Source organism: Oncorhynchus clarkii, chromosome 10 (assembly GCF_045791955.1).
Source record: "Oncorhynchus clarkii lewisi isolate Uvic-CL-2024 chromosome 10, UVic_Ocla_1.0, whole genome shotgun sequence".
In the NCBI taxonomy this organism is placed as follows: domain Eukaryota; kingdom Metazoa; phylum Chordata; class Actinopteri; order Salmoniformes; family Salmonidae; genus Oncorhynchus; species Oncorhynchus clarkii.
The window spans coordinates 13078367-13222545 of record NC_092156.1 but is presented as its reverse complement, the minus strand read 5'-3'; the positions used below and the strand labels follow the sequence as shown (position 1 = coordinate 13222545).

Genomic DNA, 144179 nt, shown 5'->3' with positions numbered 1-144179 from the left:
GCTGCCACATGCAGGTGGAAAGACAGCTATATTCACTCAGGAGCACGAGGCCGTTATAGTTGGCATGGTCCTTCAAGATAATGCAATACGACTCAGAGAAATCCAGGAACGAGTGATCCAAGACAACACACACTTCCAGGGAATCGACAGTGTGAGCATTTCCACAATTGTCCGTGTCCTCCATTGTAACAGGATGCGAATTAAACAAGTATACAGAGTACCTTTTGAGCGCAACTCACCAAGGGTGAAAGAACTGCGAGCTCAGTATGTGCAAGTAAGTGTACATTCAGAAACATTTACTGTAATCCAGATTGTCTACAGTACTAACACATACTATGTGAATGACATTACTCTTCAGTACATACAATGTATGTGAATCAGAAGCCTAATTGTACTCTACAATATAGCACTGTCTCTGTACGACTTACAAAATCCTACATACAGTATATTGTATTTCTACACAGACAATATTTGACTTGGAATCCTTGGACAGAGCCCATGAGTTCATCTCTGTCTATGAAGCAGGCTTCAATCTAAAAAAAAAGAGAAGGAGAGGCCAAAACATGATTGGACAGCGGGCCATTGTTGAAGTCCCTGGTCAACGAGGTGGCAATGTCACAATCTGTGCTGCTATCAGCAACCATGGTGTTCTACATCACCATGTTACACTCGGCCATATAACACCCAGCACCTTCTAAGATTTATTGCCAATCTAAGATATATTTTATTTGAGCAGCAGGTTCAAGAGCAGCAGGGTCAAGAGCTAAATGAGAATCCCATTCCCACCTATGTGATAGTGTGGGACAATGTCAGTTTCCACCGAGCTGCTCAGGTAAAGGAATGGTTTAACATCAATGGGCAGTTTATGAACTGCAGTTTATGAACCTCCCTCCATACTCGCCTTTCCTGAATCCGATTGAGGAGTTTTTCTCCTCTTGGAGATGGAAAGTGTATGATAGACAAACCTACACCAGAGTAAATCTGCTGCAAGCCATGGATTAAGCCTGTGGTGATATAGGTGAGGAATCATGTCAGGGCTGGATACGGCACACAAGAGGCTTCTTCCCCCGTTGCCTCAGGAGGGTCTATTTTGCTTGTGATGTCGACGAAGTGCTCTGGCCTGACCCAGCCCAAAGACAAGAAGAAGCACATTGATCACATGTTTACTCCTTAGATTTTTGTCCCTTTTAGTATTGTATACTGTAGTACAGTGCATTGTAGGCTGTATACTGTACAGTGGACACATTGTATGGCCCTGAACATTGTGCTTTCCATTTATTAACAGTACTGACTGCTCAATAGATTTTGACTGGTTGCAGGTTCATATCAACAAAGAACAAGAATTACAGTATCACAGAGACAAAGGACAAGTTTGTGAGATGCAGGGTACAGTACTGTAAAAATAGGGGTACAAGGAGGAGGAAGAACAAAAAACAAAATTGCAAAGAGCAAAGCAGAGTAGTCATTTCTGATCACTTTTGAGCTACTATGATAGAACATGTTTTCGTTCATCAAAACACAATGACGGAAACATATTCATATTTTTTTAGATTCAAAATTGACTTCTCCCGGAGAATTGTATGTTTTGAACAATGCGTTTTCTATTTTTTTCGGTGTATTGTTTACTGACTGCTTGAGAGTGTAAATCATTTTGATCAATTTGTTTATGATTTGAGAGCACTGTTTGATTTTGAACACAGGTAAAACTGTTTTGAGGCAAATGTTTCATTTTGTGAGAGGAGTCAGAAGTTATGTAAATAATGCTTGAAGATGAGGTTTTGTGTTTAATGTTTTCAGGAAATGGAGCAAGGTTTCAGAAATTGTGTTTTAGCAATTGAGAAAAACTGTAAATAAGTGGCCATTTCACACAGGAAAAGAATTACATACAGAACAAGAGAAAGAGAAAGAGAAAGAGAAAGAGAAAGAGAGTTAGAAATATATATAGAGAGAGAGAGAGAGAGAGAGAGAGAGAGAGAGAGAGAGAGACAATTGGTAAATTACATTGAAAAGTTTCCATTAGAGTTCTAGTGCGTGAGGCAACCATTTTGTTATTTGTCAGGAATGCCTTGAAAAGGGGGAAAAAAACATGATAATTTTTTGAGTAATTTAGTATCCCCATCAGGCACTCACTGCCACCTGGTTATTATCTTCAACCAGCCTGGGATTCTGATTTGTTTTCTTGGCATGGACGCTCCCTTCCCAGGTCAGTTCATTCTGCCTCACATGCAGTTCGATGTAACCAGAAAATGCCCTTCAGGCCAATTTAGGACCAGAACATCTCACAGTAAGCTATTTGTGGGGTGGAATCACCTACAGAGAAAAGTAATGGACTTTTGACCAGAGGGTTCTAATTAATGTTTGTCCCGAAAGGGGCTTTGATAACGCATATACAGTAGGTGCAGTTATTGGTTTCTGTATTGAAAAGGTAGCCCATAATGCACAACATGATTTCTATATTCTGTTACAGGAAATTGATTATAATTTATCTTTAATTGATTCCCATATTGTGTCTATAATTGCTTCAAATCCAATTAAAATATTCCAACGGCATAATGCTGGCTTACAATGTAGTGTACATACTATGACAGAGAATATACTTTAACAGAAAATACATGCCTTGAATCAATATCAGAAAGTCTATTAAATGGCTTATAGCTCTGCTCAACTTAAAGTCAACCCATACCACTGTGCTGATTGAAATACCGGAACAACTTCAGGTACAAAATCATCCACTTACACAGTCAGACGCACACACGCACGGCGCACCCACACCCACTTACACACAACCAGAACTAAAGCCTTCTCAGAAGTAGCTGACTAAAGCCTGGCGCTGCAGAACAGATGACTGACAGTTCCCATCAGCCAGAGGCTAATGCTCCCTCAGCTGCTGTCGACCGTCAGCCCTTGGGGTGAAATTACACCCCAGCCCGGCCCCATCCCAGCAGCCCCCGCTGAGGAGGCACAAGGTGTGAGGCATCATGGTCACGCCACTGCCTTATGGCTTAACACGCTTCACCTAAAGTTCACTGAGCTGCCTCCCCCTCAGCCACACCATCCCAGGTCTGTAACCTTCCACTAACTGAACCTGCCAGAAGGATGACATATCAGTGTCCTGTAACATAATGTGATGTTTGCAGGGAATGTGTGGACAGTGCTGTTATGTAGAGAGGCCAGGCCGTGGTGTGCAGTAAAGGGATTCTGGGTCGTGGATTACTGCCTGGGTCGTATGATATGCAAGGTACAGCAGATTGTTGACTAGAGCGAACCCACTGGGCAAAGTGGTTGAATCAACGTTCCTTCCACGTCTTGATTAAGTTGAATCAATGTGGAAAACTGATTCAACCGGAAAACCGGAATTTCGTATTTTTTCACCCAACATTTAACCTAAATCCAATGACATGGTGAAATGTTTTGTTAATTTCAAGTTGAATTTGCATTAGTTGACAAGTCAATAAAATGTCAATCAGAACTAGATGTTGAACTGATGTCTGTGCCCAGTGGGAAACTAGATGTCATGCATGGCAGTAACACTAATAATAGGTTTGTTTACTGCATGCAGGTGACCTTCCTGGTTAAGTAAAGGACAAAGAGTGGAGAACCGTGTTTGACACATTAAGACAACTACAAAATAAGTTGAATAAAAGATGCACGACACTTCACTACTTCACTGATGCCAATGAGCATTTTTGGCTAAACCCTTCATTCACTTCAACGCGTGGTTCATCTTCATTGTGGATTCAATGAAGGAATTCCTGACTTGTGATACACGCCACAGGATGTGCAGTGCAGTGAGAGAGAAAATTCACCTTCAATAACAACATCTCTTCCATCAGTGTCTCTGCTCCAGACAGTTTCAGTGACTGCAACAGCTCAGGAGTTAATCCAGCTCCGACAGCTTAATGATAATAACAATATATGCCATTTAGTCTTTTATCTGAAGTGACTTACAGTCATGTAGGCTTATATTTTATGGATGGCCCAGGAATCGAACCTGAGATCTTGGCGTTACGACTGATCCGTGTAAAGGAAAGAATGAATGGGGCCATGTATCGTGAGATTTTGAGTGAAAACCTCCTTCCATTAGCAAGGGCATTGAAGATGGAACGTGGCTGGGTCTTTCAGCATGACAATGATCCCAAACACACCGCCCGGGCAACGAAGGAGTGGCTTCGTAAGAAGCATTTCAAGGTCCTGGAGTGGCCTAGCCAGTTTCCAGATCTCAACCCCATAGAAAGTCTTTGGAGGGAGTTGAAAGTCCGTGTTGCCCAGCAACAGCCCCAAAACATCACTGCTCTAGAGGAGATCTGCATGGAGGAATGGGCCAAAATACCAGCAACAGTGTGTGAAAACCTTGTGAAGACTTACAGAAAACGTTTGACCTCTGTCATTGCCTACAAAGGGTATATAACAAAGTATTGAGATAAACTTTTGTTATTGACCATATACTTATTTTCCACCATAATTTGCAAATAAATTCATTCAAAATCCTACAATGTGATTTTCTGGATTTATTTTTTCTCATTTTGTCTGTCATAGTTGAAGTGTACCTATGATAAAAATTACAGGCCTCTCTCATCTTTTTAAGTGGGAGAACTTGCACAATTGGTGGCTGACTAAATACTTTTTTGCCCCACTGTATATGGCCCCGTAATTTATCTTACAGTTCTCTTATGCGCTCGGCGTCCCTTATGCCATAGTTAGTACATATTAATTGTCAGTAGAAACTACATTTGTTTAAATAAGTCAGCCATATCAGCTATGTTTTTTTTAAAGGCAGTAAATGAGGCTGAAGGAACTGTTTCTCTGCCAGACAAGGTTCCGCTGATAGCCAGGTGTAGCAGTGGTAAGGTGTAGGGACTGCTGTTGGGACTCTGCAGTTGGGACAGCTATATTTAGGACCTAACAGTTTGTGGGCATCGTTGGTCACCGTTATAGTGAAATTAATCTATTGTTTAGTGAGGCGCACAGCACTACATAGAGCCATGACTATGTGGAACTCTATTCCACATCAGGTAACTGTTTTATCTTCCATAGGGTGGCTCACCTTTGGCCCTCACCATTAGGGTTTGGTAGGCGGTCATTGTAAATACCAATTTGTTCTTAACTGACTAGTTAAATAAAGGTAACATTTTAAAAAATGGATGCAAGCAGTAGAATCAGATTTAAAAATACACACGCACACTCCAGCACACGTACTCTACACACATGTACATTGTAATAATGTTATATGATGTACTGTTTTATCTTTTGTTTTATGTGTTTGGACCCCAGGAAGAGTAGCTGCTGCCTTGGCAGGAACTAATGGGGATCCCTAATAAACCCCAGGAAGAGTAGCTGCTGCCTTGGCAGGAACTAATGGGGATCCCTAATAAACCTCAGGAAGAGTAGCTGCTGCCTTGGCAGGAACTAATGGGGATCCATAACAAACCCCAGGAAGAGTAGCTGCTGCCTTGGCAGTAACTAATGGGGATCCCTAATAAACCTCAGGAAGAGTAGCTGCTGCCTTGGCAGGAACTAATGGGGATCCATAACAAACCCCAGGAAGAGTAGCTGCTGCCTTGGCAGGAACTAATGGGGATCCATAACAAACCCCAGGAAGAGTAGCTGCTGCCTTGGCAGTAACTAATGGGGATCCCTAATAAACCTCAGGAAGAGTAGCTGCTGCCTTGGCAGGAACTAATGGGGATCCCTAATAAACCTCAGGAAGAGTAGCTGCTGCCTTGGCAGGAACTAATGGGGATCCATAACAAACCCCAGGAAGAGTAGCTGCTGCCTTGGCAGGAACTAATGGGGATCCCTAACAAATACACATACAAATATAAAAGTGAGTGCTGTGCTGCTGAGTCGGGCTCTGGTCAGGACACAGAGTGCATCTGTCTAGCTGTCTGCCTGCCTGTCTGTCTGTCTGTCTACTGGACTAAAGACAGGACTACAGACAGAGAGTACACAGGACTACAGGGCTTAAGGACTACAGACAGGACTACAGGACTATAGACAGGACTACTGGACTACACACAGGATTACAGGACTATAGACAGGACTACAGACCTACTGGACTACAGACAGGACTACATACAGGACTACATGATTACAGACAGAGACTAGACAGGACTACAGACATGACTACATGACTACTGGACTACATACATGACTACAGACAGACTGTATACAGGACTACAGGACTAGAGGACTACAGACATAGAGTAGACAGGACTACAGACAGGATTACAGGTCTATAGACAGAGAGTAGACATGACTACAGGACTACAGACAGGACTACTGTACCACAGACAGGACTACAGACAGGACTACAGACAGAGAGTAGACATGGCTACAGGACTACAGACAGGACTACAGACAGGACTACAGACAAAGAGTAGACATGGCTACAGGACTACAGACAGAGAGTAGACATGGCTACAGGACTACAGACAGAGAGTAGACATGGCTACAGGGCTACAGGACTACAGACAGGACTACAGACAGAGAGTAGACATGGCTACAGGACTACAGACAGGGCTACAGGACTACAGACAGAGAGTAGACATGGCTACAGGACTACAGACAGAGAGTAGACATGGCTACATGACTACAGACAGGGCTACAGGACTACAGACAGGACTACAGAAAGGATTACAGACAGAGAGTAGACATGGCTACAGGACTACAGACAGGACTACTGTACCACAGACAGGACTACAGACAGAGAGTAGACATGGCTTCAGGACTACAAACAGGACTACAGACAGAGAGTAGACATGGCTACAGGACTATAGACAGGACTACTGTACCACTGACAGGACTACAGACAGGACTACAGACAGAGAGTAGACATGGCTACAGGACTACAGACAGGACTACAGACAGAGCTACAAACAGAGAGTAGACATGGCTACAGGACTACAGACAGGACTACTGTACCACAGACAGGACTACAGACAGGACTACAGACAGAGAGTAGACATGGCTACAGGACTACAGACAGGGCTACAGGACTACAGACAGGACTACAGACAGAGACTAGACATGGCTACAGGACTACAGACAGGATTACAGACAGAGACTAGACATGGCTACAGGACTACAGACAGGACTACAGGACTACTTTCTCATGCACACACACACCAGATGGCACATTCATAGATTTCTAATTGCACTGCCATTCAGGAGACGAGTCTTTGTTGTTGCTATGCTGAGTGGCCGGCATATACAAACACCTCATCTGAGAGCCAGTCACAACTGCAGTGACTGCAGGGAGGGGGGCAGGGCAGGAGGAGAGGGGGAAAGGAGGAGAGGGGGAGGCTGACTGTCGTGTCCCCTGATTGCTCTGCGAGTGCAGCAGGTAATCTCCCACACTATGACATGACCTTGAGCTCTTCACTCAGGACAATCATAACTTGACCAACTGGGCAGCTGAGCTGACCTAAGCACATCTTACAGGGACATCTTCCACTAGCTCGCTCCAAGCGTTTAAAGACCCTGCCAAAAGCATGACCTTCTTCCTGCCTGTTTTTTTATTGGATTTGTTGTCCCACACAGCAAGCATCGTTTGTTTGTCAGACGGCTCCATTCTTCTACTACAGGCTCCACTACTGAACGTTTCTGCTTATTATCCTCCAAATAGTAATTAAAAGATTCAGTCATAGATAGCGAGTCCCTGCCAGCTGCCGATGCTGCCTGCAATAATGAAGAGATTTCCAGACAGAGGAGAGAGAGGATAGAGAGAGAGAGAGAGTGATAGAGAGAGAGAGAGAGAGAGAGAGAGAGAGACAGTGAGAGAGAGAGAGAGAAACAGTGAGAGAGAGAGAGAGAGACAGTGAGAGAGAGAGAGAGAGAGAGACAGCGAGAGAGAGAGAGAGAGACAGCGAGAGAGAGAGAGAGAGAGAGAGAGAGAGAGAGGGGCATAAAATACCTGGAGTTCTTCAATGTCAAATTAGGAACGAGTCTAAACTATTTCACATTACTGTTAACAGCAAAATCCCAAATAACCTCGCCTGTGTATAAATATCAGAGTCATCTGAAGTAATTACCTCAGCTTGGGTAACTAAGAGAGGAACAATACAAAAATACAAAAATTAGCAGCCATTCGAGCCATTGAATGGTTGAATCCCAAACTGGACTACAGGAAGCATGGCAGTTATTTTTCTTCTCTAGCCACACTTGTCAGTCCCTCAGTCCTCCACTCCACTAGCCTCTTCTCTCATTCGAGTCCACACACAGCTAGTTAAGCGGCTGGTCTTAAGTTAGTGCCTTTCCTTTTAGACGCTAACCTCTCCAAGGTGATAAGAGCTATATCGAGTGCCAAAGACACTCAGGAGCTTTAGTGGTCATCAGCTCCTTTTTAGGGGTCGATACTCACTGTTTTTACGAAGGCAAATATGTGGAAGGAATGGAGCTGTGAAAGCATTCAACTGGTCATAAATGTGCAGTGAATGATTAATAGTGATTCTTGGTGATTCATTGTGAGAGATCAACCAACGTAAAGACAATATGTTTTTTGATGACTAACGTCAATATATCTTTACAATGTACTTACTTCAATAAGCCAACACAAGGCACTACCCACAGGATTTTCAAAGACAAATAGAGATAGTTTGAGGTTTTGTTCTACTTCATTGTATTGTGTCCTCCTCGTTCTAGACGTCAATGTCTTGGCTGGGCAAACACGTATAGATGTGAGATTGGCAAGCGCATTCAAGCTTCTGCCATTTTCAAGGTGAGATTCCTCTCGCTACAGATAATTAACCACAATATCCTCATAACACTTGTTCCTGGCAATCCTGTTTTCTTTCTCACACACACACACACACACACACACACACACACACACACACACACACACACACACACACACACACACACACACACACACACACACACACACACACACACACACACACACACACACACACACACACACACACACACACACACACACAGAGACTTACCAGAAGTTGACAAGGAAGGGATGCTCGAGGTTCCGCATGATCTGCATCTCCTTGAAAACATTGCGGACCTCGTTCCGTTCCACACACTTCAGTTTGTTCATGTACTTCATGGCGTACATTTTCTTTGTGTCCTTTTTCTGCACAATGCACACCTAGAGAGAACAGACAATAGCTGTGCATTCATCATGCTATCAACTGAGTTTACTGAATGTGTTTCTTACTGACCATTGCAGTGTTGTTTTACTTATATGTAAACACAAGCTGTAAGAAAGCGCATCCACAGACTGTGAAAGTTGAAAACAACTGTTCTATTGCAACTGTAACTATGCACATTAATTACCTGACACAACAACAACAAAAAGTCACAACATGAAATGTCGGTACAAATTCACAATTGTCGATAGAAAACTTGCTCTTTCGACATGGTGGGATCTTTTGTTTGTAAAATGAATGAATTGATAAACGGCGGTGTAATACTTTTATTTGTAAATATTGATATAATAACCATCTAAGTGAACTTGGAGTCATGTGATGATATGGCGTGTGGCCCTCCCACTACGACTCGGAAAACCATGTAGTTTATTAGGCTACAGATTAATGAAATTATGAACTTCACAGGCTGGTGAATGTGCAAGGTGACAATAAATATTGAGGGTCTGGTGACATGATGATCGGCTGCTTGGCTACCGTTGTAACGGCTCTCACTGGTGGTAGAAAAAGTAGACGAAGGCGCAGGGTGGAAAGTGTTCATGATTTTAATTCAAAAACCACTCAAACAAAATAACAAAATCGAAAATGAAAATACACAGTTCTGTCAGGCAACAGTAACTAAACAGAAAACAAGATCCCACAACCTAATGGTGGGAAAAAGGGCTGCCTAAGTATGATCCCCAATCAGAGAGAACGATAGACAGCTGCTTCTTATTGGGAACCACACTCGGCCAAAAACAAAGAAACAGAAAATATAGAATTTCCCACCCGAGTCACACCCTGACCTAACCAAACATAGAGAATAATAAGGCTCTCTAAGGTCAGGGCGTGACAACCGTTTAATGAATAAAAACAATCTTGCACTTCTCCATAATAATCTAATGTAGGCCAGTGTCAGCGCCGTGTGTATAGGTGGCAGGGAAGTCAGGTGCAGGAGAGTCAAAATGGAGTGTAACATGCTCCATAACACTAAAAAGTACAGACATGAAAAAACATGGGTACGAGGACCCGTCGCGCACCAACACAACAAATAAACAACACTGACAATAAAACAATCTCTGACAAAGACATGAGGGGAAACAGAGGGTTAAATACACAACAGGTAATGTTTTGGATTGAAAATAGGTGTGTGGGAAGACAAGACAAAACCAATGGAAAATTAAAAATGGATCAATGATGGCTAGAAGACCGGTGACGTCGAACGCCGAGCACCGCCCGAACAAGGAGAGGCAACGACTTCGGCAGAAGTCGTGACAGCCAGCCTACTGTTTCTGTGAGCTTTTGGCTAGAGCGCATGTGCCAAGTTCAGATTGGGGACATTTTTATGACAAAACCATTTGTAGATTTGAAATTGTGATGGAAACCCAATTAACTTGTATTTTTGAATTTGGTACATGGGAATTTAACTGCAAAAGTACTTTCTATGTGCACTACGTCATCACTCACAGCCTTTTATCCTCAACAAGTCAATTTGACGAAAACACATCTCTGGTGGGAAAATGTCCATATTGTTTTTGTGGACATTTTTGAATATTTACATTAAAATCTTGTCGCCAATTGGATGGAAACCTAGGTTCCCCTTGTCAAGACAAAAAAAAGATGATTTAATGTGTAGATATCTAGTTACATAATAATAGCCATTTAGCCAATCATAATAGCAGCTTCAATACAACCTGCAACAGACTAACCACTTTAATTAGACTTATCTGAGATGCTAGGACTCAATTCTGTCCTGAAACTAAATGGTGTGTGTGTGTGTTTGAATGATAAGAAGGTCACAGTAGGTAGCTGCTCCTTGACTCAGCAATTTACTAAAACAGACTTACCTTCCCGAAACTTCCTTTCCCGATAGCCCTTAAGATTTGGAAGTGATCGAAATTAACTGTGGAAAAAGAAGAGCATCTGCTCATTTCCATATCAGGGAAACAGCATCACATTAAATCACTAATCTTGTTTCTGAATAATGAATAAAGTAGGTATGAGAATATCAAATGCCAATGAAATGACATTAAAAATAATTTACAGTCAGTGTCCTTTTTAAAAGCCTGTGTGGTAACCTTATAGACTAATATGTAAAAGGTTCTAAACAGGAAGTCAGCTGTTTCATTCAGCTCATTATAATAATGCCACAATCAGATGCAGACAGACTGCCCCCTTGATATAAAATGAATGGAGAGAAAGTAGAGGCAGTTTACATTAAAGCCCAGAAGAAGACAACACACTTTTACAAAAAAATTTAAAGACGTTGCATGTTTTCCACTGAACATAATAAACCTTTCCGTTGACTTTCAGCACTTTCCTGCTCTGAGCCTTACATTTTTCCTCACCACACGTACACTGATTACACTCTCTCCAATTGGCGACAGTTGTGGCCTATTTTCACAGCCATGGTAACAGGGACAGAAGGTTATCCCTCTCTCTTTCCACCGTCTCCCAGGGTGCCATGCAGCTGCCGCCCACTCTCTGTCCCCCTTCATGTGACCTGGCCGGTGCACCCCCCCCCCCCCCCCACCGAGCAGCAACACCCCACATCCCGTCGGAGCTGATGGATTGGATGCGACAGTTAATTATATGTTCAGTTAGTCATGTATCAGTGGCACTTCCCCTCTCCGCTAGTTGTGCTTCACTGTTTACCAGTCCTGCTATTAAAGAAGCACATGGGGCTTCCTCTCTGGAGTGGATATATCATAATATCCCTTGCTTCAGGCTCTGAGCCTAACTGGATGTGATGGGGGCTTAGGGTAGGACAGCTGTGGTCTGACTAGGAGGAGACAGCAGAGCAGTCATGTTAGGTGCAAAGAGGCTGCAGTGTCAGTTAGTTACTCTGTCTATCTGTCTATATCGCTGTCTGTCTGTCTGTCTGTCCGTCCGTCCGTCCGTCCATCTGTCTGTCTGTCTCTCTTTCTCTCTCTCTCACTCACACTCTCTCTATAGAGAGGCTATAGCGGAGCCTCACGTACACTGCCGAGCAGCCATGTCTAAGGAAGTCATGTGGTTGCTGTGGCGACTGAAACAGAACTCATGGGTCCCAGTCAGCCGGAGCGTGAATAAAGCATGATCACCAAACGGGCGTGTCCAGGGGACGAACGGACGGACGGACAGACGGACAGACAGACAGACAGACAGACAGGCAGGCAGGCAGGCAGGCAGGCAGGCAGACAGACAGACAGACAGACAGACAGACAGACAGACAGACAGACAGACAGACAGACAGACAGACAGACAGGCAGACAGGGAGGACAAACAGACAGCCAGCTAGCCAGCCAGACAGACAGACAGACAGACAGACAGACAGACAGGGAGGGAGGACAAACAGACAGCCAGCCAGCCAGCTAGCCAGACAGGCAGACAGACAGACAGACAGGCAGACAGGCAGACAGACAGGCAGACAGGCAGACAGGCAGACAGGCAGACAGGGAGGGAGGGAGGGAGGGAGGGAGGGAGGGAGGGAGGGAGGGAGGGAGGGAGGGAGGGAGGGAGGGAGGGCAAACAGACAGACAGACAGACAGACATACAGACAGACAGGGAGGACAAACAGACAGCTAGGGTGTGGAGGGAGGGAGGACAAGGCACAGCTTTAGCATGATGGTTAACAGGACAAACAGACAGCTAAGGTGGGGAGGGAGGGAGGACAAGGCACAGCTTTAGCATGATGGTTAACAGGACAAACAGACAGCTAGGGTGGGGAGGGAGGGAGGACAAGGCACAGCTTTAGCATGATGGTTAACAGGACAAACAGACAGCTAGGGTGGGGAGGGAGGGAGGACAAAGCACAGCTTTAGCATGATGGTTAACAGGACAAACAGACAGCTAGGGTGGGGAGGGAGGGAGGACAAAGCACAGCTTTAGCATGATGGTTAACAGGACAAAGTCATGTCCTACCTGTAATACGTAATACACATGACATGATTTTGGTTCTAGGGACAATAGCCAACTGAGTAATACTTTTTTAAATCCAGCAATCAATGTCACATTGAATCCACCAATCAATGTCCCAGGTATTACATGACATCATCAACAGCAACATCATCAGTCCCAGACAGCTGCGGTTATATTCAACCATTATTACCACATCTCTACTGCCGAGTGATGTTTTTAAGATTACCCCAGCGTGAGTCAATAAATAATCACATCCAGTAATTTACTTCTTTATTGTTGTGATCACTAACTGAATGTGTGTTTGCTGTAAACAGGAACACTTCGTTCCCATTCTTAATAGTCTCATAAAGCACTCAGTCCTGTTGATGTACTAAATCTGTCTCTCTGTCTGTCTCTGTCTCTCTGTCTTTCTCTGTCTCTCTGTGTCTGTCTGTCTGTCTGTCTGTCTGTCTGTCTGTCTGTCTGTCTGTCTGTCTGTCTGTCTGTCTGTCTGTCTGTCTCTGTTTCTCTGTCTCTCTGTCTCTCTGTCTGTCTCTGTCTCTCTGTCTCTCTGTCTTTCTCTGTCTGTCTGTGTCTGTCTGTCTGTCTGTCTGTCTGTCTGTCTGTCTGTCTGTCAAAGCTGACCTACCAATAAATCAGTGGAGGCTGCTGAGGGGAGAACGGCTCATAATAATGGCTGGAACAGAGCGAATGGAATGGCATCAAACACATAGAAACCATGTGTTCGATACCATTACACTGATTCCACTCCAGCCATTGTCAAGATCCTGTCCTCATCCTGTGCAATAAAGAATCCTACGCTTATGCTCTGTCACCTTCATTAATATGATAGAGATGAACATTTACAGAACTTGTTAGTCCATCGATGAATCTATTCTCTAGTCTATACTGTGACAGTAACTGTATTCTAGGGAGTGAAGAAGGTTAGCTGTAGAAACCGTACATCATCACAAAATGTAAAACACTTTCAGATGACATATACTTCATTATGTCAAATATAGAGAAAAACATAATGGCTTTAATTAAAGAGGGACCCAGTGAGAGGCCTTGAATAGCTAATGTACTCTGTAGACTCATTGGGGTTTAGCCACAGTGAATTAAATTCATCTAGAGGATATTCAAAGATGTTGAACTCCACTTACAGTACCTAGTATACACTGAGTATTCAAAACATTAAGAACACCTGCTCTTTCCATGACATAGACTGATCAGTTGAATCCAGGTGAAAGCGATGATCCCTTATTGATGTCACTTGTTAAATCCACTTCAATCAGTGTAGATGAAGGGGAGAAAACATCTTAATAATTGATGGACATTTCTGTAGGGGTTGATAATGTTTTTGAAAGGGAAAATCAAGTTTGAAATTTCAAATTGGAAATTACAAACTTCAGAAACCTTTTTAAAACTCAAATACACTACAAGCTTTAAATTTAAAGCTTAAAATTCCACAGGGATGCTGGCCATTATTGACTCCAATGCTTCCCACAGTTGTGTCAAGTTGGCTGGATGTCTTTTGGGTGGTGGACCACTCTTAATTCACACGGGAGACTGGTGCGTCTGGCACCTACTACCATACCCCGCTCAAAGACACTTAAATATTTTGTCTTGCCCATTCACCCTCTGAATGGCACACATACGCAATCCATGTCTCAACTGTCTCAAGGCTTAAACACCTTCTTTAACCTTTCCCCTCCCCTTCATCTACGCTGATTGAAGTGGATTTAACACATTTAATTTTTCTTTTATTTCACCTTTATTTAACCAGGTAGGCCAGATCACCTTTATTTAACCAGGTAGGCCAGATCACCTTTATTTAACCAGGTAGGCCAGATCACCTTTATTTAACCAGGTAGGCCAGATCACCTTTATTTAACCAGGTAGGCCAGATCACCTTTATTTAACCAGGTAGGCCAGATCACCTTTATTTAACCAGGTAGGCCAGATCACCTTTATTTAACCAGGTAGGCCAGATCACCTTTATTTAACCAGGTAGGCCAGATCACCTTTATTTAACCAGGTAGGCCAGATCACCTTTATTTAACCAGGTAGGCCAGATCACCTTTATTTAACCAGGTAGGCCAGATCACCTTTATTTAACCAGGTAGGCCAGATCACCTTTATTTAACCAGGTAGGCCAGATCACCTTTATTTAACCAGGTAGGCTAGTTGAGAACAAGTTTTCATTTGCAACTGCGACCTGGCCAAGATAAAGCATAGCAGTTCGACACATACAACAACACAGAGTTACACATGGAATAAACAAAACATACAGTCAATAATACAGTTGAAAAAAATAAAACAAAAAGTCTATATACAGTGAGTGCAAATGAGGTAAGTTAAGGGAGTTAAGGCAATAAATAGGCCATGGTGGCGAAGTAATTACAATATAGCAATTAAACACTGGAATGGTAAATGTGCAAGTAGAGATACTGGGGTGCAAAGGAGCAAGATAAATAAATAAATACAGTATGGGGATGAGGTAGATAGATGGGCTGTTTACAGATGGGCTATGTACAGGTGCAGTGATCTATGAGCTGCTCTGACAGCTGGTGCTTAAAGCTAGTGAGTGAGATATGGGTGCTGCTATAGTGACCAGTGAGCTGAGATAAGGCGGGGCTTTACCTAGCAGAGACTTGTAGATAACCTGTAGCCAGTGGGTTTGGCGACGAGTACGAAGCGAGGGCCAACCAACGAGAGCGTACAGGTTGCAGTGGTGGGTAGTGTATGGGGCTTTGGTGACAAAACGGATGGCACTGTGATAGACTGCATCCAATTTGTTGAGTAGAGTGTTGGAGGCTATTTTATAGATGACATCGCCAAAGTCGAGGATCGGTAGGATGGTCAGTTTTACGAGGGTATGTTTGGCAGCATGACTGAAGGATGCTTTGTTGCGATATAGGAAGCCGATTCTAGATTTAATTTTGGATTGAGTGACATCAATAAGGGATCATTGCTTTGACCTGGATACACCTGGCCAGTCTATGTCATGGAATGTTTGTACACTCAGTGTATGTCCTTCTTGAACAGACTATTTTAAAATCGCACATAGAAGAAGTTATAAGGATAATTTAGTTACTCAATGAGTAGGAGCAGCACTGAGGTAGCCTTCAAAGTCACTTCCCGGAGTAACTCAAAATGAGCATGTTATGTCTCATGTGACCCCATCTTAACCGACTTCATTTGGCTTCAATGTGATATTGAGTCTTCACATAGGAATGAATGGTGTCACGTGATCGATGGCTTTGTCCATTCATATACAGTCATTGGTCATTACTCACTCTCCTCTGTGTCATCGGTGACAGGAGCCTTGTTGGACTGTCCCAGCCCCATGTCTGTTCCCGTATTCCCCAGCCAAGCAGGTCCCTTTCAACTCAGCATGGAATAGCTCTCCCACAGCCAGGGAGACATAGCCTGGAGCCTGGGCTGGACCACCCTACCTAGATACACCAGTCCGTGTATTGGAACTTGGCCACTCTTCTCAGTACTACACGTAGTGGTGTGACTCTATCTCTGACCACCCTCAACAGGAGCCCAACCTATATGGGAGAAAAGCAAACACATACGTATGGTTTGAGACAACACATCATGGTGACGCTCTACTTGTGTTGGGTGGAGAGATTGTCAAGAGATCCTCTTTCCGATTGTGAATTTGCCAAATTCTTCGAAAGAGTATAGACTACTTTCATATAACCATAAGGAAGTTGATACCTTGGAAACTGGCTGACTAATCAGGCAAGCTAAATACAGTCTCTGAAATGCTTAATTATTGTATAGTACTCATTCTTGTTTGATGATAACATAAAATATGAGGATAGAAAATATTACTTTCAGTAAGATTCTTCCTTTTTTTTTTTACAGTAGGTTAGGGGAAAGTTGTGAGGCACATTGACGGCACAGTGTGTAAGTACATGCTAAGTGCACGGTACAGATGTAGGATCTTAATTTGAGCCAGTTTGCTACAGCATGAAAATAATCTGGCAGCAACAGGAAATGTGAATTCTTATGTGGATTATATTTAATGGATTTTTTTTTTGTAGGGTTTGATACATTTTTCGTTAGGGCAAATCAAGTCTGACATTTTAAAGTGGAAATTACAAACATTAGAAGCCTTTTTAAACCCTGAATACATTACAATTTTGCATTTCCTGCTATGCAGGAAAATTCTCAGCAACAAAATAGTAATCAAATTAAGATCCTACATCTGTAAACAGGGTTGGGTAGGTTACTTTCTTAATGCAATCCATTACAGGTACTGGTCCAAAATTGTCATCAATTTACCTTTTGGATTACCCAAAGAAGGCACATGATGCCAAAACGTTGGTGTTTGGTTAGGTCAGGGTGTGACGAGGGTGGTTTGTGTAGTTTTTGTTTTGTCTAGGGGTTTTGTATGTCTAGGGGTTGTTGTATATCTAGGTGTTTATATGTCTATGGTTGCCTAGATTGGTTCCCAATCAGAGGCAGCTGTTTATCGTTGTCTCTAATTGGGGACCATATTTAGGTAGCAATATTCCTTGGGTATTTTGTGGGTTATTGTCTATGTGTAGCTGCCTGTCAGCACTTGTTATTGTAGCTTCACGTTCGTTTTGTTATTTTGTTAAGTGTTCTTCGTTTAATTAAAAGAAGAATGTATTCTTATCACGCAGCGCCTTGTTCTCCTCCATACAACGAATGTGATATTTGGAGTGTCATCCTAACGGTGTCTGACTTGTGGTCAGATTTGCTAAGGTGGAACAAACTTTAACTTTTAACTTTTTTAAATGTTAAATTGAATGTAATTGAGAAAACAGAAAGGTGTCAAAGTATTATTTTTATACAAATATCCTTTCTGAATTTAAAAGTAATCCAAGAAGTACTCGTATAGTTTACCAAAAGTATCTGTCATCTTATTACAATATTTTAGCTTTTAACCTAACTGATTAGTTACAGTAAAAATAAAAAAAAATCTGATTAATTGATTATTACTCACTCACTAGCAGGACATGTAATCAGTTACTCCCCAACCCTGGCTGTAAGTGATTCATCTCGACACCCAGAACCGAATGCAGTCGCTAGACACTAATAATAGATTAAATACACTAGTAATAGATTAAAGACACTAGTAATACATTAAATACACTAGTAATACATTAAATACACTAGTAATAGATTAAAGACACTAGTAATAGATTAAAGACACTAGTAATAGATTAAATACACTAGTAATAGATTAAAGACACTAGTAATACATTAAATACACTAGTAATACATTAAATACACTAGTAATAGATTAAATACACTAGTAATAGATTAAAGACACTAGTAATACATTAAATACACTAGTAATAGATTAAAGACACTAGTAATAGATTAAAGACACTAGTAATAGATTAAATACACTAGTAATAGATTAAAGACACTAGTAATAGATTAAATACACTAGTAATAGATTAAATACACTAGTAATAGATTAAAGACACTAGTAATAGATTAAATACACTAGTAATAGATTAAAGACACTAGTAATAGCTTAAAGACACTAGTAATAGATTAAAGACACTACTAATAGATTAAAGACACTAGTAATAGATTAAATACACTAGTAATAGCTTAAAGACACCAGTAACAGATTAAAGACACTAGTAATAGATTAAATACACTAGTAATAGCTTAAAGGCACTAGTAATAGATTAAAGGCAGAAAATAGGTCTAGTTCAAAATTATCCAATGAAGTCCCCCAAACTGTAGGTCTACAATACTTATATTTACCCAAGTAGGCTAAATGACCTCCAGAAAAGTGTACTTTATTCAGTTTAATACATTTAAATTAGCACATGCTACAAAATAACTATTTATTTACTTTACTAGGCAAGTTAGTTAAGAACACAGTCTTCTTTACAATGACGGCCTAGGAACAAGCTGTCAAGGCTTGTCAGAATGACCGATTTTTACCCTTCGATGTAGGAACTTTTCAGTTACTGGCCCAACGCTCTAACCACTAGGCTACCTGCTGCCTACAAAAGAAATAAGTACAAACAGTTTACTTTCTGAAGGATAATACATAAGTCAACTTTGTTTTCACTGGGGCCATCTCATCTCTCTGTGCAGCCAGCAAAGTGATGAATAATATGAAATTGGAGAACATTAGGTTTCTGCTTCTTCCCAACTTCCTTTGATTTATAGTTTGAGGGTATAAAATAATAGAAATGCCACAACCCGTCCCCATACCATCCAGGACAGGAGGCATACTGTAGAACTATAAAGGAGGACGCAAAACTTCAGCTCCCACGTACGTAGCTTGCTTGCACAGTTCAATGTCATCCCTACCGTGTAGCTCGAGTCAAATACAGACAGGTACAACAAGCAGTCCGATTCAAACCGGCATTTCTGACCATATATGTGTCATTCTAACGATAACTTCGTTTCAAATTGAACATAGTGAAAATTACTTAGTATGCACAGCACAAAGCCTGTCTTCTTCTAGTTTACTGCAATATCATCCCATGTATGATTCAGCCTACCGTGGGCATTCATAAGGAAAAGACTGCACTCACTCTATTACAACTGGATGTAGGCTGAATGCAAACTTAATATTTGCATTTGAGTGGTCGCCTGGCGGTAGGCTACAAACGAACTAACATTTGTGATTTTGCAGTCCAATATGAATGTCATATATGGTATCCTTGATAAGGTCACCCTAGTCAATTTAAAAGACATATTCCAAACTACTTCCAGTGAGCGATGCTGAAGTAGCCTAGATAATGAAACCGCATTGCCGACTTTGAGCGGGGTAGATGGAGGGCATTCCGCTTAGTATCCACTGATACAATAGAAAGCTTGCGCTGAATAGTCATTCAAGCAGACAACATCACAACCTACCTTCAAATGCCGCGGGCCTTTGAGAGAAATAACATGTCCAGATAAAATATAAAAGGTAAGCCTATTTAAAAATCTGAGAACAGCTCACGGCATCAATTGTTTGAGGACGACGCATGCGGATACCTGCCACGACTCACGAACAGGACAGTCTGAAACGATCAGGGAAAGATGCGCAGATTGATTGCCAAAAAAAATAAAAGTGCAATGAAAGTTGTCTTATTTTCTAAACTGTTCTCTCAAATTATTATTGACACTGAGGATATGATTGTATCATGAAGCAGAAACAGAAAACTGTTACATGTTGCACGAGTTCAACAGACGACTCGACTGGACTACAGGCTACTTGGCGCTACGCTGTTTACGCTTCGAACACACCGACAGGGTTTACGCAAAATAGTACGCAGCATCATCTGGATATGTATGCAACAAAAGTTCAACATTCACCTTCTGCTACTATTTCTGTCAAGCCGTCTACACATACAGTTTGACGCACACGTTCGATAAATCCATCGTATGCACCATACAGAATGCACTGCAACTGCTTCTGAAACGCAATGCTGCAAGACAAACGCAGCGTTTCATTGGAAATTAATGTAATTATTGTGTGCCAAAATGAAAAACACTGTCGATGTGATCGAAGCGCTAGAACTCCCTCCTCGCGCGTCTCGCAACGTGAATGTAGCCAAGCATACTCACCCTCGTGGTATACATTTTATGAGCCAATTTCTTCTCAGGTGAATATTATTTATGTTACGTAATTATATTTAAAATGACTAAAAATGTGTAAATTGTATTATTGTATTCTTCATAAATGGATTACATGCTCTTATTATTATCATGAACAATAATATGTTAATTTTCACCTTATTCACATCTTAAATTCAATTATAGCAGAGATAGGAACCCACTGGGCACAGATGTCAATTCAAAGTCTATTCCACATTGGTTCAACGTAATTTCACCCGATGTCACAGGAAGGCCATAAAGATCATCAAGGACAACAACCACCCGAGCCACTGCCTGTTCACCCCGCTATCATCCAGAAGGCGAGGTCAGTACAGGTGCATCAAAGCAGGGACCGAGAGACTGAAAAACAGCTTCTATCTCAAGGCCATCAGACTGTTTAACAGCCACCACTACCATTGAGTGGCTGCTGCCAACATACTGACTCAACTCCAGCCACTTTAATAATGGAAATTGATGGGAATTGATGTAAAAATGTATCATTAGCCACTTTAAACAATGCCACTTAATATAATGTTTACATACCCAACATTACTCATCTCATATGTATATGTACTATATACTGTACTCTATATCATCTACTTGCCATCTTTATCTAATACATGTATCACTAGCCACTTTAAACTATGCCACTTTATGTTTATAGACCCTACATTACTCATCTCATATGTATATACTGTACTCTATGCCATCTACTGCATCTTGCCTATGCTGTTCTGTACCATCACTCATTCATATATCTTTATGTACATATTCTTTACTTGTGTGTATAAGGTAGTAGTTGTGGAATTGTTAGGTTAGATTACTACTGTTATTACTGCATTGTCAGAACTAGAAGCACAAGCATTTCGCTACACTCGCATTAACATCTGCTAACCATGTGTGTATGTGACAAATACAATTGTATTTTATTTTATTTTCATGAGACCAGGGCCCGTATCTACAAAGTGTCTCAGAGTATGTGTGCTGATCTAGGATCAGTTTTGTCTTGTAGATCATAATTAATAAGATTATATGGACAGGTTAGGACCTGATCCTAGATCAGCACTCCTACCCTGAGTTGCTGTATATGGGCCCAGGGTTCACCCCTCCACGCTCAGGGGAAACTTGTCATGGCTAGAAGGGATCCAGCTTATGTCAAATTAATGTCAAAAGTTTATTTTTAATTTAATTTTAGCTAACCCTAAACCTTTTCCTAACATTAACTACATTTTCCTAACTTGCTACGTTAATTCTACTAACCTCCTGCGTAGATTTTCTTAACCTGCTATGAAAAGTAAAATCTGACTTAAAATTATATATATATATAAATATATACAATACCAGTCAAAATAAGTTTGGACACACCTACTCATTGAAGGGTTTTTCTTTATTTTTTACTGTTTTATACATTGTAGAATAATAGTGAAGACATAAAAACTATAAAATAGCACATATGGAGTCTTAAACAGTGTTAAACAAATCAAAATATATTTTATATTTGACATTCTTCAAAGTAGCCACCCTTTGCCTTGATGGCAGCTTTGCACACTCTTGGCATTCTCTCAACCAGCTTCTCCTGGAATGCTTTTCCAACCGTCTTGAAGGAGTTCCCAAATATGCTGAGCACTTGTTGGCTGCTTTTCCTTCACTCTGCGGTCCAACTCATCCCAAACCATCTCAATTGGGTTGAGTGAGGTCGGGTGATTGTGGAGGCCAGGTCATCCGATGCAGCACTCCATCCCTCTCCTTCTTGGTCAAATAGCTCTTACACAGCCTGGAGGTGTGTTGGGTCATTGTCCTGTCAAAAAACAAAAGTCCCACTAAGCGCAAACAAGATGGGATGGCGTATTGCTGCAGAATGCTGTGGTAGCCATGCTGATTAAGTGTGCCTTGAAATTTAAATAAATCACTGACAGTGTCACCAGCAAAGCACCCCCACACCATCACACCTCCTCCTCCATGCTTCATGTGGGAACCACACATGCAGAGAATATCCATTCACCTACTCTGCGTCTCACAAAGACATGGCGGTTGGAACCAAAAATCGCAAATTTGGACTCATCAGACCAAAGGACAGATTTCCACTGGTCTAATGTCCATTGCTGGTGTTTCTTGTCCCCAGCAAGTCTCTTCTTATTATTGGTGTCTTTTAGTAGTGGTTTCTTTGCAGCAATTCGACCTTGAAGGCCTGATTCACACAGTCTCCTCTGAACAGTTGCTGTTGAGATGTGTCTGTTACTTGAACTCTGTGAAGCATTTATTTGGGCTGACATTTCTGAGGCTGGTAACTCTAATGAACTTATCCTCCACAAGAGAGGTAACTCTGGGTCTTCCTTTCCTGTGGCAGTCCTCATGAGAGCCAGTTTCATCATTGCGCTTGATGGTTTTTGTGACTGCACTTAAAGAAACGTTCAAAGTTCTTGAAATTTTCTGGATTGACTGACCTTCAAGTCTTAAATGAATAATGGACTGTCATTTCTCTTAGCTTATTTGAGCTGTTCTTGCCATAATATGGACTTGGTCTTTTACCAAATAGGGCTATCTTCTGTATACCACCCCTACCATGTCACAAAACAACTGATTGGCTCAAACGCATTAAGAAAAAAAGAAATTCCACAAATTAACTTTTAACAAGGCACAACTATTCATTGCAATGCATTCCAGGTGACTACCTCATGAAGCTGGTTGAGAGAAACCCAAGAGTGTGTAAGCTGTCAAAGCAAAGGATGGCTACTTTGAATAATCTAACATTTTAAATATATTTTGATTTGTTTAACAGTTTTCTGGTTACTACATGATTCCATATGTGTTGTTTCATAGTTTTCATGTCTTCACTATTATTCTACAATGTAGAAAATAGTAAAACATAAAGAAAAACCCCGGAATGAGTAGGTGTGTCCAAACTTTTGACTGGTACTGTATATATTTTTGTTTCTGTTTTGAGTGTTATTTTGGCATTAATACGTGTCACATATCAGTTTGCAAACAATGTAAAATAAATAAAAACTAATTGAGTTACTAAAGCCACATACAAACATGGTCTCTTTTTAGCTTTCTAGAGTAAGGCAGCTCCAACATGCAGGTGTTCCAGCCTACCTTAGTGCTTTCTGTGGTGGTGGGGCAGCCAGCGGAAAATATGGAGTGTAGGGGTTGGTAATGCTCTCTAGTTGCACTGTGATTGGCTCAGTGTTCTGTCACTCATGGGGACACTACGTTGCCACAAAATGTACTAGTATAGATAGAAAATTCAAGCCCCTCGGGTGCTGCCATAGACTTACATTAGGGCTCCCAAGTGGCGCAGCAGTCTAAGGCACTGCATCTCAGTGCTGGAGGTGTCACTACAGACCCTGGTTTGATTTCAGGCTGTATCACAACTGGCCGTTATTGGTAGTCCCATAGAGTGGCGCACAATTGCCACAGTTATAGAGCAATTCATGTATTGTTTAGTGTTGTGTAGTGGCTTTGCTGGCATGCATCTACATTATTACTTTTTTGTTTGTTTGCCCCACCAAGATTTACATGTTAAAATCACCACTGCTCGGGCAACTGGCACTCATCAAAATCAGACCAGATAACCATTAAATAGTTGGCACATCAGAAATAATATTTTTGATTACATGAATTATGATGCCCTGTCATGCCACACCTGCTGTTTATCGGTATTCACTGTGCTGTTTATCGGTATTCACTGTGCTGTTTATCGGTATTCACTGTGCTGTTTATTGGTATTCACTGTGCTGTTTATCGGTATTCACTGTGCTGTTTATCGGTATTCACTGTGCTGTTTATTGGTATTCACTGTGCTGTTTATCGGTATTCACTGTGCTGTTTATCGGTATTCACTGTGCTGTTTATCGGTATTCACTGTGCTGTTTATCGGTATTCACTGTGCTGTTTATTGGTATTCACTGTGCTGTTTATCAGTATTCACTGTGCTGTTTATCGGTATTCACTGTGCTGTTTATTGGTATTCACTGTGCTGTTTATTGCTACTCACTGTGCTGTTTATTGGTATTCACTGTGCTGTTTATTGGTATTCACTGTGCTGTTTATCAGTATTCACAAGTGGGCACTGTTACAAAACTGTAATTAGTCTGTAGTTAATTATTATTATTTTTTTACATAAAAGTCATGGTTTTTCCTTTCATAGAGATAATCAAATTAGCTTTAATAAATGGAGGGATAGAAGGAAGGAGTCCTCCCTTGCAGTGCTGATAGCCATTTTGATGGGTGTGATCCTTAAAAGAGCCTCTCGAGCTACAGAGGATTCCCTGGAAGTGGAGTCAAACACAGAGATAGTGTGTGAAATTAGCCCCACCTAGTGGATAGCTCTCTCAAAAATATAATTAAATTAACCCACGACAGCTAGCTGTCCAATAGTTCCTTATGGACAGCTATGCAAATTTTTCCATACAGTTATCAATGCTTTCACAATGATAATATTAGCATAATGTTATATAGCTATACACCTACATAGGCCTATACTTACCCCCACACAATGAGTTTGAGACTGTTGTTCTTGGAAACTTCCCTTTCCTTTGAATAACATTGCTCAATATGCAAATAAAATATGACTAGGGGCCATACATTGTTCTTCTCAGAATTCCTGCATCAATATACTGAAATGTATAACTAATTTGTACGTGAATATTTATTTAGTATGGATGTCGTCCAAAGGATTCAGCTTGTAATAGCTGGACAAGCTCTCCAAAGAATGTATCCTAAAGAAATGTCATTTAGGAAAACCATACTTCATTTGGTGTCAGATTTGTCAAAATTTTATTTTGGTTGGGGTGAAGTCTGATAGGCTACAATCAAAGAGCATGAATTGAGTAAACTGAAGTGAAAAGGGAATGTAGCCAAAGTAAAACCATCGTGTGCGTTTCGGCCCACCATCAGGTTATAAAATTACAGAGTGAAAAATGTAAGATAATTTTATACATTTTAAAATGGGTTATAATGGCTATACAAAAGAAAAATTATGTGATTGGTATATATTGTTGTGACGTTAATCAAACACCTAGCGACCACATCAAGGGGTTCAGATCTCTTGGCATAACAGGTAACGTGTTGGTTTAACAGTTGCTGGACCCGGGTTTGAAACTCCTTGAATATGCTACACAGGTGTCAGAAGTGGGATAGTGCCCATGAGGCCATTGGAGAGGTGTGCACATGTGAGGGACTTGGTATAGAAAAGCGTGGGACACACTCTCCTGAAGAAAGGGGTTTGGTCAACACCTAGGAACCTCATCAAGGGGTTTGGACCTCTTGGCGTGACGGTTAAGGTGTTGGCTTGAAAGTCACTGGACCTTGGTTCAAGTCCCAGTCAGGGATAGCATCCACCTCTTTTTCACCATTCTGTTCTGGAATTACTGTGTCTACTTTAGTATAATGGTTACCGTCCCCACAGAATTACACGTACAGTAAACAATAAGTACACGTTTTTCCTTTCCCCTCGGCAGGCATGTTACTCCAAAAGCCAGGAGGTGGAACCACATAACATTAACAAAGACTTTGTGAGTAATGATTTAAGCAACTTTATTGTTCAATTTTGTGTGTGTGTAATCTCCCCCCTTCAACACAAATTAGAACAGAGAATCAAACAAGAATAACAACAACAACAACAACAACAACAAAGGAAACCAAAAACATTCTAGTGTGTAATTGTCTTAAGATAGTAACATATCATTAGAGGATTCCTACCTGGTTATATAAAGGGCCTCCTTGTGTGTTTCACTGTGAACTATCAGCTATGGCCATTTTAGGACACACACTACTAGCACTTTCACTGGTAGCACTGGTCCTATGCTACCCTAACCCACCGACATGCTACACTAAGGTGTTGAGTATGGCTCGAGACCTCACCCATCAGGCAGCGATGATCAAGATGGAACCTGAAACTGTAAGTCACTTACCATAGAGGGACTGAGCACTGATTGCAGTGGAGTATGCCTAATGTCTCTCTGTGTTTTCCAGAGGCGTTGCATGGCGCACATCCCACATCTCTACCTAGATGTGCATGTAAGTATGACTATGGCATTGTGGAAAGTTTTGTTGCAGTATTCACTGTGTACTTTTGAGATCTCTATTGTGTCTGTTTAATTAAATACATTTCCCTGATGTTGAGGTTGCCGAAAATATAACTGATTTCTACGCCTGATAATTGTTGGTCTGCAACATAAGAACAGAAATGATATTCATCTTGACAGAACGCTTGCATCATGCCGAAGATGAGGCAGTACGTGTTTCTGGTGGACGGCTTGCGTGAACTGCGCTGTGCTTACACCAGGAAAGTGCGGGTGGTGGGTCTCGAGGTCAGGCAACTGCACATGATCATGTCCCAGAGGTGTCACGGGGTAAGAGAGCGACGACTAGCATTCACAGACAGACTAGCCCTTGATCCAGGCTCCCTGTCATTCAGACTCCATGAAACAGAATGAGGAAACAGAGGAGAACCACAACAAAGCTCTGTAATAACACATAAAGATAGTACTATTTTCAGTCAAAAAAGTGAGCTTCATGATACAAATGATTGAAAGGGCATTCTGTTCTCTTATATTTTTTGCCATTCTACTGTATTTGGTCAAGGAAATGCATAAAGTGAAATGACCTTTCAGAAAATCAATACTCTCATATCCTCTGAAATGACATAATAGTTGTATGCTCTTTGTTATGTCACTTTCCTCATGTTGCGTCATAGTCCTTGCACTGAGCACTGGGTTTTTGTTTTTACTAGTGCATTTTAGGGCACTGGCACTCACACGCCTCATATCTCTATGTTTAGGAGCTGGTGTTCACCACTGATGACTGTGCAGCCTTGGACCGCCCGCCGATGAGCTGGAGCCGGAAATGACAATGCCACTGTTTGATGGGAGAGAGAGGGAGAGCGGGAGAGGGAGAGAGGGAGAGAGAGAGGGAGAGGGAGAGTGGAGAGGGAGGGAGAGAGAGGGAGAGGGAGAGGGAGAGGGAGGGAGAGAGAGGGAGAGAGAGAGAGAGAGAGAGGGAGAGAGAGAGAGAGAGAGAGAGAGAGAGAGAGAGAGAGAGAGAGAGATAGTTGGTTATGACTGTGTAAGATGCAAAACCCTGCAATGGGGAATTAAAACAGATTTAATGACATTGTATTTTTTCTTTGACAAATTACTTTGCAAAAAAGTAGCTTAGCCTAAAAATAAAGTGCATTGATGACATGTTTATGTTACATTGATGTGCTTGGCTGCTTGCTATCTGTGAAAGCCTGGGTTTGAGTTGAAGCCTAAATGTTGTGCTTGTTTGTTTCTTCCTGGGCTGAAATGATTTGAATAAGACATCCTAATATGATACACTGCATACAGATCCATCATCCATCGTTCCAGATGTGATATGACTTCACAAAACGTAACTTTCTGGATGGCAGAATTTGTTTATATCATCAAATATAAAATAGCCTTGTGAATTATAGTGTAAAAACGACCAAAGGGACCACATAATGGCAAGACCCAGAAGACCACAACAGACAGTATGTGCAGCTGATGTACCAGTACTATGATTAAATTCCCACCTAGTGGCGCTTGTGGGCTATAGAGTGCACCAAAATATATCCTTGTCTGCGTTTAAAAAGGCAAACCAATAAGATCAGCTCCAAAAAAGATCTGATATGAAAAGATCTGATGTGATTGGTCAAAAGATCAATTAGTGGGAAAAATTTAATAATTGGGCTGCCTGTGTAAACTGTGTCCTAACTTCGTTCACCTGTCAGTGGCCACATGCAGTGGTTGGTAACTGAAAAACTTCACGCCTATCTATCTAAACTGGGACGTGAAGTTCTCCCAACTATATATATCGTGCGTAAACATAACGGATCTGGACATAGAAAACGACATTTCCATTACGGCCGCGGGAGCGACAGGGTGGGGCTTGTCTTTTTTTTTTTTTTACATCGAAGCAACAATTTGTCCTCGATAACTCTACTGCAGCAGGTGGTCACCGTGTGGCAGTGGACAAACACTGTGAATGAATATGGAGATATGAAGTTGTTTGATGACAACGCGTAGACTGGTATGAACTGAAGGCTTATTGTCTTACGTGAAAGGTGTGAGAAATGTTGGGTGCGTGCTTCTAGAGATCAGGTCGTTTTTTTGTTTAATACTTTAGTTCAACACGATTGAGTGTGACTCAAAATCATTGCTGTCTTCAGACATTTTTATTACATTTTGCGGTGAAACTATGGCTTTTGCTAAATTAAGCCAAATACTTCGCTTGTCTTCTTTTGACATAAAAAAGAAGGCAAAGCAATATGAACACGTTCATCGAGACATCAATCCTAATGACCAATGGGAAATTATCGGAGAATTGGGTGATGGAGCGTTTGGAAAAGTTTACAAGGTAAGCATTATGGGTTTGTTTCAATTAGCTATTATGTTTATAACATCATATAAGTTTGTATGACTTCAAAGAAAGACTTCAAAGAGATGATCATGGGCAAGTTGTTGCGCACTGAGAGTAGGCGCCACTCCATTTCAGTTGAATCTGCTAGCCCATCGGGGGCACAGGGGCACGTGCCCGGTCATCAAACTTAACGTTTTTTAGTTTTTATAAATAATTAAAAAAATATTTTGTTTCTCTGTAATATTACTAGCCACCTAGCACTTATATGAAGTTAGCTCCGATAGTTCCCAACCTCCTAACTAGATACCAAGAAGTTATTTCAGGCTATCAATCAAGTTAGACTAGCAACATTCTCCAATCTATGGTCAGGCCTAGCCCCAAGCAATCCTCACATACTTTGTGCCCCCTACGATTTGTGGGGTGCATGACTCCCCTGATAGTACCTCTGCCTATTTGTCAGCCTATAAATTATTTGTAGGCACCACACAATTATATGAAAACAGATGTGCTGTGCTGGCAATTATGGCATTTTTCTTATTTGGGCTGTCAAAACCGGTTCACTCATGTATCCATCTCAAGCAACGTGCTTTATCAATCTCAAGGGAAAAAAAGTTTATATGCAAATATATGGGGGAAACATGCAATTTCAGAGACTTTCATCTGCCTTTGAAATGCATACTACCAGCAACATTATGTTCCTATTTCTGAATGACATTTAAAATGACTTTATTCTGATCTTTCTGTAGCCATACCCAACCCATTTGTGACGTATTTAGTTAATCTGAGTGAGCAAATTAGCATGATCGTAGGTAAAACAAATTCATGTTAAATTAATGTTGATTGAGTCAGTCCACAGCTTATCATAAATACCAATGCTTGTGACATCAGATTTATTCATGTTGCCACTTGGACCAGATGTTTCCATGTCAGCAAATTAAGTTATTTGATTGTTTAGGTTTTATTCCTACAGTATTAAATTGGCCCATCACCAAATGATGCATTCTAACCTGCTTACTTACAGGTCTTACTAGTTCCTATAAACTAGGTGATCTGTTAGTTTCCTGTTGGTGTACACTTGAAATGCTCACTTTCTGATATGAAGACCAGACTAGCTGTGAAGGCAGTGCTACAAGTAGCTTACTCAGTTTTCTGATGTGAACAAGTGTCATGTGGGTTTTCGTTATCATCAAGAGTAAGAGATGGTTACTTACCACACCCTGAACATTTGGACTGACAGTAGGCAGAAGGAGAAATGTCTTGAATACATGAACATTTCACAAAGTGCTGAGGGACGCACAGTAGGGAGTTCCTGGATTTGCACAGTTCAATGCACGTTTAACCTCTGTCACCTCTCATCGCTAACTTCATAATCATTTTGACGCTAGACTACAACTAGAATGATAATATTTGAATGTTCTTTTGTGCTGATTGTTTTCACCACTTCACTTATTGTGAACTTTGAGAGAGATTACTTTCTTTTGATGGGCAGCACACTCTGATCTAATGAGTTGCCTCTGCGTATAAAAACAACATCCTCTCTGGGCAGCTTTAAACATAAATAAAAAAAACAGTTTGATGTCTTCTGTGCCAATATGAATGTACCTATACGATGTAACCGCAATGTTGAGATAGATGTCGTCCTCTGTTTTTATGTTTATCATCTCGCTGTCCTACTGTGTTTCACCCTGTTCCATCTTGCCTAGACATCTTGTCTCAAGAGGACTACAATGGAAATAAGTGTTTTTATTGCGTGTTATCCTCACTGATTTTACTCATGTGCATGTATGGCTTTTTTTTTAATGTGTGCTTTTTTTATTTTTTATGGTAGAATTAATAAACTAACCAACAACAAAAAAGAAGGCCAATCCAGACAGATCATCCTGTTGTGATGTTGTCTTAACTGGACTCCATTTGGATCCCCCAGGACACCCCACTATTAGCCTTCCCTGTTTGCTTTGTCCAAACTCAACTGTAGTTTTGTGTTCGATCGCTATTTAATCTGGTTCTTTTAGCCCCCACTTTGCAACATGGCAGGAGAAGTATTTGCTCGTTCCCAGTGCAGCACAGTGAGTGCCTTTGGGGGCCAGTGGAAGAAGTGAGGCCGGGCCAGGGCACAGTGCACACACTCATACATTGTGAACCGGCATGCGAGCAATAATAGACAGTCTCTACATCCTTCCTCCCTGGCTACATGTGATCTCCAGCCCCCATACAGTTTGGCTGTCCTGGAGTGCATGAGGAGTAGTCAGGGTCAGGAGGGAAGCTGTAGGCCGGGAGAGTGATGGAAGCACTTCCTGTATGCCCGTCAGGCTACTGACTAATCAGTCTGTGGGAAGAGAAGAAGCTCCGTCCACAGTGAGTAGACTTAAGGCTCTGTCTCAACTAATCCTAGATTCCTCACCGCCTCTCTTCTCACCTCCTTCTCAAAACCTATTGGAGAAGATCTGAGGGGCCATTGGCCTCATGATCTGTGTTTGCTGTACACATCAGGGTAAACAACAGGGTTTTGTTGACATGGTCTCAGGTTTTCCATGTCATGGGGTTATCCCTGTATCATGCTCAGGTTGATGGCCCAATTGGCCTGTCACTGTCACCAGATGGTAAGGAGGACATCATAGTCACTGTCACAGACAGCCATGACTAGAGGTGAGGTATAGTACCTGTCTAAGTTTGGACACACTTATTCATTCCAGGGTTTTTCCTTTTTTTTTTTTTTTTTTACAATTTTCTACATCAAAACTATAAAAAAACACATGGAATCATGTAGTAACCAAAAAAGTGTTAAACAAATTCAAAGTAGCCACCCTTTGCCTTGATGACGGCTTTGCAGACTCTTGGCATTCTCTCAACTAGCTTCATGAGGTAGTCACCTGGAATGCATTTCAATTAAGAGGTGTGCCTTGTTAATTTGTGGAATTTCTTTTCTTAATACGTTTTAGCCAATCAGTTGTGTTGTGACAAGGTAGGGGTGGTGTACAGAAGATAGCCCTATTTGTTAAAAGACCAAGTTCATATGTCAAGAACAGCTCAAATAAGCAAAACGAAATGACAGTCCGTCATTACTTTAAGACATGAAGGTCAGTCAATATGGAAAATGTCAAACTTTTGAAAAAAATAACAACAGCGAGACTGTATAAGGGGGTAGCGGTACAGAGTCAATGTGCGGGGGCACCAGTTGAGGTCATATGTACATGTAGGGAGAGTTATTAAAGTGACTATGCATGGATAATAACAGAGTAGCAGTGACGTAAAAGAGGGGTAGCCATTTGATTAGATGTTCAGGAGTCTTATGGCTTGGGGGAAGAAGCTGTTTAGAAGCCTCTTGAGGACCGCCACAGGAAAGGAAGACCCAGACTTACCTCTGCTGCAGAGGAAAAGTTCATTAGTTACCAGCCTCAGAAATTGCAGCCCAAATAAATGCTTCACAGAGTTCAAGTAACAGACATTTTCCACATCATCTGTTCAGAGGAGACTGTGTGAATCAGGCCTTCATGGTTGAATTGCTGCAAAGAAGCCACTACTAAAAGACACCAATAATAAGAAGAGACTTGCTTGGGCCAAGAAACACTTCCAATGGGTATTAGACTGGTGGAAATCTGTCCTTTTGGTCTGATGAGTCCAAATTTGAGATTTTTGGTTCCAACTGCCGTGTCTTTTGTTAGACGCAGAGTAGCTGAACAAATGTTCTCCACGTGTGATTCGCACCGTGAAGCACGGAGGTGGAGGTGTGGGGGTGCTTTGTTGGTGACAGTCAGTGATTTATTTAGAATTCAAGGCACACTTAACCAGCATGGCTATCACAGCATTCTGCCGCGACGCGCCATCCCATCTTGTTTGCGCTTAGTGGGACTATAATTTGTTTTTCAACAGGGCAATGACCCAAAACACACCTCCAGGCTGTATAAGGGCTAGTTGACCAATAAGGAGAGTGATGGAGTGCTGCATCAGATAACCTGGCCTCCACAATCACCCGACTTCAACCCAATTGAGATTGTTTGGGATGAGTTGGACCGCAGAGTGAAGGAAAAGCAGCCAACAAGTGCTCAGCATATGTGGGAACTCCTTCAAGACGGTTGGAAAAGCTTTGCAGGTGAAGTTGGTTGAGAGAATGCCAAGAGTGTGCAAAGCTGTCATCAAGGCGAAGGGTGGTTACTTTGAAGAATCTAAAATATAAATATATTTTGATTTTGTATAACACTTTTTTTGGGCTACTAAAATCAAATTTTATTTGTCACATACACATGGTTAGCAGATGTTAATGCGAGTGTAGCGAAATGCTTGTGCTTCTACTTCCGACAATGCAGTAATAACCAACGAGTAATCTAACCTAACAATTTCACAACAAGTACAGTGCCTTGCGAAAGTATTCGGCCCCCTTGAACTTTGCGACCTTTTGCCACATTTCAGGCTTCAAACATAAAGATATAAAACTGTATTTTTTTGTGAAGAATCAACAACAAGTGGGACACAGTCATGAAGTGGAACGACATTTATTGGATATTTCAAACTTTTTTAACAGATCAAAAACTGAAAAATTGGGCGTGCAAAATTATTCAGCCCCCTGAAGTTAATACTTTGTAGCGCCACCTTTTGCTGCGATTACAGCTGTAAGTCGCTTGGGGTATGTCTCTATCAGTTTTGCACACCGAGAGACTGACATTTTTTCCCATTCCTTCTTGCAAAACAGCTCGAGCTCAGTGAGGTTGGATGGAGAGCATTTGTGAACAGCAGTTTTCAGTTCTTTCCACAGATTCTCGATTGGATTCAGGTCTGGACTTTGACATGGCCATTCTAATACCTGGATATGTTTATTTTTGAACCATTCCATTGTAGATTTTGCTTTGTGTTTTGGATCATTGTCTTGTTGGAAGACAAATCTCCGTCCCAGTCTCAGGTCTTTTGCAGACTCCATCAGGTTTTCTTCCAGAATGGTCCTGTATTTGGCTCCATCCATCTTCCCATCAATTTTAACCATCTTCCCTGTCCCTGCTGAAGAAAAGCAGGCCCAAACCATGATGCTGCCACCACCATGTTTGACAGTGGGGATGGTGTGTTCAGGGTGATTAGCTGTGTTGCTTTTACGCCAAACATAACGTTTTGCATTGTTGCCAAAAAGTTCAATTTTGGTTTCATCTGACCAGAGCACCTTCTTCCACATGTTTGGTGTGTCTCCCAGGTGGCTTGTGGCAAACTTTAAACAACACTTTTTATGGATATCTTTAAGAAATGGCTTTCTTCTTGCCACTCTTCCATAAAGGCCAGATTTGTGCAATATACGACTGATTGTTGTCCTATGGACAGAGTCTCCCACCTCAGCTGTAGATCTCTGCAGTTCATCCAGAGTGATCATGGGCCTCTTGGCTGCATCTCTGATCAGTCTTCTCCTTGTATGAGCTGAAAGTTTAGAGGGACGGCCAGGTCTTGGTAGATTTGCAGTGGTCTGATACTCCTTCCATTTCAATATTATCGCTTGCACAGTGCTCCTTGGGATGTTTAAAGCTTGGGAAATATTTTTGTATCCAAATCCGGCTTTAAACTTCTTCACAACAGTATCTCGGACCTGCCTGGTGTGTTCCTTGTTCTTCATGATGCTCTCTGCGCTTTTAACGGACCTCTGAGACTATCACAGTGCAGGTGCATTTATACGGAGACTTGATTACACACAGGTGGATTGTATTTATCATCATTAGTCATTTAGGTCAACATTGGATCATTCAGAGATCCTCACTGAACTTCTGGAGAGAGTTTGCTGCACTGAAAGTAAAGGGGCTGAATAATTTTGCACGCCCAATTTTTCAGTTTTTGATTTGTTAAAAAAGTTTGAAATATCCAATAAATGTCGTTCCACTTCATGATTGTGTTCCACTTGTTGTTGATTCTTCACAAAAAAATACAGTTTTATATCTTTATGTTTGAAGCATGAAATGTGGCAAAAGGTCACAAAGTTCAAGGGGGCCGAATACTTTTGCAAGGCACTGTACCTAATACACACAAGTGTAAAGGGATGAAGAATATGTACATAAAAATACACTGCTCTAAAAAATAAAGGGAACACTAAAATAACATCCTAGATCTGAATGACTGAAATATTCTTATTGAATACTTTTTTCTTTACATAGTTGAATGTGCTGACAACAAAATCACACAAATTATCAATGGAAATCAAATTTATCAACCCACGGAGGTCTGGATTTGGAGTCACACAAAATTAAAGTGGAAAACCACACTACAGGCTGATCCAACTGTGATGTAATGTCCAAAAAAGTCAAAATGAGGCTCAGTAGTGTGTGTGTGTGGCCTCCACGTGCCTGTTTGACCTCCCTACAACGCCTGGGCATGCTCCTGATGAGATGACGGATGGTCTCCTGAGGGATCTCCTCCCAGACCTGGACTAACGCATCCGCCAACTCCTGGACAGTCTGTGGTGCAACGTGGCGTTGGTGGATGGAGTGAAACATGATTTCCCAGATGTGCTCAATTGGATTCAGGTCTGGGGAACGGGCGGGCCAGTCCATAGTATCAATGCCTTCCTCTTGCAGGAACTGCTGACACACTCCAGCCACATGAGGTCTAGCATTGTCTTGCATTAGGAGGAACCCAGGGCCAACCGCACCAGCTTATGGTCTCACAAGGGGTCTGAGGATCTCATCTCGGTACCTAATGGCAGTCAGGCTACCTCTGGCGAGCACATGGAGGGCTGTGCGGCCCCCCAAAGAAATGCCACCCCACACCATGACTGACCCACCGCCAAACCGGTCATGCTGGAGGATGTTGCAGGCAGCAGAACGTTCTCCACGGCGTCTCCAGAATCTGTCATGTCTGTCACGTGCTCAGTGTGAACCTGCTTTCATCTGTGAAGAGCACAGGGCGCCAGTGGCGAATTTTCCAATCTTGGTGTTCTCTGGCAAATGCCAAACGTCTTGCACAGTGTTTGGCTGTAAGCACAACTCCCACCTGTGGACGTCGGGCCCTCATACCACCCTCATGGAGTCTGTTTCTGACCGTTTGAGCAGACACATGCACATTTGTGGCCTGCTGGAGGTCATTTTGCAGGGCTCTGGCAGTGCTCCTCCTTCTCCTCCTCGCACAAAGGCGAAGGTAGCGGTCCTGCTGCTGGGTTGTGGAGGAGGCTGTAGGAGGGCAACGTCTCCTGATGTATGGCCTGTCTCCTGGTAGCGCCTCCATGCTCTGGACACTACGCTGACAGACACAGCAAACCTTCTTGCCACAGCTCGCATTGATGTGCCATCCTGGACGAGCTGCACTACCTGAGCCACTTGTGTGGGTTGTAGACTCCGTTTCATGCTAGCACTAGAGTGAAAGCACCGCCAGCATTCAAAAGTGACCAAAACATCAGCCAGGAAGCATAGGAACTGAGAAGTGGTCTGTGGTCACCACCTGCAGAACCACTCCTTTATTGGGGGTGTCTTGCTAATTGCCTATAATTTCCATTTGCACAACAGCATGTGAAATTTGTCAATCAGTGTTGCTTCCTAAGTGGACAGTTTGATTTCACAGAAGTGTGATTGACTTGGAGTTACATTGTGTTGTTTTAAGTGTTCCCTTTATTTTTTTGAGCAGTGTATATGAATGAGTGATGGTACAGAACGGCATAGGTAAGATGCAGTAGATGGTATCGAGTACAGTATATACCCTACATTACTCATCTCATTTGTATGTAAACATATAAAAGTGGCATTGTTTAAAGTGGCTAGTGATACATTTTGATCCATTTTTACATTATTAAAGTGGCTGGAGTTGAGTCAGTATGTTGGCAGCAGCCACTCAATGTTAGTGGTGGCTGTTGAACAGTCTGATGGCCTTGAGATAGAAGCTGTTTTTCAGTCTCTCGGTCCCTGCTTTGATGCACCTGTACTGACCTCGCCTTCTGGATGATAGCGGGGTGAACAGGCAGTGGCTCGGGTGGTTGTTGTCCTTGATGATCTTCATGGCCTTCCTGTGACATCGGGTGGTGTAGGTGTCCTGGAGGGCAGGTAGTTTGCCCCCGGGGATGCGTTGTGCAGACCTCACTACCCTCTGGAGAGTGTTACCGTTGTGGGCGGAGCAGTTGCCGTACCTGGGGGTGATACAGCCTGACAGGATGCTCTCGATTGTGCATCTGTAGAATTTGTGAGTGCTTTTCGTGACAAGCCAAATTTCTTCAGCCTCCTGAGGTTGAAGAGGCGCTGCTGCACCTTCTTCACCACGCTGTCTGTGTGGACCAATTCAGTTTGTCCGTGATGTGTACGCCGAGGAACTACTCCACTACTGTACCGTTAATGTGGATAGGGGGGTGCTCCCTCTGCTGTTTCCTGAAGTCCATGATCCTCTCCTTTGTTTTGTTCACGCTAAGTGTGAGGTTATTTTCCTGACACCACACTCCGAGGGCCCTCATCTTCTCCCTGTAGGCCGTCTTGTTGTTGGTAATCAAGCCTACCACTGTAGTGTCTGCAAACTTGATGATTGAGTTGGAGGCGTGCATGGCCACGCAGTCGTGGGTGAACAGGGAGTACAGGAGAGAGCTCAGAACGCACCCTTGTGGGGCCCCAGTGTTGAGGATCAGCGTGGTGGAGATGTTGTTACCTACCCTCACCACCTGGGGGTGGCCCGCCAGGAAGTCCAGTACCCAGTTGCACAGGGCGGGGTTGAGACCCAGGATCTCGAGCTTGATGATGAGTTTGGAGGGTACTATGGTGTTAAATGCTGAGCTGTAGTTGATGAACAGCATTCTCACATAGGTATTCCTCTTGTCCAGATGGGTTAGGGCAGTCTGGTTGCAATTGCGTTGTCTGTGGACCTATTGGGGCGGTAAGCAAATTGGAGTGGGTCTAGGGTGTCAGGTAGGGTGGAGGTGATATGGTCCTTGACTAGTCTCTCAAAGCACTTCATGATGACAGAAGTGAGTGCTACGGGGCGGTAGTCGTTTAGCTCAGTTACCTTAGCTTTCTTGGGAACAGGAACAATGGTGGCCCTCTTGAAGCATGTTGGAACAGCAGACTGGGATAAGGATTGATTGAATATGTCCGTAAACACACCAGCCAGCTGGTCTGCGCATGCTCTGAGGACGCGGCTGGGGATGCCGTCTGGGCCTGCAGCCCTGCGAGGGTTAACACGTTTAAATGTTTTACTCACGTCGGCTACAGTGAAGGAGAGGCCGCAGGTTTTGGTAGTGGGCCGTGTCAGTGTCGCTGTTTTGTCCTCAAAGCGAGCAAAGAAGTTATTTAGTCTGTCTGGGAGCAAGACATCCTGGTCTGCAGCGGGGCTGGTTTTCTTTTTGTAATCCGTGGTTGACTGAGCCGTTGAATTGCGACTCTACTTTGTCGCTATACTGACGCTTAGCTTGTGTGATTGCCTTGCGGAAGGAATAGCTACACTGTTTGTATTCGGTCATGTTTCCATATGTGTTATTTCATAGTTTTGATGTCTTCACTATTATTCTGCAATGTATCAAATAGTCAAAGTAAAGGAAAAACCCTTGAATGAGTAGTCCAAACTTTTGACTGGTACTGTACATAAATCTCCCCATGTGTAGACTATTGCTGAGACAGGAGCATGTCCCACTTCCTGGAGCATGTCCCACGGCCGCCGCCAAACCCTTAAGCACAAGTGCTGAAAGGTTCCCTTTACTTTTTAATGGGACGTGCCGCTGCGCAGGCTTCCTGGCTGCTGCTGCTTGGTACTGTAAATTTTCCTAGTAGCCTTATTTAGCCTAGCATTACCTGAGTAATACACCCCAAATGCCACCTTATTTCCTATATAGTGAACTAAATCAAATCAAATCAAATTTTATTTGTCACATACACATGGTTAGCAGATGTTAATGCGAGTGTAGCGAAATGCTTGTGCTTCTAGTTCCGACAATGCAGTAATAACAAGTAATCTAACTAACAATTCCAAAACTACTGTCTTGTACACAGTGTAAGGGGATAAAGAATATGTACATAAGGATATATGAATGAGTGATGGTACAGAGCAGCATAGGCAAGATACAGTAGATGGTATCGGGTACAGTATGTACAAATGAGATGAGTATGTAAACAAAGTGGCATAGTATAGTATAAAGTGGCTAGTGATACATGTATTACATAAGGATACCGTCGATGATATAGAGTACAGTATATACGTATGCGTATGAGATGAATAATGTAGGGTAAGTAACATTTATATAAGGTAGCATTGTTTAAAGTGGCTAGTGATATATTTACATCATTTCCCATCAATTCCCATTATTAAAGTGGCTGGAGTTGAGTCAGTGTCAGTGTGTTGGCAGCAGCCACTCAGTGTTAGTGGTGGCTGTTTAACAGTCTGATGGCCTTGAGATAGAAGCTGTGTTTCAGTCTCTCGGTCCCAGCTTTGATGCACCTGTACTGACCTCGCCTTCTGGATGATAGCGGGGTGAACAGGCAGTGGCTCGGGTGGTTGATGTCCTTGATGATCTTTATGGCCTTCCTGTGACATCGGGTGGTGTAGGTGTCCTGGAGGGCAGGTAGTTTGCCCCCGGTGATGCGTTGTGCAGACCTCACTACCCTCTGGAGAGCCTTACGGTTGAGGGCGGTGCAGTTGCCATACCAGGCGGTGATACAGCCCGCCAGGATGCTCTCGATTGTGCATCTGTAGAAGTTTGTGAGTGCTTTTGGTGACAAGCCGAATTTCTTCAGCCTCCTGAGGTTGAAGAGGCGCTGCTGCGCCTTCTTCACGATGCTGTCTGTGTGAGTGGACCAATTCAGTTTGTCTGTGATGTGTATGCCGAGGAACTTAAAACTTGCTACCCTCTCCACTACTGTTCCATCGATGTGGATAGGGGGGTGTTCCCTCTGCTGTTTCCTGAAGTCCACAATCATCTCCTTAGTTTTGTTGACGTTGAGTGTGAGGTTGTTTTCCTGACACCACACTCCGAGGGCCCTCACCTCCTCCCTGTAGGCCGTCTCATCGTTGTTGGTAATCAAGCCTACCACTGTTGTGTCGTCCGCAAACTTGATGATTGAGTTGGAGGCGTGCGTGGCCACGCAGTCGTGGGTGAACAGGGAGTACAGGAGAGGGCTCAGAACGCAACCTTGTGGGGCCCCAGTGTTGAGGATCAGCGGGGAGGAGATGTTGTTGCCTACCCTCACCACCTGGGGGCGGCCCGTCAGGAAGTCCAGTACCCAGTTGCACAGGGCGGGGTCGAGACCCAGGGTCTCGAGCTTGATGACGAGCTTGGAGGGTACTATGGTGTTGAATGCCGAGCTGTAGTCGATGAACAGCATTCTCACATAGGTATTCCTCTTGTCCAGATGGGTTAGGGCAGTGTGCAGTGTGGTTGAGATTGCATCGTCTGTGGACCTATTTGGGCGGTAAGCAAATTGGAGTGGGTCTAGGGTGTCAGGTAGGGTGGAGGTGATATGGTCCTTGACTAGTCTCTCAAAGCACTTCATGATGACGGATGTGAGTGCTACGGGGCGGTAGTCATTTAGCTCAGTTACCTTGGCTTTCTTGGGAACAGGAACAATGGTGGCCCTCTTGAAGCATGTGGGAACAGCAGACTGGTATAGGGATTGGGAATATAGGGAACTACTTTTGAGCACAAAGTACTAGTGCAATATGTAGGGACTTAGGGTGCTGTGGTGGAGATGTTACCAGAGCTGGTAATCTGTGGGCGGCCTGGCTGTGAAAGGCTCTCCTGGATGGGTGTGGACAGCACGCTCCTTTGTGACGCTCTCTCACTCACCACGCTCTCCTGTAGAGGCTCGTCCCCCATGACTTCCCAGCCCCCTGTCGGTATGTCTGTGGCAGGTTGCCTTGGTGACTGTCTGAGTTGGAGTGTGGGCGAGGGAGTAATGTTTTGTGAGAACATCATGAGTTAAACTTGTCATAACTGATTTAGTGGTTTTGAAATACATTGACGCTAGCCTATATCAGAGGCAAAGCACAATGCATGATGTAACCGCACTGCTAAAGTAATCAAATAACACATGCCTTTTGTGCAGTCTATGTTTCACGTTTTCATCAAGTTAGTAGACACATTTACAAATAATAATTTAAATGTTTTTATTAGTTAGGTATTTTTTTTAGTCCTGTTTCACTGTTATGTACAAGTGGTAACCTGTACAGGTGTGAAATAGAAATGTGTTTTTTGCATACCCCTCTCCCCCTGAGACACAGGAAATGTACTGGACTATGTTCTATTTAGTCACACATACAGATGTAGGATCTTAATTTGAACCTGTTTGCTACAGCAGGAAAATAATCCTGCAGTAAAACATAATGTGAATTATTATTTGAATTATAATAAATTGACATTTTTGTAGGGGTTGATACATTTTTCTTAAGGGAAAATCAAGTTTGTAATTTCAAAGTGGAAATTATAAACTTCAGAAGCCTTTTTAAACCCTGAATACACTAAATGTTTTACATTTCCTGCATTGCAGGAACATTCTCCTGCAACAGGGTGATCAAATGAAGATCCTACATCAGTACTGACTCGACAGCTCTATGTTCAGAGCCTTTCCTAAGAGACGTGCTGCAGCGAGTTCTTCACTGTTCTGAGCTTGAAACATTTCACAATGCCTCACAGCAAAACCCCCACATCCTCAGACAGCAGCACTATTCCTTCTGGGGTTCAGCATTTGAACTTGTCTGCGGTGTCATACACCCATGTGGAACAACTGTAAATAAAGCTACAGTAAGAATTCAACCCAGTATAATCCTCAGTTTATGTAACACAAGAGAAGTAGAATGTCCCCATTGGAAAGAGAAAACGCAGGTAGATGGCACAACACTGTCTACTAGGGGTTTAAACCTGGGATCACTAACAGGTTTCAATCGTCAAGAAGGGAAAAAGGAAACTAATAATGCAACAATGCTTTAATGTTAATAAGAGGAGATTTCAAATTATTTACCACGGATATAAAGCTCTCCGCACATCATTATCGTTGCGAAAGGCAAACGACAGCAAGTCCTGTATAGCAATACTTTTGAGACATTACATGAGAAGGTGGTGAAATGCAAACTTTCCAAGGTGGAATTGAGGTACAGTAATGGTAGTGCAGGTGCAATGCTTAACCATATGACATTACACATACTTAACCATATGACATTACACATTACATATACTTAACCATATGACATTACACATTACATATACTTAACCATATGACATTACACATATGACATTACACATACTTAACCATATGACTTTACACATTACATATACTTAACCATATGACATTACATATACTTAACCATATGAAAGAGATGCACCGTGAGACCCAAATCATTGCTGACAGCACCACAGGCACCACACAACAGACATTAGACAGCTTCACACACAAGAGGTGCAATAAGGGACTGAGTGAGAAAATGACAGCACTGATTACAGAAATGAATGTAGTTGATATGCAGCCATTGTCAATGGTAGAGGATGTTGGCTTCAATTCCCTGATGGCATTATCTAGAACCAGACTACAACATGCCATGTCGAAAAACTGATGGCCCGGAAATTCTACAACGATTGCTCTGCAAGTACAAAGCGCAAGCTCTCAAATCCCATACGTTTTTTATTTATTTTTATAAATCGATACTTGGAGTCAAAGAATCTAGACAATATCGTCCAAAATAATATTGCAATAAGCAATTGTATAGATTTTTTCCCCCCTCCTATATAGTGCAGTACTTATCAGAGCCCTATGGGCCCAGGTCAAATCTAGTGCCCTATAAATGCAATAGGGTTTCATTTGGGACACATCTATGTGCAGCAGCAACATAACAGTAGCAATTAACACTAATCAATAGCTAGTCTAGTTAGTATCCTGTTATTTCTGTTCAGTAGGATACAATGCATTTCAAATGTTATCATGTTCATTGTACTTATAGAGAACTCTGCCAGACTTTATGCAGAATCCTAGACCTACTTTTGATAAATAGACTGAGATGATGCATGATCAAGGCTTTTATCTCAAGCGACTGACTTTTAACGCATACAGCAACTGCCCCCTATGTGTATGCCTGTGGACTAATTACACTCAGTTGAGGGTCTTTTCCTTGTGTATGCCTGTGGACTAATTACACACTCAGTCGAGGGTCTCAACTTACTGTTGACAGTTATGTGTACAATTTCGAAATTTGGTTGTGCATCAGCAGTTTATTATTTTTTGGATTGGTAAATTAGTCTAGCGGCCAGCTATCTAAACTTGTAGTAAGCATGGTCGAATTACCAACCGGGGTGGGGCCCATTGATCATCAGTTATCATATATTAAAAATGCAAACATTTGCCTCCACCCTATGGCAAAATGTGTAGAATTGCATGAAATGAGCTGTAAAACTGCTAAATCTTCTCTCTGTCCATGGCAAATGTGTAGAAATGCAGGAAATTAACTTAAATCATGTGTTTTAATCTTTGCTGTCACGAGGGGGGTGCTAAAATGGGGGTGGTATGGATGTGGGTAGTTGCCCATCTCTTCATAATCTGTACCTGATATGCTTCTTATATGAGAATCAAACAAACAAGCCTGGTGTTCCCAGGACCCAAACCCAAAGCTGTCTGAGATGTCTTTTTCATAATGGTAAATTGATTTGAGTCATCTTCAGAGGGAGATTAAGATTTACTAGGCAGCCCAATGTTAACAAGAATTCTAGACATGACATACCTGTTCAGACAAATGTTCAGGGTTGTACATCTTAATGCCAGGGCAAAGGTTAAGCACACATTCTCTAGAGATGGGCTGGGCTGGGGCTGGGATTAGTGTCCTGTCAGCCTGTGTGCATGTGCACTCTGGCAAAGTGCACAGTACAGTGTACATGCAGGCAGGCCCACGCCTTGGCACACCGCTTCATGGTTACTGTACTGTATTCTGCTATCAACCTGGAAGTGATTGGCCCCAGGAGGCTGTGCCAGCAGCAGCAGAGAGCAGACACGCACCACCCGCTGAGCCCAGTGTGTCTGCTCCTCTCCTTTCACAGCCAGGTGTAGTAATCTGCCCAGTGAACGTCACTCCACTAACTGAATCTGTGTGTTCTCATCACGTACCCCAGAGGCAGGGGAGAAGAAGCTGATCCCTCGTTTACTGCTTTGACCTTTTGTGGAGCACTGAGAGGAAGAGTGACTTCTCCCATGAAGGGACGCCAACAGGCGGTCACAGACAGGCGGGCTATAGCAAAAGAGGGGCCTGTGACGTTTAGTTGTCCCTGACATCCATGGAAATGTTGGGCAAAACAATCTACTGAACAGTTTTGTTCCTCAGTGGGATGATTGGGTTAGAGAGAGCACTGCTTTGTTGTTACTCAGTGTAATGATTGGGTTAGAGAGAGCACAGCTTTGTTGTTCCTCAGTGGGATGATTGGGTTAGAGAGCACTGCTTTGTTGTTCTCTGCTGTGATAATGGAGAGGAGGAAGGGGTGGTGTTGTAAGCCAGTTTTTCTATCTGTTAGTACAATCAGGTATACAGCTATATGCTCACCCAGCACCACTCTTCCTCCTCCTCCAGTGGAGAGACTGCAGAGCCTTTTATGCCTTCCAGGAAGTCAGTGCTCCCTTGTGAGGCACAATGAGGCGTTTCAGTGTCATTTCCTCTGTGTACAGTACAGCCCCTTCCCTCCCCCATAGACAGACAGACTTACAGATGGGAAGATGCTCTATCTCTCCGTCTCTCCACCCCCCCCAACTCAACTGAAGCCCAGAAGCACATTCCTGGGTCGTGTTCTCACTGAGCTGCAGAGCAGGGTGGGGGATTGGCCTTTTACAAGGCAGACTAGACGCGAGTGGAAAAGAGGTAATGACTCCCAGTCAGGCACGAGCAGTGTGCACCTTTCTCCAAGCCTCAGAATGTGATAAAGAGAGAGGGGTGGAAAGAGAGTGCGGGGTTAGCGAGCTTGGTTATGTAGACTCGTTAAGCGGGAATTGTGACCTAACGGGCCCTTTGTTGACTCTGAGATGGGGGTTTCCGTGGTGGGAGCAGAGCCGTTTCCTGGATGTGGTGATGAAATGCAAATGCTCTGCGACGCATTGTCAGATACGCATTGTCAGATGTCTTTCCAGTCAAACACTGTATGCAAAGGTTAAGTTTCCTAACCATGTGACCTCACCAGGAAAAACTGAGTCCTCATTTTAAAAAAGGCCCTGGAGTTATTCCATCTTCGGGAACTCTCAGGGTTGTAATTATGGTAGGCCAGTGTCTCCAGGCGTGTGCGTGACTACACTGTTTACCCAGATGTTTTCCCACAGACCCCTCAAACTGGACCCCACCAGGCTGTTTAGTCTGCAGCCTCGCATCTCCAGGTCATTGGGAGTAGTTTGAGCTATACTCACTCACTCACTCACTCACTCGCAACTATCAGTGTAGATGAAGGGGAGGAGACAGTTAAATAATAATTTTTAAGCCTTGAGACATTTGAGACATGGATTGTGTATGTGTGCCATTCAGAAGGTGAATGGGCAAGACAAAATATTTAAGTGCCTTTGAACGGGGTATGGTAGTAGGTGCCAGGCGTACCGGTTTGTGTCAAGAACTGGAACGCTGCTGGATTTTTCACGCTCAACAGTTTCTCATGTGTATCAAGAATTGTCCACCACCCAAAGGACATCCAGCCAACTTGACACAACTGTGGGAAGCATTGGAGTCAACATGGACCCCTGTTTGACATCTTGTAGAGTTCATGCCTGACGAATTGAGGTTCTTCTGAGGTCAAAGGAGGTGCAACTCAACATTAGAAAGGTGTTCCTGATGTTTGGTAGACTCAGTGTAGCTCTATCTGCCTATACTATAGATAAAGACATACGTCTCTCTTGACTTTTACCTCTTTCTCCCATTGTTAACTCACAACATCCTTTCTCTTTTCATTTTTTGTTGTTGCTCTCTCTCTGTCTCACACAGTCTTTGTTCTCTCTGCTCTCATTCTCTCACACACACACCATTTATGTAGAGACCACACACCTTTCCCAGAGCACAACTTGTTTAACCTAGATGAATTAATTCTCAGAATTATAGCCTCTGACAGAGACCTGTACTTCCTGTCTGTTGTCATGTGGTCACCACTTACTCACCCCTCCTGATGCTGGTTTATCATGCAGTCGGGAACGGGGTTTCTAACTCATTTGTAGTGCCTTGTCAATGTGGATGGATGGGCTGGCTGACTGCATGGCTACAGTGGTTCCTCCTCCTGAGCTCTTACAGGGTGTGCAGGTTCCTTTCCTGTTGTGCTTTTTAAGCCATTAAGTAAAACTTTTTCTGCTAGGGTTTTGATTAAGGTTTATTTCCATGAGAAAGTCTTGGACACACACACACACAGAGAGGAATTCATTGGGTGGGAGGGCGGTGGCCCAGAAATGGTTTTTGAAGTCCAACCTATATTGTCAAATTTAGTTTCCAGTATTTAATGTGTGACATATACTGTTAATTCACTAAGACTAGTAACTTTAACTCCATGAAGTCCATTTGCTTATTTCACAATATATGAGACTTGTGATGTCTTCACTACCTTTTCAATTGTAGTCACATGAGAAAAACACGGAAGTTCATTTCGAAACGGGGTGGTTTTTGCAAGTTCAATTTCCTTCCTAACGCCCCTACAAGTTCACCACGGCTGGGCCCCACCAATGATTTTTCTTAGTATTACTCAATATACACTCTGATTAAAATTCACTGTCCTCGTGTAGTCTATTTAAATAGCCCCCATGTGCAGAAATGATGCCTATAGCCTGCTTCCTGTGTGCTGACCTTTTGACATTTACCAGTCACCCAATAGATAATAACGCCTGTTAGGATAGAATCGCAAAGCAAAATATATATGAGAAGGCTTTTTATGAATGTATAAATGGCTCGATATCCTTCATCTCATGAACACTAAATGAGTACACGATGGTGTAAATATTGACATGTTGACTCCTTTATCTTCTAGGCCAAAAACAAGGAGACTGGAGCGCTGGCTGCGGCCAAGGTGATTGAGACAAAGACTGAAGAGGAGCTGGAGGACTACATGGTGGAGATAGACATCCTGGCCAAGTGTGACCACCGCTACATTGTTAAGCTGCTAGATGCCTTCTACCATGACGCCAAGCTCTGGGTAAGACCTCCGGGCCGCCAGTGGGCCACCCATGAGCCACTGTGCCGACGGTGAGCCGGAACTGGACCCTGTGGAGTTTATACTGGAACTCCCAAAACTGTTAGCCAAATCAATGGTCTGATCCATTCCAGAACCCTCTATTACAGAATAGGTTCTGACCTAACCTGATGGTGAACCTTCATAGATTCTGAGGATCTAGCTAGATCGTTCACTTCCTCCCTCTAGGATGCTGGTTTTCTTTTTTTGCTACATTTCGTAATTCCTAGGATACTTGATGTCCGGGACCAGCATGCTTTATAAGGTCACTAGTGTTTGTCTTGGAAGACACGGGCAGATTACAAAGTACATGCAAGTACATGCAGCTGTTCAAAACCCTGAGGCTTGTTGCACCCCTGCTATGGCATAGCTGAAATTCCATAGTGCGAAAGGTACATTCTACAAGGCCTCTGCATCGAGACTGTGTCAGCTCATTGTGTTTTGATAAAGGGCCGTGTGCAAATACACATACAGCTTTCCAACCACACATTTCCTGTCTGTGTGTCTCCTTGGTGGGGTTTCAGTTTTCTCTCTGATCTCGTTCTCAACTATTCTACATTTAAAATGGTGCAGCCTATCATTGAGTGTACATGGGCAGTATAGTCCGACATCAATGTGATCTTATTCAAGAGGCCCAGGTTATTTCCTCCAGAGTGAATAGCCAGAGGCAGTGCTCACTTATACACCACTTCCCACTATTTATTTATGCTAATGACCCTGTTAAGATCGGCGGTTTAGATGACACAATAGAACTATGTCATACTTGGATATCATCAGAAAGAATCAGGTTATAGTTTGGCCTCTCTCTCTCTCCAGTGTCGGAACAACCCAATATGTTTCTGGGTGGGGATGAGTTGTCTGACCATAACACCTCCACACAAACACTGGCACCACAAAGTGAGAGTATTGCCTCTCCCTGGCCAAGGGCCAGTGCCAAGGGGATGACTAAAGATGTGTGATCCCTGGAGGATGCCAGTCTGCCTAGGCTGGGTGGGGTGTCTCTGCTGAAGAGAACCGGCAGTTGGGCTTTGGGCCTCAGAAACCCCCCTCTTTCAGCTGGAGAGCACATTCCGCTGCCCACCTACTCTGCTCTGGGGAGAGAGAGAAGGCTGTTTGTTCTCATTTAGGAACAATCTGTTTTCCAGCCACAGCGTGAGAAACAGGGGGCCTTTACCGTAGGGTAGCTAATTGACTGCTGACATACACACACAGACATACACACAGAGACATGATCACGGACAGTAGACACACGGACAGTAGGCGCAGGCAGCAGAGGCGCAGGCAGCAGAGGCGCAGGCAGCAGAGGCGCAGGCAGCAGAGGCGCAGGCAGCAGAGGCGCAGACACACACACCATTTTATAAGCTTTTGTTCACTTCTGGAATCACTCCATCTTGACTAACTAGCCAACTTCTGATCTATCAAACAAACCCTGTCTTACAGGACCAGTTACGTTCTTCATTATTAGTTGAGGGACTGCAGCCAGCCATGAATGTTTTCATCTGGAGATCAACCAATAATAAACTCTAGAACTGTATTAGTAGGTGTTAACAGATGGATGGTGTGTCTCTTAGTGTGCAGTCAGTGTAGTCTATTGCCACTCCTAGGGCCAACACAAAACCCTACTGCACACTGTGAGACAGATTGTAATTAGTATTTATAATTTATTCCTTGTGAATAAGTCTATCTCCTTGAGGCTGCTTCTTGATGAAAATAAATGCTGCTGTGTTCTGTTCAGTTGATACCAAGCAGAGGTAGAGATGGACTGGGAGAGGAACCATATAACAGGAAGTGAATGACGTCCGTGTAGGGTCCCTGTTCTTGTTTTTATCCCCCCAGCACAGTGCCACTCCGTTTACTGTAAATATGCCCTCATCCTCTTTTGTTCACTATCTCACTCCCTTCTACCCACCATCTCAGTAGAGCTACAGTACATCACGTAGAGCAACGTGTTGTCTGTCTATTTACGGTTCTTCATTCTGAATCCATCCTGAGGACGTACTGTAATGTACCATCAAATCAAGCTTTATTTATACACCACATTTCAGACATGCAATGTGCTTAACAGGAAAATCCAAAACTATTAAATAAAAGCTTAAATATTTACTACACAACAAACATAAGATTAAAAAACAAAAGCGTGACACAAACTGAACGACTAGAAAGCACCCTGAGGAAAAGCAAATCTAAAAAGATGTGTTTTAAGATCTCTTTTAAATATGTCCACAGTTTTGCCCTCCCTCAGGTACTCTGGCAGGCTATTCCAGAGTCTGAGGGCATTGTAACTAAAGGCTGCCTCTCCATGCGTCTTGGTCCTAGGCTTTGGGATAGTTAAAAGGACAGTGCCAGAGGACCTGAGGGACCTACTGGGTACAGAACTTAAAGCATGTCTGACATGTATTGCGGTGCACAATCATGGATTGATTTAAAAACCAATAGAATCTTAAAATGAATTCCAAAACTCACAGGCAGCCAGTGCAGAGACCTTAAAACTGGTGTAATGTGTGCTCTCCATCTGGTCTTGGTCAGTACCCGTGCTGCAGCATTCTGCATGTTTTACAGCTGACCAGTGGCTTTCTTGAGTAGACCAGACAGGAGAGCATTACAGTAGTCAAGCCTGCTTGTAATAAACATGGATGAGTCTCTCTGTAGCAGGTTGAGAGAGAAACGGACGCATCCTGGCAGTGTTCCTGAAGTGGTAAAAAGCTATTTGGTCACATTCCTAATGTGTGATTTTGAAATTTAGTTCAGAATCTAAAATAACACCAAGTTTTTTTATTTTTTTTTTTTATTTTTTTTTTACCTGTTTGGTCTTTATTGCCTGAATTAAAATGTGCGACTAGATTCTCTCCTAGTGCTATGGCCCCAACAATAAGTACCTCGGTCTTTGCTTGATTTAGATGGAGGAAGTTGTGAGCCATCCAAGTATTTCAATCACTAATACAGTCTAATAATTTATCTGTGGAGCTAAAATCCTTCTCAGAAATGTAAAGTAGTGTATAATTTGTGTAGCAGCGGAAATCAACGCTGTGCTTTCTGCCAAGGGGTTATATCTATATAGAGATATCTCTCTCTCTCTCACACACACACACACACACACACACACACACACACACACACACACACACACACACACACACACACACACACACACACACACAGTTGAAGTTGGAAGTTTACATACACTTAGGTTGGAATCATCAAGTCATTTTTCAACCACTCCACAAATTTCTTAACAAACTATAGTTTTGGCAAGTCAGTTAGAACATCTACATTGTGCATGACACAAGTAATTTTTACAGCAATTGTTTACAGACAGATTATTTCACATATAACTGTCACAATTCCAGTGGGTCAGAAGTTTACATACATTAAGTTGACTGTGCCTTTAAACAGCTTGGACAATTCCAGAAAATTATGTCATGGCTTTAGAAGCCTCTGATAGGCTAATTGACATCATTTGAGTCAATTGGAGGTGTACCTGTGGATGTATTTCAAGGCCATAGCTTTAAAATCAGTGCCTCGTTGCTTGACATCATGGGAAAATCAAATATAAATCAGCCAAGACCTCCACAAGTCTGGTTCATCCTTGGGAGCAATTTCCAAACGTCTGAAGGTACCACGTTCATCTGTACAAACAATAGTACACAAGTATAAACACCATGGGACCACGTGTTCTGTCTCCTAGAGATGAATGTACTTTGGTGCGAAAAGTGCAAATCAATCCCAGAACAACAGCAAAGGACCTTGGGAAGATGCTGGAGGAAACCGGGTACTAAAGTATCTATATCTACAGTTAAATGAGTCCTATATCAACATAACCTGAAACGCTGCTCAGCAAGGAAGAAGCCACTGCTCCAAAACCACCATAAAAAAGCCAGCAGTTTGCAACTGCACATGGAGACAAAGAACCAGGTCAAGGTATTGGAGTGACCATCACAAAGCCCCGACCTCAATCCTATAGAAAATGTGTGGGCAGAACTGAAAAAGTATGTGCGAGCAAGGAGGCCTACAAACCTGACTCAGTTACACCAGCAAGTGTCAGGAGGAATGTGCTAAAATTCACCCAACTTATTGTGGGAAGCTTGTGGAAGGCTACCTGATACGTTTGACCCAAGTTAAACAATTTAAAGGCAAGCTACCAAACACTAATTGAGTGAATGTTAACTTCTGACCCACTGGGAATGTGATGAAAGAAAGAAAGAAAAGCTGAAATAAATCATTCTCTCTACTATTATTCGGACATTTCACATTCTTAAAATAAAGTGGTGATCCTAACTGACCGAAGACAGGGAATTTTTACTAGGATTAAATGTCAGGAATTGTGAGAAACTGAGGTTAAATGTATTTGGCTAAGGTGTAATGTAAACTTCTGACTTCAACTATATATTACTACCATTCAAAGTTTGGGGTCACTTAGACATTTCCTTCAACAGTGAAGAGGCGACACACAGTTCCTCTGTCCAGTGTCTGTTATTTTTGCCCATCTTAATCTTTTCTTTTTATTAGCCAGTCTGAGTTATGGCTTTTTCTTTGCAACTCTGCCTAGAAGGCCAGCATCCCGGAGTCGCCTCTTCACTGTTGACGTTGAGACGGGTGTTTTGCGGGTACTATTTAATGAAGCTGCCAGTTGAGGACTTGTGAGGCATCTGTTTCTCAAACTACACACTCTAATGTACTTTCTCAGTTGTGCACCAGGTTCTCCCACTTCTCTTTCTATTCTGGTTGTAGCCAGTTTGCGCTGTTCCGTGAAGGGAGTAGTACACAGCGTTGTACGAGATCTTCAGTTTCTTGGCAGTTTCTTGGCAGTTTCTTGCATGGAATAGTCTTCATTTCTCAGAACAAGAATAGACTGAGTTTCAGAAAAAGTTTATTTGTTTACATTTTGAGCCTGTAAAACCATCAAACCCACAAATGCTGATGTTCCAGATACTCAACTAGTCTAAAGAAGGCCAGTTTTATTGCTGCTTTAAACAGAACAACAGTTTAAAACTGTGAACATAATTGCAAAATGGTTTTCTAATGATCAATTAGCCTTTTTAAAATGATAAACTTGGATTAGCTAACACAACGTGTCATTGAAACACAGGAGTGATGGTTGCTGATAATGGCCTTTGTACTTCAAGGGTGACACATTTTTGACCTAAATGGGTCCTAAACCAATTTTAGAACCTTTACCTGTCTATCACTGGAACGTTATTCAATTCCCAAAGTGTCACTATGCATAATGCTGATTATTTTCATGATGGAGAAAAGATGTCCGGGAGATTTCTTAGAACATGAGGTTGGAAATCCCTGTCGGTGTCGGTACACAGTTGTATGAACTTAAATACCACGTCAATGTCGCCAAGGTGCTACCTAAGCCAGTTTACTTGTGTATCTCACACAGTGGTTGCAAGTCTGCATCAGCTCAACTTAACTTGCCCGACTGAACAGTCAGTGGCATAAACTCAGAGGGCTTAGCCAGTGAAACGGCATCTTTTAACAGTCATCAATTATTAAGATGGAGAGAACTAAGAGGAACATACAGGCTGTAGTTTATATGCAGTCTGACCAGTTGGATCACATCTTTCCCCAGTGCAAAATTGCTCTTGTCATCTGGAAACCATGCCAACATTCCCTCAAAGGGAGAAAACTGCTGTGATTTACCTACAGTAGCAGCGATAGATATAATTATCATTTAGATTCCACTAAAAACTTTGTCTATACATACAACCACAAGCTGATAAAGCATTTTACAGTAGGTGTTTATCATGTAGTCATTTGAATGGCATTCAGTGGACACAGCCAATGTTGAGGTTGTACCAGGTATGCCTTCCTCTTAAGTCTATTTACCTAGCTTGTCATCCACATCTGAAGTATTTGTTGATGAGAGGATATGTAGGGATTTAGGAAAAACCACATTAACCTCAACTCCAATGGATCCAATGTTAATACAAGGCCTCAAACACCACTTTTTAAAATCACCTTATGCCTCATAAGACGCCCTTGTTTTACTGTGGAGGCTAGCCAAGACTGACAGGAACATGGGCACCTCCCTCGGCTGGGGATGGAGTCGTGTGTGTGTGTGTCCACTTATGTACAGTGACTACCTGTAAGTCCTCCATTAGTTTTGTTGCTTTGACAATGGTGTTATAGCACAGAGGTGCATTAATGGGTTGGAGAGGGCCTTTTTTGCTATGGTAACACAAGACCCTAGTCGGTGTTACTCAATCGTCAGGGGATTATGTAACAGTGAGATATGTATGCTGTTGATGAACAGTGACAAGCCATCTGAGTGCCTTGGATAAAGAAACATGCACGTGCGCGAGAACACACTTATTTGAAAATTTGAGGTGCTCTCAGAATCCCTTAAACAACGCTGGTATGTTAAAGTTACTGTACCCCATCAACCCTCAAGTCATGTGGAATATGATCAAAACACCTTTCTACTCTGGCTTTATTGTGCTCGGCCCCCTTTTGACTTGCATTACTCGTTCATAAATAGCCTTTGACAGTGCAGATGCACGGGATTGTTGTCAGTGGGCTTTTTTTCTATTCTGTTTCTGCCTTTCCTCAGCTCTTGCTGTTTCACCTTGGCAGGGATGGTATTTGGTTTATGTTACAGTGACAGTCTGTTATCGCATCCATCGCTAAACACACACTGACTGTAGTGCTGTTCTGTACGGCCACGGTGAGAATCGCCTATAGCGACACGAGGCATTGTAGAGTGATTGAGAGGGCTTTCAACACAGATGTCAGAGACAGGAGTGTACGACTAGAAAGGGAGCTGTTGGTTAATCTCCTGGTGACTGGGCAGCGTCAGGCGTCTGCTGCTGACATGTGCTGTCTTTTATTGTATAGGTTATCTGAGTTCCAAGAGGCCTTACTGCCTACAACTCCTGTCTCGCTCCCTTCTCTAGATTTCAGACATTCTCTCAGGGCCATACAGCAGAGAGAGACCAGTGTATCTCAGTAAGATTGAAGGCAGCTAGGCTACTACCTGTCACTTCTCTGGACTTTCCCTCTCGTCTCCTCTCAGCCCCCCTCCATGTAATCCATCTTCTCTCTTTCTTTACCCCGCTTCCTTTTTCTCTGGGAAGCTTCTGAAGTGATCACAGTAAAAGTCAAACAATAGCTACTAACATATGCCTGTGACTTTAAAGTGCGTCATGTTGATGGTTCTCTAGAAAATGTGACTTTCCATGGAATCCCTCTTCCCTCTTAGGAAGTTTGTATTTAGTTTGTATTTCCTGATAAGACTGTAAATCACAATACTGACTGTTTTCCTCTTTGTCCACACAGATCATGATTGAGTTCTGCCCCGGAGGAGCCGTGGACGCAACGATGTTAGGTACGGAGACGTTGTGGGGTCCGGAATTATTGGATCCCTTGATAAAGATGAGCAAAAAATTATTCAAGTTCTGAGCTTATGTTGTATGCTAAATTGGAAGCAAAATAGCCCCATAACATGAAAGATCAACCACCATATTTTGTAGTAGAGATGAGGTATTTTCTGCACATGCATTGTTCTTTCGACAGGCCAATGTTGAGCTGACGAGGGCAGTCCATAAGCGCAGACAAAAGATATCAAGGATCCAGAAAGATTCTGTATGGAGGAATTTTCTAAGATCCCTCTCATTATGTTCTCCAATCTCATAACACATTTTAGAAAAAGGCTCAGTGTCATTATCCTCACAATGCAAGAGGAGGGTGCTGAAGTATTTATAAACAGGGGATCCAATTATTTTTCTCCCATATATTTTAGAGATTTTTATTACTTTATCTGAGAAATTGTATTAGTATAAAATAATATACCTTTTCTCCCCAAAAATGCGTACAAGATAGGTCAGTATTTGTGTTATTTATTTTATGCAGTATTTTTTGCTCATCTTTATAAAGGGTGTCAATAATTCCAGACCCCACAGTACTGTAGACAGCGTGGTGCTTCATGGGTATGTGCTCTGTGCTCTCTCCCTTAGAACATTGCTTTCATAAGCTTCCCTCTTCCATTTGATGTTTCAGATTCTATACCTCAGGCCATAGCTGCAAGGGCCAAGGCATTGTTGCTCTTAAGAATATTGCTTTATTATAAAATAATTGGCGAACAAGGCCAAGTGACGTCACGCTGTAATGGATCTGCTATTGTTGCAAAACACTAAGCGCAGATGGAGAGGAGACCCCTGGTAGTTTCCATGTAAAAGGACCGATGAGCACCGACACGTTAACTTCATATGAGCATGTTGAATTTTAAGGCATGTATGTATGTGTGTGTGTGTGTGTGTGTGTGTGTGTGCATACACACATTTTTCCATCCTAAAAATCTGTAATAATGATTTCTGGTCAAACTGTTGAAGGAGTCTTAGAAAACATCATCTACCAGAAAAAGTCTTAACTTATTAGAAATGCATCAACTAGAGCTGTCAAATGACAAATAATTAAGTTAGTTAATGGTATTAGTTAATCGTTACCAAATCGGTAATGGAATTTCAGAAAAATCAGTAATGAAATGTCTGCAATTGAATTGGCTGCAATGGGGAAATCATAGTATTCACAAAAAACTGTTGGGTCCACAAGTTTAGATGGCACAGTAAATAGTCTAATGTACTGTTCAGTAGATCTGAGTACACAATTTACTGTACTGAACTATAACCTACTCTACTGAACTCTGCTCTACTGTACTGTGGAGTTTCCCTCCAGCTTCTACTACAGCAGTCGCTGGCCCCAAATACAGCTAACCAAACACAGAAAGAATCGAGATAGCCTGCTTTAGCATGTGAATGTTTTCTCAAAGTCAATTTACACTCTCTCGGCTCTCGGGGCAGTGACCTCTTAAGACTGCTTACATATTGTACTGGCAGAAGACCGATCTGCTGCATAGCAAATACTCAGGTGACCCAATAAACCACCTTGCCTTCGGTGGAGTTCTGACTTGTTACTAGTAAAAATGGGTTGTACCATTTCTTCTCTTGAGGGGATTTAAAGTAAAACTTTTGTTGATGTGTAAAGTGATGTCCGTTACCCTAACCGGTGTCCTCGCCTCTTTCTGATCTGCAGAGCTAGACCGGGGCCTGATAGAGCCCCAGATACAGGTAATCTGTAAACAGATGCTGGAGGCCCTGGTCTACCTGCACAGCATCAAGATCATCCACAGAGACTTGAAGGCCGGGAACATCCTTCTTACACTGGAGGGAGACATCAAGCTAGGTGAGTCTCTATATTCTCCCTCACATTGTTTTACCCATAGAATGTATTCTTCTAGAACATGGAGACCTCTAGAATGCTAGAACCAGTGTTCTACTAATTGGGTCTAACCATCCCCCTTAATCTTCCTCTGTTATCCACAGTCTTAAACTATTTGGATTAATTCTCCAGTAAGCAACAACGACTTCTCATTGGACATTGTATATTGGTCACGGTTGTCTTTGGAAAAAGTGGCTGTTATCTTGTTGGAAAGCAGAGCGTGATGGGAATGTTCACATAAATCGACCCAGATAGAAAAAGTCCTTCCCTGAGTCATCTTGGAAGAATCAGATGTGAGATGTCTTGGAATGCGGCATTCTGATAAATTCTTTCTCCATGTGATTTATAGCTAGTATTCTGTTGAGTTTCAATATCCCTGAAGTTCTGTGTGCTGAGGATTTGGGTCCAAAAGGTCTATCAGATTTTTGTTGAATCGCCACTTGCCAAACTATACGGCTGCTTTGTGGAGCCTATAATAGCTTTATAAATGTCAGTCTGAGAGAAAGGGAGGAGCAGGGAAGAGAGCAGGACTGTACTCGAAAGGGCAGCCTGATAACGCCCGTGAACTTTTAAGGACCCCCTGGGAACTCCCGCTGTCAGTGACTTCCAACCCACTGTCTGAACTTCAGACAGTCTGACTGATTTGTCATGTTACAAGGCCCTCTTCAGTGCCTCACATAGTTTCACTAGGACAGACTCCGGAGCTTTGTTTTAATGATTGGGAGAGCCTCTAATGGAAAGTTACCCAAATAAGACCGACGTGTACAGTACAGTTCTCATGGCCTGTCATTTTGCTCCATAGATGTAGAATTTGGATCTGCTCCTCAGGAACGGACAACAGATACTCTGCTGTCTGGGGAAAGTGGAGTATTTTCATCCTAGATCATAGGGTTGTCCCATTCTCAAATCAAATCAACCATCACTGAAAAGGCATTGGCCCCTAAAGAATTCCCCAAGGCCTAACAGAAATCAGACACTATACTTACAAAGGGAAGTCTGAAGTCTGTTCATGATTTAAGGAACGGTTGGTTATAAGATAATATATGACCAAAATGTTTTTATTTAACCTTTGTTTAACTAGGCAAGTCAGTTAAGAACTATTTATTATTTACAATGATGGTCTAGGAACAGTGGGTTAACGACCTTGTTCGGGGGCAGAACGACAGATTTTTACCTTATCAGCTCGGGGATTCGATCTAGCAACCTTTCGTTTTACTGGCCCAACTCTCTAACCCCAATGCTACCTGCTGCCCCAGGTAGTCTCATTGTTAATAAGAATATGTTTTTAATTGTCTTGCTTAGTAAATAAAGGTGGTAGTAACAGTATAAAAGACTACAATCTGAACTCTAGACCTAACATTGCCCTGGTCTCATCCCAGGCGGTCTCTGGGAATATTCTGAGAAAGACTCATGTGTTGCTAAAGCAGAAATAACATCTCTGTAAGTGCTGGATCATGTTTGGGGAAATGGAAAGGTTGTTTGGGATGTTATACCCTGTGCTGTAAATTGAATCAGTCAGCTTTGCGTCTTGTCTCTGATGTCATGGCAGTTTTATGGTGTAGAAACACACATTCTTCCCACGGAAGAAGAAATTAGGTTATAACACTGGCCTGTCAATCATTCTCTCTACCAAGAAATGGAATTCTGAAAAACATTTGAACTGTTCTGTTTTCTTTCAGCGGATTTTGGCGTGTCAGCGCAAAATACCAAAACTCTGCAAAGAAGGGACTCTTTTATAGGAACACCATACTGGTGAGTACATACACATGAAAACAAAGGGGAATGACAATGGGTGTCGACACTGCCAGTGATTGTGTCCAAAATGGCACCTTTTATTGGTCTCCGGTCAAAATGTAACGCACTATGTAGGGAATAGGGTTGTACTGCATGACTGGATGTCAAACATCTTCTTGCTACTACCCATGGTACCTATTAAACCAGTTCTATGTTCTGCTTGATATCATAATGCATAATGGCATTCCTTACAGTAGTGCCCACTCCTCAGTGTAGTTTGATCATAGCCTTACAAGGCCCTTGGAAAAGCTCATGTCTTTAGTTTGATTCTGGACCTTGTGCTTTAGCTGGGCCTGGCTAGTTTGCCAATAAGCATGGTTCGGTTGAAGTTAACTATTGACCAGAGCAGGTTATCCAATGTCAATTGGGATAGCTTCTCACCCTGCCCAGGTGTTGCACAATGTTCGATAGCGTCATAAATGAGATACAGATGGAATTTCATTGTGTATTCTGCTGTGAATTTGAAGCTTATTTAAAAAAAAGATTTATTTAACCTTTATTTAACTAGGCAAGTCAGTAAAGAACAAATTCTTATTTACAATGACGGCCTACCAAAAGGCAAAAGGCCTCCTGCGGGGACGTTGGCTGGGATTAAAAATAAAATATAAATATAGGACAAAAAACACATCACAACAAGAGGGACAACGCAACACTACATAAAGAGAGACCTAAGACAACAACCTAGCAAGGCAGCGACACATGACAATACAACATGGTAGCAGCACAAAACATTATTGGGCACAGACAACCGCACAAAGGGCAAGAAGGTAGCGACAACAATATATCACGCAAAGCAGCCACAACTGTCATTAAGAGTGTCCATGATGGAGTCTTTGAATGGACTGAGAAAACTGTCCAGTTTGAGTGTTTTTTGCAGCTCATTCCAGTCACTAGCTGCACCAAATGCAAAAGACGAGCGACCCCGGGATGTTTGTGCTTTGGGACCTTTAACAGAATGTGACTGGCAGAACGGGTGTTGTATGTGGACTACCTCAAGCTTTAAACCCTCAGAGGTAGTAATCACACCTGTGCGGAGTGGGGCATTCTTCTTACTAAACCTCATGACCTTAGTTTTGGAGGTGTTCAGAACAAGTTTAAGGGTAGAGAAAGCTTGTTGGACATTTATAAAGCTTTGTTGTAGAGCGTTTAACACAATCTGGGGAGGGGCTAGCTGAGTATAAGACTCATCTGCATATACATGGATGAGAGTGCTTCCTACTGCCTGAGCTATGTTGTTGATGTAAATTGAGAAGAGCGTGGGGCCTAGGATTGATCTTTGGGGTACTCCCTTGGTGACAGGCAGTGGCTGAGACGGCAGATATTCTGACTTTATACACTGCACTCTTTGAGGGAGGTTGTTAACAAACCAGGCCAAAGACCCCTCAGAGACACCAATACTCCTTAGCCGGCCCAGAAGAATGGAATGGTCTGTATCAAAAGCTTTGGCCAAGTCAATAAAAATAGCAGCACAACATTGTTTAGAATCAAGGGGAATGGTGACATCATTGAGGACCTTTATGGTTGCAGTGACACATCCATAACCTGAGCGGAAACCAGATTGCCGTGAGAATACTACAGATCAAGAAAACCAGTCAGTTGATTATTTTTCCAACACTTGATAAACAGGACAACATAGAAATATGCCTATAACTGTTAACAGTGTACCATTTCTTTATGGAACGTGTCACTTTTGATCGTAAGCAAACACTGCATACCCCTCTCTCTAGAGCTCAGATAAAGTACGTTATTATGCCTACTATCCACTTGGTCAGTAAACATAGCTCAATCGAAAGTGTGTTGACATGCAAATATTGGCCGTGAGCTTGGAATGTGAACTATTTACAACTGTGTACAAGTATTTACAACTTTTGCAATATGCCAACAGCAATAAACGTGAGGGACGTTTCAGATTAATCATATGAAACCTAAACATTGAAGTTAATCTTTTTTTTGTCTTAAAACGCCAGAGGGAATTTGTCCACCATATTAGAGATCCTCTATTGTGCTATGTTGTATTCTAGGATGGCTCCTGAGGTGGTGATGTGTGAGACGATGAAGGACGCGCCGTATGACTACAAGGCTGACATCTGGTCCCTGGGCATCACCCTGATCGAGCTGGCCCAGATCGAGCCCCCGCATCATGAACTCAACCCCATGAGGGTCCTGCTGAAGATAGCCAAGTCTGAGCCCCCTACCCTGGAGCAACCCAGCAAGTGGTGAGAGGAGAGGAGGGGGCAGAGAGGAGGGGCCAGAGAGGTCTACGGGTCTACATCTGTCCTTTAAACTAAGCCGCCAGAAGCCGGTGAACACAGCAATATGAGTGTGTAAAGCTGTGGCTTTTCTAATCCGTTTTTATGAGGCGGTGTGTTCCATTGCTCAGCAGATGCGAGAGCTCGGGCCTTTTCCCCCACTCCCCAGGTGCTGAGAGCTCTCTCCAGATGAGAAGAGCATTGCTAGTGAAAGCTTTATTTGTCGAAAGAAATATAGCCGTGATTAAAGTAATGATTACCCACCTTGCAGAGCTGTGCAGCCAACTGTGTACCACATTCCTGAATCTGTTCCGTTCTAGCCTCACTGTGTCATTAAGTTCTAGTGAAAATATCACCACCACCCCATCAGTCCTTCTCCCTTCTTTGATTAATGTTCCCGGCATTCTGTGTGTTTTAAGGTCACAGGAGTTTAAGGATTTCCTGAAAAAGTCGTTGGATAAGAATCCAGAGAGTCGGCCAGACGCCGCACAGCTCTTGGAGGTAAGCTAGCCTCAGACACACTATATATACTGTTGTATACCTCGCTCTGATGTATGAGGACGTTCTCCCTCTGTCTTTCTCTCACTCTTCACAAGTCCACTATCTTAACCTCCCAAAACATCAGCTGTTTCAGACACAAGAGGAATGGTGACATGATACGATAGGCAAATGAGCAGTACCATAAAGAGGGCATTGGGTAGATGGAGAGTGCGGAAGAGAGGGCAAGAGAGAACGTGGAAATAGACGAGGTGTCTATTAAAATGCAGGAGCCACAGCTTCCTGTCTGGGTTCCACAGCAGAGGGTAATGCTAGCAACTTGCATTCCTGTTTCCAACTAATGGCGCTTTGGGATTTCTCCTTATTCTCTCCACCCTTTGCCAATTACAGAGCCCAAAGCCTGCTGGAAGTTTAGAGGGAGATGGGAGTGGTCGTGTTCAGTGCTGCACGGAAGGTTTTGATCGCTATCATATTTATGTTTCTAGCCCGGTTAGATGGCATTGATGGCAATAAGCCCATTGAACAGCATTCATCCGCACCATCTGTGACTCATGACATAGATCAGGGATCATCAACTAGATTCAGCCGCGAGACAAGTGGATGGTCAGGGGGCCAGAACATAATTACAAATAATTTGTCAACTGAAAATTGACCGCCAGAACAGATAATATTTGACTAAAACATAATAATTTCAAACCTTTCTTACATTTATATACAATCACATATCTATCTAAAAACATTTTTGCTCAGCAAACTTGGGGGGCTAAATGAATTCACCCGCAGGCCGCCAATTGGTAAACCCTGACATACATTGTGACAGGGGGAGGAGGCCTTGGGGTTACTTCGTGTTGTGTATCACTAATTAATAGACAGACTTGAAATCTAATTAGAGGGCAGTTTAATTACATCCATTATTCCAGTGAAAACTTGGACGATGTCCATGTGCTATATATTATGTCAGGGGACAAACATAAGTCTAGTCAATGTGACTGTAGCTCTCTTCTCTCCCCCTCTCTGTTATGGCATGTTATCACAGCACCATAGTGCCCTCCAAGCTCCTCACTAAGCTAAGGACCCTGGGACTGAACTCCTCCCTCTGCAACTGGATCCTGGACATCCTTATGGGTCGCCCCTAGGTGGTGAGTGTAGGCAACAACCCATCTGCCACGCTGACCCTCAACATGGGGGGGGCCTCTCAGAGGTCCGTGCATAGTCCCCTCCTGTACTCCCAGTTCACCTACAACTCCATTCAATTTGATGATGACACGATGGTGGCAGGCCTGATCACCGATGAAGATGAGACAGCCTATAGTTTATCAAGAAAACGTCACAATAGCGTTCGACTTGTCTGCTCCCAAAAACGTTTTCGACATGCATCTGTAAAATGATAGTCTAGAAACTAAAGCTTTGGTTGTCTTCCTCTCAGGCTTCCATGTCTTCTCCCTGGACCTCCTAAATTGGCTCGTTGTCAGGTTCAAAAAGCCTCAAATTTGCCCGGGTGGCCACCAATTTTTCAACCCTTGTATTGGTCAGCCTGTTGCGTGCTTTGGTGTGTGTGTGTGTGTTCCCAAACAAGGACCAGTTGCGCTCTGAGACGGCTGATGTTGGTGGAATTTGGAGGATGGTGAGATATGTTGGCACGACTGCCATATTGCATCTCCATTCCAAAGCCCTTGCTTGGAAGTGTACTTCGCCAGACTGCTAAGAACCTTGTCCTCATCCAGGCCAAGGTGGCAAGACACGGTAGTGATGACACCATAGGCCTTGTTGATCTCTGCACCAGACAGGATGCTCTTGTCAGCATACTTGGGATCCAACATGTACGCTGCGGAATGTAAGGGCTTCAGGCAGAAGTCATCACACTTTTTGATGTATTTCAGAACTGAAGTTTCCTCTGCTTGGAGCAACAGTGAAGTGGGTAGCGCAGTGCGGATTTCTTCTCTTACATCTGCAAGCAGAGTCTGAACATCAGACAGGATGTCTCCCTCAATCTGTGCAATGGCAACTGCTCTTTCCCAAAACACATAATCCAGGAGGATCCTCTTGATGGGGCTGTCCATATTGGCAGACTGTGATATTGCCATTTCTTGGAGAGATTCCTCCCCTCCAGGAGACTGTCAAACATCATGACACCACCACCCCAATGGGCACTGTGCATGCAGAGGGTTGCAATTCCATGGAATTGGGGATAGATTAACCAAAATATGCCACAAGACCTATAATTGCCTTCTGTATCCCACAAAAAAAGGTTCACTGTTATAAGTAAAAAAAAATGATGAAATTAAACAAAATTCCCAGGCTTACCTTCCCGTGGAAAATTTTCAGAAAATATCTGGAAATTCCCGTGAAGTTTCCAACCCTAGTCAGAACTGCACATTTTGTAATTATTTCACATTTAGCTCCATCAGAGTCATAGGGCAATCAGTAAACCTCAATTTATCATGCATTTTCAGATATGTGAGGGTAGCTAGCTAGCGAATGCTCATTTAGCTTGCTTCATCAGGGATTAGGCTTTTGGAAAGGGCTCGACATCTTCTGGTAAAGTTGTCAGTCAGACTTCTGTCATCACTATTATAGATGGCAAGCAAATCAAACAAAATTTGGATATAGTCATCTAGTTTATCCCTTGTTAACATCTACGGGATTGTTGTCCCCTTCACCAGAAGGTTGAGCTAACCTGAGCTAATGTGATTAGCATGACGTTATAAGTAACAAGAGAATTTCCCAGGACATAGACATATCTGATATGGGCAGAAAGCTTCAATTCTTGTTAATCTAACTGCACTGTCCAATTTACAGTAGCTATTACAGTGAAATAATGCCATGCTGTTGTTTGAGGAGAGTGCACAGTTGTGTACTTGAAAATGTATCAAAAAAACAATTGGGCACATTTGGGCAGACTTTATACAACATTTTGAACTGTAATGCAACGGTTCATTGGATCAGTCTACTAGCTAGCGAGTTAATTTTTTGAATTGAATCTTTATTTAACTACGCAAGTCAGTTAAGAACATATTCTTATTTACAATGACGGCCTACCCCGGCCAAACACTAACCTGGACTACGGTGGGCCAATTGTGCGCCACCCTATGGCACTCCCAATCACGGCCGGTTGTGATACAGCCTTGAGTCGAACCAGGGTCTGTAGTGACGCCTCTAGCACTGAGATGCAGTGTCTTAGACCGTTGCACCACTTGGGAGCCCCAAATTTGATTGGCATGGTCAATCAATCAATGTAGCTTATCATATCTGTCTGCAGCAATCATGGTTAAATACTATTTAACAATGTTGAAAAGGGGATGATGTAGGCTAACTTCACTAGTTAGGCCTACGTTGGTTGGAGAAAACAGTACATTAGGTCTACTTACCATTATGTTTAGCCAACTGTACAAAGTTTCTACCGGTAGCTTGTAAAGTAAACATTATCAGCTATATATGTAGGGTCTTAATTTGATCACCCTTTTATTGCTGAGGGTTTTCCTGCACTTAAGAAAATGCAAACTAGTGTATTCAAGTTTTAAAAAGGCTTCTAAAGTTTGTCATTTCCACTTTGAAATGTCAACCTCTACAAAAAAATCCATGAATTATAATCCACATAACAATTCACATTTCTTGTTGTTGAAGGATTATTTTCCTGCTGTAGCAAACTGGCTCAAAAAGTAACGTTACATGGGCAAATGGGCCCTTCTGCTGCTTAATTCCCCCATGAAGGATGGGGAAATGAACATGAACTTACTGTATCATACTACACTGATACTTACTAGTCAGGTATAGTTCACTTATTTTATATCACTCAAATATCCAATTAATGTTGGCTACTGTCACGCAACTGAAATGACATGATCAATTGATGTTTACTGATCATTAAAATCATGCATTTTACTTGCTGTAGGCATATAACGCTGATGGAGCTGTTTTGCATGGAATAATCGAAAATGTGTAGTTCTGACTTTGCTCTTCAAGAGGTGATGATATTAGAACTAAATAATTAAAATGTATTTAACAATCCCTTGAAAACAGCACACAGTCACCAAAAATGTTTGACATGGGCCCTCAGATCCTCAAAATATTATACAGCAGCACCATTGAGATTATATTGAGTGGCTGCCTCACAGCTTGGTATGGCAACAGCTTGGCATCCGACAGTAAGAATCCACAGAAGGTTGTGCGTACGGCCCAGTACATCACTTGGGCAGAGGTCCTTGCCATCCAGGACCTCCTATATCAGGCAGTGTCAGGGGAAGGCCCTAATTTCTCAGACTCCAGCCACCAAAGTCATAAACTGTTCTCTCTGCTACTGCACAGCAAGCAGTACCAGAGAGCCAAATCCGGGACCAAAAGGCTCCTGAACAGCTTCTACCCCCAAGCCATAAGACAGCTGAACAGTTAATTAAATGTCTACCCTGACTATTTACATTGACCCCCCTTTTTAGTTGCACTGACTCTCTTGTACTGGCTCTATGCACACTTACTGGACTCGACACACACACTCACACATACTACACTGACACTCCAACACACGAACACACACACTACATACGCTCACACACACACACACACACACACACACAACACACTCACACATGCTTATTGACGCCACACACACCCAGAGACACACTTTCACACTCTTCACATACGCTGTTGCTACTCTGTTTATCTATCCTGATTGCCTAGTCACTTTTACCCCAACATACATCAAATCAAATGTTATTGGTCACATACACATGGTTAGCAGATGTTAATATGGGTGTAGTGAAATGTTGTGCTTCTAGTTACGACAGTGCAGTACATATTACCTCAACTACCTTGTCCCCTGCACATTGACTCGGAACTGGTACTCCTTTTATAGTCTCTTTATTGTTGTTTTATTCTTACTATTTATTTGTATATTATTTAGATTTCTTACTTTTGAACTGCATTGTTGGGAAAGGTTCTCGTAAGTATTGTATTCGGCGCATATGACATAACGATTTGATGTCCATGGTCGCCTCATCCCATATGAGGAATGTTGTATACATGTTGTCTACACAACCACATGATGAAGTAACTTAACTCCCCACGGCCGTGATGGTGGATCTGGTGGGGACCATCTTGGCCTAACCACAGATCTAGGATCAGATTACCCATGCCCAAATTCTAACTGGACCAGCAGTTGGGAGTAACTTCAGCCATTCTGTGCCTCTACCTCTGGGCCATTTGGTTGACAATAAAGCATTTGACACACCGTGGCCCATCAGCAGTCCAGGCCAGGCCTGGGTGAGAGAGGCTACAGCGGTGAGGCACTCCCCTGTAGCCGTTTGCTTTCTTCACCCATTGTACGTTGGCTTAGTGTAGCGCTGGTTGTCTGGGCTCAGATGTCATAGTACACATGTTGAAGTCGGAGGGGCAGAGTCTACCATAGTAGGAGTGTTGATATAGGATCAGCTTTGCCTTTTAGATCATAATGAATAAGATTACATGGACCGGGGGAGGGCTGATCCTAGATCAGCACTCCTACTCCGAGGTGCTGGGTCTCAGAATGGGGCTGCGGTGTAGAAGGACTCACTGTTCAGCTCAGCAGAAACCAAGCTTGTGGTTTTTATAATAGTTATAGAGAGGTACCGTGTACCCAGGAAGTGATGTGTTTTAGAATGTCTTATCATTTCTCTTGGATTTCCAGTGAGCGAAGTCCCTAAGTCTTATTGACTTGTTTTAAAATACTTCTCACTGTTTTATTTGATACCCTAGACACTGCTGTGTGGTGTTCAAGTACAGCACTTTGCCTGGCGTTCTCCTGTCACCTGTGTGATAGCTGGCACTCTGTTCTCCCCTGACTCATTGCTGACTTGATTAATTTTATGTAATTGGAGAAGTTAAAAGCTATTGCTAATGCTACCACACAGATTCAGGCAGCCCAGAGTGTCCCTTTGCGCCTTAGCCAGTCTCCTCTCACATGCCTACCTGCACCAGCTGGGCCAATTAAATTACCTGTGGTGCAAATCACCTGAATAATGGATTACTTTCTCTTTTATCTTCTCTGGGCTACCTGAACCTTTTCACAGCCTTGTTTGTGGCTGTCAAATGATCCCCTCTTAAGCCAGCTCATATTCATTCACTCTAATTAAATTATTCTTCTCTTTTTAGCTCTGTCTAATCTAGGAACTTGGTATCATAAGCACATGTGAATTTGGGGTAATAAACTCTTCATTGTTTCATCAGGGTGAGCTCATACCCTGGTCTCTGGTATTCTTGCCATGGGTCGATGCAGGTGGCACATTAAGTTTCTCCCTTCAGTGAAAGTTCCTCTTTGCTTTCTATGCCCCCGGTCACTGTTCTATGTTCTTGGGTTGTAACATGGTTGTCCTGACTCCCTCTTGCCTCTGCCCCCCAGCACCCCTTTGTCTGCTCGGTGAAGACTAACAGACCCCTGCAAGAGCTGGTTGCCGAGGCGAAGGCTGAAGTCATGGAGGAAATTGAGGACAATAGAGAGGAAGGAGAGGAGGATGACACCGCTGAGCTCACAGTCCCAGTGGTAAGACTTTTACTGCCAACTCTCTACTGTGTCTTCATCTCCCTCTTTATCATTTGTGTGAGAAAGAGCGATATTAACAATCTCAAATAACAATTTTATTGGTCACATACACAAATTGTTGCAAAATGCTTGTTTCATACTAGCCTTATACAATAGATCTCAAAGTGGTTTGGCTTATTCAACCAAGAATGAATCTCATTACCAATCATAATGGGAGGAAAATCAAAGGAGGGTGTGTGTAGCAATGTCATCTTAATGTCTACGTACAATAACGGCTGTATAGAATTACAGTACATCAACTTTTGACAGTTTCTATGTATGCTGACTTCAGAATGTTTCTGCTAGCACGCCCTAAACCCCACAATCCGCAGCTTCCTGTGTGTGTGTGTGTGTGTGTGTGTGTGTGTGGTCTACCCTCTAACTGGGGAGTGTATTGACTGAGCAGGGGAGGTCAGGACAGCGCTCACTGAAGTGTGGGGGTGTGTCTGTGGTGTTAGGAGTGCAAACACTGAGTTGGGGCCGAGGGGACACACACACAGACTGAGATGGGGCCGAGGGGACACACACACAGACTGAGATGGGGCCGAGGACACACACACACACACACACACACACACTGAGATGATAGAATACAAACGCACACAAACTCGAGCACATTCTGCACATACTGATAGTCGCACACTCCCGGGGTGACATCGACCCCCAGCTGCCATTATGACCATGATGAGGACTCTTTGTATGGTCATTCCACTATTCAAACACTAAAAGGCAATTTCTTACACAAAGATTGTGCCTCATCCAGGATGTAAAAACAACCTCAATGGAGAATCTGCATAGAAAATGTTTTTTTTTTTTCAGGATAAGGGTTAATCTGTTTCAGGGAAACAGCCCCTAAAACATCTACTATTCAAATCCTATCAGATCTATTGATCAAACACTTCTAGTTAAGTTTTTCTGTGTACTTGCCATGTGATCGACTAATGGGTTTGTGGTTTATGCATGTATAGGGGGAAAGCGAATTAGAAAGTGAGAGAAAATCTGAGGACACTAACTCACTGGAGCCAAACAAAGGAACAGAAACCGGAATTCATGCTTTCACACACCCATTTACCCACCGCTAAAAATACATGCTATTTGTCCTGCACACCGGCACAAATATCGCCTTAGCTTCTCCTCTTGACAATTTCCTTATTCAAAGTTTGACATGACCCCTGTTCCACAGATTTTATCTTTAAGTTAACATATACCTTATTTTTCTAATAAAACTGTACTAAAACGAAGTTAACAACATTAGACTGGTTGGATTATTTCTAAGTGATAATGAGTCATTCATATATATGATGTGATATGGACCTGAGGTAATTTCAGGTCGGTCATTTTGGGTGGACCCTAGCAGTTGTCTTCATTATTGTTTTTGATAAGCTTAGCTCATCAGTATACCAGCTGTCTGTCTTGTCCTCTAGTCTTATAGCTGCTGCTGACGCAGTCTGAAATCAGCACACGCTCCAAACTGCTTTCACCTCACAAACACAAACCCCCCCGCCCCAGAGGGAAACTCGAGGCCTGAGAGTGCATCTTTCAGGAAACCTTAGACCTCCTTTGCGCTCGCACGCACGCACACGCGCAGGAACCCACAGCATGTGCATTGGCGGAGTGTAGAGGCTGTGAATAGCCCTCTCAGGGCCTGGGGCCTCATTTATCAAAGGTGTGTGTGAACGTGCGTGCGAAAAAAGACTAAACCTTGCGTGCGCTAGTTTTCCTGCAACGGTTGGTATTTATACGTTTTGAATTTGATGGGAAAGTGTGTGTATTGCCACACAAATCCCAGACCATGTGTATGCACAACTTCTAGTGGTTGATCAACTGTATTACATGCAAATGTTGTTGTTGTTGGGAGAAATGGAGGTGGAGTTATAGCACAGGAGTTATAATAATGGTAGGCTAATAACATTAAAACGTCTAGGCCTAATGATAAAATATATGCATATGTTGGTAAAAAGATCCTATACCCAGTTTGCATAGCAGAATGTTGCTTAATATATTTATTTTAATTTGATTATATATAGGCCTAAATCATAATCATATAGCAGGACGTGTCCCTCGTTTTCTGACATGACTGGTATATTCCCGCTACACAACCAATATTAGGATACCATTTACCCATCGCTGTTTCAATAGCTAACCATGCTACCATTTATCCATCTCTCATTCAATAGCTAACCATGCTACCATTTATCCATCGCTGTTTCAATAACTAACCATGCTACCATTTATCCATCTCTCATTCAATAGCTAACCATGCTACCATTTACCCATCGCTGTTTCAATAACTAACCATGCTACCATTTATCCATCTCTCATTCAATAGCTAACCATGCTACCATTTATCCATCGCTCATTTAATAACTAACCATGCTTGAAAGTAAATAGACTGGTAACCTATGACAGTATGGATAGGCTACAGTCTTGTTTTGCGATATGAGCGTGGCATAATGGCCTACTTAATCTTAGAGCCTATACCAAGGCAGGAGATAGTTTGATAAATTGCAATAATTTGTTGCACACACAAATCCTAGAATCTCCACGTATGCCAGAATTTAGTAAGAAATGTACGCACGGTTGATAAATGACCCCCCCCCCCCCCACCCCAGATCTACCAACTAGTTCATTCTGGTATTAATATCTATAGATTTCTCCAGTTGTGTTTAGAGGAGCCAATTGAAAGGCTGGCCGCAGTTGTAAATATGGCAGATGACGTTGTTTGCTTAACGCTCCAAGACAGCTCATACCTATCTCAGAATCTCTGAGCAGGGGGACTTGATGTAGGTCAGAGTTTCAACAGGAATAGCTTCATTCCACGAGACGGTACCACTAAAGGTCAACACCAGCTTTCTGCTGCAATATGAAGCCAAGAGACTAAGACTATTAGGCATTAAGGCTACATCCATTTAATTTGGCTCATATTAGAGTGATTACATTTACATTCAACATTGGCACTGAAGGTGCTTCTGGCTGCTGACAGCCTCAAATAACAATGGATTTCTTCTCCTTTCCCCTCTTCTCTCCAGTCTCCAGACAAGGACCCGTCTCAGACTAGTCTAGAAGGGGACCAACCCACAGACACACCCTCCAAAACCCCTGTGGTGGACGAGGCCAAACCCCCCCTAAGACCGCCCCACAAGGTCGATGACCAGCTGATGGACCGACAACTCCCCGACGATGGCATCAGCATCATGGACTCGGACAAGCCCGAGAGCGAGACCTCTGGTAAGACCGCCTCTGACTCGGGCATCGAGGATGGGAAGAGCACCCCCACTTCGGACGAGGGCAAGCCCGTGGACACCCCCGAGACCGAGAACCCACCCCTGCTGGCACAGCCTAAGGTGGTAGAGGTACCAGAGATACCCCGAAGCCAGGAGGACGGCAGCAGCAGCACCCTTACCCCAGACCCCACACCTCTGATCGGGATGAATGGCAGCATGAGGAGTGGGCCTCCGGAGAGGGCCTCTATAGGGGCTAACATGGACAACCTGATGCCCCACCCCAATGGCAGAATTTCCAAGAGGTACTCTGACGCGGGAAGCATGTCTGCCTCTGAGAGCATGGACATCAGCCTCAACCTGTCAGGAGACATGTCAGTCAACAAGGACGACGGGACCCTCTCCTCCAGGGTGGTGAGTAATCCCATGTTTAATGTCACATTCCACTGAAGATTTACCACAGTCTTTTACCAAAAAATCTACGGCTTAACTTTTGTATGATTATTTCCACGGCCAGGCTCCAGTACCTTACTGAGCTATGGCCTTGGTGTACCTGCTCTGACTTGGGGCGAGACCGCTGTGACTTCCCTGGGCTGCATTTTACATAACAATGGCTACCTGTGGACACGGTTAACACATTCCATGGTTAACACATTCCACGGTTAACACCTACTCACAAAGCAACTGTTTTGAGAATGCAGAGGTTGTTGAACTCTCATTAACATGGAAACACTAGTGAGTAAGCTTCAGTTTTGTTATGTTACTTTATTCAAGGTCTGGAGATAATTAGCCTTAGTGAAGCTATAGTTCTACTCTTACATATTTGGCATTTTATATCAAGATGTAACTGGTTAAACCCTAACTTCTAAAGCGAAAAAATGACCATTAAAAGATGGTATGGAGTAGAGCAGGGATGGGCAACTGGCTGTCTCCTTTTGATGGCCCTCGGATCAATTTTAGGAACTCAGTCGAGGTCTCAACTTACTGTTGCGAGTCAGAATACTAGAATTTTGAAATTTGGTTGCGCACCAACAGTTTTTCCTCTTATGTCAGTCCCTGATTAGTCACATGCCAGTATTTTTTTGATTGCGACGTTAGTTTAAAGGCCAGCTATCTAAACTTGTTCTCATGGTCGAATTATCGGCCAGGGGGCCCATTTGATTTTGTAAGTCAGTGTCACTCAGATATCATATTAAAAACTGCAAACATTTCTCTCCACTCTATAGCAAAATGTGTAGAATTGCAAGAAATGAGTTGTGCTAATTCTTCTTTCTGCCCCATGTCCTTTTAAAAAGTCTCCAGACTTTCTGTGCTTCCCATTAAGTTTAGTTTTTGCATCTTTTACTTTCGGTTTTGTACACCAGCTTCAAACTGCTGAAAATAATATTTTTGGTTATGTAATATATTTCACAGCGGTCAATGATTCTCTACACTATACTTGTTTTGTTACATAAACTGAAATTAAGCTAACTATTAGAATTTTAGCGACCAGAAAATGGAGTAGCGATTTCTGCGTAAGGCTGCTTTAAAGCTGAAATCAACAATAACGAAGCGTCCTGCCTGCGCTTTCTGGGTAAAAAGCTGATGGATGGGGCTCATTGACAGAGCTTTGGATGCCAGGACTGATCATCCATGATATCAACATTATAGTTTTAACCATGTTTTGAGGCTACAGTGTTTGCTTAAATGTACTTTCTTTAAACAAGCTTATATTTTTGGTTCTGATGGGGTATGACCGCTGAACTAAGTTCATGAGGCATTGCTAAGTTTTATATTCTTCAAGAATCAATGGGTACATGTCATTCATTGATAAGTCCACAAATGGATCTAGCAACTGCAGATAGCCCCTTTAAACTGTCCATAACCTGAATTCATCCATTTTGGATCTTGTCAAGCAGTGGAGCTCCACTGACTACAAGCTGATATTTTTAAGTAAAAAAAAAAAGAAGCTGCATTTCTAGCAAAAAGGCTCTGATGGAATCAAACTACTGTTCTCTGGGAAATGGACACATCCATCCTTTAATGCCAAGTCTGTTTGAACTAATGTGACTCCATTTTCCATTCTTTTTGACCAATGGCTTATTGTCTTGAGCTTTATTCAGCATTCAGAATTGTGGATGTCGTTTCTATGCGGTGATTGTTGCTGGGGGAGCTTTTGGTTGTTTATGGACTGGCCATCACTGGAGTTCTATTCACATGTGTTCCGTTTGTGATGTCTTTTTCCACAACAGATTGTTCAGCAGCCCCCCCCCCCCCCCCCCCCCCCCCCCCCCAAATGGGATTTTTGGGAGATGGGCAGGTCAGGAGGACCAGGGGTTTATGAATGGAGATGTATGAGAGATCACAGGGAGGGAGGCTATTGCCAAAATGAGAGGCCCCAGCAGAGCTGCTGCTGCTCTACAGACCCCTGGGCCCTCTGAGAACACTGGATGTGTGCTCACTTGTTCACGTACATACGCACAGTGTGCACACACGCACAGAGTGTCTCTGTCAAAGGTTTAGAATGGCTACAGCAGGACATGTTTACTTCTCTGGTGAGAGATGTAGAGAGAACAGAGTTTGTTCAGCTGGACCTATACACTTTCATTTTTCATCAATAGGATGAATATTATTTCCACTAATAATTTTGAAATGTAGCCGTGTCACCCAGGCTCGTGCTACTCTTCCTGGGGAGAGACAGGAGTAGGTCTGACCCAGTAAGAATCAGTGTGGAGCCTGTCTATCTTTGTACTGTATTGGGGGTTGACAGAGCTCTGTTGTCAGAGAGAATCTCACTTCCTGCTTGGCTCTCCCTCCCTGTGCAGCAGAGCAGTGTGATTATAGAGGAACTTGCCCAGCAGGATCAGTCTTACACAAGTACTGCTCTTTCCTGTCAACTGGCAGGCAGGCTATACAGTGTTCTCCATTCACCACCTTCTCCTTTTAAAGACACTAGAGTGTTGTTCTCATGTTTCAAGGAAAGGAAACAAAGCATGAAGCGGACTATATTTCCTGATTTAAAAATGATCTTAACAGTGTAAACAACACTGCTGCAGTCAGTCACCCAATTATGATACTAAACACACAGTCTTACTCTATATAGTAGCCTCTTAATCACTCTCTACCTCTGTCTCTCTCTCTCTTTCCCTCTCATTTTCAAGGGGCTTTATTGCAAGTGAAATAAACAATAAAAAGTGAACTGTAAATATTACACTCGCACACATTCCAAAATAATAGAGGCAAAAAGTTGTAACTGTGCAAAAAGTTAAAGCACTCTCTCCCCCCTTTCTAGGACTCTCGCTTCTCCAATAAGACATTGAAGCGCACCAGGAAATTTGTCATCGACGGCGTGCAGGTCAGTGTGACCACATCCAAGATCATCAGCGACGATGAGAAGAAAGATGAAGAGATGAGGTTTCTCAGGCAAGTCTCACTGCTTCCTGGTAAACCCTTCTTGTTTTCTCCCTGAATCAAGGTCAGGAAAAAGGGCCGGGTCTACTTCGCCTCTCTGTATAAAACAGGATCTCTGGTGCACTGAGTTGTTGCGAGCCTGGGCCGTGTTCGGATGTCCCTAATGTAAACAGACTATTTTGGGCATCCTGGTCTGCTCTTTTCCCTTTGAGATCAGTGCACAAATACACAAGAGGAGCTTTGTGACAGCAACAAGTGGCTAGACTTCATCTGAAAAGAATTCAGCTGAAAAATTGCAAATGTCAATATATGAGACAATGGCCACAGATTAGTGTGAGTCGTGTGAGCAACATGGCATGGAACATTCTATATTCCTTAGTGATAAGGAAGGATTGTGATAAGTCCCTAACAGTGATAATATATTTAGTTTACTAGTAAACACAATGTATACCAGTCACTGGTTTTATATGGGACAAATATTTCACTATTTCACATGACTATTATGACTCCCTAAATCCCCCCCAATCGACAACATAGATAATCTGGAAATTGATCAGAGTTCAAAGTGTTCTGAACAGTCATTCTCCCTGATTTGAAGACCTTGAGCCAGTAGCCTAGTGTTCTCACTGCTATCTAGTGGTGATAATGTGACACCACACCCTGTGTTGGTTCATCAGTTCTGTCACTCACACACTTGCTATCTGGTAGTCAGATTTCTCTCATTTCTAAGCTCTCTGTTGTCATCGTCATGGAGGGAGCAAGACTATTCCCTGAACTCTCCTCTTATCTCATGGAGAGAATATATTCTGTCTTCTAATATGAAAGAAACTTTTGTGTCATGGTGCTGATAACTGATTGTCTACAATGTTGTGACTGACTGTTTGTAACTGATTCAGTCTACAATGTTGTGACTGACTGTTTATTAGATCTTTGATGCATTATTTGCCTCCAAGTCTTTTTAGGCAATGCCAAATCTCCCAGTGTTTTTACTGTCAAAGTATGTGAAGGTCAAGACCTATGACAGTAAGAATATTTGAACTTTGTGTGTGTCATGTATGCGCGTGTGTGTGTGTGTGTGCCTGCACAGGCGTCAGGAGCTGCGGGACCTGCGTCTGCTGCAGAAGGAGGAGCACCGTGCTCAGGCCTTACTCAACACCAAGCTGGACGTTCAAAGAGAGCAAATGCAGCGACGCTTCGACCAGGAGATGAACGTAGGTCTACACACACACACCCCTCATTTAGTGTTTGCACTGATAGAGGCTTCTGACACACAGCTCTGTGTGTGTCACTAATGGAAGAAATCCCAGAATTCCTTCTTCCTCCATCTACACCAACACCATGATATTAGCTGAGTTCACCCCCCGCTGTGTCGTGTCAACGCCCCCCGCTGTGTCGTGTCAACGCCCCCCGCTGTGTCGTGTCAACGCCCCCCGCTGTGTCGTGTCAACGCCCCCCGCTGTGTCGTGTCAACGCCCCCCGCTGTGTCGTGTCAACGCCCCCCGCTGTGTCGTGTCAACGCCCCCCGCTGTGTCGTGTCAACGCCCCCCGCTGTGTCGTGTCAACGCCCCCCGCCGTGTCGCGTCAACGCCCCCCGCCGTGTCGCGTCAACGCCCCCCGCCGTGTCGCGTCAACGCCCCCCGCCGTGTCGCGTCAACGCCCCCCGCCGTGTCGCGTCAACGCCCCCCGCCGTGTCGCGTCAACGCCCCCCGCCGTGTCGCGTCAACGCCCCCCGCCGTGTCGCGTCAACGCCCCCCGCCGTGTCGCGTCAACGCCCCCCGCCGTGTCGCGTCAACGCCCCCCGCCGTGTCGCGTCAACGCCCCCCGCCGTGTCGCGTCAACGCCCCCCGCCGTGTCGCGTCAACGCCCCCCGCCGTGTCGCGTCAACGCCCCCCGCCGTGTCGCGTCAACGCCCCCCCTCCCCCGTGTCGCGTCAACGTCCCCCCTCCCCCGTGTCGCGTCAACGTCCCCCCCCCCCCGTGTCGCGTCAACGCCCCCCGCCGTGTCGCGTCAACGCCCCCCGCCGTGTCGCGTCAACGCCCCCCGCCGTGTCGCGTCAACGCCCCCCGCCGTGTCGCGTCAACGCCCCCCGCCGTGTCGCGTCAACGCCCCCCGCCGTGTCGCGTCAACGCCCCCCGCCGTGTCGCGTCAACGCCCCCCGCCGTGTCGCGTCAACGTCCCCCCTCCCCCGTGTCGCGTCAACGTCCCCCCTCCCCCGTGTCGCGTCAACGTCCCCCCCCCCCCCCCCCCGTGTCGCGTCAACGTCCCCCCCCCGTGTCGCGTCAACGCCCCCCCGCCGTGTCGCGTCAACGCCCCCCCGCCGTGTCGCGTCAACGTCCCCCCTCCCCCGTGTCGCGTCAACGTCCCCCCTCCCCCGTGTCGCGTCAACGTCCCCCCTCCCCCGTGTCGCGTCAACGTCCCCCCCCCCCCCCCCGTGTCGCGTCAACGTCCCCCCCCCGTGTCGCGTCAACGCCCCCCCGCCGTGTCGCCCCTGTGTCCCCCCCGCCGCGTCAACTCCCCCCCCCGCCGTGTTGCGTCAACTCCCCCCCCCCCCCCCCCCCCGCCGTGTCGCGTCATAGCCCCGTCCCCCCCCGCCGTGTCGCGTCAACCCCCCCCCGCCATGTCGCGTCAACGCCCCCCCCCGCCGCTACCACATCCCCCCCCGTGTCGCGTCAACGTCCCCCCGTGTCGCGTCAACGCCCCCCCCGCCGCTACCACATCCCCCCGTGTCGCGTCAACGTCCCCCCGTGTCGCGTCAACGCCCCTGCCATGTCGTGTCAACGTCCCCCCGCCGTGTTGTCAACCTCCCATTGGATAGCTGTCTAATGGAATCCTTTTTCTACATCCCCCGCACCAAGAGAAATAAAAGATGAAGAAGACCTCTTTCATTTCTGTCAATTGACAGATTAAGTTATTTATTTGTTAATGTGTCAAGCACCCACCTAATAATAATAATTGTATTATTTTTAAATGTGGGATATTATCTCTGATACCCTTTTGACATTTTACAAATTATATAAAACTAAAATGTACATTCTACTTTTTCCACAGTAACCTCTCCTACCCTCTCCAGCTCTAACTCTTTCCAGCCCATCTGGATGACCAGGATCATGGCTACTTATGATAAAAATATGGTGATAGTTTGATGGTGAAGGTGTTCAATTTCTTTCTCTGCTCCTCCCAGGCGAAGAAGAAGTACTACGACACGGAGCTGGAGACTCTGGAGAAGCACCAGAAGCAGACCATTGAGAAGATGGAGACGGACCACACTGTGAGGCTCAGGGACGAGACCAAACGCATCCGCGCCGAACAGGAACGCGACTACAACAAGTTCCAGGAGCAGATGAAGCACAAGAAGAAGGAGGTGAGAGGAGGGAGCGAGAGAAAATACGTGTGTGTGTGTGTGTGTGTACATGTTTTACTATACCTAAACCAACTCAAATTCAGAGAAGTGAGGATCTCACTTGTAAAAAGGCTTTTTCTGGCTTATGGGTTGGAATCAATTGTTGCTCCAGTAAAAGTCCTCACATGTATGTATAGTAAGACGTGTATCAAGCGTGTGGGTGATTAGTTAAATTAGGGAGGTATTGTTATTAATATTAAGTGTATGTATTTTACAATAACTTTTCCAGGTGAAGAATGAGGTTGAGAAGCTCCCCAGAAGGACCCGGAAAGATGCCATGAAGCAGAGAATGAACAGCTTTACACAGATGAAGCAAACAGAGGTAAATACAAGCTGCTTTCTTTCACTCGAACACTGACCTCTAAATCCAGTTAAAATGCTAACGTCTCATCACTTCCTGTGCTTCAGGAGCAGAACTTCCTGTCGGACCAGAAGGACCACCTGGACACAACGCTGAAGAGCATAATCTCAGAGAACAAGAGGGATATCTCAGAGACGGAGAGGCAGTGTCTCGACAAGAAACAACACCTCGTCAGAGGTACAGCGTCACACACTTGATGTCTGGGTGCCATCAACACTTAAATCAAATCAAATTTTATTTGTCACATACACATGGTTAGCAGATGTTAATGCGAGTGTAGCGAAATGCTTGTTCTTCTAGTTCCGACAATGCAGTAATAACCAACAAGTAATCTAACTAACAATTCCAAAACTACTGTCTTATACACAGTGTAAGGGGATAAAGAATATGTACATAAAGATATATGGATGAGTGATGGTACAGAGCAGCATAGGCAAGATACAGTAGATGGTATCGAGTACAGTATATACATATGAGAATGGTATGTAAACAAAGTGGCATAGTTAAAGTGGCTAGTGATACATGTATTACATAAGGATGCAGTAGATGATATAGAGTACAGTATATACATATGAATATGAGATTAATAATGTAGGGTATGTAAACATTATATTAAGTAGCATTGTTTAAAGTGGCTAGTGATATATTTTACATCATTTCCCATCAATTCCCATTATTAAAGTGGCTGGAGTTGAGTCAGTGTGTTGGCAGCAGCCACTCAATGTTAGTGGTGGCTATTTAACAGTCTGATGGCCTTGAGATAGAAGCTGTTTTTCAGTCTCTCGGTCCCAGCTTTGATGAACCTGTACTGACCTCGCCTTCTGGATGATAGCGGGGTGAACAGGCAGTGGCTCGGGTGGTTGTTGTCCTTGATGATCTTTATGGCCTTCCTGTAACATCGGGTGGTGTAGGTGTCCTGGAGGGCAGGTAGTTTGCCCCCGGTGATGCGTTGTGCAGACCTCACTACCCTCTGGAGAGCCTTACGGTTGTGGGCGGAGCAGTTGCCGTACCAGGCGGTGATACAGCCCGACAGGATGCTCTCGATTGTGCATCTGTAGAAGTTTGTGAGTGCTTTTTGTGACAAGCCGAATTTCTTCAGCCTCCTGAGATTGAAGATGCGCTGCTGCGCCTTCTTCACGATGCTGTCTGTGTGGGTGGACCAATTCAGTTTGTCTGTGATGTGTACGCCGAGGAACTTAAAACTTACTACCCTCTCCACTACTGTTCCATCGATGTGGATAGGGGGGTGTTCCCTCTGCTGTTTCCTGAAGTCCACAATCATCTCCTTAGTTTTGTTGACGTTGAGTGTGAGGTTATTTTCCTGACACCACACTCCGAGGGCCCTCACCTCCTCCCTGTAGGCCGTCTCGTCGTTGTTGGTAATCAAGCCTACCACTGTTGTGTCGTCCGCAAACTTGATGATTGAGTTGGAGGCGTGCGTGGCCACGCAGTCGTGGGTGAACAGGGAGTACAGGAGAGGGCTCAGAACGCACCGTTGTGGGGCCCCAGTGTTGAGGATCAGCGGGTGGAGATGTTGTTGCCTACCCTCACCACCTGGGGGCGGCCCGTCAGGAAGTCCAGTACCCAGTTGCACAGGGCGGGGTCGAGACCCAGGGTCTCGAGCTTGATGACGAGCTTGGAGGGTACTATGGTGTTGAATGCCGAGCTGTAGTCGATGAACAGCATTCTCACATAGGTATTCCTCTTGTCCAGATGGGTTAGGGCAGTGTGGTTGAGATTGCATCGTCTGTGGACCTATTTGGGCGGTAAGCAAATTGGAGTGGGTCTAGGGTGTCAGGTAGGGTGGAGGTGATATGGTCCTTGACTAGTCTCTCAAAGCACTTCATGATGACGGAAGTGAGTGCTACGGGGCGGTAGTCGTTTAGCTCAGTTACCTTAGCTTTCTTGGGAACAGGAACAATGGTGGCCCTCTTGAAGCATGTGGGAACAGCAGACTGGTATAGGGATTGATTGAATATGTCCGTAAACACACCGGCCAGCTGGTCTGCGCATGCTCTGAGGGCGCGGCTGGGGATGCCGTCTGGGCCTGCAGCCTTGCAAGGGTTAACACGTTTAAATGTTTTACTCACCTCAGCTGCAGTGAAGGAGAGTCCGCATGTTTTCGTTGCAGGCCGTGTCAGTGGCACTGTATTGTCCTCAAAGCGGGCAAAAAAGTTATTTAGTCTGCCTGGGAGCAAGACATCCTGGTCCGTGACTGGGCTGGTTTTCTTCTTGTAGTCCGTGATTGACTGTAGACCCTGCCACATACTTCTTGTGTCTGAGCCGTTGAATTGAGATTCTACTCTATACTGACGCTTAGCTTGTTTGATAGCCCTGGGGAGGGAATAGCTGCACTGTTTGTATTCAGTCATGTTACCAGTCACCTTGCCCTGATTAAAAGCAGTGGTTCGCGCTTTCAGTTTCACGCGAATGCTGCCATCAATCCACGGTTTCTGGTTAGGGAATGTTTTAATCGTTGCTGTGGGAACGACATCTTCAACGCACGTTCCAATGAACTCGCACACCGAATCAGCGTATTCGTCAATGTTGTTATCTGACGCAATACGAAACATATCCCAGCCCACGTGATGGAAGCAGTCTTGGAGTGTGGAATCAGCTTGGTCGGACCAGCGTTGGACAGACCTCAGCGTGGGAGCTTCTTGTTTTAGTTTCTGTCTGTAGGCAGGGATCAGCAAAATGGAGTCATGGTCAGCTTTTCCGAAAGGAGGGCGGGGCGGGGCAGGGCCTTATATGCGTCGCGGAAGTTAGAATAACAATGATCCAAGGTTTTTCCAGCCCTGGTTGCGCAATTGATATGCTGATACAATTTAGGGAGTCTTGTTTTCAGACTTGCCTTGTTAAAATCCCCAGCTACAATGAATGCAGCCTCAGGATATATGGATTCCAGTTTGCAAAGAGTTAAATAAAGTTTGTTCAGAGCCATCGATGTGTCTGCTTGGGGGGGAATATATACGGCTGTGATTATAATCGAAGAGAATTCTCTTGGTAGATAATGCGGTCGACATTTGATTGTGAGGAATTCTAAATCAGGTGAACAGAAGGATTTGAGTTCCTGTATGTTTCTGTGATCACACCACGTCTCGTTAGCCATAAGGCATACGCCCCCGCCCCTCTTCTTACCAGAAAGATGTTTGTTTCTGTCGGCGCGATGCGTGGAGAAACCCGCTGGCTGCACCGCCTCCAATAGCGTCTCTCCAGTGAGCCATGTTTCCGTGAAGCAAAGAACGTTAGTCTCTGATGTCCCTCTGGAATGCTACCCTTGCTCGGATTTCATCAACCTTGTTGTCAAGAGACTGGACATTGGCGAGAAGAATGCTAGGGAGTGGTGCACGATGTGCCCGTCTCCGGAGTCTGACCAGAAGACCGCCTCGTTTCCCTCTTTTACGGAGTCGTTTTTTTTGGGTCGCCGGTTGGGATCCATTCCGTTGTCCTGGTTGAAAGGCAGAACACAGAATCCGCTTCGCGAAAATAATATTCTTGGTTGTACTGATGGTGAGTTGACGCTGATCTTATATTCAGTAGTTCTTCTCGACTGTATGTAATGAAACCTAAGATGACCTGGGGTACTAATGTAAGAAATAACACGTAAAAAAACAAAAAACTGCATAGTTTCCTAGGAACACGAAGCGAGGCGGCCATCTCTGTCGGCGCCATTAGCACAATGACATTCGCTGATCCAGTGAGAGTTGTCTAGTCAGAGCCCCTTCACAGGGAATACAACTCCCTGAGCTCAGTTAAAGTACTGTACACCCTTGATCTGTTCAAGCCCTCTCCTCCTCAATAACTTAACAGATGCATACTCATTCAGAGTGATTACACTCTCCCCTCCAATTGGTCAATGTAATATCACGCTTTCTCTTATTTCAGCTGCTTTCAGAAGTCTATCTACTTTTCTGTCCTCAGAAAGGGAAGCTACTATCTGGGACCTAGAGGAGAAGAACCTTCATGAGAAGCACCAGTTGCTGAAACAGCAGCTCAAAGACCAGTATTTCCTCCAACGCCACCAGCTGCTCAAGAAGCATGAGAAGGTACAGTACAGTAACCCTGACCTTTGCAATGTGTGTGTGTGTGTGCATCCTCATGCTATGTACCTATGCTTTTGATGGGCTCCCGAGTGGCGCAGTAGTCTAAGGCACTCAGTGCTTGAGGCATCACTACGGACCCCGGTTCGAGTCCAGGCTGTATCACAACCGGCTGTGATTGGGAGTCCCATAGGGTGGCGCACAATTGGCTCAGCGTCGTTAGGGTTTGGCCGGGGTAGGCAGTCATTGTAAAATAATAATTTGTTCTTAACTGACTTGCCTAGTTAAATAAAGGTTAAAAATAGTCATTTTATTTTTTGTCTCCTCAGGAACAAGAGCAGATGCAGTGCTATAACCAGCGGATGATTGAGGTGCTGAAGGCCCGGCAGCAGCAGGAGAAGGGTCGCATGCCCAAGATCCAGCGCAGTGAGGGCAAGACCCGCATGGTCATGTTCAAGAAGAGCCTCCGCATCAACTCCACGGGCAGCGCCTCGGAGGACCGCGAGAAGATCAAACAGGTACAAGAAAACTACAGAATGTCTGGGTAGAGAGAGGCGGAGAAACGAGGGAAGAGGAGGGTGAAGACTGCCGTTGTAAATGTAGAAATAAAATGTAACTGTTGAAGTGTAGCCATGGGATGAAGTCAAGTGTCAGTTAGAGATGTAGATAGTAAAGGTTAGTAAGGTTAGGCTCCAGGGGGCAGAAGAACCAACCAGACAGCTCGATGAATACCAGCAGGAACACACGATACAGTACAGTTTGTCTGGCTGGCTGGCTGGCTGTGATGGATACTTATATCAGAAAAGGTGTGCAAGTGATGGCTAGAGAAGAATGATCGAGCACACAGACATGCAATCACCATAGACAAACATTGGCAGTAGAATGGCCCATACTGAAGAGCTCAGTGACTTTCAACGTGGCACTGTCATAGGATGCCACTTTTCCAGCAAGTCAGTCTAAAATTTCTACCCTGCTAGAGCTGCCCTGGTCAACTGTAAGTGGTGTTATTGTGAAGTGGTAGGTCACACAAGCTCACAGAACGGGACCGCCGAGTGCTGAAGTGTGTAGTGGTGTGAAGCTTGCCGCCACTGGACTCTGGAGCAGTGGATGGATCACTCTTCACCATCTGGCAGTCCAACTGATTTATCTGGGTTTGGCGGATACCAGGAGTTTGGTGGAGGAGGAATAATGTTCTGGGGCTGTTTTTCAAGGTTTGGGTTTAAATCTTAATGCTACAGCATACAATGACAATCTAGACGATTCTGTGTTTCCAACTTTCTAGCAACAGTTTGGGGAAGGCCCTTTCCTGTTTCAGCATGACAATGCCCCTGTGCACAAAGTGAGGGTCGTACATAAATGGTTTGTTGAGCTCGGTGTGTAAGAACTTGACTGGTCTGCACAGAGCCCTGACCTCACTAATGCTCTTGTGGCTGAATGGAAGCAAGTCCCCACATCTAGTGGACCATTTTTTTCTTCCCAGATGAGTGGAGGCTGTTATAGCAGCAAAATGGGGACCAACTCCATATTAATGCCCATGATTTTGGAATGAGATGTTCGATGAGCAGCTGTCCACACACTTCTGGTCATGTAGTGTATATCATATTCATATCACAGAACTGTATCAGGTTTCAGGGTTGTAAACTAATCTCTCATCCCTCGGTCTCCCCCTCTTTCGTGTGTGTGTGTGTGTGTGTGTGCGTGCACGTCTCCAGTTTGCCCAGCAGGAGGAGAAGCGTCAGAAGGCTGAGCGGCAGCACCAGCAGCAGAAGCATGAGAGCCAGATGAGGGACATGATTGGCCAGTGTGAAGGCAATGTCAGGGAGCTGCAGCAGCTACAGGTGACCCTGTCTGTGTCTGTCTGTCTGTCTGTGTGTCTGTGCTTAGTGGGGTGGAATAAATATACAATAAAATGTAACTCCACAAATTGTGGGTTTGCAAAGAAAATACATTCCACAAGTATTGCTTTAATATTAGTGTGTGTGCACGCAGAATGAGAAGTGCCACCTGCTGATTGAGAACGAGACTCAGAGGCTCAAGTCTCTGGATGAGCAGCACAACCACCAGCTCAATGAGTGGAGGGAGCAGCTCAAGCCCAGGAAAATGGTATCCAATTGTTTTAGTCCCAAACAGTTAATATCATTGACATTGAAAAGTTGTAAAATGTACATTAATATCCAGTACTGGAGTTGCCATTGCTTTGATCTCTCTCTACCCATCTCTCTTCTATTTCCCTCTCCCTATTTATCCCTCTCTCCCCCCTCTCGCTCTCTCCGCCCTCTATCTTTCCCAGGCTCTGGAAGAAGAGCTGAACCAGAGAAAGAGGGACCAGGAGGACTTCTTTAAGATGAGTGAGGACTCTGAGTGCCTCAGCCCCAGCTCCCCAAACAAACTCACCAAGTTCCTCCCTTACTCTGAGTCCTCTACCACGTAGACTGGCATCTCTTCCCCTCTAATCACCCTCCTATCTCCCTGTCAGGACCAACCCTAACCTCTTATCCCACATCATAACCTGAAAGACCACCACCACTGCCAGATGCCTCAGCCTCACCAGAAACGCTTGACTAGATAGTCCTCCTCCTGAACTTTTCTTTCATTTTTAAGATATTTATGTTTTAAGTCATGTTTACAACATTTTATCATTTGATTAACCCAAGATGTCAAGGCTTGGTCATATTTTATTTTGAAGATTGTCTAATTCCACGTGTGTGTCAGGCTGCTTGATAGGATCTTATTCATCCATGCAGTGTTTCCTTTTTAATAGTCTACAGATCCCCATTGGTTTACGATGTGACCAGTAAGCATGAGGCTAAGCTGTAGTTAGTCAGGAGCGTGTGGTGAGGCATCCCATATCCCAAAGAGGGTCAGCCGGGGAACAGTGTTTCAGGTGGAATGTGGAAAATGAACCAAAATGTACTTCAGACAACGCTGTATTGGTGGGAGCCAATGAATAAGCATATTTGTCTTCATTCAAAACAGTCTCTTGCATAATGAACACACTGAAATATGACCATTCAATCTCTCTTACGTTGCCATTGTGTGGCTTGGCTCAACAGCCTTTTAGCTCAAAGCAGATGAGTAGCCTTTTGAGTAGTGTAATTTGGTTTAAAAATATATATTTTAACATTCTGTCATAAAGAGCAAATGTTCAACTTAATTTTTTTTAAAGTCAAAAGGTTAAATACAAAATAACTAAAGTGCCTATTAAGTGCCAAATAAAGTAGCAGAGTTGACGACGTTATCTTAAATCAGCCATAAATCCCCTTGTGACAGGGCAAATGGAAGCTTGTTGTGTGCAACAGGGAGGGGCAATTGAATGCAAGCTTTACCCCAAAAATGTTATTGTTAGAAAATGTCTAGCCTGTCTGTCTGGGTAACAGGGGTGTTATGCTCGACCTGCTCAGTTTTCCACCACAAAACACCGGCAAATGGCCAAAAATAGTAGAACCATCTCACCTGCTTTTGACACTATGATTTGAATATTAATGTTAAATGTCTCTTGAAATGATTGTATTTTTTTTTTTTAAGGAATAGTTTCACCATATTATAACGAGAGTTCAGTTCACGTAACAGGGTATGACATTAAAATTAGGGACGTCATTTTTTTTTTTTTTACCAATGAATCACTAAAAACATATAAATTATTTTCAGATGACTGTCAAAGCAACACAAACTAGGGCTTTACAATGATGGTGAAAACCTGGAGAGGTTTTGGGGTTAAAATATTCCTAGAAGTCACAGATGCACAGAGGGACACTTTAGCAAGTCTTTATTCATGTTAAAAATCAGATTTATTGAATGTTACATGTGGTCTATATTGAAGGACACTTGCACAATTTGTACTTGAAATATCAAAGGGACGCAAAAGGGACTCATTTCGTGGAACAACCCAGATGTATTTACTTGCCAAATTATTATTATTATATATATATTTTTTACATTTGTTCATATTACTTTTAAAAGAGCAGAGCATGATCTTCAGAATTGTGAGGACACATGGTGAATGAATGGAATTCCCGCTGAAATCATTTTCCAACGCTGTACATATTAACCTAAAAATGCTGAAGTCTTCACTGTCAGATTGTGTGGATTGACAGATCTGCTTAGTTCCTTCTTACCTTTTTTTATTTGGATGAGGTGAGTTTATGAAAATGGGAGAAGTCAGGGAAAAGTTATCATTTTTAATTAAAAGGTTGAAGAACAAATTGTTTTTGGAGTTCTAGGAAAAACTGGTTGTGACTCATTTAAAGTTAAAATGTCTCTGACATGTTTATTTCTGTGCTGCATTTTTACTGTAAGGGCGATACCAGTACACTGGATGGGAACTAACGAAGCCAAATCGCAATACTGTCGTCATTGAAGGAATCTTAAGAGGTAGAAGATTTGAATTAAATGTGTATTATTAGGGTTATTGATTGTGTTTCGATGTTTATATTAAATGCACTGTCAGCTTTAAACTGATATTTTTGCTCCATCAAATGTACCTTTCTTTGCACTGGGAAGTGTATACTAGGTTCTTTGAGGGAGTGCATCATTTTTTTTCCCATCATTCTGTTTTGTAATTGTTATTTTGAAAAACTTTTTGCAGTTGATATGCATGTCTGCTTTTGAAAATTGGCCTAGTTTTCGGACCAACTAGACCTGTTTAACGTCCAGTAATCAGGTCAACTATCAGGTACATCTGCTCTCTCGCTCACCAACAATGTTTCTCTCTTCTTTTGTAATGACTGCATCTTTCCCTCTGTTTAGCTGTATTTGTAAGAGGTGTGAGTGAATGTGACTGTTCAACAGAAGAAACCACTGTTGTACATAAGTCTAATAAAGACAAATGTTCTTATGTCTGCTACGCTTCTTCTCAAGCATGTTCTAGAATATTCTCCTTTTGATACCATTATGGCTTTAATGTTTAGGTTGCATCCGTTTACTCAAAATACTAAAACATTTCCAAGGAAAACCAAGACACCATACAAAAATGAAAAATGTTTATTGACTTAATATGAATGGAAATACACAAGAAGAAAAGATGGGAATAGATGTCCTGCTGCATATCTCAAAAGAAAAAGTGCCTTTTTGAAATGTATTAAATGGTCTGTTTTAGGGTAAAGTGTTACGTAAAGCAATAAGACTAACATCCCATACTGTTTTCTTACATTGCGGTGTTCACATCCCTGCTTGCCTTTGTCTTTATGCTTCAGTAACAAACTGTTTATCCAACTGTCATTCTAACCCAATCCACGTTTCACACAGACATTCCACTAATTCAGGCCTTACTCCATGTGCTGATCATTATTACGAATCTGACATTATGAATAGCATTACTTTAAGTGCACTAAGCACACTGGCTAAACGATGGAAAACTCCAAGTAACTTCACTGATCATTTCACTGTTACCGATGTTGGTCATGACCGGACACAGACACTAAGTCCTTAAAATAATACACTTGATTGCATTTCTTTGATTTATCAGCCATGGAATGACATTGGACATAGTACTAACATAAGATGATACAGAGGGGAAAATGGGGAGAGAAAAAAAACTAGCATAGCAGCTAGGAGCAGATCAACCACATTCAAAGATTCTCCAATGAACCTGTGAGCTACAGCCACTCCTAGCCTTGTCCGTGCATCTCCTAGGAGACCAAACCATAAGCCTTTTCACATGAACAACTACAACATCCAAAACACCCTTCATTCCTCTACTGTATGACTGACTAGACCCTATTTCCCAATGACCAGACAGGGCAAGAGGTGAAAAGTAAACAAAGTGACAACAGCTGACATTACTTCATTCTGGAAGTACAATCATTATTTTTCAGAGTCTGTGCTTGAAACCAGTCAAGCACTAATGTAAAACAATGAGTAATGATCACACTTTATAATACTGTTTTATATTTGAGCACTGTTTTGGAGATTCAGTATTTTGTATTATATGCACAAATCACAGGTGAATTCCCTAATTTAGGGGCTGTAGTAATGGTAGACCTTGGCCTACAGCATAATTATGGAATATTGTTTTTACCATAGGCAGACTGATGTAATATCTACTTGAATCAGTCATTCTTACTTGTGTGTTTTCACCATCGTACTGGGAAGGGGTCCATTTCATTTCAATGAAGTCAATTCAGTCCATCCTGAGAGGAGATGAACTAGAGACTAACTCTGGCATACATTTCCCAATGTTAAGACCTTATTTGAGGTTTTAAAACATGGCTATGGCATTCATTTGTACACTAAGTTCTCTGTCTGTTAAGCCACAGTGTGAAACCTGAATCAGTCTGAACCATCTGAATCTGTTCAAATAATCTGAAAAGTGCACATCTGTAAAAAAATCACCCGCAACATTATTATTCAGTTCCTAAAGAAAAAAGAAACACATTCACAAACACATGAACTGTATAAATGTTTCATATAAGCACTTAGAATCACTTGGCAAAAACTCCTCTTGAAGTGTTGCTATTTTAGTTCTTGAAAAACAAAGTGTCCTCTTGAACTTCCCTTGTAACCTCCATTGCAGCCATAGTAGGAGGAGGGCTGTTCTTTGAGGTATCTGAGTATACATGGCCATCTAGGATTTGATCTAGAATCAGGATCAGGTACACCCTGTTCATGTAATATTATTCATTATGATCTAAAAGGCCAAACTAATCCTAGATCAGCACTCCTACGAGACACTTTGTGAATACGGACCCTGGTTCCTCTATCGTATGGTCTGATTTATTTTCCATATGCATTGCACTGTCAGTTTTAACTCTACTCATTAGGCTGAAGCATCTTTGATATGCTAACTGAGACACCAACTAGCTAAATTGCATATATTTAAGCTTAAAGCACTGAATATTATACTGAGGCACAATATCATAGAAGGCTTGGAAGGACATATTTTGATCTATTAGAAAGCTTGTGATAGATATCATAAAATGACATAGGCTTGAGTAACATACTGTATGGCACAAAGTGAACTTGAAAGGGACATTTGCTTTTCCCGGATTTGATGCCTGGTCATTTGTAACGAGGATATAAAGTAAAACAAATATTGAAAAAGAAATGCAACAGAAACGTGTCATTGCTGGTTCATTCTCGCTCGAATGCTAAACAAATGGAATGTAACAAAGTAACAAACACATATATTTAGAAAAAGGTAACTATAAATAAAATAAAAAGCTAATTAAATACAATTAGTGATATCTTTATGTATTAAAAAAGCAAACAGAACCTGGTACTTAGGGTTTCTTGGTCAGGTAATTGGAGGGGATCCAGCCCTCTTTCATTGGCCCTTCTCCTAGATTTTTACAAAACCACCAGCCGCTGCTGTTCCTCTCCATCACCTGGAACATGGTGCCCTCCTTGAAGCTGGCCGTCTGATCGTCACCCTCAAAGTCCGCCACGGCCAAGAACAGCTCCTCTTTACTGGGATCCTTGATCAGAGGAGGCAGCTTGTCCCTCGGAGGGCCTGGTTTCTCACTCTTAAGCAGGGGCTTTGGGACCACCTTCTCTTTGGGTGGGGGTAGTACGAAGGCCTTGGGTTTAGGGGGAGGGGGCCTGCTGAGCTGAGGGGGAGCAGGCTTTGTGTCTGGGAGCTCTTTCAGGGGGGCTTTGGTTTCTGTGGGGCTGGACGGCTCAGAGGTCTTTTTGGGTGGAGGGGGTCTCCTAGGGAGGACGGCGGGTCTACCTGGAGGTTCTTTGTGTGAGGAAACAGCACATTTGTCCGGGCTCACCTGTCCGTGGCCGTTTTGCTGCTTGTGGGGGAATTTGGGCTCGTCAGTGGCCTTGCCATTGTGAGCATTGGGGGCCAGGGGCATCTTGGGTAGGGCATTGATAGGGGGGCTGCCGGGACGCGGCATCTTGGGGAGAACATTATTAGGAGGGGGCATCTTGGGTAAAGCATTATTAGGGGGAAGGTTGGGGGGCGGCATCTTGGGGAGAACGTTGCTAGGGGCGTTGTTGGCTGCAGTGCCGTTTTGCTGGCTTGGCTCTGCTAATCCAGAGCCTGGTTCAACTGGCTTTGAAGGCTTCAGCTTGCTCCTCAGGTTGGTGATGTCCAGCTTGTTCTCAGCTGGCGGCTCTGGCTTGGCAGCTGGGACGGGTTTGGGCCGCACTATGGGTTTAGGCTTCATGAACAGTGCAAGGCCGGCGACCTCTGGTTTCTCCTCCGGTGGATCAAGCTTGGGCTTGGGTGGTTGCTTAGCCACAGGTTTCAGGTTGAACTTTTTCACCTCTTTGGCAGAGACCTTGTGGCCACACTCCAGACCCATCTCATTCTTCAGATGCAGAGGCTTGTTCGCGACCTCTCTCTTGGGCTCGGGGGGCTTGTCGGGCTTGAAGGGGGCAGCTTTGGGGGTGAGCAGGGGCATGATGACACCCGGGGCTTGGGGTTTTGGAGGCATGGGTTTGGATAGGTCTGTCCTGGGTTTCTCCACAGTAATCTCAATGTCCAGGCTCTTGTTGATGGACTCCCTGCGGGGTGGCAAGGCTGGCTTCTCCTCAGCAGGTGGGGCAGACGGGGCAGGAGGCAGGGGTCCGGAGAAGGCTGATGCCCCCTTACTGGCGCTGGACTTCCAGTCTCTGAGTTTGGGCCGGGCTCCGGACTCGCTGCTCGCGGTGGGCTCGTCTGGCAGCGGTTTGGACCAGCTGTCCTCTTGCCCCGCGCCGCTGGCAGTGCCATCCTCCAGCTTCAGCTGGGCCATCTCGTTGGGCAGAGGTGCCAGGAAGTTAGGGCGCGGGGTCAAACTGGTCTTTTTGTATTTGTCGATGAAGGTAATGGGGGCCCAGCCCTCTTTGTCTTCAATCTGAATGTACCACCAGCCACTGGAGTTCTTCTCTATCACCTGGACAACAGAAACAGGGGACCAGTGAGTCAATCAGGGAATCAGGAATGAAGAGACAGTGCATTTTATGAAGCATCATTCAAATCCCATTCCATTCTGATTGTAAATAATTGCTGTTTGTGAAATGATTGGCTTTTGAGTGATTAAGGAGAAGTAGAACAAGGTCTTAAGTCTCTGGGATGTTTTGCCTTACAAAGTCATTGTGAAAGTAGAGAAAAGTGTTATGCTGAATATTAGCGTGTCAGTTTGAAGAAGCGTCTATGTACTCCCTGTGACCAGAGACCCATGATATGTTATCTGGAGCAACAATAGGACAAGAAGCGAAAGTGGGCCCAAGAGCTAAAGAACCCAGATGAGACAAGGAACTGGGCCCAAGGGCTATGGAAGCCAGACAAGGAACTGGGCCCAAGGGCTATGGAACCAGATGAGATTAGGAAGTGGGCCAAGGGATGTTGAAACTATTGAAATGTCTTAAAAAGTCTTAAATCAGGGTGAAGGGTCTACGTCAATCACAGTGGAAAACTGCTAAAGTATAACACTGTATAAGTGGGGGGAGCTTTGCTTTAAGAGAGTGCTGCGCCACATGAGAGGTAGATACGTATTCAGCTCTGTCAATAGAGGGGCACACATTTCAGCTGTTGAGTCTTTGGTTCCCGTTTTAAACAAGATATTTTGTCACGAAAAGATGCTTGACTATGCATATAATTGACAGCTTTGGATAGAAAACACTCTGACATTTCCAAAACTGCAAAGATATTGTCTGTGAGTGCAACAGAACTGATGTTACAGGCGAAACCCAGATAAAATCCAATCAGGAAGTGCCGCATTTTTTGAAACCGCCTCATGCCAATGACTCCTTATATGGCTGTGAATGAGCTACGAATGAGCTTACGTTTTCTACGTATTTCCCAACGTGTCTACAGCATTGTGACGTCTTTTTACGCATTTATGTTGAAGAATAGCCGTAAGGGACCACATTTAGCAAGTGGTCACATGGTGGCTCCCGCAGAAAATATTGCGTAAAGTACACAACTAGCCATTTTTACAATCGCTTCTTATGAGAAACCAATTGCCCCGACGGATATATTATCGAATTGTTATGTGAAAAACAGCTTGAGGATTGATTATAAACAACGTTTGCCATGTTTCTGTCGATATTATGGAGCTAATTTGGAAAAAAGTTTGGTGTTGTAGTGACCGCATTTTCCGGTCGATTTCTCAGCCAAACGTGACGAACAAACGGGAGCTTTATCGCCTAGAAAAATAATATTTTTGGAAAAAAGGAACATTTGATATCTAACTGGGAGTCTCCTGAGTGAAAACATCTGAAGTTCTTCAAAGGTAAATGATTTAATTTGATTGCTTTTCTTATTTTTGTGAAAATGTTGCCTGATGCTAGCAGAGCCTAGCCATAGCATTATGCCATGATAAACTTACACAAATGCTTGTCTAGCGTTGGCTGTAAAGCATATTTTAAAAATCTGAGATGACAGTGTGATTAACAAAAGGCTAAGCTGTGTCTCAATATATTTCATTTGTGATTTTCATGAATAGGAACATTTTCTAGGAAGATTTATGTCCGCTGCGTTATGCTAATTAGTTTGAGGCTACGCTACGCTCCCGCATGCGGGATGGGTAGTATCAAGGAGTTCATTAATTAATTGAACTTCACTCTGAGTTTTGACTCTTTTGTGGTAAACAAATGTATTGCATATGGAATAAAATGTATCAATTAAATCTGAAAGGTTTCTCTAGGCGGGAGATGGTAGGCTGTTTGCCATCAAACAATAACCATCTACCAATATGTGGTGAGATGTGACGTGTGTCTCACCTCCACTTTGACACCAGCCTGGAAGCTGATGCCATCTGGGATGGTGGTCTGGAAGTCTGCAATGGTGTAGAATTCCTCCTCCACCTGAGGAGGGGTGGGCGGCTTGGGCAGGTTCTGCCCCCTCGGCTGGAGGGAGGGAGAGAGGGAGGGTGTGAAGAAAAAAAGAGTGGGTCTGTATCAGATTTGACTTGTGGTAGATCAAAACATCAAATCAATGCAAAACTCATTAAGACATATGTCTTTGTTAACGAGTGTTGTTGGTGTAGCAGGATGTGTGGTTAAGTGGTTAGTGGAGGGTACTTACGATGGTGAGATCCCTGCGTGGTGGTGGTCTCTGTCTCGCCCCTTGTTCTGTAGGGGAAAAGGCAGAGGAAATCAGACTCCAGTGAGCCGCATCTCATCACAGGCCATCAGTCTCAAAACACTGCCTGCATTGACATCCACTCCTCATAGGAGAAGATATCAGTTCCAGAAAGAGAGAAAGACCAGGGAGCGAGAGAGAGAGCAGTGTGTTCGATGCAGACTGATGAGCTCTGTAGACCGGGGCCTTCGGCTCTAACTATGTGTAATGGATCCTCACTAATGGAGGTGTAGTTGTGGGAGGCATTCAGCTCCTCAATGACTTACTAGGAAATAAAGTAGGATGTTTTACATTACTCTGGCATTGAGTTAGAGAGCTTTGCAGAGAAACATCTCTGAGGGAGGAGACTAAGGAGGCATCTCTCATACAGATGAGATGTCTTGGTAACAATTTAAGTAAGCCTGCGTGTATATGGCTTTATAATGTCTTTGAATAATGCCTACCTGCAGGCTTTAAAGGAAAATTTTACAATGTGTCTACTTTATATACCAACATCAACATACAGTATGTGAAAATGGTGTGTTTCTGTTCTGTAGTAAAAAATATAGAGGAAGATAAGTGTTTCCAATGACATCATTGGCGTGCGTCATGTGATTTTAACCAATTGTGAGGAGGCTTTGCCTACTGTCTACTAATTGGTTGATGATGCCATTGGAAACACTTTCCTTCCTCTATCTTTTTTTACTACAGATCATAGAAACACACAATTTTCACATACCATATGTTGATTTTTGAAATGTTACTTTAAAGCCTGCAGGTAGCCATTATTCAAAGACAAAAAGCATCATACATTTTCACATATGTGGATGTTGGGGTGGTGTGAGATTTCCCATTAAGTAGAGAGTTACAGTTGTTAAATGAGTTACTGTAGTTTACAGTTCTTAGTTCCCACTCACTGTGCTGCTTGGCAAAGGGGGAGAAGCCCTTGTCTTTCTGGTCCTTGTTGTCTCCTTTGCTCTCTTTGGCTTGGTTCTGCTGCTTGGAGAATCCGTCCAGATCGTTGGTGCTGGCGTGGCCTGCTGCCAGCTTCTGGCTCAGGATGTCGGCCTTCTTCAGGTAGGACGCCGGGGCCCAGCCCTCCTGTCCCTGGTACCTGTAGACGGCAGCAGAGAGGTTACGTCTACGGTTTCAATAGAAAGAAACACAACAGCAACCAACTCTGACACACATAGACATTCAAACACTCAATGAAATTCACATGGACACACAGCCTGCATCCCCAATGGACAGACACGCTTCTGGGGTTTTCTGTTCTACCTGATCTTCCACCAGCCCTCCAGATTCTTCTGAATGACCTCCACTGTCATGCCACTCTCCAGGTCGATCTCGTCTTGGTCTCTCGCTGCATACGGGTAGATCACTGTGTACTTCTCCTCTGGAAATGACAAAGAATACATCACATTAGGTGATGTATTTTATCCCGTCTTGCATACTAACTTTCACAAGAATGTCAATGGAATGGAATCAACAACTTGGCAGGGACAGCACATGATGGCATGTTGAGAGCGAGTAGTTGGGACTAATCTCTTTGACTATATATGGAAAACAATTGATAGTGTTCTTTCTTCATAGCAAATTCTAAAACCCTAGCCTCTCACTATCTGCTAGTGAACGTAGTGCATTAGCCTTCAGTACACCATTCCAATATCATAAACTGGTAACTGGTCTAAACCAGTGTAACAAGATCATAAACTGGTAACTGGTCTAAACCAGGGTAAAACTCTCTGCAAGTATGTCCTTGTAGACAGGGCCTGGGCAGGATCTATCCTGTAGAGTGAGAAGATGTGTAACACACATCATGCAACACAAAACCTCCCTCCATCCTCCACCAACATTAAGCACACACAAACAAGACAGCATTACTAAGGTTAGGACTTCACTAACACCTACTTCAAATGTATTAGGTTTTTATACCTAATCTACACGGGTCCCTTTAAAGTCTACTGAATTAAAGTGATTGTTAAACAGATAGTGTATTTAGAAGGAACAAACTATTTAAAATATATCATTAATTTCACTGAAATAACAAAGTGAGAAAAACTGAGCTTTTTCCACACTGCATTCCATCGAGAAGACAAATAACACAAACATAGCGGTAGTATCCATTCTAATCCATGCCACACATGCATGTCTTGCATCACTCTCCGTGCTTGGGTTGGTCATGCATGGGATTTGCATGCTAAACATGACATTCTACACACAGATGAAGATTATGGGGAAAAGAGGCGTGCGTTCCACCTTGCCCAAACCCTGTACTTGTGCTGAACAGATCCCCTAATGTTCGCCGGCGGCCCACGTGCCTCAGCAGTGACCAGTATCTCCGGGACACTGACGCAGAGCACAGTGGGCAGCAGGAAGTAGGAAGTAAGTACACAGGAAGTGAATACTCTGCTATGTGTTGGCTAAGTTCTAATAGACAGACAGTAACAGGTGATGGTGATTAGAACAGTGTGAACAGGTGGGAAAATGACCTCTGAAACTGACCCCCCCCCCCCCCACACACACACACACACACAAACACACAGTGTGAAAGAGTATTTTGTAATGCCAATACAAGTACTGTACAGATTTCAAGAGTTTCTGAGCATCCTGTTTCCTAGATTTGTTCATTACAATTCCACATTTCTTCTACATCTTAATCAATGACAGGACACATACTGTTTTGATTGGAAGCAAGCCTTGAGCGGTTGATGCTCAGGCAGCAATCCTTGAGTTTTGACTGAGCTGTGCCCTACGGCTGCCAGCATTGATCTGTAGTTACAGTTAGTTTTTATTCTGAATGTGGATAGAGAGGGTTACCTTCCTCACCGGGCAGGGAGAAGTCATCAGGGTCATCCTGGGCCTCCAGGCAGGTGGCAGGGACCCAGCCCTGGGCCTCGTCAGAACTAACAAACCACCAACCTGCACACAGAAAGCAAAACACACACAGAAACAGTCAGACACACAGCAGTGGCTCACTCTGGATCTTGGATTGGCCTTGTCTGTTTGGAAGATTCTGAAGACATTGTGATAGCATTATTCTGCTATTTGGCCTTGTCTGTTTGGAAGATTCTGAAGACATTGTGATAGTATTATTCTGCTATTTGGCCTTGTCTGTTTGGAAGATTCTGAAGACATCGTGATAGCATTATGTAGTCATCTTGGTACACTTCAAAGCGCCTGTATCTGAGGCTTTCCTTCGAGTATGATAACTAACTTTCAGTTGATGAGGGCAAAAACAGTTACGGGAAAGTGCGATTACTTTATAAATTACGTTAAGGCCCCCAGGACTTAGGTTGTCCCAAATGGCACCCTATTCCCTTTATAGTGGACTAGTTTTGACCAGGGCCCATAGGCCCACCACTATATAGGCAATAGAGTGCCATTTGGGACACAACCTCAGTCGTTAAGCTAAAGGCTCAGATCTCGTACCAGACTCATTCTTCTCGATGACCTCCACCGTCTGTCCCACGTGCAGGCTGATCTCAGAGCTCTCCTGCTTCTCATAGTCAGTGACAGCCACGTACTGGTCCAGGAGCAGGGGGTCAGCTGCGCTGGAGTCTCCTGCAGGGAGAGGCAAGGAGCACACAGACAGACATGTAGCGCTGACCTCTCTACCTTCCACCCCACCACAGAGAGCAGAGCGAGCATAGGGGGAGGGGGAGGACGAAGCAGGTGTGATTTTAGAGACAGGGAGGAGAAAATGGTGGCCAGAGAGCAGAGGGAAGGAGGGTCTGAGAGGGAGATATTTGTAGAGAGGACAGGACAGGAAGGAGGGTTATGCCAATCACAAACATGGCTGCCACAGAGACAGAGACAACCGCCACAAAGACACCCGACACTTACACAATGCTGTAGGTTAGAACAACACGAGGACCTGCTCTGTGATGTGCACTTGGTGGGATGATTACCAGAGCTAACCGTGGAATGCACTCATAATATCCACTAAATTCACAACCGTACACTCCCAAAAAGGATTCCATCCAGAAATTGAGCCTTGTATTTACACCATCCCGTCTCTAAATTAACCGTACAAGTAGATGCTTCCAAACTTACTAGATATTATACATTATGAAAACTGTCATGTCTGATTCCCCATGAGACAACAACACAGAATGAGGAGGGTTTTAATTGTTGTTGTTGTTGGGGTACAGCATGCACATCTATCAAGGTGACAGTTAATTCCCACAACCAAGACAGGGTTGATTTCAACATAGGAGAAAAGGGAGTTGGGCTGGGTGTACAGTCTGACACACACCATCTGATGCTCTCTTGACAACGCTAACACACTGCCATGCACATCACACATCACAGTGAGCACATCACAGTGAGCACCAAGCTTGTCCCACCCTGCCCTCTCTAACCCAACCTTCCCTAGCCTGGTCCCAGACCTGTATTTGTGTTGGCTGAAACAGAGGCGTTGGCTGAGCACATACAGATCTGGGACCAGGTCCTTCCCCCTCGCTACTCCGCACTGCCCAGTCCCACCTCAGAGCCACGTCCCAGCTAAAGGCCCAGCAGACAGGGACCAGGAACGGGCCAAACGGATGGCTAGCAACCAGGGGCCACACACAGAGCACGGCCAAGCATGAGTCTGTTACTACCTCTCTTTAGGAAAGTAGTCGCTCTCTCCACAATGCCTGATGGAGGGAAATTAAGCAAAATGAAATTGAAACTTGACATGGATGGGTTGGTTAGATTAACAAAGAAAGGGAAAACCCATTTTTAAAAACACTTTTTAGAAGTAATGGTCTATATCTAACTTCAAGAAATGAAATATATCATTGAATTACTAGTCTTCCTATGATCCTAAATCTTTACATTGCAATCTCTTTAGAAAAGAATGGAGCACATATCCAACATCACAGCTAGAGGGTGCTCAAATCTCAAAGAAATGTAGTTAGCTGTACTAAGATGCTAAGGCTGGTGTAGGAAATGTTTATCCTAATTAATGTTTCTATTTCATGTCAGAGCTCACCCATATGATATTTTCTACATAAACTACATACCACAAACAATTATGTAGTCCTGTGTAGCTCAGTTGGTAGAGCATGGTGCTTGGAATGCCAAGGTTGTTGTGGGTTTGATTCCCAGAGGGGACCAGTAAGTTGCTCTGGAAAAGAGCGTCTGCTAAACATAAAATGCAATAACAACTTACCCCAAAATGGAATACTAAAGTGGACTTACCGGACTTCTTCTTTCCAATGGGTTCCCTGTAAAAGAGAACAAATTGTACTTAAGTACTTAACTTAAAGAGCCAGCAAAGGAGTTAGGAACTTTTAATGACATGGAAATCCTTTGTAATTATTTCTACCTACTGATTATGTCTCTGAAAATATAAAATGTTAACCCTATGAATAACCACACATTATATTTATTTCATTCATGTCTTTTAAAGTTTTGGGACTCACTTTTAAATAAATATTTTGATTTGGTCTCCTCCTATACTCTCATTTTCAATCAAGTTAAAATCTCAGTAATGCATATGTAAATATGTTTTATGAGTAGTGCATGACACTAGGATGTCAACAAATTAATTCTAAGGTCAACACCTGCAAGGACGCAGGCCCCGACGGTATTCCAGGGTGCGTTCTCAGAGCATGCGCAGAACAGCTGGCAGGCATATTCACAGTAATTTTCAACCTCTTCTTGTCCCAGTCTGTAATCCCAACATGTTTTAAGATGACCAGTCCTGTTCCTAAGAACTCTAAGGCTTTATGCCACAATGACTTCAGCCCTGTAGCACTCACTTCTGTAATCATGAAGTGCTTTGAGAGGCTGGTTATGGCATACATTAACTCCACCAGCCACCCTAGTGTCATGACTCTCCTGGATAAGGATCCAAGGCCTCAGATCAGCTTGGCAAATGGCTGACGATGACCAGACCCATCTCACCCACAGAAGAGGGGGGGGGGGGGTCTGTGGGTGAGTGTTACAGAGTTATTTTTCCGCCTCAAAATCTCTAACATCCAAAAGTGAACTTTGGAACAATATTTCTAACATAGGAATGTTAATAATTGTCAGTGGGGATCTAAAGAATAATCATTATCACATTGTTTATTACTTTGTGATGTCATTAAGAAAGGTATCAAGACAATACTGAAACTAGGAAAGTGGACACATTCTAGCTGTTAAGTTTACATCCAAATGTTGTATAAAATATATGATTAAGGGTGTGAGTATTTTTGTTAAGATATGAATGTGATTTTACTTTTCTAATAAGATAATTGTTTTTCATATTAACTATGCACAGTTAGTAGACACGCCCCGAATGAGGTCAGAGAGCTTGTCAGCGTGATGGAACCACCTTTACGACCAGAGTGCTTAAAAGGACTAGCTAAGAATTAACATAGGAGACCAAAAGACGTGAGACTGTGGTCCACACGTTGAAAAGGTTGGAAGCACTGAAACTCCCAACCTCAACACTAGATGAGACGATAAACGCCCTACCAGACCAGAAAAGCATGGCGCGTTAGATACATGTGGGAAATGGTTGAAACACTGAACCAACACGAGGTGAAGAAGATAACCTCACCACCAGACCAGGATACCGCCAGTCTGCAGTCTGCAGCTGTAAAGTGCTTCAAACTTTGACTAAAGACGAGATGGGAACGAGAAAATCCCATCTAAGATAATCATTTGTGCATCTGAATATCAGCTCTGAAAACACTCCACTACAAGCACAAACAACTAAGAAGAAGGACATTGTGACATCTGTGGGACAATCAGAGCCTTACACCCATGGGCAAGCCCACTGAAACAACCTTCCCGAGAGGGCTTGGTTCTGACTGAGATAGACAGCGAACGAAGACATTCAACACATAAATACATTCCTTATTTTCTTACCCCAAACAGGCAGAAGTTCATGTGCAAGGTATACGATTAATGTGAGAATAGTTATAGAATATATCCACAGTAAATACCCTTTTCCTCTCTACAGTCGTGGCAAAACGTTTTGAGAATGACACAAATATACATTTTCACAAAGTATGCTGCCTCAGTTTGTACGATGGCAGTTTGCATATACTCCAGAATGTTATGAAGAGTGATCAGATGAATTGCAATTAATTGCAAAGTCCCTCTTTGCCATGCAAATGAACTGAATCCCAAAAACACATTTCCACTGCTTGTCAGCCCTGCCACAAATGTTCATTGACTACAGCTCAGCGTTAAACACCATAGTGCCCTCCAAGCTCAATCACCAAGCTTAGGACTCTGGATCTGAACCTCCACCACGAGAGCACGCCCTCAAATCCTCAAAAGGTTCTACAGCTGTACCATTGCTTGGTATGGCAATAGCACAGCCCTTGATCGCATTGTGCAACAGAGGGTTGTGAGGACAGCCCAGTATATCACTGGGGCCGAGCTCCCTGCCACCCAGGAACTCTATATCAGGCGGTGTGAAAAGAAGGCCCAGAAAATCGTAAAAGCCATAGACTATTTTCTCTGCTGCTGCAAGTCTGACACCAACAGGCTTTTGAACAGCTTTTGAACAGCTTCAAGCAATACAACTGATAAATAGCAAACAAAATAGCTATCTGAGTTGACCTTTTTTTTCAATATTATTATTTTTTTGAATTTTACCCCTTTTTTCTCTCCAATTTTGTGGTATCCAATTGTTTTTAGTAGCTACTATCTTGTCTCATTGCTATAACTCCTGTACGGGCTCGGGAGAGACGAAGGTTGAAAGTCATGCGTCCTCCGATACACAACCCAACCAAGCCACACTGCTTCTTAACACAGCGCCATCCAACCCGGAAGCCAGCTGCACCAATGTGTCGGAGGAAACACAGTGCACCTGGCAACCTTGGTTAGCGCACACTGCGCCGGGCCCGCCACAGGAGTCGCTGGTGCGCGATGAGACAAGGATTTCCCTACCGGCCAAACCCTCCCTAACCTGGACGACGCTAGGCCAATTGTGCACGGACTTCCCGGTCGCGGCTGGTTACGACAGAGCCTGGGCGCGAACCCAGAGTCTCTGGTGGCACAGCTGGCGCTGCAGTACAGCGCCCTTAACCACTGCGCCACCCGGGAGGCTGTATTTGCAATATTTGTCTGAATGCACACTCACAATGCACCCTACACACTCATACACACCGTCACTCCGACACACAAATACTCACTCCATCATTTGCTTCCTCACACGTAATTTGCACATACATTTATACTGACTCTACACACCCACACACCCACCCACATACAAGCTGCTGCTACTCTGTTTATCTTATATGCTGTAGCCTAGTCCCCTTACCCCTAAACATATCTACCTCCCTCACTCCAGTATCCCTGCACATGTAAATATGGTATTGGAACTGACTTTTTAAATATTTCCTGAATATAGTATGCTTACTTACTTTGTGTATTTCATATTTCCTATTCTTATTTCTCGTGTGTGTGTTTTCTAGTAATACATTATCATTGATTATTGCATTGTTGGGTTTTGAGTTTATAAGAAAGGAATTTCACTGTGAATTTCACTGTGACATTAAAACTTTAAACTTTTATGGCTTTCTCCATTCCGTTTCATACTCAACCAAACGGATACAAAACAGACAGTGAAGTTATTAAATTTGTAAATGTTTTAAATTACTTACCATTGTATCAAAATATATTTTTAGGCGATACTGGAAAAATCCATACTGGTATCTGGACCATATAGCCCAGCCATAGTTGATAGTGAGTCTCTGATACTGGGTTGAATGAGAACATGATATTGTATCTGTTCTGTCTGTTTTATCCACTAGGACAGCAATCCTCAATCCATTCTCATCAGGAGGCAGCTAATTCAATGTCCAGTTGCTAGTGAAAACTGAAGTGGCTAATTCAGACTGACTTTTTTCTCCCTCCATCCCTCCCTCCCTGTCCCTCTGTCCCTCTCAATTCAATTAAAATTTCAATTTAAGGGGCTTTATTTATTTAACAGAAGTGAAATAACCAATGAAAAATGAACAGTAAACATTACACTCATAAAAGTTCCAAAAGAATAAAGACATTGACAACATAATTACCTAGAGATTAGCGTATCTCAATTCCATTAAATTCTCTCTCTCTCGGACGGACATCAAAGTGTTCTTTCGGTTACTGGCCCAACGCTCTAATCACTAGGCTATGTGGTGGGTCTCTCTCTCTCATTTATTCCTGGCAACTCTCCGTCTTATTTTCCTCTAAATTCACACTCTCAATCACATAATGCATTGTTCGCCTGGCAACCCTGTTGATTGCACTGGCCCAGTCGTAATAAATCTCCAACCATTAGTTTGCCCATCCATTAGCAGACAACCCTAGGTCCACCACTAGCCTGGCTTATCAAAGGGAAGCAGAGGGCTAGAGATATGGCTGGGACTATACCAGTATCGTGATACTCGTTAGTATCGTGGTAAGAAAACAAAACAAAGTAGATTTAAAATCAAATCAAATCAAATGTTATTGGTCACATACACGTGTTTAGCAGATGTTATTGCGGATGTAGCGAAATGCTTGTGCTTCTAGTTCTGACAGTGCAAGAATATCTAACAAGTAATGTGTAACAATTGCGGAGCAGTTGGCGTACCAGGCCCGACAGCATGCTCTCAACTGTTCATCTGTAAAAGTATGTGAGGGTTTTAGGTGACAAGCCACATTTCTTCAGCCTCCTGCGGTTGAAGAGGCGCTTTTACGCATTCTTCCTCACACTGTCTGTGTGGGTGGACCATTTCAGTTCGTCAGTGATGTGTACACCGAGGAACTTAACTTTCAACCTTCTCCACTGCAGTCCCATCGATGTGGATAGGGGGATGCTCCCTCTGCTGTTTCCTGAAGTCCACGATCATCTCCTTTGTTTTGTTGACGTTGAGTGAGAGCCCTCACCTCCTCCCTGTAGGCTGTCTCGTTGTTGTTGTTAATCAAGCCTACTACTGTTGTGTCGTCTGCAAACTTAATGATTGAGTTGGAGGCGTGCTGGGCCACTCAGTCATGGGTGAAAAGGGAGTACAGGAGGGGGCTGAGCACGCACCCTTGTGGGGACCCAGTGTTGAGGATCAGCAAAGTGGAGATGTTGTTTCCTACCTTCACCACCTGGGGGCAGCCCGTCAGGAAGTCCAGGACCCAATGGCACAGGGCGGGGTTCACACCCAGGGCCTCAAGCTTAATGAGCTCGGAGGGTCCTAGGGTGTTGAATGCTGAGCTATAGTCAATGAATAGCATTCTTACATGGGTATTCCTCTTGTCCAGATGGGATAGGGCAACGTGCAGTGTGATGGCGATTGCATCGTCTGTGGACCTATTTGGGCGGTAAGAAAATTGAAGTGGGTCTAGGGTGTCAGGTAGGGTGGAGGTGATATGATCATTGACTAGTCTCTCAAAGCACTTCATGATGACAGAAGTGAGTGCTACGGGGCGATGTTCAGTTACCTTTGCATACTTAGGTACAGGAACAATGGTGACAATCTTGAAGCATGTGGGGACAGCAGACTGGGATATGGAGACAAACTAAACACCTTCTTTGCCTGCTTTGAGGATAACACAGTGCTACCAAGGACTGTGGGCCCTCCTTCTCCGTGGCCGACGTGAGTAAGACATTTAAACGTGTTAACTTCTTTAGGAAAACAGCCCTAATGTTGGAAACAAACATCATGTCATCCAGTCACATGTATTTATTTTCCAAGCTATAGCACACAATATTTTAGCAGGTTTTTAAAGGACCAAAGAATTTGCATCGTGTTTGGGTCAGAACAGGGTAAAAAAGACCGCTGGGATAGACAGGACCCCACTGATGACTCAACTAGGTAGTGTCCAGTATACTGTACATTAACAAGAGTTTTCCATCAGACCAAATCAGCCCTCCCCTCATGCCAAATGAGTTTTCATTGGACCATGGATGAGCCAAACATGGTCATGGAGACATTGAATAGGACTGGGTCCAATATGGAGCTTTAGGCCTGTAAAACTAAAACACAGCTGCTCCCTTAACCCAAAGCAAGCCCATTCCACTACCAGCTACCAGACCACAAAGGTCTAATAATGAGCTAGCTGTATGGGGTGCCAGCCATTTCTCTCTTCTATACTGACTGTACAAAACATTAGGAACACCTTCCTAATTATTATTGACTGCCCCCCCTTCCCTCAGAACTGCCTCAATTTGTTGGGCATGGACTCCGCAAGGTGTCGAAAGTGTTCCACAGGGGATGCTTCCCACAGTTGTGTTAAGTTAGCTGGATGTCCATCTCTCCTCTATATCTCTCTACTCTCCCATGCTTGCTACTTCAATCTTTCTGATGGACAGACAGTGACATCCCTCCCTACTCCGGTAGATTTATAGAGGGCTGTATTTCATCCCTCCATAGAGACCCAAAGAGAGAGGGGCTGCTGGTGCAATGTCAGCCGAAAACAATGTCTGCATTAGGAAAGAGCTGTAATCCAATTTGAATAAAGATAAACCAAGGTCTTTTCTAAATTCATCTGCCTCTCCCTCCCACCTTCCATCCTCCCCTCCCGCTGTCCCCAGTAGCAGATGCTTGGGATTTGTCTGTCTGAGATGTAGCTAATAATGTATGTGTCCTTGGCCTCAGCCAGAGGGAACTAGCTCTGGTCTGTCTGTCTGCGGAGGTGACCTGACAGGAGCCATTCATACTGGCCAGATCAGTGACAGGCCTTATATTCTTCTCCTTCCACAGAGAGCCATCTCCTCTGCAGTCACTGAACACACCATGCATATTGTAACAGACAATCAGGCAGCCATCTTTGATTGCGACAAAGGTACTCACAACTGCAGTAATGTCGATGGCCAACAAACACAGAGGAATGATAAGCATCCCTGTGCAAAAGCTATCGCTGATTAACGGTGCAGATTTACAGTGCCAGTCAAAAGTTTGGACACCTAATCATTCAAGGGTTTTTCTTTATTTTGACTATTTTCTACATTGTAGAATAATAGTGAAGACATCAAAACTATGAAATAACACATCATGTAGTAACCATAGAAGTTTTAAACAAATCAAAATATATTTTATATTTGAGATTCTTCAAAACAGCCACCCTTTGCCTTGATGACATCTTTGCACACGCTTGGCATTCTCTCAACCAGCTTCACCTGGAATGCTTTTCCAACTGTCTTGAAGGAGTTCCCACATATGCTGAGCACTTGTTGGCTGCTTTTCCTTCACTCTGCGGTCCAACTCATCCCAAACCATCTCAATTGGGTTGAGGTCCGGTGATTGTAGAAGCCAGATCATCTGATGCAGCACTCCATCACTCTCCTTATTGGTCAATTAGCCCTTACACAGCCTGGAGGTGTGTTGGGTCATTGTCTGGTTGAAAAACAAATTATAGTCCCACTAAGCGCAAACCAGATGGGAAGGCGTGTCGCTGCAGAATGCTGTGGTAGCCATGCCGGTTAAGTGTTCTTTGAATTCTAAATAAATCAAAGACAGTGTCACCAGCAAAGCATCCCCACACCATCACACCTCCTCCCCCATGCTTAACGGTGGGAGCCACACATGCAGTGATCATCCATTCATCTACTCTGCATCAAACAAAGACACAGCGGTTGGAACCACAAATCTCAAATTTGGACTCATCAGACCAAAGGACAGATTTCCACCGGTCTAATGTCCATTGCTCATGTTTCTTGGCCCAAGCAAGTCTCTTCTTATTGGTGTCCTTTAGTAGTGGTTTCTTTGCAGCAATTCGACTATGAAGCCCTGATTCATGCAGTCTCCTCTGTAGTTGATGTTGAGGTTGGTCTGTTACTTGAACTCTGTGAAGCATTTATTTGGGCTGCAATTTCTGAGGCCGGTAACTCTAATGAATGTGTCCTCTGCAGCAGAGGTAACTCTGGGTCTTCCTTTCCTGTGGCGGTCCCCATGAGAGACAGTTTCATCATAGTGCTTGATGGTTTTTGCGACTGCACTTGAAGAAACTTTCAAAGTTCTTGAAATGTTCTGCATTGACTGAAATTCATGTAATGATGGACTGTCATTTCTCTTTGCTTATTTGAGCTGTTCTTGCCATAATATGGACTTGGTCTTTTACCAAATAGGGCTATCTTCTGAATACCCCTACCTTGTCATGACGCAACAAATTCCACAAATTAACTTTTAACAATGCACATTTGTTAATTTAAATGCATTCCAGGTGACGACCTCACGAAGCTGGTTGAGAGAATGTCAAGAGTGTGCAAAGCTGTCATCAAGGCAAAGGGTGGCTACTTTGAAGAATCTCAAATATAAAATATATTTTGATATGTTTAACACTTTTTGGGTAACTACAGGATTCCATATATGTTATTTCATAGTTCTGATGTCTTAGGCCTGTAAAACTAAAACTATTATTCTACAATGTAGAAAATAGTAAAAATAAAGAAAAACCCTGGAATGAGTAGGTGTGTCCAAACTTTTGACTGGTACTGTATATAGTTGATGTTCATTCACAATATATGGATTTGAGTGTAAAACGGAGCACAGCAAAAACATGAATTTGCATATCTTTGCAGAAAAGTGGCTGGTTAAGATTCGACAGCGTAGATGAGATTGAAACATTACTCACATAAGCCGTGAAGTAGTTTTTGGGATGTGAGAGATGAACACCTCTCGGCATACATAAATATAACATATGGGCCTAGCTTTGTGGGAAATGCATTTGAGCATTTAAACCCTTCTCGGCTTATACACTGCCAGTCAGACATAGATAAGAAGCTGTCTTTTATAGAAGAAAAACTGATATATAAACAAATTAGAACCTGTCAAAAAGTGAGGGAGAAGCAGCGAGCATCTGAGAAGCATCTGGTTTGACACATTTACATATTTCTGGGAAGAAAACCTAGTCTTGCACACCAGCCGTCCCTGGGAAAGCAATAGCTTAAAAAACCTGGTAAAATATGGTTTAAGCCATAAAAATGACCTTTCCAACCAAACCCAAGTGCCTGACATAGAAATCCATCACTTATGTCACATGATGACAGACAAGGTGACCAGTCACACACCTAGGTTGACAGCTGTTTTTCTTTATTTTATTTTTATAAAAAGGTTGAGGGTCTGAACTTAATATCATGGTCTCTCAGAAAACCTGTAACCACTAGTAACCCCTCCTGCCCTCCAGGCATCTGGTAGTTCAACAACAACACATATGTGATGGGGGAAATCGTGTGGTGACTTTATGATCTAGTGTTGGCACATTGTAACTGACAGGCTGGTTATGACACTAATGTGTGAGATTTACAAGAGAGGGGCCTGCCTTTAGACGCCACGGAGCTCATGCACCCTCAGATGTTCCGCTCCTCTAAGCTAAATGTTATGTAGCTCCCACTCAGGGAAAACCAACAACTGCTCCCACGTCCACTACAGCAATACCAGAGGGAGCATGACATCATAGTCATTACCCTGTATTATACTGTTTGGTATGGCAACTGCTCGGCCTCCGACCGCAAGGCACTACAGAGGGTAGTGCGAACCGCCCAGTACATCACTGGGGCCAAGCTTCCTGCCATCCAGGACCTCTATACCAGGCGGTGTCAGAAGACTCCAACAACCCTAGTCATAGACTGTTCTCTCTGCTACCGCACGGCACGCAGTACCGGAGCGACCAAGTTTAGGTCCAAGAGGATTCTAAACAGCTTCTACCCTCAAGCCATAAGACTCCTGAACATCTAGTCAAATGGCTACACAGACTATTTGCATAGTCTGGGTAGTTTCTCCACACCACTGCCATTCTCTGTTGTCATCTATGCATAGTCACTTTAATATCCTACATGTACATACTACCTCAACTAACCGGTGCCCCCACACATTGACTCTGTACCAGCACCCCCCTGTATATATTGAGATTTTTTACTTGTTACTTTTATCTCTTATTCTTATCCGCATTTTTTGAAAGTGCACTGTTGGTTTGGGGCTCGTAAGTAAGCATTTCACTCTAAGGTTGTATTCGGTGCACGTGACTAATACAATTTGATTTGATTAGATAGAACCTATTACTGATGGATTGGCTTGTTTCAACATAACATTGCGGTCAGGTGGTCAAAAAGCTACTCCATGAAAGAAACCTGCACACAGCATTATGCTATGCATGTCTTTTTTTATTCAGAGTGTTTGTTGTTGGCCCAGCACTGGTGTGAACTTTGGGATGTGTATATCACTCAGAGACATTTTTGCTGTGCATTCGACTGAGCGACAGAGCGTGCTTCTTAAACTAGAAGGTGTGATTCGTGGCTTACTCTTTGGGTGGGTTGAGGTCTTCAGGTCGGGTTTCGAAGAACACACGGACCTCCTCACACTGGGAGATGTACACAGGCAGCTGAATCAGAGCCTGCACAGGAGACAGAAACACAGGAAGTTTAGAAAGTTCATCAATCAGAACCAAATGCTGTTATTGTATTAATATTAGGGGAATGGGAGAAGTTGTGTTTAGCAGAAAGTACCTAGCCTGTTTGGGATTGGTGGTGTTTAGCAGGAAGTATCTGTATCTAGACTGTTTGGGAGTAGTAGTGTTCAGAAGGAAGTATCGATGCGGTCTGGTAGTAGTAGTGTTCAGTAGGAAGTATCCAGTATGTTTGGGAGTGGTGGTGTTAAGTAGGAAGTACCTGGCCTGTTTGGGATTAGTGGTGTTTAGCAGGAAGTATCTAACCTGTTTGGGATTAGTGGTGTTTAGCAGGAAGTATCTAACCTGTTTGGATGTAGTAGTGTTTAGCAGGAACTCTATGTATCTAGCCTTTTTGGGAGTAGTAGTGTTTAACAGGAAGTATCCAGTCTGTTTGGGAGTGGTGGTGTTAAGTAGGAAGTATCTGTATCTAGCCTGTTTGCCAAGGGGACTTCATATTTGACATACCAGTATAATGATACAGCAGGATGAATGACAGATGCTACATGAGAGGTGCTACATTCACATACCATATCCCCTTGAGTACATACAGTAGGCCTCTACCAAGGGATTTGAGCTGCAATACACACAAGCCATCACCCGGCTAGCCCACACTGACATAAATAACCCATCTACCTAGATGGAGCCTAGTCAGCACTCTGCCTAATTCTATTCTATTTCCTGTTTCTAATCTAACATCTTTGATCCTTTTTCCCTGTGGGGGCCGGCAGGGCTGTGGCTCTCGAGATGAAAGGCTAACTGGCCTGAGAATTCTCTTTCTCTTTATCAGCCCAGCCTCAAAGGCCTCCGCACTGAGGTGGTCAAACAAAGAGAATTGCCTCAGTGATCCAACTGATCCAATTTCCAGAACCAGCTGGTGGGTCTCACCGACCGCACAGTCATTATTATCACTCTGTGCAGAGAGGTAAGTATGCAGCACACTCCTCGCTGCCATGAGGCATTTCTCAAGGCTATCACAGGCCCAGAGCCAGCATACGTCTGCTTTTAATAAGGCTAAGTGCCTCAGTACTGTCCTCCCAGAGAGGGGCGACTCTCTCTCTCTCTCCCACACAGCCTGAATTATGATATCAAACCTGACGGACATAAAACACAGGCCAACCAGATTTCAAGGTGCCCTTGTCCGGTGTGACAACTTGCCCTTTTAGGCTCACTGTATGGGAAGCTGTGCCAATGGACTGGTCATGCTAAAAGTACGAGAGGATTGCCATAGTCTCAGCTGAAACCCTGTTCTCCATTAACCTCAGGGTGTGTGTGTTTGTGTGTATGAATGCCCAGTGGTTAATTCAAAGTTTAAAATGCATTTTTTGAAGAAAAATCGGATATTCAGCTGAAATGATACAGTCGGCTAAGAGTCAGATGATGAAAGGCTTTAAGTGTTGACCTCCAGAGGATCCCTCATCCCCTGGTCCTGGTGACTGAACCTGGTGTACTGTGTCTGAGGTTAGGATGACCATCCTCCCCCTGGATTTCTCCCCCCTCCACTCTGCCTGTGACCTTGCCAGTCATTAGTATTCTACCCAGAGACTGGAAGCCAGGAGGCACATTACAGCAAATGGACTTTACAGCAGACAACATTTAGACGATTGTGTGTGTGTGCGCGTGTCAGACAGAGGACAATGAAGGTGGGAGAGAATTTCCAGATATATATATATATATATAGACACAAGATTAGATTGGTAGTATATTAGATTAGCAGTAGATTAGATCAAATTAGGTTAGTAGTAGACTATATTAGTAATATATTAGATTAGTAGTAGATCAGAAGTAGATTAGTTTAGACGTGGTAGATTAGAGTAGATTAGTAGTAGATTAGACTAGTTGTAGATTAGTAGTAGAGTAGATTAGTAGTAGATTAGATTAGTAGAGGATTAGTAGTAGAGTAGATTAGTAGTAGATTAGATTAGTAGAAGATTAATAGTAGATTAGATTATCTAAAGAAACATGATATTAAGAAAATGTAGTCTATTTCAGAAGAACAGAATAGCATACTCGGAGTTGTCCTTACAGTATGTTAGGCCCTGATCTGCCATTTGGCTGTGGGCTACACTAGTTCATTTAGCAGACAAGATTTGGTTAGATATCCATGGCATTATTTGATATTATTTTATAGTATGAAGAGTACAATTGAACATAGCTGAATAAAATAGAAAGGATATTTTCTCCAAACTATTTGAGGGAGTGCGCACATACGGCTATTCTGTGTTGAACATTTAACAAAGAAACAGGTACTCCTATGTGCTGATTTAGAGTTGTTTATGTAACTTTAGTTGTGATACAAATGTTGGGCTATTTGTTTAGATTTTTAATACAGTCTAAGGCTGCATGATGCGACTTATGATGATTTGAAAAAAGTCGCATGAAAGGCATGAGCTCTGCTTTGTTTTTTTGCGCAGGCTGTACACACTTCATCAATCTCTCATTCACAATTTGACAAGCAACTTGATAATGCCTCGAATTTCCCAGCTTTCCCTTTGTGTGGCCATAATGCCCCCTAAAAAAAAAATCCATGCCTTTTGTGGCCAGTGGCCGTTGTGCCCTTGGGCCGAATATAATAATTATAATTTCCTTCACCCGGCTGCGTGCCGAAGAACCTCTCACTCACATGGCTTTCCGTCACGTGATCAGGTTTTTCTCACAGGCTACAAGTGAAGACAGCCACTTCGGGGACGCAACTGCAAGCGTTTGTATCTAATTACGAGACGCATATGGAAGATATTGGAAGAACTGTCCACATTTACTTTTCATCAGCCAACAATATGAGTAGGCCTAACAAACAGCAAAAGCACTAGCCTATGTTAATCTATCCCCCATAGTATAAAAGTTAACAAATTTTCCAAACATGGTCTGGGATAGTTGTGGGATGTGATAGATTTAAGGGAACAACAGCAGCAATAGGATACAGCAGCGGTAATAGGGTACAACAGTGGTAATAGGGTACAGCAGCGGTAATAGGGTACCACAGCGGTAATAGGGTACAACAGCGGTAATAGGGTACAACTGGAGTGCAACCCTACTGTATATGGTCCATCCAGAACATCTGGAACAGGTGCTTGAGGAAGGCCTGCAGCACCATCAAGGAGCTCCCACACCACAGCCACAAGTGTCTCACTCCCTTACCGTCGGGCAGACGGTATCGGAGCACAAGGTCTGATGCCAACAGACTCAGAGACCATTTCTATCTACAAGCCATCAGACTGCTGAACACTTGAACTGGACTGAACTCAGATGCGCACACACACACACACACACACACACACACACACACACACACACACACAACTGCTGCAACCAGACTAATTATGATAGCTAAATACTGCACAATTGAAACACTGGTTTCAGATGGACTACATATCATTGAAAATGAGACCCTGGTTTCAACAGGCTCCGCTGATTAAATAAAAGTTAAATTGGAGTAAATATTGGAGCATACATTGTGCTTCCAGGATACTTATGCTAAAATATGTATTATACTCCACTGAACAACTTACTTTATATTCATATTCTTATCTTGTATTATTTCTTATTGTTGTTGCATTGTTGAGCAGGAACCTGCAAGTAAGTATTTCATTGGACGATGTATACTATGTGCATCCTTCCCGTACATACGTCTAATAAAATAGAAGCTCGATACTTAAAACTTATATATTCTCCAGGCATCAACCTCTCCTTTCCTAAAAGCAGAAACTCCAGCATGGGGAATTTCATGTGAGTCAGGTTCATACTTCACTCAGAATTTGACAGAAAGGTTGAAATGGTGATCCTCCGAGCCAAACATGAAAGGAACCATAAAGTTCTACATTTCACTCTGTCAGCCCGACCAGCCCCCCCACCCCCACCCCCATCTCTCCAAATCAGCCAGCGTGACCAGGCAGAACCACAGACCTTTTATCTGACTCCCACTCCCCCCTTCAAATCCCCTCACCCAGGGGTTTAAAGAACCAGGGAGGGGGCTGACTGGCCAGGGAGTGGATGATTCACCTGTCACTTCACTAACAAGAAGCAGTATGAGTAGTAGGGTAACTCACACAGGTTAGGGCAGCTGATAAAGGGCAAGTCACCAACACAGTCAACAGAGCCTAAGGAGACGATACAGGTGGTCATAGGGCTAGACATTGAATTATCCAAAGATACAGTATTACCAGATGACTTTGTTAAAGGGACATTTCTAAAATGTTCTACTTCCTAGTGCTGGAGATGATAAATATGAAGTTGAACATTTTGGACATGTCCCTTTAAGCCCTCTCAGACAGAGAAGAGAGGAGTTGTAATTCAAGTATTTGTAAAACAACAATACATTTCAAAACAACACCTAAAACATATTTCAGGTACATTTTAGCTGACAATAAAACATATTTTGATATATATATATATATATATTTTTTTTTACTTCAATTTGTTCATTTGTATTGAGGATGTTAATAGATCTACAGTGCCTTGCAAAAGTATTCATCTCCCTTGGCGTTTTTCCTATTTTGTTGCATTACAACCTGTAATATAAATTGATCTTATTTGGATTTCATGTAATGGACATACACAAAATAGTCCAAATTGGTGAAGTGAAATTAAAAATAACTTAAAAATAACTGGAAAAGTGGCGTGTCCATATGTATTCACCCCCTTTGCTACGAAGCCCCTAAATAAGATCTTTTGCAACCAATTACCTCCAGAAGTCACATAATTAGTTAAATAAAGTCCATATATGTGCAATCTAAGTGTCACATGATCTGTCACATGATCTCAGTATTTTTATACACCTGTTTTGAAAAGCTCCAGAGCCAGCAATACCACTAAGCAAGGGGCACCACCAAGCAAGCAGCACCATGAAGAACAAGGAGCTCTCCAAACAGGTCAGAGACAAAGTCGTGGAGAAGTACAGATCAGGGTTGGGTTATAAAAAAAATCCTAAACTTTGAACATCCACAGAGCACCATTACGTTCATTATTTAAAAAATGGAAAGAATATGGGACCACAACAAACCTGCTAAAAGAGGGCCGCCCACCAAAACTCACGGACCAGGCAAGGAGGGCATTAATCAGAGAGGCAACAAAGAGACCAAAGATAACCCTGAAGGACCTGCAATGCTCCACAGCGGAGATTGGAGTATTTGTCCATAGGACCACTTTAAGCTGTACACTCCACAAAGCTGGGCTTTACAGAAGAGTGGCCAGAAAAAAAGCCATTGCTTAAAGAAACAAATAAGCTAAAATGTTTGGTGTTCACCAAAAGGCATGTGGGAGACTCCCCAAACATATAGAAGAAGGTACTCTGGCCAGATGAGACTAAAATTGAGCTTTTTGGCCATCAAGTTAAATACTATGTCTGGAGTAAACCCAACACCTCTCATCACCCCAAGAACACCTTCCCCACCGTAAAACATGGTGGTGGCAGCATCATGCTGTGGGGATGTTTTTTTAATTGTCAGGGACTGGGAAACGGGTCATAATTGAAAGAATCATGGATGGCGCTAAATATAGGGAAATTCTTGAGGAAAACCTGTTTCAGTCTTCCAGAGATTTGAGACTGGGACAAAGGTTTACTTTCCAGCAGGACATTGACCCTAAGCACACTGCTAAAGCAACACTCGAGTGATTTAAGGGGAAACATTTAAATGTCTTGGAATGGCCTAGTCAAAGCCTAGACCTCAATCCAATTGGGAATCTGTGGTATGACTTCAAGATTGCTGTACACCAGCGGAACCCATCCAACTTGAAGGAGCTGGAGCAGTTTTGCCTTGAATAATCGGCAAAAATCAAAGTGGCTAGATGTGCCAAGCTTATAGAGACATACCCCAAGAGACTTGCAGCTGTAATTACTGCAAAAGGTGGCTCTACAAAGTATTGACTTTAGGGGGGATGAATAGTTATGCTAGCTCAAGTTTTTGTTTGTTTCAGAATAAAAAATATTTTGCATCCTCAAAGTGGTACGCATGTTTTGTAAATCTAATGATACAAACCCCCAGAAATTCAATTTTAATTCCAGGTTGTAAGGGAACAAAATAGGAAAAACGCTAAGGGGGATGAATACTTTCGCAAGCTACTGTATATATTATAGTCCTCTATGGAACCGACAACAACGGAAAACGTGACTGCAGACCAGAAGTTCTATTTAATAGATAGTGTTGTGTTTTTATATTTATTTGTATTTCTATTCGTTTTTAGATTTGTATTTGAAATTCAGTTTAGTTTCAGTTCGTTTTCAGACCAGATTTTCTAGATTACATTTAGTTTAAGTCGTATAAAAATATTTATATTTGTTTTTTTAATTATTTGGTTTGGTTTGTTTTTTGGGATGTAACTTCTTGAGACTGGGGGGCAGTAATGCATAAGGTGATGTGTCAGGTCAGGTCATAGGTTAGATAGACATTCTAGCCAATGAACGGGCAGATACGCTTATGAACAACAGGCGTTGTTCAAAGTTGCCAGAACGCCACGTACTTGTCTCAGTACATTCGTAACATCCTAAACATTACAAAACTTCAATTCAATAAAATAAGCCTCACATAGCAAATTATCAATTGCATTTTATATTGACCAAATGCGATACTCTCTCAATGACCTCCATTAAAAAAAAATCACATTTACCCACCAGCTTCAGTAGCTTGAAAACCCCACAAAAGCTTGAAAACTACCATTAGATTTTTGCATAATTCATGTTGTTTTTTAAAATGTAATTTCATTTTGTTTTGGAGTCAAAGATAATAGCTTTAGTATAGTTTTAATTTTTCAAACGGGTTTGTTAATTATTTTATTTTCATTACCTAAATAGTTTTTCATGATTAGCTTTCATTTTAGTTTCAGATTTAGTTTACTATAATAACCTTGCATAGAAGTCTGAAACTATTCATATTGTTACACCCTGATCGGCTTCACCTGTCCTTGTGCTTGTCTCCACCCCCCTCCAGGTGTCGCCCATCTTCCCCATTATCCCCTGTGTATTTATACCTGTGTTCTCTGTCTGTGCCAGTTTGTCTTGTTTGTCAAATCAACCAGCGTTTTTGTCTCAGCTCCTGCTTTTCCCCAGTCTCTCTTTTCTTGCCCTCCTGGTTATGACCTTTGCCTGTCCTGACTCTGAGCCTGCTGTCCTGTACCTTTGCACCACCTCTGGATTATTGACCTCTGCCTACCCTGACCCTGATCCTGCCTGCTGTCCTGTCCATCCCAATCTGACCCACTGAGGTATCCTGACCCCTAGGCCTCCCCCTCCCAAGACATGTGTACTAGAGGTTGACCGATTAATCGGAATGGCCGATTAATTAGGGCCGATTTCAAGTTTTCATAACAATCGGAAATTGGTATTTTTGGGCGCCAATTTGCCGATTAAAAATATATATTTTTTATACCTTTATTTAACTAGACAAGTCAGTTAAGAACACATTCTTATTTTCAATGACGGCCTAGGAACGGTGGATTAACTGCCTTTTTCAGGGGCAGAACGACAGATTTTCACCTTGTCAGCTCTGGGGATCCAATCTTGCAACCTTACAGTTAACTAGTCCAACGCAGTAACGACCATAATTGGTCGACCTCTAATGTGTACCCCATCTCTCTCAACAGTGACCTGGCTTCATAAACAAAGGCACTCTCGCAACATGCCAGGGAATATGTTGTTTTTAAGAGCATGACTGAGCATGACCACCTTGCAAAACAGTTACCAGGCAAAAAAGGTAGTTTATAGGGCAGCCCTTTAAAATGAAACACAAAGCCTGGTGATGTTGCTGACTGGGGCTAGCTCAGCACTGCTCATAACCTCTGCACTGCATAGTGGACAGATAGCTTCCCACAGAGATTCCACAGCACCACTATTGCCCGCCACAGAGGTGGCTTCTTCTTTCCCTTCCCACAAAGAACAAAACACATTCTCTGCTTTGTTTTTTCTCAGTCAGCCATGTTCCAGACTGCCTTCAGTTTCCTCAATGTCTAATTCCTGAAGAAAATATATTTGAGGATGACTGATTTTGTTATCTTATATTTCCCATTGGGCAATGATAAACATAGAGAATATGCATGTTTCCAACATTCCAGCAGCATTACCACCCTGCATACCACTGCTGGCTTGCTTCTGAAGCTAAGCAGGGTTGGTCCTGGTCAGTTCCTGGATGGGATGCTGCTGGAAGTGGTGTTGGAGGGCCAGTAGGAGGCACTCTTTCCTCTGGTCTAAAAAAAATATCCCAATGCCCCAGGGCAGTGATTGGGGACACTGCCCTGTGTAGGGTGCCGTCTTTCATATGGGACGTTAAAAGGGTGTCCTGACTCTCTGAGGTCATTAAATATCCCATGGCACTTATCGTAAGAGTAGGGGTGTTAATTCATCCCCCTCCTCTCCCCTGTAACTATTCCCCAGGTCGTTGCTGCAAATGAGAATGTGTTCTCAGTCAACTTACCTGGTAAAATAATGGATAAATACATTTAAAAAAATCCAAGTGTATTGGGTCTTTGTATGGAGAAACACATCAACTAAAGCAGAGAATGGATATGACAGGTCAGTGGAACTAGATGTGACTCTGGCCTCTGGGAATCATAGCTGGTGGGTGCATGGAATTCAAAACAGTCTCACTCTGACAGCCATGCTATCTGAAAGCCCTCACTGCTGTGCCTATCACAGAGCACATACTTGGATTTCTAAACAGGAGTCCTTGTTCAATTGTTTTGGGTGGCAGAAAGGCAGCCTATTGGTTAGAGTTTTGCTGGTTCAAATCCCTGAGCCGACAAGGTGAAAAATATGTCGATGTGCCCTTGAGCAAGGCACTTAACCCTAACTGCTCCTGTAAGTCGCTCTGGATAAGAGCGTACGCTAAATGACTAAAATGTTCAAATTTGATCTGTGAAGTGAACCACGTGAGGGAAGGCTATAGGAAGCAGGCTCAAGGATGCATTCCTAGCTCTAATCTGGACCTCTATCTACCACAGAGATATGGTCCTAATACTCAAGGATTTGGTTCCCCTCCAGGTTTCTTTCTGGGCCCTATTGTTGTTTCTTCCATGATGGGTGACGAGTGTGAAAGCTTTAATACCCCTGAATTTCCCCACCAGCTGAGTCAGTACTCACCCTGCAGTACTCGTTGATAGGCCTCAGGCGCTTCATGGCCACATCCCTGATATGGCTTCTCCTGAACAGGATCTTCCCTGGAAGGAAGAAGAAAACCAGTCTTTAGAATCTACAGTTTATGTCTTCCAAAGATAAAGGCTCAAACTGAAAGAGTATTCATTACTTGTTTTCCTTTTCAATGGTGTCGATTCACAGTAGTTGTGGCAATTATACAAGCAGGCATACAACGTGATAAATACTCCATACCTGCACTACTCGGTTTTTCTTGAAAATACTGTACTGACTTTTTCTAAAAAGCCTACACTGGATACCTTCCTATGCAGTATAACATGTAGGCTACATGAACATTTAACCATTCAGGAATGTTATTAAAAGCTTTCAAGGTCCAACTGATACTGTGCTCCTAAAGAAACACACTAATCTAGACTAAAGACTGATTCACTTTACTCCCAACAAATGATCTCATGGTACATTTGGAATGGTAACAGTAGGCTTACATACAGTATTGTATGTTACAGTTGTGAAGGACAATGACTTGTCTTCATAGAGTGGGCTTGTGTAAAGACTGCAGTCCAGTCCATTATATTGCACAGCTACTATCTTAGGCCAATACAGTGGCCTCATCAATAACCCAACTCTGACAGCACAATGAAAGTCATTAAGTGCACTGTGAATTGTTGGCCTTCTTTATCATATAGTGGATGGCATCTATATTCCGTTCTTATCGCACAGCCACAAAAATGGCCACCGCCGGGAGTCTGGATTTGGGTCACTGGAACAATAACAAGAAATGGATACAAATAGGTCTCAGAAAACCTATTAAGTTTTCTGGTATGCAGGAAGTTGGAAGCAGACTGGTACCTCTCTCTCCTTTTAACCATGGAGGACCCGTTTGTAAATTTACATTACAGAGCCATGGGACCGAGGTATTAAGTCAGGCCAGTAAAATATTAGGTCAAAAAGAGAGATCTTAGAAGTGACTGTATCTCCTCATCAAGGGGCTTATGATATTTGTTAAGACTGCTAACACGGGCACAAGTGAAATATAAGTATTACACAGGGGATCCATTTCCAAGCTCTCTGGGTCAAGGGAAAAGTGCTGACTCAACACTTCCCACCCATTTTGTATGTGCCACATGCTCAGTCAACGAAAGGCCTGTTTAGGGAAAAATAAAATGTCTGCTGCTGTTACAGTACAGATTCAAACCTGGGCCAGGCAGACCTCATTGCAACTCTGTGACCAGAGTGGCCAGCTGGGTATCAAACAGCTTTTGTTGCCCAGAGAGAGACTAAGTATGGAACAGAGAGAGACTAAGTATGGAACAGAGAGAGACTAAGTATGGAACAGAGAGAGACTACGTATGGAACAGAGAGAGACTACGTATGGAACAGAGAGAGACTAAGTATGGAACAGAGAGAGACTACGTATGGAACAGAGAGAGACTAAGTATGGAACAGAGAGAGACTAAGTATGGAACAGAGAGAGACTAAGTATGGAACAGAGAGAGACTAAGTATGGAACAGAGAGAGACTAAGTATGGAACAGAGAGAGACTAAGTATGGAACAGAGAGAGACTAAGTATGGAACAGAGAGAGCGGGAACAGGGAGGATCCTCTTCTCTCAGGCTCTCTACTCAACACAAGACACCCCAGGTCAGGAAAGCCACAGGAAACATTCATGTGAAACAGTAGTGTCCCTATTGAATGGGCATATGATTATATTGTCCCTATTGAATGGGCAGATGATTATATTGTCCCTATTGAATGGGCAGATGATTATATAAATCGTTTAAAATCTTTATTTAGTTGATGTCTCATTTGTTCTGGATGCAATCATTAAGAGCTGAGATAAAATAAAATAAAAATATATTAAATATTCAACAAATCTGTCCTCTTGGGAGACTAGATCCATCCAATAAGATATTTCCCTAACCAAGTTTGGTTAGTCGTTCAACTTGATCTCACAAACAAGGGAAAAAAATTGAATGTGTTTCTTCTATCATTAAACATTCTCCACCACTAATGTTTACAGAGTTGGCTCATGAATTGAGTTTGAGGCAGAGTGCTGGGAAGAGATATTTCCAATGAAAGGCTAGATAGATTGCAGGTGTGTTTAGTAATTACAGAGGTCCCAGATGGTGACTCTTGAATACAGCCACACCGCACTCAAGTACAACAATAGTGGTTGGAGCGTTGGACTAGTAACCAAAAGGATGCAAGAACGAATCCCCAAGGTGACAAGGTAAAAATCTGTTGTTCTGCCCCTGAACAAGGCAGTTAACCCACTAGGCCGTCATTGTAAATAAGAATTTGTTCTTAACTGACTTGCCTTGTTAAATAAAGGTTAAAAAAATAAATAAAAAAAATACAATGTTTGTATTTCTCTGTACTGTATTTCTTTGTATTTCTCTTTCTCTGTACAATCCTAACGGTTGTACAATATGATATTGCTACACAAGTGGACATAAAAATGGGCTGCTTAAGGACAATAGAAGGATCCAATTTATTTAGTTCCATTGAATTATTCAGTTCCATGGAACCATTTGTGTAGCTGGCATGTTTGAAGTCAAAAGAGCAAGTTTGCTCCTGATATGACTAAAGGAAGCTGTGTGTGGAGGCTGACATACAGAAGCTCCGGTTGTGAAAGTCACTGAGGTTGTCAGCCAACCAGACAGCCTGGATATAAAAACATTCATCATGAAGTCCTATGTCAACAGTTAATCAACTGTTCTCCTTCACAACGTTGAAGAAGTCGACTGGCGACTCATATCCAGAATCATAACCACGGTGAGGCAGGAAAACACTGAGCGGGCATTTTGCAGATGCAAACAGAACCACTTTGCTGATCCTAAGAGGCCAAAGAAATGAAAACAAAACGAGAGGCCTTGAAGTACAAACCAAGCCCTGACAGGAAAACCACTTCCGTGTCTTGTTGGTTTGGTCTGAGTCGACCAGATTGGCCCGTTGGTCTGAGACTTCTTGCCCTGACCATGTGGTTGTGAGTGCAGACAGAAATCTGCTGTGCAAATCAGGCCATGCCACAGTTTGTAAAGAGCTGAAGAAGTCAGTCTGTGACTACAAGACAGCTAACAGAATGTCTTTCTGGTCCTGTTCTGAAAGACGAGGGGGTGGATGAAGGAGGAGGGGAAGACGTAGGAGTTCAGATGGGAACCACCTGAAAAAATGTTGAGCTGTTCACTTCAATTTCATTTCATTCAAGAAGGGGAGACAAACATAACTTAAAACAGCAGGCCTGGATGTTGACGTCTACTCTGTGGGAATGGAACTAGGGGAGTTTAGAATACAGAAAGAACCTAAACGTGGTTCTGAACTTCTACCCCCAATCCACAAGACTGCTAAATAGCTAGTTAAATAGTTAACCCATAGCTAACCGGACTATCTGCATTGACCCTTTTGAATCGTCACATACGCTGCTGTTACCGTTTATTATCTATCCAGTTGCCTAGTTATCCCTACCTATATATACACATATCTACCTCCATTACCTCATACCCCTAGTTATCCCTACCTATATATACACATATCTACCTCCATTACCTCATACCCCTAGTTATCCCTACCTATATATACACATATCTACCTCCATTACCTCATACCTCTGCACATCGACTTGTTTACGGTTACCCTGTGGATAAAGCCAAGCAATTGATGTGTTATTATTTTTATTTCTGTTTTTCCTTCTCTTTGCTTTGTTGGGACAGGCCAGTAAGTAAGCATTTCACTGTTAGACTACACCTGTTGTTTATGATGATAAATACAATTTGATTTTATTTGGGATTTGAGTGCTCAGAATGAATCTTTCCTCACAGATGTATGAGCAATGAGCATACATGTCTGAAGCATTTACAACAATATATGAATCAACGGAGAAGAGGAAAAGACTCTGGGAGTAATGTGGTCTAGTCTCCCTGGTTAGTCTTCTCCCCTCATTGCCTCTCTCTCTCCCTGTCTCCCTCTCTTGGTCTCTCTGAGTTCTACAGTCCTAGACCTCCATGTGAGGCTTCCCCATAAGCCTCACATGGATTACTCTCATGAGACACTAAATGGCCTTGTTTCAAGAGTTGCTAATACATGTGTCCAGTCTTAATTCAATCTGGGCCCCTCATGCTTAGTGTGTTCGATGGACAGTATTGGAGGGAGGAACTAAAACGAATAGCAATTTACAAAATTGCCATTCAGTATATAAATGGAAAAACAAAACCGTGCTCGGTAAGGGAAATAGTGAGCTCATGAGAGGTGTGGATTTCACAGGGTGCAACGTAGCAGCTCTTACTTTCTTCTTCTCTGTTAACTCTGCTGCTGGGTTGACGGCACCACATGAGCTGGGACTGTCAGTCAGTAGCAGTGTGTTGTTTAAACTTTTCCTGTAGTGAGCTAAATCAGGGTCACAGACTGATTCGTGGTAGTCTTAAACAAAACTACTTTGAAACAAGAGTATACACCTCAGAATCTCAGACTCATGGTTATGGGCTTAACAGAAAGAAGACACTTGTACCATGTCGGACATAGAGTTGAAGTGTATAGAATGTTGAGTTTGCATCCCAATATTACACTTTATATACATCACAGAAGACTGAACTATAACAAAACTGTTCGACATTGAAACACCGGATAATTAAAACATTATTTTTTTCATTAATTATGAAATTATATATATTTTTAAGAACATTCCACCATGAGGTCAAATGTGGCTCTTTTAGTCATGGAAAGGGCTACACTCTTACCTGGTAGAAATGGGATGATTCTCCGCTTGGGGTCTTTCTGCCCTCCTTCCACAGGGAACTTATCCAGAAGCTCCATCTGAAAGCACAGTGGCAACAACACAGGGAGTTAAACAACACATGCTATCACACAACAACATCACCGCATGGGGCAGGGAGAGGGTTGTACATTTTTACAATTCAGCAATTCCTAAAAGGACTGGTTCTGCCAATGATAAGACATCCACACAACAGATGGTATTTCGTCTTGGTTGAGGTAGCTAGGCTACATATGCTTCATGGCCTGTTAGCAAAGGCCCACTGACATAATATATATTTTTTAAATTTACTTTCTCCTTTTAAAGCCCAGTGTGCCGCTTTCTCTCTGTCTCCCAGTGATCCCACCACAGTGCTATAGGTTATTTTCCTACACTCTAGCCAATAACCTCCCCCTCCCCCAGTTTGAAGGTCTGTGTTTTAAGTTCCAGGCCCCAGCTGTATTCTATTGGCAGCTGGAGGCGAGTGAAAAGACACCTGGGCGTGTCAACCAATGAACTTGAAGCCCTTTCTCCTTCCCTCTCTTTCAGCACAGCAACAACGCACTGAGGAGTGTTCAGTCCAGTCACTCTAGGCCAACCTGCTGACTGAGCCAACCCATCAACTACACTCTGCACTCTGGTCCACCACAACAGAACCCAGGTGGTTCACGTTTACCATAAGCGGCAGTTTGCCGTTTTGAGGGGTTCTGCACAATGTTGCTTCAGAAAAAATCTTTATTGAACTTCCTGTATGATGACTTCTAATGCCTATAAATTAAAAAGAGGAAAGTAGCTGAAAACTGTTCTACATACCTACTGATATTATTATTTTACTAGGCAAGTCAGTTAAGAACAAATTATTATTTACAATGACAGCCTACCCGGGGAACAGTGGGTTAACTGCCTTGTTCAGGGGCAGAACAACATATTTTTACCTTGTCAGCTCGGGGATTCGATCCAGCAATCTTTTGGTTACCGGCCCAACGCTCTATCCACTAGGCTACCTGCCTCCACAATTGCCTATAGCCTAGTATCCAGAACTACAAGTCAAATATCATGGAGCACAAAGAGAAAAGGTCTCTAAGGGACACCGCTCTTTCTCTGCATACAGTGAAATGTCAATGAAGAGGTACTGGGAAAGACAGGGTATGATTTTCAAGACAGCCACCTTATTGTGAGCCCAGTGACTGAGGTCCTTATTGTAAATAATAATTTGTTCTTAATTGACTAGCCTGGATAAAAATAAAAAAACAAGTACATTAACATCAATCTGATAGAATAATGGCATCTGTCTGCCGTGACGGCGAGGCTGTACTCCAGAACCAGAGTGGGGTCAAAGAGAACAAACGTGCTGCCAGATAAAAGAGGAATGTTCTTCATTTCTCATTATATTCAACTTAGAGTGGAATGTCAGTGTCAGAACCAACTGGGTTTTTATGACAATAAATAACGGCATACATACTCCATACTATTACTAACTAAACCAAACATATCTAGCCAGGTGGGGGGGAATTATTCACTTTGTGTTGGAGAATAGATTAGAGACAGACCTCACAAATACTAGATTCATGTTTTTCTTTTCCATCTTCTACAAACAAACAGACTAGAGTTCAAATGATTCAACTAAGTTGATGATGTGGGCAGCAAGCAGGGATCTGATTGGCCAGTAGGGCTGGTGATGTCGAAACAATCTGTTTAGAGCATCTTGGTTCCTGCACTCGTGGAAAATGACTACTGGCCCATCATATGGAAACACTGGCATATGATGGGCCTGTCTTCTCCATCAGGGCTCCACAGAGCGACCATTTTACTTGCATATTGCTGTGCGACCTGACATTTTTATTTTGGAGCACAAAGAAAAATTAAGGATTCTAGCTTTAATATCTCAAATATTTTTCATAGTGCTCCCAAATGTATTTGTGTGCGCCTACATTTTTCAACTTAGGTGCGTGCACACATGTTTCTTGTAAAAAATGGTCAGCGTAGAGCCCTGTCCATACAGAGTCGAGATTGGATAAATAGATGGGTGGATTCGGGCTTGTTTAGAAGGGCTTGTATCTGACTTGCACAGAGAAGGAGCATTTCCTCTGATTCTGTAACATGTCTTACGACTGGCCTTACTACCAGTTAAAAGACAGTAACACGTGTCATACCTTGCAACAGAGAGTACTATAATATAACTCATTGTTATTACAGTGCTGTAATGTTGCTATGACACTCAGCAGTATGGCTTTGGACCAGTCACCAGCAGAGAGCTCTTGACCTCAATGCACAGTCTACATGCAGCTGTGCAAATTAACTCAACATAAAGCTATAGTCACAATGCAAATGGCTGTAGGTGGAAGTTAAAGAAACCATAACAGTCTGTTGGTGGCTGAAGCCAAAGAAAGCAGAGAAGAGAGAGCACTGAAGACGTGTGAGGTAAGAGTAATGTTATGGCAGAGTGCTCCAATACTTTGGATCCAGTTTGGCAAAGACAGGATGGATATCAAGGAGGTGAAGAATGTTTCAGTCACAGAGTAAAAAGCACCTTCTATACCATGTTCATTATTGACATGATTTATCAGTACTGTTATATCCCTCTCATGATTGCAATCATGGTTAATTAATAGCAGCATGTCTGTTGACTATACTAATGACATCATTGACTGTTCACTTTAACATCACATTAAACTCTACCTGCTTACACGACTACTTTACAGTCAACATTGTTACTTCCTGCACCTCCTCATTCGATATCCAGAATTCTCCTCTATGCTTTCCTACAATATGCAACCCTTCATCTCTCCAGAAACTAAAGCTCCACCTAATGTCCCAAATGCCCAGTGGCTACTAAATCAAATGTAAACATGTTTATTACGTGAATAATCTATGAAAGCTCTTGAGAGACGCAAACGCCGTCATGAACCCAGTCAATTATTATGCAGAATTCTATATATGCTCCAACTGAAAATCATTAAACAGATGTAGGAGCTTAATAAATAGTTTGTTCCTGATCATTTTTTTTGCGCCGAATGTTCAAATGAGCTTTGTGATTTACATACTGTAAATTCACTGAAAACCCACACTAATACACGGTTATGTTAACAGTATTGCACTTTTTATGTAGCCTACTTTTTGCCAGCTAATAGCCTAACCACCGATCAAGCAACATAATGGACAAAATATTATTTTACTGTAACAATATACAGTGCCCTTGGAAAGTATTCAGACCCATTTACTTTTACCAAATCTTGTTAGGTTACAGCTTTATTCTAAAATTGATTAAATCGTTTTTTCCCCCTCATCAATCTACAAACAGAACCCCATAATGACAAAGCAAAAACAGGTATTTAGAAATGTTTGCTAATTTCTTGAAAATAAAAAAAACTGAAATATCACATTTACATAAGTGTTCAGACCCTGTACTCTATTGAAGCAGGGATTACAGCCTAGAGTCATCTTGGGTATGACACAACAAGCTTGCCACACCTTCTCTGCAGATCCTCTCAGCAGGCTTTCATCAAGGATCTCTGTACTTTGCTCCGTTCATCTTTGCCTCGATCCTGACTAGTCTCCCAATCCCTGCCGCTGAAAAACATCCCCACAGCATGATTCTGCCACCACCATGCTTCACCGTAGGGATGGTGCCAGGTTTTCTCCCGACGTGAAGCTTGGCATTAAAGCCAAATATTTACATCTTGGTTTCATCAGACCAGAGAATCTTGATTCTCATGGCCTGAGAGTCCTTTAGGTGCCTTTTGGCAAACTCCAAGTGGGCTGTCATGTGCCTTTTACTGAGGACTGGCTTCCATCTGGCCACTCTACCATAAAGACCTGATTGGTGGAGTGCTGCAGAGATGCGAGAACCTTCCAGAAGGACAACCATCTCCACAGAGAAACTCTGGAGCTCTATCAGAGTGACTATCGGGTTCTTGGTCACCTCCCTGACCAAGGCCCTTCTCCCCCGATTGCTCAGTTTGGCCAGGCGGCTAGCTCTAGGAAGAGTCTTGGTTGTTCCAAACTTCTTCCATTTAAGAATGATGGAGGACAGTGTGCTCTTGGTGCAGACATGTTTTGGTACCCTTCCGCAGATCTGTGCCTTGACACAATCCTGTCTAGGTTTTTACTCTGGCATGCACTGTCAACTGTGGGAGCTTATATATAGACATGTACAATCAATTGAATTTACCACAGTTGTAGAAACATCCCAAGGATGATAATGGAAACAGGATGCACCGGAGCTCAAATTCGAGTCTCATAGCAAAGGGTCTGAATACTTTATACTTTGTATAAATTTGCTAAGATATATCTATAAACATTTTTTCTCACTTTATCATTATGGGGTATTGTGTATTGTATATAATCCTCAGCAATCTGCACACAATACCCCATAATGATGAAGTGAATTTTGTATATATATATATATATATATATATATATATATATATTTTTTTTTTATTTTTATTTTTATTTACATGTAATCTATAAAGCTGTAATGTAACAAAATGTGGAAAAAGTCAAGGGGTCTGAATACTTTCCGAATGCACTGTAGGTCAAATTAAGATCCTACATCTGTAACTGAAGTGTTACAATTTTCAACTACATCATTATATATCCCAATAGACCCAATAATATCCACGACGTGGAATGAAAATGTACTGAGCAACAGAAGAACTGACTAGTGCAGAAAAAATAAAAAAGGAGAAGATCAGCAGGGAACTAAGAATACCAATCCTGTAGACGGCAATTGGGGGAGGTTCTGATTGATCCAAGCTCTACATCAAACTTCCAGCTACACTACTCCTTCCTCCATGGAACAAAGAGAAGGCAGAGGGAAAAGACCTCTGACTGACTACACATGACAAAGAGGCAGAGGCCTTTTTTCACAGATCCTCCTTTTACTTTAAGACTTGAGAGAGAGAGAATACCCCCACACACGCTGTAATTGTTCCCATGTGTCTAGCGGGGAGCCACACCCTAACTGATTCGGTCTCTACCGTCGCTCCAACACCCCGTCTATGGCCTGTAATCAGAGCTGATGTCTCAGATGAGGAAAGCCATCTGACTAAGGTGAATATGTAGCCTTGTCTCTGCTGCAGACAGCCAGTTACATCATGTACACATAACTCTCAAATTAATGACTTGAGAATGGGTTTAATGGGTTCTAGCAACACAATAGTAAATACTGACTTCATTTGACAGACTTTTTCTTGGCAATGGTAGGCCTACTGAGGTACTGTTAACTTTAGTTGTGATGGACTACCCACTGGGCACAGACATCTATTCCACGTATTTTCATTGATGAGCTAGCTGACTAATTCAGACGAAAAAGAGGGCTGTTAATGACTAATACATTAATGAGTAAACAAGGAAACCACAAAGAATGTAGGGTCCCAGGTGTGATGTCTGCTGGGAGGTATGACATCACAGCCAGGGGAGTAACGGTGGGTTATCATCACACGACTCCTCCATCGCTACACCTAACAGAATAAAGGGATACACAGTTAAACTTACATTTTAGTCATTTAGCAGACACTCTTATCCAGAGCGACTTAAAATAAGTATTTTGCATCAAATGAATTAATTAATTGGGCAGCAAATACTTGTTTGGTCAGAGACTAAGTTAATTTGCGATGGACAGCTATCATTCGTCTGGTTCATATCCTCTTCTGTGACTACATCAGTCAGTCTTATCACACACAAAGGCCTGTGTTCTCTGGATCTGAGTCTCCCTCTCAAAACAGGACCTGAATAAGTGTTAAAGGCCACCTCCGACAACCACATCTCTTTCTGGAATTTCCAGTGCTGTAAAGTACTTAAGTAAAAATAATTTAAAGTACTACTTAAGTAGTTTTTTGGGGTATTTGTACTTTACTTAATATTTTGACAACTTTTACTTCACTACATTCCTAAAGAAAATATTGTACTTTTTACTCCATACATTTTTCTTGACACCCAAAAGTTATTTTATTTTGAATGTTTGGTAGGACAGGAAAATAGTCAAATTCACACACTTATCAACCAAGCATCCCTGGTCATCCCTACTGCCTCTAATCTGCGGACTCACTAAACACACATGCTTTGTTTGTAAATGATGTCTGAATGTTGGAGTGTTGCTCTCCATGAAAAAAACTAGAAAATGGTGCCGTCTGGTTTGCTTAATATAAGGAATTTGAAATTATTTATACTTTTACTTTTGATACTTAAGTATATTTTAGCAATAACATTTACTTTTGACACGTATTTATATTTTAAACCAAATACTTTTAAACTTCTACTCAAGTAGAATTTTACTGGGTGACTTACTTTTACTTGAGTTATTTTATATTAAGGCTTTGGAAAACATTGGTTTAAATGAGTGAATCACACTCAAAAAGACCAACGTCATGTGTTTTCAATAGGAATTGGTGAAAACATTCTCCTTAGGTGTTGAGAGCATGTGAGGTGAGGAGCCTTCGTTTAGACTTGCATTTCCTGCCACTGCGTCGGTCTGCCCTGTAAGCAATGTGCTGGCTCAGCACATGGTTTTCAAAACCCTTTTTAAAAAGGGAGAAAATTAAATATAAAAAGTGAGAAAAACTGAGCAGTGAAACTAAACTCCCACATTTCAAGTCTGGCATAGTGACGGCTGGGCAGACATTGCCTAAAAAAAAAAAAACTTTCAATAGTCATAAACAAAGGCAGGAGACACCAGTAAGCCAGCTAGGTGGAAAAGAGTGGAGTGAATTAAGATACTACTCAATCTCATTTGTCCTACTGAAGTAAAAAGTCCAAGGTTTAGCCTATCTGTCTATGGATTATATCTTCTATGTCAAGGAGAATATAATACCCTATTGGATTTCTTGGTTATTGTCTTCAAATTATACCAGGAAATTGAATTAATTTGAATTCATTTTGAAAAGGTGTATAAGCTTGGCCATTTCAATAGGCTAGCTTATGGGCAAGTCATACTAATGCATATACTGAACAAGTCTTCCACATAGATGTTGTCCTTGAACCCTCCTTTTCCCTTTCCAAAGCATTCCTGCAGGATTAAAAACCACTCAATTGTCAACTGCTGGATTTCCCTTCAAATCTACATTTATTTACATTCATTTCCATAGTGCACAGTACTGCTATGCACTATATTTACAGACGCACATATCTTCTGTTCAGCATTTTTTAAGTCAAGGCATATGTTATGTCTAATTGTTTCCAGATCAAAAATTATAGCATGGGATCCAGTTTATTGCAATAGGGTCCAGCAAATTATTGTGCACCAGAGAATAAGAGCCTCTTTAGCTTTTGTGCAAAACGCTGCTCACAACAGGCAGCCCTATGATCTCAACAGAGGATTGCCCTCTTTCCACATTAAAAGGGTTTTGTTACGCGATTACCACATGTGGAAAATATGTGACAGCTGTGAGTTGAGGGAGACAGTAGTCAAGTATCCGCTTTACATCACACCAATGCATAGGAATAAGAGTTTGTATCTATTCGAAAGTGGTTTTGGAATTTAGACACAAGGATAGGGCATATTAAGTCCAACGTGGACAGATGTAGAGCATGGAAACAGTACTTAGTGCCATGGAAACAGAGTCTCTGTATTTTCCATAATTTGTCAATGCAATGCATCAGTCATTTTGGTTCAAGGTACTTACATCACGAAATTTGCATGCAATTTTGTTTAGGCTACCCAGTGTTTCCATTTCTACTGTATCTCAAATGGCTCACGAAACTGTTCTGGCTTCAAGTCTAGGAATCTAAAGACAAATACTAACTCTGCATTAGTAATTAGAGAGGAGTAAACAACAACGTGCAGAGCTTGTTTGCGCGGCTCCATTTGATGCAGTTGGCCTAATACTGTGGACAAGACAAACACAGCACCATGAATCAACCCAGACCTATGGCCTGCATGCGGAGAGACAGCCATAAGTCTGCCAACAGCATTAGCCACTATTGATGGGATGTGATGCAAGAGACAACCCGTCTCTGTGGTTATATATTATATTGAGGCGTATGATCATGTCATTGTTCTTTGTTTGCCAGCCGATCTGTTCATCTGACCATTACTTTCAAACAAAGGCTGTCTCCTGCAGGATGGACAGCAGTGACATCAGAGAGGAGTGAGCGATGACGACCCAGGGAGAGTCAGAGGAAGGGAGGAACAGGGATTGTGTGTGTGTGTGTGAATAGTTTCTCATTGTGAGTCATGAGATCATATTTTGATTTTGTATCTTTTACAAAGCAGTACAACACCAGAGGAGTCCAGTATTGACGCAGCCAAACAGGTGACGTGTTCCACAGTGAGAAGCACTATTCTAGACCGGCTCAGCCCAGGCCAGCCCATTGGTCTTATGTCCTTACCAACAGACAGCAACCATGGCAGGCTCTCAGAGAGATGCATCCAGGTGGGTCAGTACCGTCAAAGGAGCAGTAGCCAGATGAAATGACTCATCACTCCTTCACTGTCCAGGCTGTGTCCCAATGGAACCCTATCCTTAGAGAGTGCACTATTCTGGACCTGGACCTACACTTTTAGAAAAAAGGTTTCCGAAAGGGTTCTTCAGCTGTCCCCATAGGAGAACCCGTTTTGGGTTCCAAGTAGAACCCTCTGTAGAAAGGATTCTACATGAAACCCAAAAGTTTTCTACCTGCAGCCATAAGGGTTCTTCAAAGGGCTCTCCTATGGGGACAGATAGTACCTTGACATGAGTGTAGGACTCTGGTCAAAAGGGCACTTTACAGGTAATAGGGTGTGTTGCATTTTGTATGCAGTACAGTCCTTAGTTCTCAGAAGATGACGCTACCAGCCACCGTCATAAACGGTCAGCCAGCTTGCAGTCTGAGCCACAGCTTTACAGGAATTGACATAAGCCCATTTCAATGAATGATAAATTAACTGTTTCCCCTTTTCATGTACCAGCGCCAAACCAATGGGCCAAACCAATGGGCCAAACCAATGGGCCAAACCAATGGGTCAAAGCAATGGGCCAAACCAATGGGCCAAACCAATGGGCCAAACCAATGGGCCAAACCAGGAGATGTGATCTGGTGTAATCATAAGGGTTATCTGAATTTCACATGCCACTCTGAGAGCCCACCCAGAGCTTTAAATAGAGAAGGAAGCAGCTGAAAAGCATACGAGGGAATGTCCCATTTTAAAAATACACACTGACTCAATATGACCCTGCATCTCCAATAGGCCTACCTGCTTACATTAATCTACACTCAGACCATATGACACAATGTACACCAAGTATTCATATTGATGATATATTTAACAGAGATCAATTGCCACAGAAAAAGGAACTGAAAGTCTGAGGAGATTCCCTCCATGTGCAGTAAACTGCCTGTGTGATGTTCTATTCTATTGTTGTGGTTATCTGTTCAAATCAATATTCAGCTTATTCCGGCTCCATTAGTTCATTTTCCCAATCGACTCATATGCAGGTAATTACCAAAATCACATGGCTCAGTGACCCAGGCACAAACACTGTGTTCCTATTGGTAGGCCTGTACAATGGTATATTTAAGAAATAAGAAATGAGGAGGTATGGTACATAGCCAATATACCACGGCCAAGGGCTGTTCTTAGGCACAACGCATCGCGGGTATACCACGGCTGTCAGCCAATCAGCATTCAGGGCTCAAACCACCCAGCTTATAGCCTATGGGCTCTGGTAGAAAGTAGTGTACTATGTAGGGAGTAGGGTGCCATTTAAAATGCGGCCATATAGTGTGCATGTATGATTGTACTTTGTTGTTTTCCCATAGCTGTTCCCAACTCACCTGCAGATCGAAGAACTTGCTGTAGCGCCTGAAGATGACCTCAGTGCTACCATCAGACCAAGACACTTTGATGATGTAAACCTGATAGAAAGAACAAAAGGGGTTACTTTTAAAACCTTTAACTCTTACAGAGCATATAGTTACTATTACTGCATAGGTGTGACGACAAGGACCCATATTAATTCAAATGGCTCCATATATTCATGGTAACAGTGTAATAACCTCAATATGCTGTTAAAACCCATAACAGCTTCAAAGGTGAAACCCCTTGATGATTCCATTTCTGATTCATGGTCACACCTAGTCCACAATGACGTGGATTCAAGGGAAGACAAATTAAGTTACTAGGTACATTGTGTGGTTCAATGTGGTGTCATGTCAACCATTTTCTACAGAATGGATCTGACATCCTTTCATATGATATCACTTCCTTCCCACACCGTGAGATCCTCATTTCCTGTGTAAAAGGAAAAGATCATGTCTACTACTCACGCATTGGGATAGCACAATTGTCGTCTTGCAAAGGATGCATGGACAATAGACATACAGTGCATTCGGAAAGTATTCAGATCCATTGACTTTTTCCACATTTTGTTACTTTACAGCCTTATTCTAAAATGTATTTAAAAAAAAAATCCCTCATCGATCTACACACAATAGCCGATAATGACAAAGCCAAAATAGGATTTAAGAAATGTTTGCAAATGTAGAAAAATAAAAAACAGAAATACCTTTTTTACATAAGTATTCAGACCCTTTGTTATGAGACTCGAAATTGAACTCATGTGCATCCTGTTTCCATTGATCATCCTTGAGATGTTTCTACAACTTGATTGGAGTCCACCTGTGGTAAATTCAATTGATTGGACATGATTTGGAAAGGCACACACTTGTCTATATAAGGTCCCACAGTTGACAGTGCATGTCAGAGCAATTGTCGTAGGAATTGTCGTAGAGCTCAGAGATAGGATTGTGTTGAGGCACAGATCTGGGGAAGGGTACCAACAAATGTCTGCAGCATTGAAGGTACCCAAGAACACAGTAGCCTCCATCAATCTTAAATGGAAGAAGTTTAGAACCACCAAGACTCTTCTAGAGCTGGCCACCCAGCCAAACTGAGCAATCGGGGGAGAAGGGCCTTGGTCAGGGATGTGACCAAGAGTCCAATAGTGACTCTGACAGAGCTCCAGAGTTCCTCTGTGGAGATGGGAGAACCTTCCAGAAGGACAACCATCTCTGCAGCACTCCACCAATCAGGCCTTTATGGTAGAGTGGCCAGATGGAAGCCACTCCTCAGTAAAAGGAACATGACAGCCCTCTTTGAGTTTGCCAAAAGGCACCTAAAGACTCTCAGACCATGAGAAACAAGAGTATCTGGTCTGATGAAACCAAGATTTAACTATTTGGCCTGAATGCCAAGCGTCACTTCTGGAGGAAACCTGGCACCATCCCCACAGTGAAGCATGGCAGTAGCAGCATTATACTGTGGGGATGTTTTTCAGCGACAGGGACTGGGATCGAGGGAGGATCGAAAGAGGGAAAGATGAACGGAGCAAAGTACAGAGAGATCCTTGATGAAAGCCTGCTCCAGAGTGCTCAGGACCTCAGACTGGGGCGACGGTTCACCTTCCAACAGGACAATGACACAGCCACAGCCAAGACAACGCATGAGTGGCTTCGGGACAAGTCTCTGAATGTCCTTGAGTGGTCCAGTCAGAGCCCGGACTTAAACCCGATCGAACATCTCTGGAGAGACCTGAAAATAGCTGTGCAGCGATGCTCCCGATCCAACCTGACAGAGATTGAGAGGATCTGCAGAGAAGAAGGTGAGAAACTCCCCAAATATATGTGTGCCAAGATTGTACTGTCATACCCAAGAAGACTCGAGGCTGTAATCACTGCCAAAGGCGCTTCAACAAAGTACTGAGCAAAGGGCCTGAATACTTATATAAATGTAATATTTCCAGGTTTTTATTTTGCAAAAATTTCTAAAAAACTGTTTTTGCTTTGTTATTATGGGGTATTGTAAGTAGATTGATGAGGGAAAAAATATGTAACACATTTTAGAATAAGGCTGTAACGTAACAAAATGTGGAAAAAGTCAAGGGGTCTGAATACTTTCTGAATGCACTGTATGACATACCACCACTGTGTGACAGCAGAACATTGCACTACATGAGTCAATACTGTGCTCTTTCAGATTCAAAACACAGGCAAATTGACCATTCCTTTGTCCTGAAGTTTCTATCCGTATGTTTCCTTAATTTCAACACTATTTTCCATTTAAGGCGTCTGCATGCTTCCCATCCAAAACAGTTCGGAAGAGTTTGTGCATATATTATTAGAACATTTTGTGAGGTTTTGGTTGGTTTTAAACTTTGGACTTGGCTAACATTTTTACTTGGCTGACATTTTTTCTTGAGGCAAGCCGAAGTCGGTAGCCAAAGTTTTTGCCCCTTCGTCGGTGATTGGTCAACAGTAGGGATACTTAAAAAAAAAATGTTTTTTGTCATTCAACAAGAGACGACTTGTTTTCATGTACATTTTATCATTGAGAAATACTGCACCAAACATCTTAGTTAGATGGGAAATTGCATGACTAAGATCTCCTCTGCAAAAACATCTAAATTAATGACAGATTTCTAGAACTATCATAGAATAATGCTGACCATTTTGAGGAAGTGTGTACTGGCTATGGCATCTCAAAATGGACAAACAGTAATCTTGCCGTTGTTTTCCCAATTTTTTTAGTGAAGGTCTTTTAAGGGAGTATATCAGCACACGCATTTGTTTCGCCGAGTTTGGCTAGGCGATAGCAGAACTGCAGCATGCTGATGCCTTTAGGGGTGCCATGAAATACTGGGGATTCTTCTTGTAACATCAGTGAAACCAGCCATTGGAAAATATAACATATTTTGCATCGCCCACCCTAAGATCAAAGTACTAACCCGACAGTGAATGAAAATAAAGCATCTTGCAGGCTGTCAACATTCAATAATGGCCTGTTGGTGCTTGACATACAAGTGTAACAAACACTTTCTTTTTTGTAAAGTGAGAAAGAGAATCTGGGAGGTTATCGGACGGAAACTCCACACTGATTGTGTCTGGCTGAGTGCTTCTGTTGGCCTCTGTCCCAGGCCGGGCCAGCTCGGCCTGGCCCAACTCCCTGCCCTCCCTGTAGGAGACGAAACGCTGTGGAAGATGCTAAACACAGGGCTCAACGCAGGGCACACAACCAGTAAACCAGCAGATGAAGGAGACACAGGAGCTCAAGATCTTTATATCCTGCACCTCACTGGGCATTTTTGTACGACGTAACCAGTCATCAACATCATCATCATACATCCAAAAACTCAAACCCTTTATGGAGACTGAGGAGTGGTTATCGAAATAAGAAAACATTCTTACATCTGCCTCAGCCCACACTCAGCTCCAAACCCTTTCACTGTGCATTAGAGATCATTCAAAACAGAAACCCTGAGGTGGCTTGGATGCTTGGATACAGCAACAAAAACACCCATGGGATGCACTGATCACAGCACCATCAGAAAGTAGAATACAGTATATTGTAAGCATGCTTCATCATGTTTTGCAGTCTGCACACAAGGCATTCTCATTATCATTCTGATGGCTCAGGAATTTTGTAGTAAGCCTACTGTCCATTTGTATAAGGTAATATTGTAATGGAAGTGAGCAACACAACAAGTTGTAGTCAAGTCTAAACAAAAATGGGCCGGACCTTCATGCCAGACAGTCTCAAACTGCATGTATTGCTTCTGCTCTCTGTCCTGGACAGAAGTGTGCAGAAGGGCATTCCTTGTTCAAACAGTCTGCCAAGGCCTTGTGTACTCTGAGCTAACAATGACCTTGGGAATAGATGAGTGAGTAGTATGCTTCCTGGTCAGCAAATACCAATACCGGAGGTCACGGTTTTCTACTACAGCGTGTAGCCTATAGGTGAGCATGAAGGCCTGGTAGGCAGTAGGGCTGCGAATTGCCAGGGACCTTAAGATATGATATTATCATGATACTTAGGTGCCAACATGATATGTTTTGCGATTCTCAAGATTCTATGTTTTGCAATTCGATAATGTGATTTTATTGCGTTTCCATTTTCGGCTCCCCGTTTAAAAAGAAGATGGAGAACAAGTTATGAAGGAAAAATACTGGAGTTGTAAAACGATATGATATATAATTTAAAAATAATATACCGATATGTAACTGTATCGATGTTTTACCTCATCAGGATGGACTACCCAAACAATCACACTGTAACTCAAATCATGCATTGCTTCTCCGCTTCAGATATATGGTTCTCTCTCTCCGTTCTGAAATAGACATTAGACCAATCAAAATCTATGACAGCTATTCAAAGGCTACCTTCGCGATGTTTTGAAAGGTCTGTGTCAGGTTTTATACACACATACACCTATCATACACATACACCTAATAATGTGTTCTCAACAGACTTGCCTAGTTAAATAAAGGTTAAATAAAAATATTTAAAAATCATGCCCTGGACTGCATTACGAACCTCACTGGTGACCTTATCGTCCCTCCGACAGCATACTGCATTTCCTTTTACTGTTTATAGTTTACTGTAATGGTAATATAACAAAATAAAGTGGCAGCAGTTTTGGAAATAACTGTTTTCAATATTGGTCGTGTGTTTTTTAATATTTAATAAAGTTATAACCAGGTGTAGACTACATTCCAAGTGTGCAAATGTTATCAGAAACCAAACCAACAACTTATAATAGTAACATTATTTTACTACAGTAGCCTAATAAAGTGGAAATTAAAACAAACAACACCAAGAGTCTGAGAAAAAGCGCATGCCTGGTGCTCGGTTATTTCCAGATGTTGACATGTGGTCTCTAAAGAAAAAATAAATGTGACATTTTCAACGATAAACCTCTCACTCCACTTTTCTTTAGATGCATGCAACATGGTCGCACTGTAATTTTTTCTTCCAGCGACTGTTTTGGTCAAATGTAATTCGATACTCTCTTTGTTTTTACTTTATCGAAACAAGAAATGTTATCGAACATAATATGTGTGGCACATACATTCCTACAATATACAGACGTGGTCGGCCCTCTCCTGAAAAAAAAACTTTTTGACTTACATAGTGTTTGTTCGGATTTCTCCTCTTCTGTACATCTTGAACTGTTACTTCGTGCACAGTCCGCCTTGCCATGATGTTCTCTTTCAGAGCCTCCACGAACAACAACAGGCCGGTTTAGAAACGATCAGACCTGAATGCCAAAGTTTACGCAGCCAATCTTTGTCATTCGTCAGATCCTTGATTGCTGGATGAAACAATTGGGATACTATTTCGTAGATGGTTCACGTCAGATTTCCTGTCCCACATTCAGTCTTTACTCTTCTTGCCCTGTCCGGCAGGCAGTAGGCTATGTCTGACCTTCTCTGAACCAAACTCCCAGTCTATCCCAGCTCACCGACTCTCATTTGACAACGGGAAGGTTTCCACAACATAAAATGGGTGTATTCATTACGTCCTGCAACGGAAACCGATTGCAGTTTAAGAACCAAACGGAAGAAAATGGGGAGGGACCTACTTGAATTTGTCCAATAGAAACTCTCGTTTTCGTTTGGAGTAATTTGGTTGTGTTGCTAAACGTTTTTCAACAGACGAAACGTTTTTGGAACAGAATCGGTCCGTTAGTCAGTCATACAGTCCGGCAGTAAATCATACCGTCCGTCAGTCAGCAACAAAGATGAGCTACGGTACATTATGTCAAAGGTTATTTAGGCTAGAGGCCCAGGCATGCTATAGGCATGTTTAAATCTGATATTGAAGTTTACTGGGAGAACGTCTTTGGGCAACTTTTCCTTTTGATAGACTTCTTTATAAATTGTTCCCAACGCTTTTGGGAAGGAGACAGATTTTAACTGATAAACAGCTTTTACTGTTATAACTATACAGTTAACAGGCCTTTAACCCATTTTACCTTGGGGATTTGATCTAGAAACCTTTGGTTCACTGGCCCAACACTCAAATTACTGGGCTACCTGCCACCCGATGATTAATGTATTATGTGAAATTATTTTATATTGTAAACATTATAATATGCTCCTGTAAGTCGCTCTAGATAAGAGTGTCTGCTAAATGACTAAAAATGTGTATTTAAAAAATGTAAAATCCCACCGTAAACCATATCACATTACTGTTAACGATAAATATCCTAAAGAATCAGCCAATGGCTTCATAGCAAGGCATAGCATAGCAACTTCAAGAATGCCATACCACACATGCCTGGCAATTTTCCCTCGTGTTCACAAGAATTCTGGACAAACAGATAAGAGCATTGGGTTTCTACGCCACGCTGTCACTCGACATCATTGCCTGGCCTTCTTGTCTCCGTCATCATTAAATATAGGTGACACGTCATTGGATACGAATGAGCCATCATTGAAGGTTGGGCTGGTGAGCCAAAACAGAGTCACTCTCTCAAGCTGCAACCGAGCTGTGTGTCACCAACAGATGGATTGTGTCTGTACAAATCTCACTCTGTAAATAAACAAAATAACGTCTGAGCTAAGAATACCGTGTTTATTGTGTTGACTGTGTCAGAAGGTAGTACAAAGGATAAGGACAAGCAGTTGATGAAGTGGCATCCTTATTGACGGTGATAGAGACCCTTTCAAAGGTCTTCCTATTCGGGTAAGCATTGATCAGATGTGCAGAAAGTGCGCATTATAAAGAGTGTATGTTTTGCCTTTTATTTATAAAAAAAAAATTAAATGTACATGGAAAAATACTAATTAATTTAGAAAGACACAAATGTTTAAGTTAGCAGAAAAACAAACAATTATTCAATTAAGTGTGTTTGACTTCTTGTTTGTTAATTTACAGTCCCATCCAAGTAGTAGGCCATTGCTCCCGAGTAGCGCAGCGGTCTAAGGTGCTGCATCTCAGTGCTAGAGGCATCACTACAGACCCCGGTTTGATTCCAGGCTGTATCACAACTGGCCGTGATTGGGAGTCCCATAGTGCAGCACACAATTGGCCCAGAGTCGCCCCTGGTTAGGGTTTGGCTGGGGTAGGCTGTCATTGTAAATAATAATTTGTTTTTAACTAATTTTCCTATTTAAATAAAGGTACAAAATTAAATTAAAATAAACATTTAACATACTTTCAATGATGTTGCCATGGGTGACCTATTTTTGTGAAACTGTTCAGACTGATGGTTTGTGTTGAGATGTAGCGTCATCTTGTGGTACATTATGAATACTGCATCTTGGAACATTTTGTGATTTAGTACTCTCTGTTGGTGCAAAGGAGAATTGCAATTGTACAGGCCTATTCACTCACATGGGAGGACCATAGAGACGAATACAAGACTAATCCATACAGTGGAGGCTGCTGAGGGGAGAACGGCATATAATAGCCGAGCAAATGGAATGGCATCAAACACCTTGAAACCATGTGTTTGATGTATTTCATACCATTCCACTGAAGCTGCTCCTGTCATTACCACGAGCCCGTTCTCCCAAATTATGGTGCCAGGGATGTGGTCAAAGTCACTGGGTGAAGAGAGGGTTTCTGTCATCACCGATTAGGTCATCAGTATTTGGGTTTCCGAAAAAGTGTGCATCTGGCATATTTCTGTTTTTAAAAGAGTGGTATCTAGGAGTACAAAACATCAGTATCTGTGGCTTTAGCCTCAGTCTATAGAGGCCTGTCACGTGTGCCAGGAGTGTATCAGATGTAGAGAGATGGGTCGGAGCCAGGAGTGTATCAGATGTATGGTGATGGGTCGGAGCCAGGAGTGTATCAGATGTATGGTGATGGGTCGGAGCCAGGAGTGTATCACATGTATGGTGATGGGTCGGAGCCAGGAGTGTATCAGATGTATGGTGATGGGTCGGAGCCAGGAGTGTATCAGATGTATGGTGATGGGTCGGAGCCAGGAGTGTATCAGATGTATGGTGATGGGTCGGAGCAGTCACATATCTGCAACTCCATGTGTGAGGTGATGCCAGAGAAGAGCTTCTGTAGGGGCATCAGGTAGCCCAGGGCCTTGAGAGATGGGCCCCATGTAGTGTTATGGATGGATGTTCACATAGTACTCTGACATACCAAAGAAGAAAATACTGGTAATACAAGGGAGATGGTTCGGTGAACCACGCTGTCATGATGAGTAACCTTGAGTTTGAGTTTATTTTTAAAGGGACAGTGCACATTAATCCACGTTTCAGTAAAAGTGCTGGTTTTGCCAGCAGGCTAATTTTCAACCGCAGTCCCTTGGTAGGTTATTGTCTGAAGAACTGAAGACTTGCATTGGCTCCTTGCACATCAGACCCTGGTTATGACAAAGCTTAAATTTATAATAATATGAACAACCCCTATTTAGTCCCAGATCTGTTTGTGCTCTTGCCAACTATTTTATTTGGTATGACAAGGAGTAACAAGGAATTGGCATGATCGTTTCAGTTTTAATGTCACATGCACAAGTACAATGAAATGCCTTTCTTACGAACTCAAAACCCAACAATGCAATAATCTATAACAATGTATTACTAGAAAAAAAACTATAAACTAACTATAGAAATAAGAATAAGAAATATGAAATACACAAGAAAGTAAGTAAGCATACTATATTCAGGAAATATTTAAAAAGTCAGTTCCAATACCATATTTACATGTGCAGGGATACTGGAGTGAGGGAGGTGGATATGTTTAGGGGTAAGGGGACTAGGCTACAGCATATAAGATAAACAGAGTAGCAGCAGCTTGTATGTGGGTGGGTGTGTGGGTGTGTAGAGTCAGTATAAATGTATGTGCAAATTACGTGTGAGGAAGCAAATGATGGAGTGAGTATTTGTGTGTCGGAGTGACGGTGTGTATGAGTGTGTAGGGCCCTGTGAGTGTGCATTCAGACAAATATTGCAAATACTGGAAAAAAAAGGTCAGTAAAGATACAAGGTCAACTCAGATAGTCTGTCTAGCTATTTTGTTTGCTATTTATCAGTTGTATTGCTTGGTGATAGAGGCTGTTCAAGAGCCTGTTGGTGTCAGACTTGATGCACCGGTACCTCTTGCCATGCAGCAGCGGAGAAAATAGTCTATGGCTTTGGTGGTCGGAGTCTTTTACAATTTTCTGGGCCTTCTTTTCACACCGCCTGATATAGACTTCCTGGGTGGCAGGGAGCTCGGCCCCAGTGATATACTGGGCTGTTCTCACAACCCTCTGTAGCTCCAAGCGATGGAGGGCTGTGCTATTGCCATATCAAGCAGTGATTCAGCCAGTCAATATGTTCTCAATGGTACAGCTGTAGAACCTTTTCAGGATCTGAGGGCCCATGCCAAACCTTTTCAACCTCCTGAGGGGAAGACACCTGTGCCTTCTTCACAACTGTGCGTGTGTGTTTGGACCATTTGAAGTCTTTAGTGATTTGGACACTGAGGAACTTGAAGCTGTCTACCTGCTGCACTGCCGCCCCGTCAATGTGGATGGGGGCGTGTTCACCACCCTGTTTCCTGTAGTCCACAATCAGCTCCTTGGTCTTGCTGACGTTGAGGGAGAGGTTGTTGCTCCGGCACCACACTGTCAGGTCACTGACCTCCTCCCTGTAGGCTGACTCATTGTCGCCAGTGATCAGACCTACCACCGTCATGTTGTCAGCGAACTTGATGGTGGTGTTGGAGTCGTGCGTGGCCACACAGTATGGGTGAACAGGGACTACAGGAGGGGACTAAGTACACACCCCTGTGGGGCCCCTATGTTAAGGGTCAGCGTGGTGGAGGTGATGTTGCCTACCCTCACCACTTGGGGAAGGCCTGTCAGAAATTCCATGATCCAGTTGCAGAGGGAGGTGTTCAGACCCAGAGTCCTAAGCTTGGTGACAAGCTTGGAGGGGATAATGTTGTTGAATGCTGAGCTGTAGTCAATGAACAGCATTGTAACATAGGTGAGCATGGCTACCACACACAGAGCTATCTCCGACAACCCTGATGCTACGGCCGAAGACAGGAATAAGTACAAGAAGGCCCACTATGACCTCCGCAGAGTCATAATTTGATGTGGCAGCGGCTACAGTCCATTACGGATTACAAAGGAAGACCCAACCATGATCTGCCAAACGATGCCTCTCTACCAGACAAACTCAATGCATTTTATGCATGATTTGACAACAACAACATTGAGCCGGGTGTGAGAGCTGTCACCGAGCGAGAGGACTCGGGTCTTTCATTAGGTCAACAACCGCAAATCCATGGGCCCGGATGGTATTCCAGGGCGCGTTCTCAGAGCATGGGGAGAACAGCTGGCAGGCATATTCATGGTAACAAACAGACTGGCACTCAGGCTAACACACATTAGGAAGCCATGGAATCCACACTGCCTTCTAGTCAGCTTAGAGATAGTTTGTTCCCTGTGATGCGTAACCAATCTACAGATTGCACACAGATGAAAGGATCTGACAGAACATGTGTTCCTCTCATACCGCAGTTCAATTAGAGGTAGCAAGGAGCAGAATAATGTTGTTTAGCTGTTCCTGCACTGCTGCTTTTCAGGCCAGGATGCAGATGGCTAATGCAGATGCATGGCTGCGGCCTTAATGACGGCCAGATCCTCATGTGTTAGCTGTCTTTGATGGGATTTTAAGAACAGCCAGGTCCAAGTGTCAAAGGGGAGTTCAGTGTAATCTCAGCCCTGCTCCAGTGGTTTGGCCAATCCCTCCAAATCACTCGTTACTTCCTCTATAGTAAGACATCAGCCTGGGTAGAACATAGGCCTACCTAATGCACCATTACATGCTACTAGATAATGGAGACAGGTTATAATCATTAGTTAGTGCTGTTCAAGCTCTCACAGTCATGGTGTAGGAGCATCCTTGAGTTACGGGTCTCCTGTGTGGTTGTCACTGAATGTGAGATCTACCACAATGAAGCTACAAGTGTACACCGTACAGCATGAAGTTCTCACCAGAGTTAGAGTTTAATGCCATCACACAGGATACCAACCACGGCCCCCCCCAGGATACCTAAGAAGGGGGCCCTGACAATACCGTAATCATCACACACCACGTCCACTGCCTTGTGGAGGCCATCATCGTCTCTGTGAGAGAAAACATTAAAAATATATATTTCTCTTTAAATGCAAATCTTTAGTTGTAGTCTGTAATATCTACATTCTAAATTGTTTCAAATATTTTTTAAATGTATGTATTTTTGTCTGTAATGTCTGTAATGTGTCGGACCCCAGTAAGAATAACTGTCGCCATTGGCACAGACCTGGTATTCTCAGGGGTACCTGCAATGCCGTCGGGGTACGCCAAATAATAATGTGATTCACAATTATTATTTTTTTAAGTACATTTTTTTTCCTTCACATTTTCAAACAGTCCGGGGCTATACAATTGGGTGAGGTTTTTTTCTCGCCTGAGTAGCCTCGTTTCACTGCCAAAAATAAAATGAAACCTTCTAGTGTTCATCGAAATAATAACACAATGTCAAATACAGGTAGCCTAGTCAAATAATTAACATCCAAACACATTAACCGTTACTCTCGTGGGAAATCCACTAACAGCACTGCTGCCGTATGTAGCCAAACGTAGCTGCTGTCCATGTTGGTATCTGTACTGATGGCGCAAAAACCATAACAGGGAGACATAGTGGAGTGCGCGTGCATGCAGTTGCTCTCGACGCCACTTGGGTACACTGCAGCATCCACCAAGAGGCTCTTTCTGCCAAGGGAATACCTGACAGCTTGAAAGACGTTTTGGACACTAAAGGGAAAATGGTTAACTTTGTTAAAGCAAAGCCCCTGAACTCTCGTATATTTTCTGCACTACGCAATGATATGGGCAGTGACCATGTAACGCTTTTACAACATACAGAAGTGCGCTGGTTATCAAGGGGCAAAGTATTGCTACTTTACTGACCATCATTTTCATTTGTCTGACCGCTTGCATGATGACTAGTTTCTCATGCGACTGACCTATCTGGGTGATGTTTTTTCTCGCCTGAATGATCTGAATCTAGGATAACAGGGACTTTCTGCAACTATATTCAATGTGCGGGACAAAATTCAGGAGTTCTTAATCGCACTCAATGAATTAACTTGTACTGAAACTGCATTGCAAAACATACCCACTGGGCACACAACAAGCAACGTTGTTTCCACTACATTTCAATGAAATGATGGTGAACCAACATGGAATAGACATTTGATTGACTTATGTGCCTTAGGCAATCACAGGTAAAATCATAATGAGGATTATCATAATTATTCCTAACCTCATACAGGTTAAAGGTTGTGTGGTTATGGGTATTCTGACCAGAAGGCTGGATCATCAGTGTTTGAACTTCATACTTCATTAACTTTATTTCCCTCAACACCACAATGCATGTCAAATTGGTCTGCCTGGCACCTGAACACGCAGGCCGGACCTTGTAATTTAAATGAACTGCTTATCACTAAGGCGTTACGGAAAGCAATTTGGCACACACGACACCATGGTAACCT

At 43.1% G+C, this 144179-nt stretch overlaps 4 protein-coding genes across 8 annotated transcripts in view; 2 read left to right on the top strand and 2 right to left on the bottom strand.

The window, feature by feature from the left end:
* The window catches only part of LOC139419437 (serine/threonine-protein kinase 32A-like), a 71573-nt gene extending 55101 nt beyond the window's left edge, over positions 1 to 16472 (bottom strand). The window contains exons 1-3 of the mRNA XM_071169385.1: positions 16316 to 16472; positions 10985 to 11040; positions 8949 to 9100 (exon numbers count right to left, since the gene is read on the bottom strand). Of these exons, the coding sequence (XP_071025486.1) occupies positions 8949 to 9100; positions 10985 to 11040; positions 16316 to 16367 (260 nt within the window). The 5' untranslated portion in view covers positions 16368 to 16472. The remainder of the gene's footprint in view (positions 1 to 8948; positions 9101 to 10984; positions 11041 to 16315) is intronic.
* Positions 16473 to 26370: 9898 nt separating this feature from the next.
* On the top strand, positions 26371 to 27482 carry LOC139419436 (cytokine-like protein 1). Its single transcript, XM_071169384.1, has 4 exons — positions 26371 to 26520; positions 26595 to 26639; positions 26828 to 26974; positions 27403 to 27482. The coding sequence occupies exons 1-4, from the start codon at positions 26371 to 26373 to the stop codon at positions 27469 to 27471; spliced, it is 411 nt and encodes a 136-aa protein (XP_071025485.1). The 3' UTR covers positions 27472 to 27482.
* A 1039-nt stretch (positions 27483 to 28521) lies between these two features.
* On the top strand, positions 28522 to 86612 carry LOC139418023 (serine/threonine-protein kinase 10-like). The gene is made up of 19 exons (XM_071167112.1): positions 28522 to 28979; positions 46855 to 47019; positions 54337 to 54385; positions 56089 to 56238; positions 57954 to 58026; positions 60090 to 60284; positions 60737 to 60818; positions 67186 to 67326; positions 70395 to 71000; positions 73858 to 73988; positions 75064 to 75187; positions 77158 to 77337; positions 77606 to 77698; positions 77785 to 77914; positions 81662 to 81786; positions 82110 to 82298; positions 83493 to 83618; positions 83770 to 83883; positions 84071 to 86612. The coding sequence occupies exons 1-19, from the start codon at positions 28821 to 28823 to the stop codon at positions 84209 to 84211; spliced, it is 2973 nt and encodes a 990-aa protein (XP_071023213.1). The 5' UTR covers positions 28522 to 28820; the 3' UTR covers positions 84212 to 86612.
* A 132-nt stretch (positions 86613 to 86744) lies between these two features.
* LOC139418025 (SH3 and PX domains 2B) lies at positions 86745 to 137175 on the bottom strand. 5 transcript variants are annotated; one of them, XM_071167113.1, is made up of 14 exons: positions 136811 to 137168; positions 131683 to 131763; positions 121916 to 121991; positions 117171 to 117247; positions 107961 to 108052; positions 97961 to 97986; positions 97378 to 97413; positions 96206 to 96337; positions 95594 to 95695; positions 94052 to 94169; positions 93691 to 93887; positions 92738 to 92784; positions 92434 to 92559; positions 86745 to 90602 (listed from the first exon to the last, which is right to left on the bottom strand). In XM_071167113.1, the coding sequence occupies exons 1-14, from the start codon at positions 136880 to 136882 to the stop codon at positions 88998 to 89000; spliced, it is 2787 nt and encodes a 928-aa protein (XP_071023214.1). In that variant the 5' UTR covers positions 136883 to 137168; the 3' UTR covers positions 86745 to 88997. The 5 variants fall into 5 exon arrangements, with proteins under 5 accessions (XP_071023214.1, XP_071023215.1, XP_071023216.1 ...); XM_071167114.1 differs by having other exon boundaries at positions 95603 to 95695; XM_071167115.1 differs by lacking the exon at positions 136811 to 137168 and adding an exon at positions 135921 to 136004.
* Positions 137176 to 144179: the final 7004 nt, after the last annotated feature.

Coding starts and splice junctions, on each gene's coding strand:
- LOC139418023 (XM_071167112.1), top strand. CDS start 28,821: ATGGCTTTTGCTAAATTAAGCCAAATACTTCGCTTGTCTTCTTTTGAC. Junction 77,915..81,661: donor GAAACAACACCTCGTCAGAG/GTACAGCGTCAC, acceptor TTCTGTCCTCAG/AAAGGGAAGCTACTATCTGG. Junction 81,787..82,109: donor TGCTCAAGAAGCATGAGAAG/GTACAGTACAGT, acceptor TTGTCTCCTCAG/GAACAAGAGCAGATGCAGTG.
- LOC139419436 (XM_071169384.1), top strand. CDS start 26,371: ATGGCCATTTTAGGACACACACTACTAGCACTTTCACTGGTAGCACTG. Junction 26,521..26,594: donor TCAAGATGGAACCTGAAACT/GTAAGTCACTTA, acceptor TGTGTTTTCCAG/AGGCGTTGCATGGCGCACAT. Junction 26,640..26,827: donor ATCTCTACCTAGATGTGCAT/GTAAGTATGACT, acceptor TCATCTTGACAG/AACGCTTGCATCATGCCGAA.
- LOC139418025 (XM_071167113.1), bottom strand. CDS start 136,882: ATGGCAAGGCGGACTGTGCACGAAGTAACAGTTCAAGATGTACAGAAG. Junction 117,248..121,915: donor AATCATCCCATTTCTACCAG/GTAAGAGTGTAG, acceptor TCTTCCTTCCAG/GGAAGATCCTGTTCAGGAGA. Junction 90,603..92,433: donor AGGCTGGTGTCAAAGTGGAG/GTGAGACACACG, acceptor TCTGTTGTCCAG/GTGATAGAGAAGAACTCCAG.